General features: G+C 41.6%; 1 protein-coding gene and 2 long non-coding RNA genes across 3 annotated transcripts; 2 read left to right on the top strand and 1 right to left on the bottom strand.

The window, feature by feature from the left end:
- The first annotated feature begins 40,569 nt into the window (after positions 1 to 40,569).
- LOC135968452 (uncharacterized) lies at positions 40,570 to 53,321 on the top strand. Its single transcript, XR_010583256.1, has 2 exons — positions 40,570 to 41,118; positions 52,997 to 53,321. It is a non-coding gene; the product is annotated as an uncharacterized lncRNA (long non-coding RNA).
- Positions 53,322 to 76,218: 22,897 nt separating this feature from the next.
- Positions 76,219 to 115,783, top strand: LOC102142182 (uncharacterized). The gene is given in 6 exon segments (XM_005588598.5): positions 76,219 to 76,382; positions 97,733 to 97,859; positions 102,649 to 102,744; positions 112,605 to 115,064; positions 115,067 to 115,218; positions 115,220 to 115,783. Coding segments are annotated over 6 exon segments (3,027 nt in total). The 5' UTR covers positions 76,219 to 76,379; the 3' UTR covers positions 115,409 to 115,783.
- Positions 87,397 to 88,850, bottom strand: LOC135968432 (uncharacterized). The gene is made up of 2 exons (XR_010583228.1): positions 87,815 to 88,850; positions 87,397 to 87,479 (listed from the first exon to the last, which is right to left on the bottom strand). It is a non-coding gene; the product is annotated as an uncharacterized lncRNA (long non-coding RNA).
- Positions 115,784 to 144,179: the final 28,396 nt, after the last annotated feature.

The raw sequence follows: 144,179 nt of genomic DNA, 5'->3' as shown, positions 1-144,179 counted from the left end.
GTTGGGTAAGTAGAAGGACAAGAATACTTTACTCCAGTATCACATTTTACAGGTAGGTATAGTTGTGGTCGTGGCTCTGGATACTTTGTGGCCTTAAGATGCTTGTTTACACTTACAGATTCTGCCATCAGATTCTATTTACCCCTGGAGCCTCTCACGTAACTATGGCAAGTTAATGAAAAAGATGTGAAAAGGTCAAAAAGCCACACTCTCAAAAGAGGAATTCAAAATGTCTATGTTGATATCTCACAATGCAGAAAATGCCTCCTGTTGGTTTTCTATAAATTCTAAATCCAAAGTCCGGCCCTGCCTTGTAAATCCCAGGCAGAGGTCAGCCAGACCTTATTTGCAAATTCTAGGTGAAATCAACCTCACTCTGCATTTTTGGGTGTTACAGCAAGTAAAGTGAAATCAAAGGAGAGATTCCCTCATAGAGGCTGCTCTAGAACATTCTAAATAATAGTTAACCTTTAAAAAGCTGACACGACATGAACAAAAGCAGACAGTTTATTTGGGTCAAGCTTAAGGATTTTAACTTGAGACAAAATATTCAAGTTGCCTGGAACCTACACTTTGATTAGCAGCACTTACAAGTGGATTTGTAAAGGCAAAAAAAAAAAAAAAAAAAAAAGGAACAGTGAGTGCTCACTGATGCAAAATTGGTTGTGAGAAATTCTTATTTCTGTAAAGAAATAACTTTAATAATTGATTGGATATACATCAAGGTTAAGGATATGGAATGTAGTGTCCAGTGTGGAATTAGTTTAATTTATAGCTACTTGTGGCAACAGTGAACAGTTTCAAGAGATATATAGCTGAAAACAAAGGGAGAGAAACATGACTGTGCTCTCATTTTAATGTCTCTCTGAGTTTGATACCTAAAAGGACTTGCATTCCTCAGATAAAAACTTGTTTTTTCCATCTCAATTCTCAAGACCTAGATTTAGAATTTGGAGCTGCAAATTCAGGCCCTCCATGGGTAAAGTAGCAGCAATATTCAAGGTAAATGTTACCTGAACATTTGTGGGCATTTTAGCATGAGGAAGGAGGGAGAAATGGAGATTCTCATGTCTACAGGTCTACTCAATGCACATATTTTACTGATTGGGTTTCGGTGACAGATGGTCACTGAATCAGTTTCAAGTCTGAAGACACAAGTCATCAGAAGAGGTAAAATGGTTAATATCTGACCTACGAAGTTTGTAGACATCTGGTCTAGCCTCTCTAAAAGTGACTGTAGAGGATGATAGATACCAAGTAGGCAGAGACACAATTCCACCTGCATATTTAGGGGACAGCATGCACTTCACTGCACAATTGTGAATTGACTGGAAGCCAAAAAGTCCCATCTAGAGTAAAGCTTAGTTGGTACCTTATGTGTTTACATTATGTCTGGTAATTCTAGACTGGGTTTGGAAAATATAATTAAAAGCAAAATTTTCTTTAGCCCCAAAGGAACTCCACAATAACAGAACAGAAAGAAAACTGTTTTATGATACAATTACATGTGAATGTGACATGCATTACAGTCAATTTGCTCAAGAGATTGCAAAGACAGAAAGACAATCACCATAATTCATCTACAAGTAGAATTTACAGCACCATGTCACACATAGTTCATCCTAAATTCACCTGGTAGTTGGGAAGGCCATCCATGTATGCTAAATGGTTATAATCAATGAAAAAATAAACTTTTCACATCTTCATGACTGGAGGTAGTTGTGCAACTTGAACCCCAGTGTCTGGTGAAGGTAGGCTTTGACTCTTCTACAAAAATTGTTGATTCGGGTGCTATCTTTTTGGCTATTTAAATTTTAAAGTAATAGCTCTCTACTTCCCGAGCATTGGGCTTGAGCACTCCTGTTTCCCTCTCCTGGTGGCTAGTGTATTCTCTTGACCCCTACCATCTGCCACTGAGGCACGGCCCACAGCACAGGGCTCACAGTTGGAAACTCACATCTTAGTTGAATCCCAATTGCCACAGCAGCACTCCGGTGCCACATCAGAGAGTGAAGCCTGAGCAGCAGGAGGAGAGTCTGCAGACCTCCTGGGTAGAATTGCACCTTCACAATAATAGAAAAAGGAGCAGTGTTTCAGCCTGAGTTTTTATTTATAATGGTGACATGAAAAAATACTGCTGGGTTTTACCATGACTCCAGATAGAGATAGCTCTCAGAGTTCTCACTGTGACAGCCCACATCTTTCACAGATACCATTGGATACTAATAGGGTTTCTGAAACAGACACGCAATGCGTTCGAGAGAAAAACAGCTCTTGTTCTGAGAAAAATTATATTGAGAGAAAAAAGTTAAAATGTCTTAAGAAAAAACTGAGATTGGATATAAAATTGATCAAGTCAGCCAGAAAATACCTCCCTAAGAAGAATTTCTCTCCAAACACCCGAAGTGCATAGCTACTCTCAGCAAGAGAAACATGAGCATTATTGAATAAAGGGGGCATATTCTCAGCAGAATTTTTTTTTTTTTTTTTTTTTTTTTTTTTGAGATGGAGTTTCATTCTTGTTGCCCAGGTTGGAGTGTAATGGTGTGATCTTGGCTCACCTCAAACTTTGCCTCCTGGGTTCAAGTGATTCTCCTGTCTGAGCCTCACAAATAGCTGGGACTACAGGCATGTGCCACCACACCCAGCTAATTTTGTATTTTTGGTAGAGACAAGTTTTCACTATGTTGTCCAGGCTGGTCTCAAACTCCTGACCTCAGGTGATTCACCCACCTTGGCCTCCCAAAGTCCTGGGATTAGAGGCATGAGCCACCATGCCCAGTTCTCAGCAGAATTTTAAAAGATTTATCTTCCATCTCTGCTGCTCTCTTATTTCCTAACCATTGAATGTGAGATCTATATTGGAATATATCTGACAGCTTCCACCAGCACTATTTTAGAAAACATTGAAATCTGTGTTAATATAGTAGAATATATTAGAGCTTGCAACATAGCTAACTGGAGAGCTATTATGGTTTTTGGGTAGCCATATCACCTGTGTTTATTTGTTCCGTAATAGCAGCATACTAATTCGGTAAAATATGACACTAAAATTATGCTTACCTATAATTATTACTATTGGATAAATTAATAAGCATGTCAGACTAATATCTACTGTAACAATTTAATGGTAAATTTCTTTGGATATCAGATATACATATATGACTAATTTTATGTACTTGTCATAAGGTATGTAAGATTTTAAAAAATTATCTGAACTATAATTCAGTTAAAACACTGTATTTCAAAAGTATGAATAACAATATTAAAATAACTAAGGAATTCAAAGTAAACATTGTGGCCTTATATTCATACTATCGTAGAAAATACTGTTTAATTTACATGAATGCAAGTTGTCTACAAACACTACACATAACTGCACTAACTGTACTGAAGTAACCCAAGTACAACAGACTCCACTGTTCAGTTTATACACTGAACTCTTCTGGCTTTTGCAGTGTAAGTATGTCAGCCTGCAAATAATCATCTTGGATAATCAGGTTTCTGCCAAAGAACTTACTCAGTATCTTTTAGTCTATATTATTCTGTATTGCTAAATTTATTCTGATCTTCATGCTCAACTTTTTAATGCTCTTGAAATGAAGTTTACTCTGAACAAATCTGTGTCTAGTTTAAAGACTAAAGATAAAAAAAAAATAATCTTTTGCCAAGACAAAAAGAAAGCAATGAATCTCAGGTCCCAAATAAAGACAATTCTGAGTCAAAAAGAATGACAAAAGGTTTGTTTCATTGTTAATATGATTTACATATATTTCAAAAAGCAGAAGAAATATATACACATAATCTAAACCTTTTTTTAAAAATCAGCAAGTTATCCTCCCTTATTTTCACATATGAGAATAAAGCCTCTTGTTGCAAATTTATATTTTCTCTTAAAACAGCCAGGTCTCTGGACAAGTTCTTGAACTCTTGGACATCTGAATTTTGCACACTGTGTGCACTTGAAAGGACGTTTATGGGGGGGAAAGCAGAAGAGAGAAAGGTGTTATAAAAAAATCCATGGGTCCACATGAATAAAGCAAGTTCTTAGAGACCTATGAAGAGACTTAGAATCTGACACAGTAATAATCAGAGACTACATCTCACAGGCACTAACGGACAGATCACTGTAGAAAAAAATTAACAACAATATTAGGACCTGAACTCAACACTTGACCAAATAGTCCTAATAGACATCTACAGAACTCTTCATCTAAAAATACCATAATACACATTCTTCTCATTACCACGTGCCACATACTCTAAAATTGACCACACAATCAGAAATAAAACCATTCTCAGCAAATTCAAAAATCCCAAAATGATGCAAACCACACACACAGACTATAGCTTAAGAAAAATATAATTCAATACCAATAAAACAACTGGAAACCATACAATTAAATAAAAATTAAATGGCCTACACTTGAATAACCTTTTGGTAAATAATGAAATTAAAGCAGAAACCAAGAAGTCTTTTGAAACAAATAAGAACAAAAATACAACATACCAGAATCCCTGCAATACAGCTAAGGCAGTATTACAAGAAAAATTTATAGCATTAAATCCTCACACCAAAAAGTTAGATCTCAGTTTAACAACCTGACAACATAAACAAAAGACTGAGAGCAGCAAAAGCAAATCAGCCGCTAAGCTAGCAAAAGACAAGAAATAACCAAAATCAGATCTGAACTGAAGGAGATTTAGACATGAAAAACTACAAAATATCAAGAAATCCAGGCATTCAATCTATTTTTTTTTTAAAAGGTAAATAAACTACTAGCTATATTAATGAAGATACAAATAAACACAATTAGAAATGAGAAAAAGATACATTACCACTGACCCCACAAAAATATACTGAAGTCTATGAATATACTATGCACATAAGCAAATATAAAATAAAAAATATATATATATATACTGAAGTCTGTATGAACATACTATGCACATAAAAAAACAAAACAAAACTCTAGAAGAAATGAAAAAATTCTGGAACAAATACATCCTCCCAAGACTGAATACACACAAAAACATCAAAGCCCTAAATAGATAGATAAGCTCAAAAAACTGAAAGAGTAATAAATAACCTACCGATGAAATGAAGCTCAGGACCAGACATATTCACAGCTGAATTCTACCAGATGTACAAATAGAAGCTGATATTATTTCTACTAAAACAATTTCAAAAGATTAAATTATTTCTACTAAAACAAAATCAAAAAATTAAAAAGAAGAAACTCCTCTCCAACTCATTGTGTAAGAACAGCATCATTCTGATACCAAAACCTAACAGAAAAAAACAAAAACAAAAAAAAAGGCAACTTCAGGCCAATATCCTTGATGAACATTGATGCCAAAATCTTCAACAAACGGCTGGGCCTGGTGGCTCACACCTGTAATCCCAGCACTTTGGGAGGCCAAGATGGGCTGATTATCTGAGGTCAATAGTTCAAGACCAGCCTGGCCAACACGATTAAACCCCATCACTTCTAAAAACACAAAAAAATTAGCCGGGTATGGTACCACACGACTGTAAGCCCAGCTACTCAAGAGGCTGAGACAGGGGAATCACTTGAACCTGGGAGGCAGAAGTTGCAATGAGCCAAGATCACACCACTGCACTCCAGCCTGGGTGACACAGCAAGACTCCATCTCAAAAAAAGAAAAAAAAAAAGAAATCGTCAACAAACTACTGGCAAACCAAATCCAGCAGCTTATCAAAAAGCTAACCCGCTGTGATAAACTACGGTTTATTTTGGGGATTCAAGGTTTGTTCAACATACACAAATCAATAAATGTGATTCATCACATAAACAGAATTAAAGAGAGAAACCACAAGACTATCTCAATAGATGCACAAAAGGCTTTCAATAAAATTTAACATTTTTCACGTTAAAAACCCTCAACAAACTAGGCATTGAAGGTACATACGTCAAAATAGTAAGTTATCTATGACAAACTCACAGCCAACATACTGAATGGACAAAACCTGGAAGCATTCCTTCTTGATAACTGGCACAAGACAAGGACGTCTTCTCTCAACACTCCTATTCAACATAAAATTGGAAGTCTTAGCCACAGCAATCAGGCAAAAGATAAAAATAAAAGGCATCCAAACAAAAAGAGAGAAAGTCAAACTATCCCTATTTGCAAACAACATGATTCTACATCTGGAAACCCATATACTCTAAGCAGAAAAGCTCTTTAAACTGACAACTTGAATAAAGTCTCAGGATACAAAAGAAATGTACAAAAATTAGTAGCAACCCTATATATCAAAAACATCTAGGCCAAATCTGAATGGAAAACACAACCCCATTCACAACTGCCACAGAAAAGAATAACATATCTAGAAATACAGATAACCAGAAAGGGAAAAGATCTCTATGACAAGAATTACAAAACAATGCTTAAAGAAGCCAGAGATGATACAAACAAATGGAAAACCACTTTATGCTCATGAATAAAAAAGATCACTATCATAAAACGGTCATACTGCTGAAATACATTTACAGATGTAATGCTAATTTAATCAAACCACCAAAATATTTTTTAACAGAACTAAAAAAACAATTTTAAAATTCACACGGAACCAAAAAAGAGCCTGAATAGCCAAGGCAATCGTAAGCAAAAACAACAAAGTTGGAGGCATTACATTACCTGACTTCAAACTATACAACAGGGCTACAGTAAACCAAGCAACATGGTACTGGTACAAAAACAAACTCATAGACCAATGCAACAGAATAGGGAGCCCAGAAATAATGCCACACACCTAAAACCATCTGATCTTCAACAAAGGTGACAACAGGAATGGGGGAAGAACTTCCTATTTAATAAATGGTACTGGAACAACCAGCTACCACTATGTAGCAGATTGAAATTGGATCCTTTTATAACACCACATAAAAAAATCAACTCAAGGTAAATGAAAGACTTAAATGTTAATCTGAAAAATTATGTATATAAAAAAAGAAACCCTGGAAGGTAAGAAGTGCCATTCTAGACATAGAAACTGGCAAAGATAATGAAGATATCAAAAGTAATTGCAACAAAAGCAAAAATTGACAAATGGGACCTAATTAAACTAATGATCTTTTTCACAGCGAAGGAAAGGATCAACACAGTAAAGTGACAACCTACAGAATAATAGAAAATACTTGCAAACTATGCTTCTGACAAAGGTCTGCTATCCAGAATTCATTAGGAACTAAAACAAGTTTACAAGAAAAAAAAAAACCTCACTTAAAAGATAAAAACATTAAGAAGATGCTTGTCTTCAAAAGAAGACAAACATGTGGCTAACAAGCATATAAAAAAATGCTCATCACTAATCATTACAGAAATGCAAAAGAAAACCACAACAAGAAATCATCTCAAACCAGTGAGAATGGCCATTATCATAATTCAACCATTGTGAAAAGCAGTGTGGTGATTCCTCACTAAACTAAAAACAAAATTACCATTTGACCCAGTAACCTCACAATTGGGTATATACCTAAAAATATACAGATTATTCTATCACAAAGATACATGCACAATCACGTTCATTGCAGCACTATTCACAATAGCAAAGACATGGAATCAGCCTAAATGCCTATCACTGGTAGACTGGATAAACAAAATATGGTATGGTTATATGATGGCACATGCCTGTAATCCAGCACTTTGGGGGCCGAGCCAGGTGGATTGCCTGAGCTCAGGAGTTTGAGACCGGCATGGACAACATGGCAAAATCCCATCTATAAAAAAAAAAAAAAAAAAAAAAATACAAAAAGAAAAATTAGCTAGGCATGGTGGCACAAGCCTTTATTCTTAGCTACTTGGGAAGCTTAGGTAGAAGCGGATAGCTTGAGCCTGAGAAGTTGAGGTTTTAGTGAGCCAAGACCACACCACTGCACTCCAGCCTGAGAAAAAGAGTGAGACCCTGTCTCCAAATATAACAAAACACAAAAAACTTAATAAAAACAAAATATGGGCCAGGTGCAATGGCTCACACTTGTAATCCCAACACTTTGGGAGGCCAAGGCGACGGATCATCGGAAGTCAGGAGTTTGAGATCAGCCTGGCCTACATGGTAAAACCCCATCTATACTAAAAATACAAAAATTAGCTGGGTGTTGTGGCACACACCTGTAATCCTTGTTACTCGGGAGGCAGTTGCAGAAGAACTGCTTGAACCTGGGAGGTGGAGGTTGCAGTGAACTGAGATCATGCCACTGTACTCCAGCATGAGTGACATAGCGAGACTCCATCTCAAAACAAACAAACAAATAATGGTACATAAACATCATGAAATCATGAAATCCTGTGTGGCCATAAAACAAAACAAAAAATCAAAACAAAACAAAAAGATTATGTCCTTTGCAGCAACATGGAATGAAGCTGGAGATCACTATTCTTAGAAAACTGATGCAGAAACAGAAAACCAAATGCATGCTATTATTTATAAGTAAGAGCTAAATAACAAGAACAAATGAACACAGAGGAGAAAAAAAGACACTGAGGCCTAGTTGAGGATGGAGGGTGGCAGAACTAAAAGGGTCAGAAAAAGTACCTTTTTAGTGCTATGATTAGTACTGCAGTGACAAAATAATCTGCACACCAAACTTCCATGACACAATTTTAGCTGTAAAACAAACCTGCATGTGTACCCCTGAACCAACCAAAAATAAAAGTTAAAAGAAAAAAAAGTCCCTGGGTTAGAGAGAGTGCAATGCAGGTGGACAGACTGGTCTGCGCAATAGATAGTGGCTCAGGTGGGGCTGTGCAGGGAGATAAGATTATGAACACGTGGTCGACAACCCTAGGCTGGTGGAGAAACAGGTCGCTACTGCAGATTCAGTGTCTGAAAACAGAGATATGCCAGGAGACTTGTAGATACTTTTGTAGGTTTTTGGCCAAAAAAACCACTAGGGTCAAAAATGCTGTGGTAAAATTCCTGAGGGTGGTGCCTTGTCCTGAGAGGGGTGTGGACACATCAATGTCTAGTGTTTGTGAGTGGGTGGAAATCCTCTGCTGGCAGCTTTCGCAAAAAGGGGTTTGTCATCAGATCTCTAAGTTTTCAGTCCTCTGTCACCCTGGGAGGAGATCTGAAATCAAAGAACAAGGGGCAGTGTCACAGCCTGTGTAGAGGAGAGCAGAGCCTCCCATTCCCAGACACCTAGAGTTTCATTCCAGGCCAGAAGTCTGTGCTATTTTTCTTCTGGCACCAAATCTGCAGAGTTTGATGAACACCAACAACTCTCCAACATCAACTCATTGTCTAACACTTGAATTCTGACACCACCCAGAGTCAGCATAGACCCTGATTCAGGGCTCAGTCCCACAACATTGTCCTCACTGCAGATGCCAGTCACAAACTCCATGGGCTCATCTATGCTTCTGACCTACTGTTTAAAAGTTGGGGACTCCCATAACCTTTTTGAAATTCAGTAACCCGATAGAGTTACTCACAGAACTCAGCAGAACACTGTAGTTATATTTACTGGTTTCAAATATAATATACAACTCCCAAAAAGCCAAATGGAAGTATAGAACCAAGAAAAGAGGTGGGAAAAGATGAAGCACATAGACAATAAACAGCTGTGATTAATAAAATTCTCTATCCTCTGTGTTCTCCAGGAACACTTTATGAAAAGACACACCCTTCCCATTATGACTTAGATGGTTCTCTCTTTACTTACCCAATACACAGCCAGGAAAACACTCGCATATTTTCTTCTTTTTCTCATTAAAAAAGCAGCTGAATTTGTCTTCAGTGGTCAACATAAAATACTTCTTAATCAAAATTCACTTAAGTTTATTTTCTTCCCACAGGCTCCCGAACTCTGAGCTATGCTCAGTCTAAGCCACCATACAACCTCATTTTATATCCCTCCTAAGAACACACTGACTTCAGGGTAAAACATTCTCTGATCTAAAACCTGATTATTTCAACCTTCATTTAAACATTCCCCTCACCTTTTTTCTAAACTTATTTTTTTATCCTTAGGAAAAAAAGCCCTTTTCTGCCTAATCTTTGCAATCCTTAAAGATCTTATAGTTGGTACTTCCTCCTGTTGCCATACTCCTTTGGAATTCAATTTTTTTTTTTTTAACATACATGTAACTGGTTTAAAACCTCTCAAAACTGCCTCAAAACAGTAACAATTTTATCTTCAGTAAGACATTCCCCAACCCTTTCTATCTTAACCTTAACTGTATCTGCCTGTGGGGCCCCAGCTTTGCAGGGCTCTGTAGCTTCTCTCACTATGGAGGCTTTTTCCACCGCTGGGGTGAGCAGGCTGGGACATCTGCAGGAAAGGCTTTCCAGAAGGAACTAACTGGGTCTTTAATAACCTCCTTTTGCTGGCTCAAAATTAACCTCAGTTTGCAGTCATTGGGCTCAAGCTTTAATTACCATGTCAGAGTCATTCACTTAGTTTTTGAAACTAAGTGTTTGAAAGAATCCAGCAAAATGATCCAAAAACATATAAGAAAATTTTAAGGTGCTAGTATTTTGTACCTCAGTAAGAGAAAGAAAGGTATTTATTTCTTTTGGACAATAAAGTATTATTTTACTTTTTGTATTAAAAATCATGTGGTAAACAATTAGTTATATGGGAACACTTCTACGAGGTACCAAGTTTCATCACATAAAATTTAGCATTAAACTCAGAAATCGAAATAACAGGATATAGAACAAAGATATTTACTTTAGCAAATTCACCCTGCAAAAAAAGAAACTGATGTTTTCACAAATCTATGTAACTCCCCAATTATCTACCACATTTGCTTGTGGAAATATATTAATTCTCTACAGCCGAAATGGAAGAACAATTTTTCTTATTTTTTTTTTCTCAGTAGCTAACATTCTAAAAGCTAGATGGAATTCTGTTTGAAATCATTCAGCCATAAAAAACACACCAGAAGGCTGGGCACAGTGGCTTACACCTGTAATCCCAGCACTTTGGGGGGCCAAGGCAGGCGGATCATGAGGTCAGGAGATCGAGAGCACCCTGGCTAACAAGGTGAAACCCCGTGTCTGCTAAAAATACAAAAAAATTAGCTGGGCATGGTGGTGGGCACCTGTAGTCCCAGCAACTCGGGAGAGTGAAGCAGGAGAACGGCATGAACCTGGGAGGCAGAGTTTGCAGTGAGCTGAGATCCCACCACTGCACTCCAGCCTGGGTGACAGAGTGAGACTCTGTCTCAACAAAAAACAAAACAAAACAAAACAAAACAAACCTGAGAAAACTTCTAAATTCACTCTGAGAAAAAGGTGAATGAGAATTTTCAACAAATATATAATTAGGTATTATTTTCTGAAACTCACCTTTTTTATGCCCTTTGTAAATATTTTCTTACCTTTCAAACCCTACTAATAAAATGCAATTTACAGTTAAAAAACTGAGGTCAGCCGGACACAGTGGCTCACACCTGCAATCCCAGCACTTTGGGAGGCCAAGGTGGGCAGATTACTTGAGGTCAGAATTTTGAGCTCAAACAGCCTGGCCAATATGGCAAACCCCCATCTCTACTAAAAATACAAAAAGTAGCACTGCAGAGATTGCACCACTGCACTACAGCCTGGGCGACAGAGGAAAACACTGTCAAAAAAAAAAAAAAAAAAAAACACACACACACACACACACACACACACACACACAAACCTGGTCAAAATAAGTGAAGAAATCACTTAATCATTTCAAGGTACAGATATGTCTGACTCGTGTGTCAAGTCAGGCCATCCAATGACTTTAGAGATTCTCCCACCCCATCCTGTTCACTTAAGTGCTCAATAATCATTCTCTCAGGAGACTCTGAACAAACTCTGCCCCAGTGAGTGCCCCAGGTATATTTCACTTTGCAAGTTCTTGCACCATCTCACTGGGATCAGTTTTTTTTCTTTGTCTTTGGAGTGCTATTTTATTTCACAAACTTTTTACCATTTTTCTATCACTATTTTTCTGTCCCCTAAGAGAATCCAGGGGCAAAAATTATTTTGGTTTCCCCTTCACTACCAGCATCTGATTGTCTGAACAGCAACGCGTCTCCAAGAAATGGAAGCTGGGTTGGGTAAAGACAATATTAGTATCTCAAGGGGGTAGCTTTCCAAAAAAACAGCGCACCAGAAGATGCCTCTCAGTCAAAGGGCATTCACCTGCTCTCTTGAGAGGCTCCACTCCATACCTCAGGTTGTCTTAGGGGAGAAAATGACCCAGGAACTGATATTCACTAGACACTCTCGCAGACATAGCCATGGCGGGTATCCTGGTTTTTCCCCAGACAGTACTGAATCTCAGGTCCAAGAAAAAAATTGAAGGGTAGCTGAGGACACATCTCCCTATAAAGTTTCCAAAGGGAAACCTTGACCCCCAAAACATTCTGATATCTGTGTCTAGGGAAAACAGAAGAAAAAATATTTACAAACAGAAAACAATTTTTTTTAAATGTGCCATCAAATGCTTTGTCAAAAAAATGATTAAAACAGGTATCAAAAAGTACACTAAAGGACAAATAGTTGATAATATGAATAAGGGAGGGGAAACTGGCATTTGGGAATGTCAGAAGGAAGAGGAAATTAAGTATTTTACTGCAAGCCAGAGTCAGGCTGGAGAAATAGGGGATGGGGGATAGACTTGAGGCCCTGCTTGGGACACATGTGAAAAATGCAAGGAAACAGCAGTTCCTTGTGGGGTGTGCAAATAGGCAGTTAGACTGAAGAGGTTCTAGTTCCTAAATTCTACTTTTAAAAAACCTAATCCGGCCAGGCGCGGTGGCTTACACCTGTAATCCCAGCACTTTGGGAGGCCGAGGCGGGTGAAACACGAGGTCAGGAGATCGAGACCATCCTGGCTAACACAGTGAAACCCTGTCTCTATTAAAAATTGAAAAATTAGCCGGGCGTGATGCCGGGTGCCTGTAGTCCCAGCTACTCAGGAGGCTGAGTCTGGAGACTGGCGTGAACCCGGGAGGCGTAGCTTGCAGTGAGCCGAGATGGCGCCACTGCACTCCAGCCTGGGCCACAGAGCCAGATTCCTTCTCAAAAAAAAAAAAAAAAAAAAAAAAAAGTTAAGGGGGCGTGGTGGCGCATGCCTGTAATCCCAGCTACTTGGGAGGCTAAATCAGGAGAACCACGTGAACCTGGTAGGCGGAGATTGCAGTGAGCCCAGACGGTGCCACTGCGCTCCAGCCTGGGCGACAGAGTGAGACTTTGTCTCAAAAAAACAAACTAATTCAAATGCACTTTTTGTAAATTACTATATTGGGGAAAAAAATTCAGGCTTAAGAAACTATAAACTGCCAATTAATCTCTGACAACATAATCAAGAAATTTCCATCTTGATAGTACAAACTAAGAAACTACCTAACTATACCTAACCAATTATTGAATTTGGTTTTCTTCATTATGCGCCTTATAAAACTCTTCCGTCAAATCCCTTCAATAGACCATAAACTACAACCCACAGCTGGGTGCTCTACAATTTTGGAACCACTCTTTGGATAAATTATTTTATATTTGTGCGCTGACTTCCGTAAATTTTTAATAAGAGGAAACAGGAGCTGGGAACCTCACGGACCAAACCTCTTCCCATTCATGAACCCACACGCGGGGTCAGGATTCTCCTCTGACGACCCTCCCATGGTCCCTGCACGTATGTGAGACACTCCGCGCTGCGGGTGCAGAGCTGCCCCAAGAGGTCTCCAGGCCAGGGCACAGTTATAGCGCAGGTTAGAGACAGGACGCCCGGGGGCCGGGTGTCAGCGCAGCCGCCATCTTATGGCTGAAGCGGACTGAGGTGGAGCTAGGCAAGGAGAACTTCGGGCACAGATTGTGGAGCTGACTGCGGGGAGGCCTGAGTCCCGCCACAGCCGGTTCCAACCAGCCCCGGCCACTCTCTCCGGATGTCGGACCCGGCACACTCACCATGTCTAGGCTTCCAGGGGGTCCTGGCGACTTAGCTGTGGATCTCCCAATACCTGCAGGTCACAGGACCACAGAAGCTGGGCCTCTAGGAGGAGAAGACACACAGCAGCAAGCACCCCACCTTGACCTCCGGCTGCGGCGAGAGCCAAAGGTCCGACCACATCCCGGAAGTCGCCCTGTCTGCTCCAGCTGCATGCCTGATTGGACGGTCCCAGCCCAGCGTCCCTGATTGGATGATGTTTAAGGCCCCGCCCCTTCAGGCCCTGAGTGACAGAAGATGTTATCAGATGCTTCTGATAACAAAAGGCTGCAGCCTTTCCAGGCAGGGCTTCCTCCCTGAGCTGAGCCGGGCCCACCCCAGAGCATGGGAAAATTCTTTCTCTTCTTTACTCTCTTTTTAAATGTATTCAAAATGTGAACAAATATAGTTTACTGCCATGTTAATAATACATAAAATTTTTGTTCAACAGTAAATCAATTTTTACTTTAGTAATAGTGTATTATCAATACTGAAGACCGGGCGTGATGGCTTACTCCTTTAATAGCATCAGTTTGGGTGGCCGAGGCGGGTAGATCACCTGAGGTCAGAAGTTCAAGACCAGCCTGGTCGGCGTAGTGAAACCCCTTCTCCACTAAAAATACAAAAATTAGTCAGGTGTGGTGATGGGCGCCTGTAATCCCAGCTACTCAGGAGTCTGAGGCAGGAGAATCATTTGAACCCAGGAGGTGGAGGTTGTAGTGAGCTGAGATCGGGCCATTGCACTCCAGCCTGGGCAACAAGAGTGAAACGCCATCTCAAAAAATAAAACAAAAAAAAAACCTAAACCTAATTTTAGTAAAATCTTATAAATAAATCCATCAAATTTGTCATTTTTGAACACTCTAACTTTCACATAAATTTTATAATCTCTTTTTTGTTTGTTTGTTTGTTTGTTTGTTTGTTTGTGACAGTCTCCCTCTGCCGCCCAGGCTGGAGTGCAGTGGCGCGATCTCAGCTCACCGAAAGCTCCACCTCCCGGGTGCAAGTAATTCTCCTGCCCCAGCCTCCCCAGAAGCTGGGATTACAGGCGCTTGACACCACGCCTGGCTAATTTTTGTTTTTTTAGTAGAGACAGGGTTTCACCATGTTGAGGCCAGGCTGGTCTCAAACTCCTGACCTCAGGCAATCCGCCCACCTCAGCCTCCCAAAGTGCTGGGATTACAAGCATGAGCCATGGCGCCCGGCCTTATAATCTCTTATAGTTATTTAACTTTTTCTATTTTATTTTATTAGATTTTTTTTTTTAACTTGAAACAATCTTTATTTTTATCTTTTTTTGTTTTTAGACAAATGTTGCTCTGCCAGCCAGGCCAGAATGCAATGACTTGATCTCAGCTCACTGCAACCTCCGCCTTCCTGGGTTCGAGCGATTCTTCCGCCTCAGCCTCCCGAGTAGCTGGGATTACAAGCGCCCACCACCATGCCCAGCTAATTTAGCATGGTGGCCTGAACCTGTAGTACAAGTTATTCAGGGACTGAAGTAGGAGGACTGCCTGAGCCCAGGAGGTTGTGGCTGCAGTGAGCCCTGATCAAGCCACTGCTCTCCATTCTGGGTGACAGAGTGAGACCATTTCTGGAAAAAAAAGCCAAAGCATATAAACTTCAACTTATGGGGTTTGGGGGGTTTTATTTTTGTCTTAAATTGTTATATTTCAGTAGTTTTGGGGTACAGGTAGTGTTTGGTTACATGGATAAGTTCTTTTGTGGTGATTTCTGAGATTTAGGTGCACCAATCGCCCAAGCAGTGTGCACTGTATCCAATATGTAGTCTCTCATCCCTCACTCCCTCTCCCACCCTTCCCGCTGTATGTCCAGAGTCCATTATATAATTCTTTTTAATTTTTAATTTTTTAATTTTTTTTTTTTTTGAGACGAAGTTTCGCTCTTGTTGCCCAGGCTAGAGTACAATGGCGCGATCTCGGCTCACCGCCACCTCCGCCTCCCAGGTTCTAGCGATTCTCCTGCCTCAGTCTTCCCGAGTAGCTGGGATTACAGGCATGCGCCACCATGCCCGGCTAATTTTGTATTTTTAGTAGAGACAGGGTTTTTCCATGTTGGTCAGGCTGGTCTTGAACTCCCGACCTCAGGTGATTGCCTGCCTCGGCCTCCCAGAGTGCTGGGATTACAAGCGTGAGCCACCGCGCCTGGCCCCATTATATAATTTTTATGCCTTTGCATCTTCATAGCTTAGCTCCCACTCATAAGTGAGGGCACACAACATTTGGGGTTTTATCCCTTCTTTTCTTTTCTTTTCTTCTTTTTTTTTTTTTTTTTTTCCGAGAGGGAGTTTGCTGTGATTACAGGCATGAGCCACCCGTGCCTGGTCCATTTTTTGATGTTTTAATTATGGTCTTTTCTGTTTGTATGTTTGTTTGTTTGTTTTTGAGATGGAGTCTCGCTCTCTGGCCCAGACTGGAGTGCAGTGGTGCGATCTCGGCTCACTGCAACCTCCGCCTCCCGGGTTCAAGCGATTCTCCAGCCTCAGCCTCCGGAGCAGCAGGGATTACAGACATAAGCCATCGCACCCTGCTAATTTTTGTGTTTTTAGTAGAGGCGGGGTTTTACCATGTTGGCCAGGCTCCTCTGGAACTCCTGACCTCAGGTGATCCACCAGTCTTGGTCTCCCAAAGTGCTGGGATTACAGGCATCAGCCACCATGACCAGCCAATTATGATCATTCTTGCAAGAGTAAGGTGGTATCACATTGTGGTTTTGATTTGCATTTCCCTGATCATTAATCATCAGTGATGTTCAGTATTTTTTGTTGTTGTTGGCCATTTGTATATTTTCTTTTGAGAATTGTTTAAGTCACATCTGTCTTTGTTTTTGTTGCATTTGCTTTGGGGTTCTTGGTCATGCACTCTTTGCCCAAGTCAATGTCTAGAAGAGTTTTTCCAAGGCTTTAGAATTCGGGTAGTTTCAGGTCTTAGATTAAAGTATTTGATCCATCTTGAGTTAATTTTTTTATAAGGTGAGAGATGCAGATCCATTTTTTTTTTTTTTTTTTTTTGAGACGGAGTCTCGCTGTGTCGCCCAGGCTGGAGTGCAGTGGCGTGATCTCAGCTCTGCCCCCCAGGTTCAAGCAATTCTCTGCCTCAGCCTCCCGAGTAGCTGGGATTACAGGCACCCGCCACCATACCCAGCTAAATTTTTTTTGTATTTTTAGTAGAGATGGGGTTTCACCATCTTGGCCAGGCTGGTCTTGAACTCCTGACCTCGTGATCCACCCACCTCAACCTCCCTAAAGGCTGGGATAACAGGTATGACCCTCTGTGCCCAGCCGAAGACCCAGTTTTATTCTTCAATATGTGGCTTCCCAATTATGCCAGCACCATTTATTGAATAGGGTGTTATTTCCCCACTTTATATCTTTGTTTACTTTGTCAAAGATCAGTTGGCTGTAAGTATTTGGGTTTATTTCTGGTTTCGCTATTCTGTTTCATTGGTCTAAATGTCTATTTTTATACCCATACAATGCTGTTTTGGTAACTATACCCTTGTAGTATAGTTTGAAGTCAGATAATGTGATGCCTTCAGATTTTTGTGTGTGTGTTTTTGGTTTTTTTGGGTTTTTTTTTTTTTCTTGCTTTAACTATGGAGGCTCTCTTTTTATTTTATATAAATTTTAGGATTTTTTTTAGTTCTGTGAAGAATAATAATGCTATTTTGATGGAAATTACATTGAATTTTCAGATTGCTTTTGGTTGGTTTATCATTGTTGCAATAGGATTGCTACCCATCCATAAGCATGAAATATGTTTCCATTTGTTTCCATTGTCTGTGATTTCTTTTAGCAACATTTTGTAATTTTTCTTGTAGAGATCTTTCACCACCTTGGTTAGACATATTCCTAATTATTATTTTTTTTGCAGCTATTTTTAAATGAGTTGAGTTCTTAATTTAATTCCTAGTTTGGTCACTGTTAGTGTACACCAGTGCCACTAATCTGTGCACATTGATTTTGTATCCTGAAATTTTACTGAATTTACGTATCAGATCAAAAAGCTTTTTTTTCTTTTCTTTTTTTTTTTTTTTTTCTTTTTGAGACAAGGTCTTACTCTGTCGCCCAGGCTGGAGTGCAGTAGCATGATCTCAGCTCACTGCAACCTCTACCTCCTGGGTTCAAGTGATTCTCCTGTCTCAGCCTCCCTAGTAGCTGGGATTACACCCACTTGCCACCGCGCGTGGCTAATTTTTGTATTATTGGTAGAGACGGGGTTTTACCACGTTGGCCAGGCTGGTCTTGGACTCCTGACCTCAGGTGATCCTCCTGCCTCCACCTCCCCAATTGCTGGGATTACAGGCTTGAGTCGCTGCACCCAGCCCTAAAAGCTTTTTAGATGAGTGTTTAGGGTTTCCCAGCTATACAATTATACCATTGATAAGCAGTGACAGTTTGACTTCCTCTTTACCAATTTAGATGCTGTTTATTTTTTGCTTTACTCTGATTGCTCTGGCTAAGACTTCCATTACTATGTTGAATAGAAGTGGTAAGAGTGGGCATTATTGTCCTGTGTTCTCAGAAAAAATCCTTCCAACTTTTTCCCGTTCAGTGTAATGTTGGCTGTTTATCATAGATAGTTTTTTTGTTTTTTTTTTTTTTTTCCATACGGAGTCTTGCTCTGTCGCCCAGGCTGGAGTGCAACGGCACAATCTCCGCTCACTGCAATTTCCACCTCTGGGACTCAGCCTCCCCAGTAGCTGGGACCACAGGCACCCGCCATCATTCCTGGCTAATTTTTGTATTTTTGTACAGATGAGGTTTCACCATGTTGGCCAGGCTGATCTCAAACTCCTGACCTCAGTTGATCCGCCCACCTCTGCCTCTCAAAGTATTGGAATTACAGGTGTGAGCCACCACACCTGGCCTGTCATAGATGGCTTTTATGACCTTACAATATGTTCCCTCTATCCCAATTTTGCTGAGGATTTTAATCATAAAGGGATGCTGGATTTTGCCAAATGATTTTTCTGTGTATTTTGAGATAATCATATAATTTTTGGTTTTAATTCTGTTTATTTGGTGGATAACATGTATTGACTTACCTATGTTAAATCATCTCTGCATCCCTAGCAGACTGACTTCAAGTGATCCACCCGCCTCATCCTACCAAAGTGCTAGGATTACAGGCATGAGCCACTGCACCCAGCGGCAATTTTTTATTACTAGTTTAATCTTGCTACTTGTTATTGGTCTGTTCAGAGTTTTTATTTCTTCCTGGTTTAATTTAGGAGGGTTGTATATTTCCAGGAATTTATGGAATTCCTCTAGATTTTCTAGTTTGAGCATGTAAAGGTATTCATAGTAGCTTTGAATGATCTTTTCTTTCTTTCTTTTTATTTTTTTTTTTGAGATGGAGTCTCGCTCTGTCGCCCAGGCTGGAGTGCAGTGACCGGATCTTGGCTCACTGCAAGCTCCGCCTCCCGGGTTTACAAAATTCTCCTGCCTCAGCCTCCCGAGTAGCTGGGACTAGAGGCGCTGGCCACCACACCTGGCTAGTTTTTTGTATATTTTAGTAGAGATGGGATTTCACCGTGTTAGCCAGGATGGTCTCAAACTTCTGACCTCATTATCTGCCCGTCTCGGCCTCCCAAAGTGCTGGGATTACAGGCTTGAGCCATCGCGCCTGGCCAAAAACTCAGAATGATCTTTTATTTCTTATTGAGCATATTTGGATCTTCCTTCTGCTTTTCTGGGTTAATCTCACCAATAGTCTATCAATTTGGTTTATCTTTTCAAATAACTAGTTTATTGTTTTATTTATCTTTTATATTTTTTAAGTTTCAATTTTATTTAGTTCTGCTCTGATTTTTTTTTTTTTTTTTTTTTTCTGCTGGGTTTGGTTTGTTCTTGTTTCTCTTGTTCCTTGAGGTGTAATCTTAGGTTGTTTATTGTGGTGTTTTGAACTTTTTGATGTGTGTATTTAATGCTATGTACTTTCCTCTTAGCACCGCTTTTGCTGTATCCCAGAGGTTTTAATATGTTGTGTCACTATTATTCTGTTTAAAGAGTTATTTAATTTCCATCTTGATTTCATTGTGGATGCAACAGTCATTCAGGAGCAGGTTATTTAATTTTCATGTATTTGTATGGTTTTGAGTGTTCCTATTGGAATTCATTTCTAATTTTATTCCACTGCGGTCTAAGACAGTACTTGATAAAATTTTGATATTGTTAAATTTATTCAGGGGCTGGGCATGGTGGTTCACGCTTTAATCCCAGTACTTTGGGAGGCCAAGGCAGGCAGATAACCTGAGGTCAGAAGTTCAAAACCAGCCTGGCCAATATGGTGAAACCCCATCTCTACTAAAAATACAAAGCAGGCACGCATGGCGGCATGTGCCTGTAATCCCAGCTACTTGGAAGGCTGAGGCAGCAGAATCCCTTGAACCTGGGAGGCAGAGGTTGCTGTGAGCTAAAATTGCACCATTGCACTCCAGCCTTAGTGACGGAGTGAGACGCTGTTACAAAAAAAAAAAAAAAAAAAATTCAGACTTGTCTTGTGACCTATCGTATGGTCTATCTTGAAGAATGTTTTATGTGCTGATGAAAAAAATATATATTCTGTAGTTGCTGGGTAGAATATTCTGTAAAGATCTGTTAAGTCCATTTGTTCTAAGTTATAGTTTAAGCCCATTGATTTTTGTTTGTTTGTTTCACTTTCTCTCATGATGACCTGTGTAATGCTGTAAGTAACGTATAAAAGTCCCCCACTATTTTTATGTTGTTGTCTATCTCATTGCATTTCTTAAGGTACAACTTAGGTGAAACAAGAAAATTTATCTTTCTGAAGCATGGAGTTAATATTTTAGGCTAAAATATATTCTTTTTCTTTGAGATGGAGTCTTACTCTGTTGCCCAAGCTGGAGTGCAGTGGCATGATCTTGGCTCACTGCAACCTCTGCCTCCCTGCAACCTCTGCCTCCCAGGTTCAAGTGATTCTCCTGCCTCAGACTCTTGAGTAGCTGGAACTGTAGGCGCCCGCCACCATGCATGGCTAATTTTTCTGTTTTCAGTAGAAACAAAGTTTTACCATATTGGCCAGGCTGGTTCCGAATTCCTAACCTCTAGTGATCTGCCTGCCTTGGCCTCCCCAAGTGTTGGGATTACGGACATGAGCCACCATGCCTGGCCTTAAATTTACCGTTTATGGTTTTTTAAAAATATATAATATTATATGATCTGCAAACAGCAACTCTTTACTTACTTGTCTTCAATTTCAATGGCTTTAAACAATGTATTTTTGCCTAACTCTTCTGCTACATACTTCCAGGGTTATGTTAAAATGGAAACATTGACAATGGGCACAATATAGTTTTGCTTTGCATTGGTTTTTGAAAATTTCATTGAACGAAAACCTCTTCAAGTTTATATAAACTGGTTACAAGAGGCAAAGATCCCATATTTATAGGGTGACCTCCTCTTCATTTGTAATAGGCAGAGGTGGTAGATTGGTCACAAGGCTGCTGCGTCTATAGAGGATTTACCTTTAGTTGGCTTGTTACAAAAGGCTTGGGTAATTGTAATTCCCATTTTATTATTGGACAGACTGAATATCCTTCAGGACATTCATCTGCAGAGCAGACACTAGGGGAAGTTGTTGCAGTCAGGTCTGCATATGGTGGGCCTTACGTCACGATGTGGATGAGGATGCCCTTCACTGAGTACCAGAGAGCATCTTCCCAGGTCACTGTGTGGGATTCTACTTCAGCAAAATTGGCCATGAACTGTGGCTTGGAGCTAGAAGTAAAATGTTAAACTGTATGGCTACAAATGGGTGTTTTCCTCCAGGCCTCTGGAAGAGCAGAAGCTCTCCCAGGTTTTGACTGGGAGGAGTTTGGAATGGTTATAGGGTAAGTTCAGAATTCTCAGTGGGAGCAAGTTGGGTTGGTTATTTTTTGGTCTATAGCCAAGAACAGAGGTTCCGTAGTTTGCCACCTTAATAGAAGCCTGTCTCCTAAAAAGAACGTTCCTCAATCTTGGGCTTTAGGAGGGTTTCACAACTCCATCCCTGGATCTCAAAGCTCTTTTGAAGGTACTTGTTTGAGAGATGAAGTCTTTTTACATAATACAGGCTGGTCTTGAAATTCTGGCCTGAAGAAATTCTTCAACCTCAATGTATTATGTAGCTATCATTACAGGTATGAGCCAGGTTGCCTGGATCTTTCATAAAGACATTTTTGTCAGGGATGGCTCACAAGTTTTTTGCTATCAGGGGATAAAAAAATAGGTCACCTTGCCGGGCGCGGTGGCTCAAGCCTGTAATCCCAGCACTTTGGGAGGCCGAGACGGGTGGATCACGAGGTCAGGAGATCGAGACCATCCTGGCTAACACGGTGAAACCCCGTCTCTACTAAAATACAAAAAAAAATTAGCCGGGCGAGGTGGCGGTCGCCTGTACTCCCAGCTACTTGGGAGGCTGAGGCAGGAGAATGGCGTGAACCCGGGAGGCGGGGCTTGCAGTGAGCTGAGATCCAGCCACTGCACTCCAGCCTGGGCAACAGAGCCAGACTCCGTCTCAAAAAAAAAAAAAAAAAAAAAAAAATAGGTCACCTGGCCGGGCATGGTGGCTCACGCCTATAATCCCAGCACTTTGGGAGGCCAAGGTGGGTGGATCACAAGGCCAGGAGATCGAGACCATCCTGGCCAACATGGTGAAACCCCGTCTCTGCTAAAAATACAAAAATTAGCTGGACATGGTGGTGGACACCTGTAATCCCAGCTACTCGGGAGGCTGAGGCAGAAGAATTCCTTGAACCCAGGAGGCGGAGGTTATAGTGAGCCAAGATTGCGCCACTGCACTCCAGCCTGGGCGACAGAGAGAGACTCCATCTCAGAAATAAAAAAAGAAAATAGGTCACCTTTTCTATTATTATTATTATTATTTTACTGATGTTGCTCTCCCTATACATTTTTACTTTCTATTTTCTATTTCAAATTTCTCTGTTATTTTAGATTCAGACATTTAGGACATGTTAGAATTTACGTGTTATGCCTGAAGTAAATTAGATAATTAGTAGGCATTCCATATTTACTAAAATATTTAGTTATACATTTAAGTTTGCTGCAGACAGAAAGGAATTATATGATTTCCATTCACTTTCTTCAGCTTATATTTAAATAATAAAGTAAGTTCTTCCCAGATATTTGTTTTATATATCAGAGGCTTTAATTACATTCTGCAAGATTTTTTTTTAATTTATTTAGCAAGGTAAGACTATTCTTTTTTTTTTTTTTTTTTTTTTTTTGACACGGAGTCTGGCTCTGTTGCCAGGCTGGAGTGCACTGGCGGGATCTCAGCTCACTGCAAGCTCCACCTCCCGGGTTTACGCCATTCTCCTGGCTCAGCCTTCCAAGTAGCTGGGACTACAGGCGCCCGCCACTTCGCCGGGCTAGTTTTTCGTACTTTTTAGTAGAGACCGGGTTTCACTGTGTTAGCCAGGATGGTCTCAATCTCCTGACCTCGTGGTCCACCCGTCTTGGACTCCCAAAGTGCTGGGATTATAGGCTTGAGCCACCGCGCCCAGCCCCGGTAAGACTATTCTTTGCTTCTAAAGTTAAATTACAGCAGTTTCATTTTGTGTAAGAATAGCATAGATTCTTTAAGAATATATGTAGCATATATTGTGTAAGAATAGCATATATAAACATGACATTTATGAAATTTACCTCTAGTTTTCTTTAATGCTTATTTATTAAAAGCTTATCATTAGAATCTTCTATTTATGATTATATTGCAATTTCTCTTAAATTTTACTGCCATGCAGTGCATGTCGATGATTCAAAATACCTGCCTTCCATGAGTACACAGATACAGTCAAATATTGTAGTTATCTAGACAGTTTTTTTAATGGTACATCAATGTTGTATACCAGATCTTATGAGTAAACATTACTTTTATTATTATTTTGCAGTTCTATAGGTGTGCTTTTTAGTGTCAGTTTCTTAATATCAGTATATTGTGTTTTTTTGTTTTACTTACATATTGTAATTCTAGACAATTTGCAATTCTGTTTGTGCACTTTAAGTCAATGTAGGGTTTAGTTAAGAAATAAATTAGGCCGGGCGCGGTGGTTCAAGCCTGTAATCCCAGTACTTTGGGAGGCCGAGACGGGCAGATCATGAGGTCAGGAGATCGAGACCATTCTGGCTAACACGGTGAAACCCCGTCTCTACTAAAAAACACAAAAAACTAGCCGGGCGAAGTGGCGGGTGCCTGTAGTCCCAGCTACTCGGGAGGCTGAGGCAGGAGAATGGTGTGAACCCGAGAGGAGGAGCTTGCAGTGAGCTGAGATCCGGCCACTGCACTCCAGCCTGGGGGACAGAGCAAGACTGCGTCTCAAAAAAATAAATAAATAAATAAATAAATAAATAAGCCATATGTCTATCACCATCAGATTATATGTTTCTGAGGCCGGGCGCGGTGGCTCAAGCCTGTAATCCCAGCACTTTGGGAGGCCGAGACGGGCGGATCACAAGGTCAGGAGATCGAGACCATCCTGGCTAACATGGTGAAACCCCATCTCTACTAAAAATACAAAAAACAAGGCGGGCGAGGTGGCGGGTGCCTGTAGTCCTAGCTACTCGGGAGGCTGAGGCAGGAGAATGGGGTAAACCTGGGAGGCGGAGCTTGCGGTGAGCTGAGATCCGGCCACTACACTCCAGCCTGGGCGACAGAGCAAGACTCCGTCTCAAAAAAAAAAAAAAAAAAAAAAAAAAGATTATATGTTTCTGTTTTTATCTATAAATATGACCCCAATTATGATTATGGCTTATCTCGTATATATTCTTTCTTAGTTGATTTTCAGTGGTGGTTTTACCTTGTCTGAGCAGTTGTGAAAATAATCTTATTTTCACCCTGTGTTTAATAATGAATATATATTTCCTTTGTGTGAAACACTTTTGTGATTTGAAGGTAATTTTAGAAAATATTTATAATTCTACATTTAGTTTTCCTTCTAAAATAATTTTTTTAAAAACAGATAACATAAAATTGATTATTTAAAAATCTATTTAAGTGTACATTTTATGGCCAGGCATGGTAGTGGCTCACCTCTGTAATCCCAGAAACTTAAGAGGTCAAAACAGCTGGATCACTTGAGCCCAAACATTTGAGACAAGCTGAGGAAACATGTAAAGACCTGCTCTACACAAAAATCTTTAAAATAACAAGCCATGATGGTGTGCACCTGTGGTTCCAGCAACCTGCGAGATCAAGGGACAAGGAGCACTTTATCCTGGGAGTTTGAGGCTGAAGTGAGCCATAATTTTGCCACTGCACACCAGCTTGGGTGACAGAGTGAGACCCTCTGTCAAAAAAAAGCTGTGGATTTCAGGCATGTTAAAGTATATTCACCTGGTTATGCGAAAGGCTTCTAGAGGTTCTACATCTTTTAAAACTAAAACTCAATACCCACTAAGTAACAACTGCCCATTTTACCGTCTCTCCAGCCCTTGGCAAACACCTTTCCACTTTCTGTTTTTATGAGTCTGACTATTTAACTTGTCTCATGTAAATGGAATCATGTAGTATCTATCAATTTGTTACTGGTTTATTTCACGTTACATAATATTTTCAAAATTTACCTTAAAATGTGACAAGATTTTCTTTTTTAAGCCTGAATAGGCCGGGCGCGATGGCTCAAGCCTGTAATCCCAGCACTTTGGGAGGCCGAGACGGGTGGATCACGAGGTCAGGAGATCGAGACCATCCTGGCTAACACCGTGAAACCCCGTCTCTACTAAAAAATAGAAAAAACTAGCCGGGTGAGGTGGCAGGCGCCTGTAGTCCCAGCTACTGGGGAGGCTGAAGCAGGAGAATGGCGTAAACCCGGGAGGCAGAGCTTACAGTGAGCTGAGATCCGGCCACTGCACTCCAGCCTGGGAGACAGAGCAAGACTCCGTCTCAAAAAAAAAAAAAAAAAAAAAAAAAAAAAAAAAAAAAAAAGCCTGAATAATATTCCATGTCTGTATATGTTAAATTTTTTTTTGATGTATTTATAAATCAAGGGACATCTAAGTTGTTTCAGCCTTTTGACTTTTGTGAATTCTGGTACAATAAGCATAAACATTTAAATATCTCTTCCAGGTTCTGTGTTGCATACTTTGGAAATAAATTTATAAATAAGATTGCTATAATTGGTTATAATTTTATGTTTAATTATCTGAGGAACATTTGTAACATTTTAAAATAATGCCTGCATCTTTCTTTTCTGCCAACAATTAACATAGGTTTCATTTTCATAGCATCATCAACAGATTTGGTTTTCTTAAAAAATCGTTAGTGGCTATTCTAATGGGTGTGAAGTTATTTTGTCTTTCATTGTAATTTTTATGCATTCCTCTACAAAATAGTAATTTTGTGTGTCTGTTCAAATACTCTTCCTGTTTATACTTTTTTTTTTTTTTTTTGAGACGGAGTCTCGCTCTGTCGCCCAGGCTGGAGTGCAGTGGCCGGATCTCAGCTCACTGCAAGCTCTGCCTCCCGGGTTCCCGCCATTCTCCTGCCTCAGCCTCCCAAGTAGCTGGGACTACAGGCGCCCACCACCTCGCCCAGTTAGTTTTTTTTGTAGTTTTAGTAGAGACGGGGTTTCACTGTGTTCGCCAGGATGGTCTCGATCTCCTGACCTCATGATCCACCCGTCTCGGCCTCCCAAAGTGCTGGGATTACAGGCTTGAGCCACCGCGCCTGGCCCTGTTTATACTTTTGATAAAAATTTAGTTTAATTAGTTTTCCATTTCTAAATCCCATTATTCAACTTTATTGTTCAGTTTTAAGAGTTGCTTATATATTCTGAATATTAACTTCTATCACATGTGATTTGCAAATATTTTCACTGATTTCCTAGGAGGCATTGTCACTCTCTTGAATTTGTTTTTGATGTTCAAAAATTTCTAAGTATATTTCAGTTAAATTTTTCTGTTCTTTGTTGCTTATGCATTTAATGTCATTTAAGAAAATGATTCCAAGGCCAATGTTACGTCTTTTCTCCACGTTTTTTTTTTAAGAGATTTGTTAGCTATTTTTTATATCTAAGTATTTTATTTAAATTTTTTTTGCATATGGTTCAAGGAAAAAATCCAGCTTCATCAGTGCAGATATTCAGTTTTCAGCATTAATTTTTGAAGATATTATCTTTTCTTTATTGTGTGCTCATGGTAGCTTTGTGGAAGTTCGCTTATTTACAGAAGGGTTCATTTCTGGGCTCCCTATTCTGATTTATCATCTGTTTATCCATCTTTGTGTCAGTACTACATTGTTTTGTTATAGCTTTTAACATGTTTTGAAATGAGAAAGTATATTGGCTCCTCTTTTTCATGGGCGTTTGGCTAGTTATAGTTCATAATCAAATTTAAAAACTTTAAAGAATATTTCTGTTTAAACAACCTGTGCTATTAGTATTTTTATAGAAATTACGTCGAATTTGTTTACCACTATAGGTTGTATTGACATCTTAACAAAATTAAATATTTGAGCAAGAATATGTTAGTGATTGATTGATTGATTGATTGATTGATTTTGAGATGGAGTCTCACTCTTGACACCCAGGCTGGAGTGCACTGGCAAGTTCTTGGCTCACTGCAACCTCCGCCTCCCGGGTTCAAGCAATTCTCCTGCCTCAGCCTCCCGAGTAGCTGGGATTACAGGCGCCTGCCACCACTCCCAGCTAATTTTTTGTAGTTTTAGTAGAGACAGGGTTTTGCCATGTTGGGAAGGCTGGTCTTGAACTCCTGACTTCAAGTGATCCACCCACCTCGGCCTCCCAAAGGATCTTGCTATATTTTTTGGGTTTTTTTTGAGATAGAGCCTCACTGTGTCATCCAGGCAGGAGTGCAGTGGCATGATCTCGGCTCAACACAACCTCTACCTTCTGGGTTCAAGTGATTCTCCTGATTCAGTCTCCTGAATAGTTGGGATTACAGGCACCCTCCATCATGTCTGGCTAATTTTTTTTGTATTTTTAGTAGACACGGGGTTTCATCATGTTGGTCAGTCTGGTCTCAAACTCTTGACATTAGGTATTCCAGCCACCTCGGCCTCCAGCAAAGTGCTGGAATTACAGGCGTGAGCCACGGTGCCCAGTTCTTGTGTTTAATTTTTATATACTTTTGGGTTTTCCTGTTTTACATTTACTTTTAAGTTAGAATAATACCATCAGCAAATCTGTCCTGCCAAATAAAAAGAGAAAAACCTTTCAAAATAACCACATTTTGAAAAAGCACACTGGCACTGCATAAGCCCTACATACAAAGAATGCTGAAAAGCATCCCACTTATTCCAAAATTGACCACATAATTGGAAGTAAAACACTCCTCAGCAAATGCAAAAGAACAGAAATCATAACAAACAGTCTCTCAGACCACAGTGCAATCAAATTAAAACTCTGGATTAAGAAACTCACTCAAAACCACACAATTACATAGAAACTGAACAACCTGCTCCAGAATGACTACTGAGTAAATAACAAAGTGAAGGCAGAAATAAATAAGTTCTTTGAAACCAATGAGAACAAAGACACAACATACCAGAATCTCTGGAACACAGACAAAGCAGTGTCTAGAGGAAAATTTATAGCACTAAATGCTCACAAGAGAAAGCAGAAAAGATCTAAAATCAATGCCCTAAAATCACAATTAAAAGAACTAGAGAAGCAAGAAAAAACAAATTCAAAACCTAGCAGAAGACAAGAAATAACTAAGATCAGAGTGTTATGCCCAGACCGTTTATTCCCCGAAGAAGACCACCAGAGTCCAGAGTCAAAGCTAAGCAGCAAGGATCTTTATTACAGGTTCGAACCTGGAACTCTCCCTCGCTCGTGAAACGAGACAGGCAGGAGAGCTCCCCCACTCAGCTCCGAACAATGTTATATAGTCTAAGAAAAGTGGGCATAGAGTTATTATACAAATCAGATATATGATTGGCTAGTGTTTGAACAAGGCGATTTGGCTAACTATGATTGGTTCCTGCCATTTCTGATATTTTGGTTCAAACTTTGAGGCGGGAGAGCAGGTTTATGGCAGCAAGAGTTTATCTTACTTAAACACGTCTTGTGACCTTACCTCAGAACTTACAAAATCTCTGGTATGTGCAAAACAAAATCTCTGGTACGTGCAGAAAACCAGGTACTGACAGAACTTACGAAATCTCTGGTATGTGCAAAGATTAGAGAGCAGAACAAGGGTGTAGCGGGTGGGGGCGGGTACACATCTATCTTTGTGTCCTTTCATTTCTCCCTTCTCATAAGTAACTGGATGTCCAATCTTGGATTTCCAGAGTCTTATAATATAGCCTCACTTTCTGGGTGCAGGAGAGGCTGGTGATGGCTACGGAGGACCATTAGTTGGATGGTATCAAACCTTTCTCTGACAAATTGTAAAATTTTATTTACCACACAGGGGCCTATAGTGAATAGAAGTAGTAAAGACATTAGGGGGCCTAAAAGGGGTGCCAGAAGGGAAAACATTGAAGAGCTCCACCAATTGTTAGCGGCTGTAGTGAATTTTTGCTTTTTCATTTCTAAGCTTAGTTCGTGTAGGCGTTGGACTCTCTCCTCAACTAACCCTGACTCATTTATATCGAAACAGCATTCTTCTTTGAGGAACATACAGGTACCTCCTTTCTCAGCCGTGAGTAAGTCTAAGGCTCTGCGGTTTTGAAGGGTGACCTGTGCTAGGGAGGTGAGCTGCCGCTGAAGGGAGGCTAGGGAATAGGCGGAGTCTTCCATAGCAACAGAGAATTGTTGTAACAGCTTGTCATTTTCTATCATGGAGTGTTGTAGGGCCCCTCCTGCTAACCCCGCTGCGACGACAGAGGTGGTTAAGGATATTCCGGCAATTAGTGGTAGAAAAACTGCTCGTCTATGTCGCGCAGTTTTAGTTGGGGCGGTCCCTGCCCAGCCTATGAACTCTGCCGGGGTTAGCAGTGTCAGTCGGGGAACTAGGGTAACAGGGATACACAACTGTCCATCAGAGATGCTTTTGGACAGAGTTTTTAACAGAGTCATATTACACCAGAAGAACACACCAGGGGGAGCATATATGGGACTATTAGGGTATGTAGCCGATTGGTTACAGAGGCTGTTGCTAAATGCCGAATAACAATAGGGGTATTTCTCTTGGTATGGGTCACGGTACAGGGCTACATCGGGTATCGTGACTATCGATGAGTTAAAACCTGTATAGTTTGTGGGAGGGGAGGATAGAGGAACAGCCGTTAATGGTGGTCTTCCTAGGGTTGCACACATAAAACAAGAGGACAGGTCGCCTAAACCAGTGAGGTTGGCGAATGCTAGCCCTTCCCGTAATAGAGTTAGCCAGGAGAAGGGCTGCAAGTCTTGTGATAGCTTGGTTTCTTGCCTGTGGATTTGTGTGTGGATTAAGGGTTGAATCTGGACTAGACTTCTCCACAGATATAAATGGCTACTGGGCCAGGTACTAGTTGATGAGTAATATACTCCCCCATGTTGTGGGGTTGTCCACCGAGAGTCCCATGGGTCTCTAATTATCCAAGTGTGAGTGACGGGAGACTCAGTTTTGTAAAAATATCACCCTTGTCGTTCTCTCCAGTATCGGACAGAGTGCGTCTTACAGTAGCTATATGGGCAACCTGCACTCTGGTGCCACCAATAATTTTTACAATTATATTCAGTTTGATCATATTCAAAACAGATCATGGGTATTGCTGGTTGGGCAATCTGGAACCTAGTGAAATTGAGGTAAACTATAGTATTACACCCTGAGGGGGGGCAGTCTGCGCTAGCTAGCAGTTTACCCGCTTGGGGGGTTTCCCCGGGGTGAGTTTTGTTCTCATAGAGCCAGAACCTCCAGACATAGGGATTAGACGGCGCAGCAGTGAGGAGAGTCAGATGCATAAGGCATAAAAGCATAGGTAAGCTAGACATGGTTACGGCTATGGGGATGACGGCGCAGGGTCAGCTTTAAGGGATTGTTCTTAGCTTTGTCTACAGTCCATGTAACCGGTGCTCCATATGGCTCGAGAAGGTCGGATGTTGGGTCCACTGGTTTGACGTGTGTGTAGTGGATCCACGAAGCGATGCCTTCTACTTTGAGAGCGGTGGGAGTAGTCAGGAGTACTTGCAGTGGTCCTTTCCACCTGGGTTGAAGAGTTTCTTGCCGGTGGCGCTTGACTAGGACCCAGTCTCCCGGCTGGAACAGATGAGGCGTCGGCGGAGGTCCTGCCTCGTACAGTTCTCGTAGTCTGGGCCAAATTTCCTGGTGAATTTTCTGTGAGGCTTGTAAGGAGAACAGGAGCTCAGAGACATTTTCAGTTTCAGGTTTGAGTAAGTCATCTTTTAGACTGGGGACCAGGGGTGGGGGTCTGCCATACATGATTTCATATGGTGTGAGGCCTAGTCTGTAAGGGGTATTTAAGGCCCGGAACAGAGCGTAGGGGAGAAGTACTACCCAATTAGCGCCAGTCTCCATGGTCAATTTAGTTAAGGTCTCCTTCAGAGTCCGATTCATCCTTTCTACCTGTCCTGAGCTTTGGGGCCTATAAGCACAATGTAATTTCCAATTTGCCCCCAGAATGGAAGCCAAATCCTGACTTACCTTAGCAACGAAGGCTGGTCCATTGTGTGACCCTATTTGGACAGGAAAGCCATACCTGGGGAGGATTTCTTCCAAAATTTTCTTTGCTACAACCTGAGCAGTTTCTCTCTTAGTTGGGAACGCTTCTGTCCATCCTGAAAAAGTATCTACAAAGACAAGTAAGTACTGATACCCATATTTTCCAGGCTTTATCTCAGTAAAGTCTATTTCCCAATAGATACCAGGCCTAGTTCCTCTACACCTAATTCCTGTGGTGGTCTGGGTTTGGGGGCAAGCGTTGTTTAGTTGGCAGGCTTTGCAATTTGTTGTGACATCGCTGGCCAGTTCAGCTATGCGCCTGATTCTAAACTTGGCGTGCCTGATTAAGTCCATCATTCGCCGGGCACCCAGGTGGGTTGTCCGGTGGATGTGTTCCAACACCTGCCGTCCTAATTTTTCTGGTAGGATGGTTTGGTCATTTATATCAGTCCACCACCCATTTTTAACCTGTTTTAGGAGAAGCGTGTTCATCCATTCGCGATCCTGTTCGGTATAGTCGGGAAAACATGGCAAATTTCGCGGGCCAGGATCGGGGAGCAGGAGCGCGAGGAGCTGACTGGGAGCTTTTGCTATGCTCCTTGGGGTTTGGTCGGCTAAGAAGTTGCCTCGAGCAATTGGCGTAGTTGGTTTCTCATGCCCAGGGCAATGTACGATAGCCAATTTCTTTGGTTTCCACAAAGCAGTTAATAGAGCTAGGATCTCTTGCTTGCTTTTTATTTCTTTGCCTTCGGCTGTTAATAGCCCCCTTTCTCTGTAGATGGCCCCATGTATGTGCGCAGTAGCAAAAGCATAGCGGCTATCCGTGTATACTGTTAGTTTTTTCTCTGCCCCTAGGGTGAGGGCCTGTGTAAGGGCTATCAGTTCGGCTCTTTGGGCCGATGTCCCTGGAGGCAAGGGTTCCGCCCAGATTACCTCAGTCTCTGACGTTACAGCCGCTCCTGCATACCGCTGGCCTTGGTGGACATAGCTGCTGCCATCAGTGAACCAGGTGAGTTCTGTGTCGGGGAGCAGAAGATCTTGCAGGTCCTCCCGCACCCCATGCACCTGAGCCAGTATCTCAGTGCACTCATGGGACGGGGCGTCCAAGTCTGGATTTGGCAGCAGTGAAGCAGGGTTTAAAGAGGTTGGGGGCAGAAAAGTTATTCTGAGGGGGTTTAACAGTAGTCCTTAATAGTGGGTGAGCCGGGCGTTACTCATCCATCGGTCCAGCGGCTGCTGGAGGACGCCTTCAATGGCATGCGGGGTTATAACGCGCAACTCTTGCCCCATGATGAGTTTATCAGCGTCTCGGACCATTAGGGCGGTCGCCGCGATTATCCGGAGGCAGGGTGGCCAGCCAGCAGCCACTGAATCTAATTTTTTTGACAAATAGGCAACTGGCCTCTGCCAGGGGCCTAGGTACTGTGTTAACACGGCTTTTGCAACACCCTTACTTTCATCCACGTATAAGTGGAAGGGCTTGGAGACATCAGGGAGCCCCAGCACGGGGGCTGATAACAACGCAGTTTTGATTTGCTGAAAGGGCAGCTCAGCCTCTTCCGTCCAATTGAAGGGCTGCCGTTCCTTTGTTGCCTGGTATAGGGGCTTGGCTAACTCGGCAAATCCGGGTATCCATAACCTACAGAACCCTGCCGACCCCAGGAATTCTCTCACTTGCCGTGTTGACTGGGGTCTAGGGATGCGTAGGACTGTTTCCTTTCGGGCTTTGGTTAGCCAGCGTTGCCCCCCTTTTAATAGGTACCCCAGATAAGTTACCTCCGACTTGCAGATCTGAGCCTTTGTTGCTGAGGCTCGGTAGCCTAGCTCCCCCAGAGTCTTCAGGAGGTCCTCAGTCCCTCGAACACAAGTTTCCGGGGACCTGGCCACTATTAAGAGATCATCAACATATTGCAAAAGAGTTATTTCAGGGTGTTGCCGCCGGTACTCACCCAGATCTTCATGAAGGGCTTCATCGAACAGGGTTGGCGAGTTCTTGAACCCTTGTGGCAGTCTGGTCCATGTTAGCTGACCGTTGATGCCCCTCTCAGGATCCGTCCATTGAAATGCAAGAGTTCTTGACTTTTGGGAGCCAGAGGAAGGCTGAAGAAAGCGTCTTTTAGATCAAGAACGGTATACCACTGTTTTTTGGGATGTAAGGCACTCAGAAGGGTGTATGGATTGGGCACAGTGGGATGTATGTCCATGACCCTTTTATTAACTTCTCTTAAATCCTGTACTGGCCTGTAGTCCGTACTGTTGGGTTTACGAACAGGTAACAGTGGAGTATTCCAGGATGAGTGGCAAGCCCGTAGGACTCCCTGGTCTAGGAGTCGGCGGATATGGGGCGTAATTCCTTCTCTTGCCTCCAGGGGCATAGGATATTGCCGAACCCGAACCGGGTCCGTCCCTGGCTTAACTTCCACAAATATGGCAGGTCGATGTTTAGCTAGCCCCAAGCCCCCAGTTTCTGCCCACGCTTCAGGGAAACGCTGGAGCCAAGAGTCAATTCCCTGATCGGGGGGCTTTTGCTCTTGATGGAGTCGGTACTCATCTTCTAAGGTGACAGTCAGGATAGATACTGGCCTGTTTTGGGAATCAGTTATCTTGGGCCCTTCTGGCTCAAAGTAGATTTGGGCCCCCATCTTTGTCAGCAAGTCCCTCCCTAGTAGAGGGCAGGGGCTCTCTGGGATGACTAGGAAGGAATGGGAGACTTTTCCCGTTCCTAAGTCTACAGTCCTCTGGGTTGTCCAGGGGTATTTTTTGATGCCTGTGGCCCCGTGCACCCAGGATGTTTTCTTAGACATTTTTCCAATTGGTTTGGTTAGGACTGAGCGTTCTGCCCCAGTATCGACCAAGAAGCGAACTGGGGACCCCTCCACTTGCAAAGTTACCCTGGGTTCGGGGAGGGGGTCCGAACCCCGTCCTCCCTAGTCAGAGTCCTGGGTAACGAGTACGGAAGTAGGGTTAGCTGGTCTCCGTTTCTTTGGGCAGTCTTTAATCCAGTGGCCACGTTCCTTGCAATAAGCACACTGATCTTTTTCTAATCCTTGCCTAGGGCCTTGCTTTTTCTGCTTTCTGTTTTGGCCATTTCCTGCCTGGGGGAAAGCTGCTACTAAGACTTTGGTCATTTCTTTGGTTGCCTTGAACTGTTTTTCTTCTGGAGTATCCCTATTATTATAAACTCGCTGGGCCATCTGAAGGAGGTCCTGAATCTGCTTTCCCTCTAAACCTTCTAATTTCTGGAGTTTTCTTTTAATATCTGGTGTTGCCTGGTTTACAAAGGACATTACTACCGCTGCCTGATTTTCCGGTGCTTCCGGGTCCATAGGGGTAAACTGTCTGAAGGCTTCCATTAATCTCTCTAAATACACAGCGGGGCTTTCTGTCTTACCTTGTAACACAGAATATACTTTAGCCAAATTGGTGGGCTTGCGAGCTGCAGCCCGGAGACCCGCCATTAGAGTCTGGCGATAAATGAGCAGTCGTCCCCTACCTTCTGCCGTGTTGTAGTCCCATCTGGGCCGGGTCAAAGGGAAAGCCGCATTAATGAGGTCAGGATTTGCAGTTGGCTGGCCGTCATCTCCTGGAACCAGTTTTCTGGCCTCAACTTGGATTCTTTCCCGCTCCTCCGTTGTGAACAGGATTCGGAGGAGCTGTTGACAGTCATCCCAGGTCGGCTGGTGAGTAAACATGACACTGTCTAACAACGAGGTTAGATCTTTGGGATTATCTGAGAACCGAGCATTTTGGGACTTCCAATTGTATAAATCACTAGTGGAAAAAGGCCAATACATGAGACGGGAGAGCCCGGTATCATCGAGCGATCCTATTTCTCTGAGAGGCAGGGCTACAGTGGAGTCAGGGAGTCGGGAAGCTTGGTCCCGCTGTACGCGGCCTCGTGTTCAGCCGGCCGGCCCCCCCAGGTTACTTTCGCTCTCGGCTGCTTCCGCTTCTCGGTTTCCCTCTACAGAAGCACCACCCTGGGGGACTGGGTCCTGCGGGATAAGGTGCGGATATGGTGGGGGAAATGTGGGTTCTAACGTTAGGGGGTCCTGGCTGTCCGGCAGCACAGGGGCCGAGGGAGCAGAGGGAGTCTTTTGTCTTGTAGGTCGCATTACTAGGACTTTGCAGGGCTCAGGGATGAATGGAGTTATCCAGGGTGGTGGGTTTTCCCCAAGATCCTGCCACACTAGAATATAAGGAATTTGATCAGGATGTCCTGACTGCCCTGGCAGGAAAATCTTAGTTTTTACCTTAGTAATAATAGAGAGACAGAAAGTTCCTTCGGAGGGCCACCCTACGCCGACAGAGGGCCACTCCGAACGGCAGAAAGTAACTAGCTTTCCATTCTTTAGTTCTACGCTTAAGTTACGCCCCCGAGCCTTCACATCCTTAAAATTGGTAACAAGGAGTGAGAGCGGCGTGCTCTGGTTGTTGCCCATCTTTGGACTGCTCCTACAAAGAGAAGGGGGGACGAAAATGAGTGTGAAGCAGAGGGGAGTATCCGACAGGTCCGGTCCTGGAAGGGGAAGAAAAGGTTTTATGTTTCGTTTTGGGCTTACACTTAACACTTAACAATAACGGACAGACAGTAATAACGATGAGCATTCGCGAGCGCGTGTCGGACTTCCGACCTGAGTCAGATGGGGCAACCAAGGATGGAGGCCCCCAGATGGGCACTGGGGGATGTCTCCCACCAGTCCCGAGTGGCTGTCTTCTAGCGCGTCCGCCAAGACCGTGCCACTTACAGAACAGACCAATACAGATTACAGATTACGGATTTCGCGAAATTTCAGGGAGACAGACAGAGACAAATACAGAGACAGTGACAAAGCCGGCTTACCTACAGATTAAGATCCGTTGACTTGGGGGTCTGGTGGGCTTGGGGGAAATCCCGGACGAGCCCCCATTTGTTATGCCCAGACCGTTTATTCCCCGAAGAAGACCACCAGAGTCCGGAGTCAAAGCTAAGCAGCAAGGATCTTTATTACAGGTTCGAACCTGGAACTCTCCCTCGCTCGTGAAACGAGACGGGCAGGAGAGCTCCCCCACTCAGCTCCGAACAATGTTATATAGTCTAAGAAAAGTGGGCATAGAGTTATTATACAAATCAGATATATGATTGGCTAGTGTTTGAACAAGGCGATTTGGCTAACTATGATTGGTTCCTGCCATTTCTGATATTTTGGTTCAAACTTTGAGGCGGGAGAGCAGGTTTATGGCAGCAAGAGTTTATCTTACTTAAACACGTCTTGTGACCTTGCCTCAGAACTTACAAAATCTCTGGCCGGGCGCGGTGGCTCAAGCCTGTAATCCCAGCACTTTGGGAGGCCGAGGTGGGCGGATCACAAGGTCAGGAGATCGAGACCAAAGTGAAACCCCGTCTCTACTAAAAATACAAAAAATTAGCCGGGCGCGGTGGCGGGCGCCTGTAGTCCCAGCTACTCAGGAGGCTGAGGCAGGAGAATGGCGTGAACCCAGGAGGCGGAGCTTGCAGTGAGCCGAGATCGCGCCACTGCACTCCAGCCTGGGCAACAGCGTGAGACTCCGTCTCAAAAAAAAAAAAAAAAAAAAAAAAAAGAACTTACAAAATCTCTGGTATGTGCAAAACAAAATCTCTGGTACGTGCAGAAAACCAGGTACTCACAGAACTTACGAAATCTCTGGTATGTGCAAAGATTAGAGAGCAGAACAAGGGTGTAGCGGGTGGGGGGCGGGTACACATCTATCTTCGTGTCCTTTCACTACTAGGGAGGCTGAGGCAGGAGAATTGCTTGAACCTGGGAGGCGGAGTTTGCAGTGAGCCGAGATCGTGCCATTGCACTCCAGCCTGGGCAACAAGAGTGAAACTCCGCCTCAAAAAAAAAAAAAAAAAATACAAAAATTAGCCGAGCGTGGTGGCAAATTCCTGTAGTCCCAGCTACTTGGGAGGCTAAGTCAGGATAATCGCTTGAACCCAGTAGGCGGAGGTTGTGGTGAGCCAAGATTGCCCCATTGCACTCCAGCCTGGGCAATAACAGGGAAACTCCGTCTCAAAACAAACAAAAAAGCAAAGGACAGTTGCCCTGAATAACCGAAAAGATAAGAAAGAAAGAGGATAGAAGGAAAGAAAAGCATTGCCTGAGGCAGGTTGGGGAAAGGGAGGCGCTCAGGGATGCCAGTGAAAGATCCACCCATTGCAGCGACACTGAGAAATTCAGGCGGCGACTTCTCAGTCTCAAATTTCTCAGGAAATTTCCAGCAATTTCATTAGCTCTCAAGTTTCCCCTTTTGAGAATAGAAGCTCCCCATGTCTCATGATCCTGTACATGCCTAAGCGTGTCACGCACAACTGTCAGCAAAGAGCACAGGGAAAATTAATCTACAGAGTGTAGTGGCATGAGCTTGGCTCACTGCAACCTCTGCCTCCCGGGTTCAAGACATTCTCCTGCCTCAGCCTCCTGAGTAACTGGGATTACAGGCAAGAGCCACAGCGCCTGGCCTGCTTCATCTATTTTTAACCAAGAGTGACATTACTGAGAGGGGCCTCTAACCGCCTAAATTTTTTTTTTTTTTTTTTTTTTTGAGCCAGAGTTTCCCTCTTGTTGCCCAGACTGGAGTGCAATGGCACGATCTTGGTTAACTGCATTTAAGTGATCTCCGCTTCCCATGTTCTAGTGATTTTCCCACCTCAGCCTCCCGAGTAGCTAGGATTACAGGTATGTGTCACCACGCCTAGCTAGTTTTTGTATTTTTAGTCGAGACGGGTTTCTCCATGTTGGTCAGGCGGGTCTCGAACTCCTGACCTCAGGTGATCCGCCTGCCAGGCTTCCCAAAGTGCTGAGATTACAGATGTGAACCACCATGCCCAGCCAACACCCTAAATTTTAGAAAGGACTCGAAGCTTCCTAACTTAGGCCTCAAGCTTTTTATTAAGAGAGTTCTTTAACCCAGTATGTCTTAGGAGAGACTCTAACTCTTCTATGTTGGGCCTGTAACCCAATCCCATTTTTTACCCTGGTAAAGTTTACCCCACTACTTACCCCAAGTTGGCTAATTAGTGCTGCAGTTTATTTCCTTCAGTTAAGTTTTCTCCTCAGTATGGTCCCTTTATAGTTTGCCAGAAAGCTGTTACTGAAAAGGGCTTTTGACCCAGACCCCAAGAAGTCAGGGTGAGTCCATGAAGTAAAACAAAAGCAAGTTTATTAGAGAAGTAAAGAAACAAACAAACAAAAAAATGGCTGCTCCATAGGCAGAGCAGCTAATATAATTCTTGTCTCTTAAATAGGCTTTGACCATAGGAGGGCTTGAGACAATTCTGTAAGCCCAGCGGCTAGGTGATGTGACTTTCATCTTCTGCTTAAACCCTGTGCACAAAAGGAAGAGTGGCTTATCACTGGACTTCACACACAGGGGATGTAACACTTCAGTCTAGGGTAATTGTGATATGTTCCTGTGCCGATCAACCAGATAATGTGATTCTTCTATTTTCCTGAGACCTTCCTACAGTGGGGATTGTAACATATTGCTTGGCCCAGCACCTACGTGATGTGACTCTTCCTCATACCAGAGACTTGCACCTAGGGTAGTTGTGACATATAGCTGAGCCCAGCCCCTAGGTTGTGTGACTCTTTTGATTATCCTCAGCTCTACCCACAAGGAGCTCTGGGAAATATATCTTTGAGCCCCTCAATTAGGTGATGTGACTCCCCTTCCTGGACTCTTTCCTCGGGAGGTATTGTGACAAATTCCTGGTCCAAGTACCCAGGTAATGTAACTCTTTTCTACTGCTTGGACTCTACCCAAGGAGAGATTATAATGTATCACTGAACCCAGCACCTACGTTATGTGACTTTCCTCTTTTGTGTGAGTCTTGCATAAATTGTGTATTGTGACAAATAACTGGGTCTAAAACCTAGGTGATGAGACTCTTCTGCATGGGCCCTGCCTACAGGGGGTATTATGACATATCTTTTTGTTTGTTTTTTTAATCACCTAGGTGATGTGCCTTTGCTTGTGTGTGTGTGTGTCCTGTCCCTGCCAAGAGTGGGGATTGTAACATATCACTAAACTCCTTGTTTGCCTGGGCCCTGCTTATATTTGGTAGTGTGACATATGTCTGAGACAAACACCTAGGGCGTGAGAGCCTTCTGCCTGGGTCCTGCCCACAAGGAGCCTTTTGCCTTATCTCTGCATCCATCAACTAGGAGATGTGACTCTTCTTTTCTGTCTGGGCTCTGGAAAAACAAGTGATTGTGACATATCATCAAATGCAGCAACTAGATGATGTGATTTTTCTTCCCTTCTTGAGCCCTGGGTATACTGTGTATTGTGATATATGGCTGGGTCCGACATCAAGGTAATGTGACTCTGCTAAATGGACTCTGCCCACAGGAGTATTATGACATATCTTTACACTTATCACCTTGGTTATGTGACTCTTTTTATTTCCCTGAGCCCTCTTGAAATAGGGATTGTGACATATCACTGAACCTAGCACCTAGGTGATGCGACTCTGTTTTATTTCCTGGGTTCTGCATTTTTTAAGTATTGTGACATGTCCCTGACCACAACACCTAAAGAATTGGGAGGTACCTGCTTGTACTCTGCCTATGGGAGGCATTGTGACATATCTCTGGGTCCATCAACTGCTTCATTTGACCCTCCTCTCCTACCCATGCTTTGTCAATTGGAGAGATTATGACATATCTCTGGAACCAGAATCTTGGTGATGTGGCTCTTCTCTCCTGCTGAAGCCATGCCCACACAAGGGAAAGTGACTTATCACTGGGCCCAGCACACAGGTGATATAATTCTTCTGCCTGGTTTTTGTACCCAGGAGCCATTGTAATCTACCTCTGGGCCTGTCATTTAAATGATGTGACTATCCTTTTCTCCCTGAGCCCTATATTCACAGGGAAAATAGTGACACATCTGTGGGGTTCTTACCTAAATGATGTGACTCTCTTGCCTGGGCTCACCTCTCAAGGGAAATGTGACGTATTACTGGATCAGCCACCTAGGTGATGTGGCTCTGACAAAGGAGAAATTGTGATGTACCACTGTTTCCAGCACCTCAGAGATTTGACTCTCGTATTTTCATGAGCCCTGCATTTACTGTGTATTGTGACATATGGCTTGGTCCAACACCTAGGTGATTTGACTCTCTACTTCTTCCTGAGCCATGCCAAAGAAGAGAATTGTGACATATCACTGGATCCAGCACCTAGATGATGTAAATCTTTTGTTTTGCTGAGCCATGCATATCTTTGGTGTTGTGACATGTCACTGGACCCAACACCTATAGGATTGGATCAGAGGTTACTGAATAAGCCCTGCCCATAGGCGGCCTTGTGACATATGTTTGCATGTATCACCAAAGTGATGTGACTCTTTTTCTGCCTGCAGCCTGCACATAGAGAAGATTGTGACATATCGCTGCACCCAGTAACCAGGTGATGTGTCTTTTCTGGCAGGTCTTTTCCCACAGTGAGCATTGTGAAATATCACTGGGCTCAGCCACCAGGTTATGTGACTCTTCTGCCTGTGCCCTGCTTCCAGGAAATACTATGACATCCCTCATACAGCACCCAGGTGATGTGACTCTTCTGCTCGTTTTCTATTTATAGATGGGATTGTGACAAATATCCTGGCCCAACTCATAGGTGCTATGATGATTCCCATACCTGGAATCAGCCAATAGGGGAGATAGTGTCTTTTGTATTGTAGCCTAGGGAAACAAGTAAGATCCTGGGCCCCCTCTTTGTATGAATGTCGTAAAGAATTACCGCCGGGCGCGGTGGCTCAAGCCTGTAATCCCAGCACTTTGGGAGGCCGAGACGGGTGGATCACGAGGTCAGGAGATCGAGACCAACCTGGTGAACATGGTGAAACCCCATCTCTACTAAAAAATACAAAAAACTAGCAGGGCGAGGTGGCGGTGCCTGTAGTCCCAGCTACTCGGGAGGCTGAGGCAGGAGAATGGCGTGAACCCGGGAGGTGGAGCTTGCAGTGAGCTGAGATCCGGCCACTGCAACTCCAGCCCAGGAGACAGAGCGAGACTCCGTCTCAAAAAAAAAAAAAAAAAAAAAGAATTACCAATCTCACCGGGCGCGATGGCTCATGCCTGTATTCCCAGCACTTGGGAGGCCAAGGTGGTTGGATCAAGAGGTTAGGAGTTGGAGACCAGTCTGGCCAACATAGTGAAACTCAGTCTCCATCGAAAATACAAAAATTAGCTGGGTGTGGTGGCATGTACCTGTAGTCCCAGCTACTCAAGTGGCTGAGGTGGGAGGATCACTTGAACCCAGGAGGCAGAGGTTGCAGTGAGCCAAGGCCATGCCATTGCCCTCCAGCCTGGGTGACAGCGTGAGATGAGGCTCCTTCTCAAAAAAAAAAAAAAAGTCTTACCAATCTTTGGTGTGTTTCGTAAACCTTTTGGGTGGCACAAAGAGTGTCTTCACAGGGTTTAGCACACAGGTGAGATTGTTTCTAAGATGCAGAAACTGCCAACTCTTAGGATTGTCACCCCCACACATGGCAAAAGACAACTAGTGAGCTCCTGAATCTCACAGGTGGACACAGTTCAAAGTTGGAATTGTTACTGTCATATATTAACATTTGGCCACAATTAAGGTGGTGACTCATTAATAAATGCAGTGCATAGGCAGGTGAAGACTCTCCAATCTAGACCCTGCCGACTAGAGAGTGAGGACTCTCTAATCTGACCCTGCCAACTATGCTCACACCTGAACTTAGGGTCACAGATACAATCACAGGTGTACATACAAGCAGAAAGGCCTCAGAGCAGACTGTGACTTTTATGCACACTCTATAAAGCCCTTAGGCGGTGCAGAAAGTGTTCCAACAGAGCCTAGCACACGGGTGACATTGTGAGACTCCTATGCACACCCAGTCAACAGTAAAGACTGTCATTCTGTCTCATGAAAACAGCCAATGATTGAGCTTCTGAATCTCAGACTTGGAGGTAGTCAAAATTAGAAAATTGACTATCATACCTGGATCCCATTCGCAGGTGGGTTGGTGACTCTCAGATTCAACACAACTCTGAGGCTATGACTTCACTAAGGAGATACAGTCCACACGAGGAATTAAGGGTCTAATGGACAGATTATTCGACCATCTAGATTGTGACTCCTTTACTTAGTCCCAACGTACATGAGCTATTGAATCTTACACTTAGAACCTAGACATATATGGGATTGTTAATCTCATACCTGGACATTCCTGCAGGTGTGATTGTGACATAGATTCTGCCCATCACCTCAGTGATTTAACTCTACTCCCTGGGCCCAGCCCACAGCTGAAATTATAAAATTTCACTGAAACCAGCAATTAGGTGATGTAGCTTCATGCTCCTGCCTTAGCATTGCAAAAATGTAGCATGTGACCTATTGCTTGGCCTTGCACCCAGGTAACGTGAGTCTCTTCTGTCTTCATGTTGCCCACAGGGGGCATTGTCACATATCACTTGGCACCACATTCAGGTTATGTGACTCCCCTGCCTGTGCCCTGCCCATATGGGCCATTTTGCCATGTTGCTGAGTCCAATACCCAGGTGATGTAACTCTCTTGCCTGGCCCTGCCTACAAGGTTTTTATGACATATCTATGCACCAATCAACTTTGTGTTTTGATAATCATCTTCTACCAATTTCTGCTCAAAAGAAGAATTTTGACAAATAATTGGGACCAGCACCCAGCTGACGTTACTCTACTCTTCTTTCAAGGTTTGGTTTGAAACCAAGGGGATTTTGTGGCATGTCCCTGAGCTAACAGACAGGTGATATTCTTCTGTCTTGACTCTTCCAAAATAAAGCATTTTTACATAGTGCTGTGCCCAGGACCACAGTGACTGAGTCTCCTGCCCAGACCCTACCCACAGACAGATTGTAACGTATCTCTAGACCCATCAACTGTTTGATGTGAGTCTCTTCTTTTACCTGGTCTTTTCCCACAAAAGATATTATGCTATATCTCTGGGCCCAGCACCTAGGTGATGTGACTTCTTCTGCCTCGGTCATGCCCATAGAAGGGAGAGTAACTTACTACCGGGCCTACCACAGACATGCTGAGATTCATCTGCCTGTTACTTGCCTATAGGATGCATATGGCATATTTCTGGGCCTATCACCTACATGATGGGACTCTCCTCTTCTTTCTGGGACCAGTACACAGTGGGAATTGTGATGCATTGTTTAGTTCATCAGCTACATGATGTGACTATCTTCTCATGAGAGTCCTGCCCACTCAGGTAATTGTAACATATAATCTAGCCTAGTTTCTAGGATACTTGACTCTTCTCTTATTCCTGAACGTTACACAGAATCGGCAACATCTCTGGGCTTCTCACGTAGGTGAGGTTACACTCCTCCCTGATCTCTCCCTTCAGGGAATATTTTGACATACAGCTACACCCAACACCTGGGTAATAAGATTGTTCTATCTTTTGGGTTCTGTCCAAGAAGAAACTGGGATGTATTGCTAGGCTCAGTACCTAAGTTGTGTGACTCTTCTCTCCTGCCTGGGCCCTGCATACATTGTGTATTTTGATATATTGTGGGCTCCAACACCTAGGAAATTGGTGATTTCTACCTGTGGCCTGCCCACAGGAGGCCTTGTGATGTATCTCTGTATTCATGACCTAAGATATATGACCCTCGTTTTTACCCTCCACTTTGCCCACAGGGAAAATTGTGACGTATCACTGGGCCCAGCAAGAAGGTGATGAGTTTCTTTTGCCTGCACCTTGCCCACAGAAAACAGTGGAATATATCCCTTGGCCTAGCACTAAGGTGATGTTTCTTTTATCACTGGTTCCTGGCCTCAAAAATGATTGTGACATAACCCTTTCCCAGCACTCAGGTGATGTGACCATCCTGCTCACTGTCTACTGACAAATGGGATTGCATCACACATCTTGGCCTGGCTTACAGGTGCAATAGTGACTCTCATACCAGTCACCAGGAGAGATACTGTCTCTTATAACTAAGCTTAGAGAAATGGGTAAGATCCTGGGTCTCCTCTTTGTAGGAAGGTCATAGAGAATTTCCACTCCCTCACATGCTGTATAAAGCCCTCATGTGATACAGAGAGTGTCATCACAGGGCCCAGCACACAGGTGAGATTGTTTATCTTGTGTGCACACCCCACCAATTATAAGGATTATTGCATTCACACAATGACACAGTGTACTGATGAGGTCTTGAACTTCATACATGGATGCAGTTTACAGTTGGAATTGTGACTGTCATATGTACACATCCGACCACAGTTGAGATGGTGACTCATTTCTAAAACCATTTCATAGGCAGTTGAGGAATCTCCTCTCTGGACAAAGTCAATTTTTTTTTTTTTTTTTTTTTTTTTTGAGGCGGAGTCTCACGCTGTTGCCCAGGCTGGAGTGCAGTGGCGCGATCTCGGCTCATTGCAAGCTCTGCCTCCTGGGTTCACGCCATTCTCCTGCCTCAGCCTCCTGAGTAGCTGGGACTACAGGCGCCCGCCACCGCGCCCGGCTAATTTTTTGTATTTTTAGTAGAGACGGGGTTTCACTGTGGTCTCGATCTCCTGACCTTGTGATCCGCCTGCCTCGGCCTCCCAAAGTGCTGGGATTACAGGCTTGAGCCACCGCGCCCGGCAACAAAGTCAATTGAAGAGATGTTGACTCTCATACGTGGGCTTTAGGGCCGTGGGTACAATCACGGGTTCATACCAGCATGGAGGTCTCAGAGCAAATTCTGACTCTCATGCATAGCATATAAAGCCCTTGAATGGCAGAGAGACTGTCCTCACAGGGCCCAGCACACAGGTAATATTGTGACATTCTTATGCACAGGTGGCCAATAGTAAAGATTGTCATCCTTCCACATGAACACAGCTCAATGTTGAGGCTCTGAATCTCCCACCCAGAGGCAATGGGAGGTTGAAGAATTAACTCTTATATGTGGATCTGATCCATAGGTGGGTTGGTTACTCTCAGACCAAGATTCCCCAGAGCTGTGAGGCTGTGGCTTCAATAATGGGACACAGTCTTCAGGAGGGATTGCGTCTTTTGTGCACAAATCCAGTCCATTGTTGAAATTGTGACTCAGGTACTTAAACCAAATGTAAAAAAGGTGTTGACTCTCATACCTGAAACTGGGACATGTGTGGGATTGTTAATTTCATTTCAGGACCTTCCTGCTGGTGTGATTCTGATGTATGCTTCTGCCCAGAATCTAAGTGATTTGACTTCCCAGCCTTGGTCCAGCCCCCAGTAGGGATTATGACATATCACTTGGCCAAGCACTTAGTGGATGTGACCTATTCTCCTGCCTTGGCTCTGTCCATAGAGGGCATTGTGATGCACTGTCAGGCCCTGCACCCAGGTTATGTGATTTCTGCCTGTGCCCTGACCACATTGGCTATTTTGACATATTGCACTGTCCAACACTCAAGAGATGTTATACTTCTGCCTGTGCCTTTCTTACAGGGGACATTATGAAATATCTCTGTGCCCATCACCCATGTATGTTGACTCTCTTCTGCACGGATTCTGCTCACAGGGGGATTGGGACATATTTGGGCCCAGCACTCAGCACTCAGCACTCAGCTGATGTGATGCTTCGCTCTCTCTCTCTTTTTTTTTTTTCTGAGATTGAGTCTCACTCCATCACCCAGGCTGGAGTGCAGTGGCACAATCTTGGCTCACTGCAATCTCTGCTCCTGGGTTCAAGTAATTCTTCTGCCTCAGCCTCCTGAGGGGCTGGGACTACAGGTGCCTGCCACCACACTTGATATATTTTGTATTTTTAGTAGAGACGGGGCTTCACCTTGTTGGTCAGGCTGATCTTGAACTCATGATCTCAGGCAATCCACCCTCCTCAGCCTCCCAAAGTGCTGCAATTACAGGTGTGAGCCACCGTGCCCAGCCAGCGGTTCTCTTTTTCCTATGTTCTGCTCACACAAAAGATAGTGGCCCAGGACAAAGGTGATGTGAGTCTCCTGCCTGCACCCTGTTCACAGGGAGCATTGTGAAATATCTCTGTGCCCATCAACTATTTGATGTGAGTCTCCTCTGTTACCTGGGCTTTACCTATGGAACACATTGTGACATATCACTGGGTCCAGCACCCAGGTGGTTGGATTTGCCTCTTCTGATGGAGCCATGCCAACAGATAAATAGTAACTTATCACAGGGTCCAGCACACAGGTGCTGTGGCTCTTCTGCCTGGTCCCTGCCCACAGGTGTCATTGATACATATCTTTGGTCCCAACATGTAGATGATATGACTCTTTACTTTATTCTGGGACCTGTACACAGTGGGGATTGTGACATATCGCTAGGCCCAGCATTTATGTGATGTGACTCTCCCCTTATGCATAGGCCCTGCCCACTGGAATGATTGTTACATATACCTGGGTATAGCCCCTAGGTTATGTGACTCTCCTCTTTTCCATGATCCCTACTCATAGCATGCATTGTGACATATGTCAGTTTTCTCACCTAGCTTATGTGACTTTCTTGTCTTTGCCCTTCCATCAGGGGACATTGTGACATATTGCTAGTTCCATTATCTGGGTGATTCGACTCTCCTCACTTGCCTGTGCACCACCCAAAGGGGACATTGTGACAAACCCCTGAACCAATTTTCTACATAATGTGCCTCTTGTCTGTTGCAGGAGACGTGCCTAAAAAAGGGATTGTGGCATATCTCTGAGCCCAGCACTCAAATGTTGTCACTCTCCTGCCTGGACTGTGCCTAGAGAAAATGTAATATGTCACTCGGCCCTGCATGCAAGTGATCTGATTCTCCAGCCTGGGCCTTGCCCATTGGGGAGATTGAGACATATTCCAGGTGAAGAATTCAGGTGATGTTACTCTCATTTCTCATTTCTCAGCCTTTCCCACAGGTAAGATTGTGAAATATAATGTGGTCCAGCACAAAGATGAGATTTTTATTCTTGTATGCAATCCCAGACAGCAGTTACTATTGTCACTATAACACATGGACAAAGACCACTGTTGAGGTCCTGAGTCTCATGAGTGAATGCAGTCAACAGCTGCCGGGCGTGATGGCGGGTTCCTCTAATCGCAGCTACTCAGAAGGGTGAGGCGGAGAATTGCTTAAACCCAGCAGGTGGAGGTTTGACCATATGTGGAGTATCAAGGAACATAATGAAGCTGGTTGTCCAAAGTTCAGTGGACAAAGTGATGATAGAAAATGATGAACTCAGGGATTCTTTTTTTTTTTTTTTTTGAGACGGAGTCTCGCTCTGTCACCCAGGCTGGAGTGCAGTGGCCGGATCTCAGCTCACTGCAAGCTCCGCCTCCCGGATTCACGCCATTCTCCTGCCTCCGCCTCCCGAGTAGCTGGGACTACAGGCGTCCACCACCTCAGCCGGCTAGTTTTTTGTATTTTTTAGTAGAGACGGGGTTTCACCATGTTAACCAGGATGGTCTCGATCTCCTGACCTCATGATCCGCCCGTCTCGGCCTCCCAAAGTGCTGGGATTACAGGCTTGAGCCACCGCGCCCGGCCTGTTTTTTTTTTTTTTGAGACGGAGTCTCGCTCTGTCGCCCAGGCTGGAGTGCAGTGGCCGGATCTCAGCTCACTGCAAGCTCTGCCTCCTGGGTTCACGCCATTCTCCTGCCTCAGCCTCCCGAGTAGCTGGGACTACAGGCGCCCGCCACCTCGCCCGGCTAGTTTTTTGTATTTTTTTTAGTAGAGACGGGGTTTCACCGTGTTAGCCAGGATGGTCTCGATCTCCTGACCTCGTGATCCACCCGTCTCGGCCTCCCAAAGTGCTGGGATTACAGGCTTGAGCCACCGCACCCGGCCATCTTTACCATCTTAAAGATAAGGGAGTGGCAGGACAATAGGATCATTGTAGGGAGGAAATCGGCAGTAAGACATATGAACAAAAACCTCTGTGACATGAATAAGTTTAAAGGAAAATGCTGTGCCTTGAGATGCATATGCAAACATCTCCATAAACCTTTTAGCAGCATTGTTTCAGTCTATCACATGCGGAGAAACCTTGGACAATACCTAGCTTTCCTAGGCAGAGGTCCCTGCGACCTTTGGCAGTGTACGTGTCCCTGGGTAGTTGAAATTAAGAGAATGGTGATGACTTTTAACCAGCAAGCTGCCTTCAGGCACTTGTTTAACAAAGACACATCCTGCACAGCCCAAAATCCATTAAAGCTTGAGTCACCGCAGCACATGTCTCTTGCAAGGACAAGGTTGGGGGTTAGGGTCACAGATTAACAGCATCTCAAATACAGAACAAAATGGAGTCTTTTATGTCTACTTCTTTCTATATAGACACAGTAACAGGCTGATCTTTCTTTCTTTTCCCCACAAATTAACACATCTCGTGGTACCTGGTATGCAGACATTGACTTAGCAAATGTTTTTTCTCCATTCCTGTCCATATAGCCCACCAAAAGCAATTTGCCTGCAGCTGGCAAGGCCAGCAATACACCTTTACTGTCCTACCTGAGTGATATATTAACCCTTTGGCTTTGTGTCATAATCTTATTCAAAGACACCTCTATGGCTTTTTGCTTTTGCAAATATCACAGTGGTCCATTACATCAATGACATTATGTTGATTGAATACAATGAGCAAGAAATAGCAAACACACCAGACTAATTCATGAGACATTTGCATGCTAGAGGATGGAAAATAAGTCTGACTAAAATTTAGAGACCTTCTAGCTCAGTAAAATTTCTAAGGGTCCAGTAGTCCAGGGCCTGTCAAGACATTCCTTCTAAGGTAAAAGGTAAGTTGTTGCATTTGGCTTGTCCTACAACCAAGAAAGAGGCACAATGTCTAGTGGGTCTATTTGGGTTTTGGAGGCAATGTATTCCTCATTTGGGTGTGCTATTCTGGCCCATTTATTGAGTGACCAAAAAAGCTGCCAGTTCTGAGTGGGGTCCAGAAAAGGAGAAGGCTCTGCAACAGGTCCAGGCTACTGTGCAAGCTGCTCTGCAACTTGGGCCATATTACCCAGCAGATCCAATGGATCTTGAGGTGTCAGTGAAAAATAAGGATGCTATTTGCAGCCTTTGGCAGGTCACCCTAGGTGAATCACAGCAGAGGTCTCTAGAATTTTCTTTCTTTCTTTCTTTCTTTCTTTCTTTCTTTCTTTCTTTCTTTCTTTCTTTCTTTCTTTCTTTCTTTATATTTCTTTCTTTCTTTTGAGATGGAGTCTTGCTCTTGTCATCCAGGCTGTGGTGCAATGGCATTATCTTGTCTCACTGAAATCTCCACCTCCCAGGTTCAAGCAATTCTACTGCCTCAGCCTCCTAAGTAGCTGGGATTATAGGCACCCACCACCATGCCTGGCTAATTTTTGTATTTTTAGTAGAGATGTGGTTTCACCATGTTGGTCAGGCTGGTCTCAAACTCCTGACCTCAGATGATCTGCCTGCCTCGACCTCCCAGAGTGCTGGGGTTACAGGCATAAGTCACTGCACCTGGTCAGCCTCTAGAATTTTGGAGCCCTGCCATTTTCTGCAGATAACTACTCTCCTTCTGAGAAACAGCTCTTGGCCTCTTACTGGGATTTGGTAAAAAATGAACATTTGACTATGGGTTAACAAGTCACCATGAGACCTGAACTGCCTATCATGAACTGGGTGCATTTTGACCCATCTACCCATAAAGTGGGTCATGCACAACAGCATTCCATCATCAAATGGAAGTGGTATATACGTGATCGGGCTCAAACAGGTTCTGAAGGCACAAGTAAGTTACATGAGGAAGTGGCTCGAATGTCCATGGTCTCCAGTTCTGCCACCCGGCCTTCTTTCCTCCAGTCTGCACTGATGACCTAATGGGGAGCTCACTATGATCATTTGACAGAGGAAGAAAAGACTACGGCCTCATTTACAGATGATTCTGCATAATATGCAGGCACGACCTGAAAGTGCACACAGCTGCGGCACTACAGTTCCTTTCTAGGACATCCCTGAAAGACGGTGGTGAAGGGAAGTCTTCCCAGTGGGCAGAAATTTGAGCAGTGCACCTGATTGTACACTTTGCATGGAAGGAGAAATGGCCAGATGTGTGATTACATACTGATTCATGGGCTTTAACCATGGTTTGGCTGGATTGCCAGGGACTTGGAGAAAGCATGATTGAAAAATTGGTGAAAAAGAAATTTGGAATGGATAGGATGACTGTTTTGTTGACATCACTCAGCGTCTTTCCCCAGCCACCCCTGTCATTGCCCAATAGGCCCATGAACATTGTGGTCATGGTGGTAGAGATGGAGGTCACAAAGTGACAAAGGGCTGAATGAAATGGTGGTATGGGTCTGACAGTTTGTGTCTGTTGAGACCAGAGGTAAATGTTACAGCAGCAGGGAGACTGCAGTGCCACAGACAGGGAACAGGTGTAGCAAGTGAAGACTGCTAAGAAGAAAGATGAATAAACTTCTTTAACTAAAAAATAAACATCAAATTTCAGACAAGACACATCATAAGAACATGTTTGAAAGACACCCAGAATCTCTAGCAAAGACAATTGCTTTCAGACTATGCCAGGACAAAGCTATGTGATAAAGACTGTGACAGGTAGCTTTTTAAAAAATGTCCAAATATCAATTAAAACAGGGCAGTACGTTCCCATCAAAAATATTATTAAATTTTCAGGAAAAAAAAAAACTTTAAAAAAAGAAAATAAATAGGGCCGGGTGAGGTGGCTCACAACTATAATCCCAGCAGTTTGGAAGGCAGTGATGGGTGGATTGCTTGAGCCTAAGGGATCAGCGTGGGCAACATGGCAAAACTCACCCTCTACTAAAAATTTGTAACAATGCTGCAATTATTATGAGAATGCAAATAACTCTTCATATGACTATATATGTTAAAGTTTATATATGTGCTGCATTGTTTTTTATTAGTCTACATTTTTACTTTTATAGTCACACCAAATTGTTTTAATTTTGTAGATTTGATATGAGTTTTAAAATCAGGAACTGTAGGCCGGGTGCGGTGGCTCATGCCTGTAATCCCAGCACTTTGGGAAGCCGAGGCAGGCAGATCACGAAGTCAGGAGATTGAGACCATCCTGGCTAACACAGTGAAACCCCATCTCTACTAAACAAAATACAAAAAATTAGCTGGGCGTGGTGGCGGGTGCCTGTAGTCCCAGCTACTCAGGAGGCTAAGGCCGGAGAATGGTGTGAACCCAGGAAGAGGAACTTGCAGTGAGCCGAGAACACACCACTGCACTCCAGCCTGGGCGACAGAGCGAGACTTTGCCTAAAAATAATAATAATAATAATAATAATAATAATAATAATCAGGAACTGTAATGCCTTTAACATTATTTCTTTTTTTGAAGATTGTTGGGTATTTTATTTTCTCATTAGATTCCATATACTTTTGGAGTTGCTGTTTCTATTTCTTCAAAATGTAGTGTGAACTTTTAAAGAACATTCCATTAAATCTGTAGGTTACATTGAACAGTATGGAGATCTTCAAAACATTTATCTCAACCTTTGAACAGGAGCATGCTCATAAGTGTGTTAATTTCTATATATTTATAATTTTCCTCAATTTTTTTCTATTATTGTTTCATACTCTCATTTCATTTTGGTCATAGAAAGTAATCCATATAAATTTAATTTTAAAAATTATGTTAAGAGTTGTATTTTGGCCTAACATGTGGTCTATCAAGGGGAATGTTTTATGAGCTGTTAGGAAGGCTGTGTATCCTGATGTTGAGGAGTGTTCTCTATACCTCTGTTAGGAATGATTGTTTTAACTTGTCTTCAAGTTCTCTGTTCTGTTACTATTATTCTGCCTTGTTTAATTTTTATTATACAAATTGGGGTATTGAAATATGCTACTGTAGGTTGGGTGTGGTGGCTCATGCCTGTAATCCCAGCACTTTGGGAGGACAAGGCAGGCAGATCACAGGGTCAAGAGTTTGAAACCATACTGGCCAATATGGTGAAACCCTGTCTCTACTAAAAATACGAAAATTAGCTGGGGGTGGTGGTGCACGCCTGTAGTCCCAGCTACTCCGGAGGCTGAGGCAGGAGAATCGCTTGAACCTGGGAGGTGGAAGTTGCAGTGAGCTGAGATTGCACCACTGCACTCCAGCCTGGTGACAAAGCAAGACTCCATCTAAAAAAAAGAAAAAAAGAAAAAAAAAAGAAAAGAAATATGCTACTGTAATTATATTGTTCTCTATATGTTTCTTCAATTCAGTATTGAGTAGATGACTCTATCATAGAAAGGCAAGTTGGATCTTAGTTTTTAAAATTATCTAATTCCTTTATTAAAAGTATGTCTCTTAATTGAAAACCTCCTTTTATATACATGTTTAAATAATTTTCTTATACAGAATAATGTTATTTTATTGTTTTATTTGATTGTTGTATCTTTGTCTCTAACTTTCTCTCTTTGTGTCTTCCTTTGTGTCATTTTGACTTTTGTACTGATATGTGTCAGGCCTCTGAGCCCAAGCCAAGCCATCGCATCCCCTGTGACTTGCACGTATACACCCAGATGGCCTGAAGTAACTGAAGAATCACAAAAGTGAAAATGCCCTGCCTGGCCTTAACTGATGACATTCCACCACAAAAGAAGTGAAAATGGCCGGTCCTTGCCTTAAGCGATGGTATCTTCTGAAATTCCTTTTCCTGGCTCATCCTGGCTCAAAAAGCTCCCCCACTGAGCACCTTATGACTCCCACTCCTGCCTGCCAGAGAACAACCCCCCTTTGACTGGAATTTTCCTTTACCTACCCAAATCCTATAAAATGGCCCCACACTTACCTCCCTTCGCTGACTCTCTTTTCGGACTCAGCCCGCCTGCACCCAGGTGATTGAAAAGCTTTATTGCTCACACAAAGCCTGTTTAGTGGTCTCTTCACACGGACACGCATGACTATATGCTTTTAATTTTTTCTTACTTTGTTTATTTTTTTTTTTGTGGTACCTTGTGGTACTTTGGAAATTACATAAAACCTCTAAAAGATATAACAATATATTTTAATCTGATAGAAGATGAACTTAAGTTGCATACAAAGATTTTACTCTCAAAATTTTAATAATTTTCTACATTTTTAAAAATTATAGACAATACTTAAAAATGTTTTCTGCACTGTTGCGGGAAGTCAGGGACCCAGAACGGAGGGACCAGCTGAAGCGGCGGCAGAAGAACATAAATTGTGAAGATTTCATGGACATTTATTAGTTCCCCAAATTAATACTTTTATAATTTCTTATACCTGTCTTTACTGTAATCTCTCAACATAAACTGTGAAAATTTCATGGACACTTATCACTTCCCCAGTGAATACCCCTGTGTTTTCCTATGCCTGTCTTTAATCTCTTAATCCCGTCATCTTCTTTGCAAACTGAGGAGGATGAATGTCGCCTCAGGACCCTGTGATTGTGTCAACTGCACAAATTGTTTGTACAGCATGTGTGTTTGAACAATGTGAAATCTGGGCATCTTAAAAAAGAACGGGATAACAGCAATGTTCAGGGAACAAGAGAGGTAACTTTGAAATGGCCGCAGGTGAGCCTGATGGAACAGAGCTATATTCCTCCTCTTTAATAAGCAAATAGGAGAAATATCTCTGAATTCTTTTTCTCAGTAAGGAACATCCCTGAGAAAGAGAATGCGCCCTGAAAGTAGGCCTATAGATGGCCCCTTTTAAGGCGTCCCTGGTTGAAGCCAATGGGATGAAATAAGCCCTGGTCTCCTATAGTGCTCCCAGGCTTACTAGGATGGGAAAATTCCCACCTAATAAATTGTGGTCAGGCAGGTTACCTGCTCTCAAACACTATTTCCTGATAAGATGTTATCAATGACAATGCGTGCCCGAAACTTCATTAGCAATTTTAATTTCCCCTCATCCGGTGGTCCTGTGATCTCGCCCTGCCTCCATTTGTTTTGTGATATTGTATTACCTTGTGAAGTATGACCCACACCCTAATCTTGCACTCCCTCCCCTATTGAAAATCGCTAATAAAAACTTGCTGGTTTTACTGCTCGGGGAACATCACGGATCCTGCCGACATGTGATGTCTCCCCCGGATACCCAGCTTTAAATTTCTCTCTTGTGCTCTTTCCCTTTATTTCTCAACCCAGCGGAGACACTTGGGAAATAGAAAAGAACTCATGTCAAACATTGGGAGCAGGTTCTCCAGATACTGCACCATTATGATTATGCTAAGAAATTTCATTTTTTTGGTATGTGCATATCTATAGAAGAAAATAATCTTTTTCTTTTTTTTTTTTTCTTTTGGCCGGCCGCAGTGGCTCATGGCTGTAATCCCAGCACTCTCAGAGGCTGAGGTGGGCAGATCAGGAGGTTAGGAGTTCAAGACCAGCCTGGCCAACATGTTGAAATGCCATCTCTACTAAAAATACAAAAAATTAGCCCGTAGTGGCGGGCACCTGTAATTTCAGCTACTTGGGAGGCTGAGGCAGGAGAATCACTTGAAACCAGAAGGCAGAGGTTGCAGTGAGTTGAGATCAGGTCACTGCACTCCGGCCTGGGCAACAAGAGTAAAACTCCATCTCAAAAAATATATACATGTATATATATATATTTTTTATATGATTATGTGTCATTTTCTTGAGTCATTTTATTTTCAGTAAAAGAAGCTACCTTCAGTATTCTTTTTTTTCTTTTTTATTATTATTTTTTTAATTTTTTTATTTTTTGAGATGGAGTCTCGCTCTGTCGCCCAGGCTGGAGTGCAGTGGCCAGATCTCAGCTCACTGCAAGCTCCGCCTCCCGGGTTTAAGTCATTCTCCTGCCTCAGCCTCCGGAGTAGCTGGGACTACAGGCGCCCGCCACCTGGCCCAGCTAGTTTTTTGTACTTTTTAGTAGAGACGGGGTTTCACCATGTTAGCCAGGATGGTCTCGATCTCCTGACCTCATGATCTGCCCGTCTCGGCCTCCCAAAGTGCTGAGATTACAGGCTTGAGCCACCGCGCCCGGCCTTTCTTTTTTATTATTACACTTTAAGTTCTGAGATACATGTGCAGAATGTGCAGGTTTGTTACAGAGGTATACATGTGGCATGATGGTTTGCTGAACCCATCAACCCATCATCTACATTAAGTATTTCTCCTAATATTATTCATCTCCTAGCACCCCACAACCTGACATGTCCCAGTGTGTGTTATTCCCCTCCTTGTGTCCACTCATTCTCCATGTTCAACTCCCACTTATGAGTGAGAACATACAGTGTTTGGTTTTCTGTTCTTGTGTTAGTTTGCTGAGAATGTTGGTTTCCAGCTTCATCCATGTCCCTGCAAAAGACATGAACTCATCCTTGTTTATGGCTGCATAGTATTCCATAGTGTATATGTGCCACATTTTCTTTTTCCTTTTTTTTTTTGAGACGGAGCCTTGCTCTGTCGCCCAGGCTGGAGTGCAGTGGCACGATCTTGGCTCACTGCAAGCTCCGCCTCCCGGGTTTACGCCATTCTCCTGCCTCAGCCTCCCGAGTAGCTGGGACTACAGGTGCCCACTACCGCACCTGGCTAATTTTTTTGTATTTTTTTAGTAGAGATGGGGTTTCACAGTGTTAGCCAGGATGGTCTCGATCTCCTGACCTCGTGATTCACCCACCTCGGCCTCCCAAAGTGCTGGGATTACAGGCTTGAGCCACTGCACCCGGCCCCACATTTTCTTTATCCAGTTTATTGTTGATGGGCACTTGGGTTGGTTCCAAGTCTTTGCTATTGTGAATAGTGCTGCAATAAACATACATGTGCATGTGTCTTTATAGTAGAATGATTTATAATATTTTGGGTATATACCCAGTAATGGGATTGCTGGGGCAAGTGGTATTTCTGATTCTAGATCCTTGAGGAATTGTCACACTGTTTTCGACAATGGCTGAACTAATTTACACTCCCACTAACAGTGTGAAAGTGTTCCTATTTCTCCACATCCTCTCCAGCATCTGCTGTTTTCTGACTTTTTAATGATTGCATTCTAACTGTTGTGAGATGGTATCTCATTGTGGTTTTGATTTGCATTTCTCTAATGACCAGTGATAGTGAACTTTTTTTCATATGTTTGTTGGCTGCATAAATGTCTTCTTTTGAGAAGTGTCTGTTTATATCCTTTGCCCACTTTTTGATGGCGTTGCTTGTTTTTCTCTTGTAAATTTGTTTAAGTTCTTTGTAGATCCTGGATATTAGCCCTCTCTCAGGTGGATAGATTGCAAATATTTTCTCCCATTCCATAGGTTGTCTGTTCATTCCGATAATAGTTTCTTTTGCTTTGAAGAAGCCCTTTAGATTAATTAGGTCCCATTTGTCAATTTTGGCTTTTGCTGCCATTGCTTTTGGTGTTTTAGTAATGAAGTCTTTGCCCATGTCTATGTCCCGAACGCCTTTGCCTAGGTTTTCTTCTACAGTTTTTATGGCTTGGGGTGTTACATTTAAGTCTTTAATCCATCTTGAGTAAATTTTTGTATAAGGTGTAAGGAAGGGATCCAGTTTCAGTTTTCAGCATATGGCTAGCCAGTTTTCCCAACATTAAATAGGGAATCCTTTCCCCATTGCTTGTTTTCATCAGGTTTGTCAAAGATCAGATGGTTTGCCGGGTGCAGTGGCTCACACCTGTAATTCCAGCACTTTGGGAGGCCGAGGCAGGCGGATCACGAGGTCAGGAGATCGAGACCATCCTGGCTAACATGGTGAAACCCCGTCTCTACTAAAAATACAAAAAACTAGCCGGGCGAGGTGGCGGGCGCCTGTAGTCCCAGCTACTCTGGAGGCTGAGGCAGGAGAATGGCGTGAACCCAGGAGGCAGAGCTTGCAGTGAGCTGAGATCCGGCCACTGCACTCCAGCCTGGGCGACAGAGCCAGACTCCATCTCAAAAAAAAAAAAAAAAAAAAAGATCAGATGGTTGTAGATGTGTGGTGTTATTTCTGAGGCCTCCGTTCTGTTCCATTGGTCTATATATCTGTTTAGATACCAATACCATGCTGTTTTGGTTACTGTAGCCTTGTACAATAGTTTGAAGTCAAGTAGCGTAATGTCTCCAGCTTTATTCTTTTTGCTTAGGAATGTCTTGGCAATGCAGGTTCTTTTTTGGCTCCATATGAAATTTAAAGTCATTTTTTTTCTAATTCTGTGAAGAAACTCAGTGGTAGCTTGATGGGGATAGCATTGAATCTATACAATCCTTTGGGCAGTATGATCATTTTCATGATATTGATTCTTCCTATCCAAGTGCATGGAATGTTTTTCCATTTGTTTGTGTCCTCTCCTATTTCCTTGAGCAGTGATTTGCCGTTCTCCTTGAAGAGGTCCTTCGCATTCCTTGTACATTGTATTCCTAGGTATTTTATTCTCTTTCTAGCAATTGTGAATGGGAGCTCACTCATGATTTGGCTCTCTGTTTGTCTGTTATTGGTGTATAGGAATGCTTGTGATTTTTGCACATTGAATTTGTATCATGAGACTTTGCTGAAATTGCTTATCAGCTTAAGGAGATTTGGAGCTGAGATGATGGGGTTTTCTCAACATAGAATCATGTCATCTGCAAATGGAGACAATTTGACTTCCTCTTTTCCTATTTGAATACCCATTAGTTCTTTATCTTGTCTGATTGCCCTGGCCAGAACTTCCAATACTATGTTGAATAGGAGTGGTGAGAGAGGGCATCCTTGTCTTGTGCCAGTTTTCAAAGTGAATGCTTCCAGGTTTTGCCCATTCAGTATGATATTAACTGTGGTTTGTCATAAGTAGCTTTTATTATTTTGAGATACGTTCCATCAATACTTAGTTTATTGAGAGTTTTTAGCATGAATGGGGTGTTGAATTTTGTCAAACGCCTTTTCTGTATCTATTGAGATAATCACGTGGTTTTTGCCATTGGTTCTGTTTATGTGATGGATTACATTTATTGATTTGTGTATGTTGAACCAGCCTTGCATCCCAGGGGATTAAGCTGACTTGATCGTAGTGGATAAGCTTTTTGATGTGCTGCTGGATTTGGTTCGCCAGTATTTTATTGAGGATTTTTGCATCCATGTTCATCAGGGATATTGGCCTGAAGTTTTCTTTTTTGTTGTGTCTCTGCCAGGTTTCAGTATCAGGATGATGTTGGCCTCATAAAATGAGTTAAGGAGGAGTCCCTCTTTTTCTATTCTTAGGAATAGTTTCAGAAGAATTGGCACCAGCTCCTCTTTGTAACTGTGTTAGAATTTGGCTGTGAATCTGTGTGGTGCTGGCTGTTTTTTGGTTGGTAGGCTATTAATTACTGCCTCAATTTCAAAACTTGTTATTGGTCTATTCAGGGATTTGACTTTTTCCTGGTTTAGTCTTGGGAGGGTGTATGTGTCCAGGAATTTATCCATTTCTTCTAGATTTAGTTTATTTACATAGAGGTGTTTATAGTATTATCTGATGGTGGTTTGTATGTCTGTGGGATCAGTGCTGATATCATTTTTTATTTTATTTTATTTCATTTATTTATTTATTTTTTTGAGACGGATTCTCGCGCTGTTGCCCAGGCTGGAGTGCAGTGGCCGGATCTCAGCTCACTGCAAGCTCTGCCTCCCGGGTTTACGCCTTTCTCCTGCCTCAGCCTCCCAAGTAACTGGGATTACAGGTGCCCGCCAACTCACCCGGCTAGTTTTTTGTATTTTTTTAGTAGAGACGGGGTTTCACCGTGTTCGCCAGGATGGTCTCGATCTCCTGACCTCGTGATCCACCCGCCTCGGCCTCCCAAAGTGCTGGGATTACAGGCTTGAGCCACCGCGCCCGGCCTAATATCATTTTTTATTGCATCTATTTGATTCTTCTCTCTTTTCTTCTTTATTTTTTTTTTTTTATTTTTTATTTTTTTTGAGACGGAGTCTCGCTCTGTCGCCCAGGCTGGAGTGCAGTGGCCGGATCTCAGCTCACTGCAAGCTCCGCCTCCCGGGTTTACGCCATTCTCCTGCCTCAGCCTCCCGAGTAGCTGGGACTACAGGCGCCCGCCACCTCGCCCGGCTAAGTTTTTGTATTTTATTAGTAGAGACGGGGTTTCACTGGGTTAGCCAGGATGGTCTCGATCTCCTGACCCCGTGATCCGCCCGTCTCGGCCTCCCAAAGTGCTGGGATTACAGGCTTGAGCCACCGCGCCCGGCTCTTTTCTTCTTTATTAGTTTGGCTAGTGGTCCATCTATTTTGTTGATCTTTCAAAAAAAGTAGCTCCTGGATTCACTGATTTTTTTTTTTTTTTTTTTTTTTTTTTTGAGGCAGAGTCTCTCTCTGTCCCCAGGCTGGAGTACAGTGGTGTGATCTCGGCTCACTGCAAGCTCCACCTCCCGGGTTCACATCATTCTCCTGCCTCAGCCTCCTGAGTAGCTGGGACTACAGGCACCCACCACCACGCCCAGCTATTTTTATTTATTTATTTATTTTTTATTTTTAGTAGAGATGGGGTTTCACTGTGTTAGCCAGGATGGTCTCGATCTCCTGACCTCATGATCCGCCCACCTCAGCCTCCCAAAGTGCTGGGATTACAGGAGTGAGCCACCGCACCCAGCCTCCTTGATTTTTTGAAGGGTCTTTTGTGTCTTTATCTACTTCAGTTCTGCTCTGATCTTAGTTATTTCTCATCTACTGCTAGTATTTGAATTTGTTTGCTCTTGCTTCTCTAGTTCTTTTCATTATTATTTTAGGATGTCAATTTTAGACCTTCTCTGCTTTCCCTTGTGAGCATTTAGTGCTATAAATTTCCCTCTAAACACTGCTTTGTGTGTGTCCCAGAGATTCTGGTACATTGTGTCATTGTTCTCATTGGTTTCAAAGAACTTATTTGTTTCTGCCTTCATTTCATGATTTACCCAGTAGGCATTCTGGAGCAGGTTGTTCAATTTCCATGTAGTTGTGTGGTTTTGAGTGAGTTTCTTAATTCAGAGTTTTAATTTGATTTTACTGTGGTCTGAGAGACTGTGTGTTGTGATTTCCATTGTTTTGCACTTGCTGAGGAGTGTTTTACTTCCAATTATGTGGTCAATTTCATTTATTTTATTTTATTTTATTTATTTTATTTTTTTTATTTTTTTTTTTGAGACGGAGTCTCGGTCTGTCGCCCAGGCTGGAGTGCAATGGCCGGATCTCAGCTCACTGCAAGCTCCGCCTCCCGGGTTGACGCCATTCTCCTGCCTCAGCCTCCCGAGTAGCTGGGACTACAGGCGCCCGCCGCCTCGCCCGGCTACTTTTTTGTATTTTTTAGTAGAGACGGGGTTTCACTGGGTTAGCCAGGATGGTCTCGATCTCCTGACCTCGTGATCCGCCGGTCTCGGCCTCCCAAAGTGCTGGGATTACAGGCTTGAGCCACCGCGCCCGGCCTGTGGTCAATTTCAGAATAAGTGGGATACTTTTCAGCATTCTTTATAAGGTATATACAGTGTCAGTATGCTTTTTCAAAATTTGGCTATTTTGAAAGATTTCCCTCTTTTGATTTGGCAGGACACATTTGCTGATGCTATTATTCTGACTTAAAGTAAAAGTAAAACAGGAAAATCCAAAAACATATAAAAATTAAACACACGAGCTGGACGCAGTGGCTCACCTCTGCAATCCAAGCACTTTGGGAGGCTGAGGCAGGTGGATTACCTGACATCAAGAGTTTGAGACCAGCCTGACCAACATGGTGAAACCTCGTCTCTACTAAAAATACAAAAAAATTAGCTGGGCATGGTGGTGGATGCCTGTTATCCCAACTATTCAGGAGGCTGAGGAAGGAGAATCACTTTAACCCAGAAGGTGGAGGTTGTGTTGAATCGAGATCATGCCACTGCACTCCTGCCTGGATGACAGAGAGAGACTCCATCTCACAGAAAAAGAAAAAGAAAAAAAAAAGCAAGATCCTTTATCTCTCTAAAAAACAAAAATAAAATGAAACAAAAATAAAACACTCTTTAACATATTCTTAAGAGTCAAAAATTTTAATTTTGTTAAGATGTCAGTATAACCTATAGTGGAAAAACAAATTCGACATAATTTCTATAAAAATCCTAATAGCACAGGATTTTTAAACAGAAATCTTCTTTTTTTTGTTTTTTTTGTTTTTTTTTTGTTTTTTTTTTTTTGAGACGGACTCTCGCTCTGTTGCCCAGTGGCGCGATCTCGGCTCACTGCAAGATCTACTGCCCGGGTTCACGCCATTCTCCTGCCTCAGCCTCCCGAGTAGCTGGGACTACAGGCGCCCGCCACCTCGCCTGGCTAGTTTTTTGTATTTTTTTTTTAGTAGAGACGGGGTTTCAGCGTGTTAGCCAGGATTGTCTCGATCTCTTGACCTCGTGATCCGCCCGTCTCGGCCTCCCAAAGTGCTGGGATTACAGGCTTGAGCCACCGCGCCCGGCCCAGAAAATCTTCTTTAACATTTTAAAATTTGATTATGAACTATAATTAGCCAAACACCCATGAAAAAGAGGAGGCAATATACTTTCTCATTTCAAAACATATTAAAAACTATAATAAAAACAATGTAGTACTGACATAAAGACAGATAAACAGATGATAAATCAGAATACAGAACCCAGAAATGAACCCTTCTGTAAATAAGTGATCTTCCACAAAGCTACCATGAACACACAATAGAGAAAGGATAATATCTTCAAAAATTAATGCTGAAAACTGAATATCTATACTGATAAAGTCGAATTTTCCTTGAACCCTATGCAAAAAATTTTTAAATAAAGTACTTAGATATAAAAAATAGCTCACAAATCTCTTTAAAAAAATGGAGAAACACATGACATTAGCCTTGGAATCATTGTCTTAGATAACATTAAATGCATGCGCAACAATGGAAAGAACAGAAAAATTTAACTGAAATATACGCCAAAATTTTTGCACATCAAAAAAAAAAAAAAAAATTCAAGAGAGTGACAATTCCTCCTAGGAAATCAATGAAAATATTTGCAAATCACGTGTGATAGAAGTTAATATTCAGAACATATAAGCAACTCTTAAAACTGAACAATAACGTTGAATAACAGGATTTAGAAATGGAAAACTAGTTAAACTAAACTTTTATCAAAAGTATAAATGGTAAGATCATTTGAAAGGACACACAAAATTAGTAATTTGTAGAGGAATTCATAAATGTCACAATGAAATACAAAATAACTTCACACCCATTAGAACGGCCACTATCAATTTTTTTCAGAAAACCAAATCTGTTGATGATGCTATGAAAATGAAGCCTATGTTGATTTTTGGTAGAAAACAAAGATGCAGCCATTATTTTAAAATGTTATAAATGTTCCTCAGATAATTAAAAATAAAATTATAATCAACTACAGCAATCTTATTTACAAATTGATTTCCAAAGTATGCAACGCAGAACCTGGAAGAGATATGTAAACGTTTATGCTTATTGTACCAGATTTCACAAAAGTGAAATGTCTGAGGCAACCTAGATGTCCCTTGATTTATAAATACAACAAAAAATTTAACATATACATACATGGAATATTATTCATTTCATTCTTAAAAGAGAAAATTTTGTCACATTTTATGATAAACTTTGAAAATATTATGTGACATGAAATAAACCAGTAACAAGGCCGGGCGCGGTGGCTCAAGCCTGTAATCCCAGCACTTTGGGAGGCCGAGACGGGCGGATCACGAGGTCAGGAGATCGAGACCATCCTGGCGAACACGGTGAAACCCCGTCTCTACTAAAAAATACAAAAAACTAGCTGGGCGAAGTGGTGGGCGCCTGTAGTCCCAGCTACTTGGGAGGCTGAGGCAGGAGAATGGCGTGTACCCGGGAGGCGGAGCTTGCAGTGAGCGGAGATCCGGCCACTGCACTCCAGCCTGGGTGACAGAGCGAGACTCCGTCTCAAAAAAAAAAAAAAAAGAAAGAAATAAACCAGTAACAAAATAATGAATACTACAGGATTCCATTTATGAGAGAAGTTAAATAGTCAAACTCATAAAAACAAAAAGTTGAAAGGTGTTTGCCAAGGGCTGGAGAGAGGGTAAAATGGGCAGTTGTTATTTAGTGGGTATTGAGTTTTAGTTTTACAAGATGTAGAACCTCTAGAAGCCTTTTGCATAACCAGGTGAATATACTTTAACATGCCTGAAATCCACAGTTTTTTTTTTTTGACAGAGTATCTCACTTTGTCACCCAAGCTGGTGTGCAGTGGCAAAATTATGGCTCACTTCAGCCTCAAACTCCCAGGATAAAGTACTCCTTGTCCCTTAATCTCCCAGGTTGTTGGAACCACAGGTGCACACCACCATGGCTTGTTATTAAAAAAATTTTTTTTGGATACAACAGGTGTTTGTTTCCCAGATGGTCTCAAACGTTTCAGCTCAGGTAATCCTTCTATTTTTGACCTCTCACATTTCTGGGATTACAGAGGTGAGCCACTACCATGCCTGGTCATAAGATGTATACTTAAATAGATTTTAGATAATTAATTTTATGTTATCTGTTTCTACAAAAATTATTTTAGAAGAAAAACTAAATGCAGAATTATAAATTTTTTCTAGAATTACCTTCAAATCACAAAAGTGTTTCCCTCACACAAAGGAAGTATATATTCGTTATTAAACACAGGGCGAAAATAAGGTTATTTCCACAACTGCTCACTTAGACAAGATAAAACCACTGAAAATCTGCTAAGAAAGAATATACACAAGATAAGCCATAACCATAATGGGGATGATATTTATAGATAAAAACACACAAATATATAATCTGATTGTGATAGACATATGGCTAATTTATTTCTTAATTAAACCCCACATTGAGTTAAAGTGTACAAACAGAATTGCAAATTGTCTAGAATTATAATACACAAGTAAAACAAAAAACCCCAATACATTGATATTAAGAAACTGACACTAAAAAGCACACATACAGAACTGCAAATAATAATAAGAGAAATGTTTACTCATAAGATCTGGTATGCAACATTGATGTACCATTAAAAAAATTTGCCTAGATAACTGCAATATTTGACTGTATCTGTGTACTCATGGAAGGCAGGTATTTTGAGTCATCAGCATGCACTGCATGGCAGTAAAATTTAAGAGAAATTGCAGTATAATCAGAAACAGAAGATTCTAATGATAAGCTTTTAATAAATAAGGATTAAATAAAACTAGAGGTAAATTTCATCATTATATATGCTGTTCTTATGCAATATATGCTACATATATTCTTTTTTTTTTTTTTTTTTTTTTTTTTTTTTTTTTTTGAGACGGAGTCTCTCTCTGTCACCCAGGCTGGAGTGCAGTGGCCGGATCTCAGCTCACTGCAAGCTCCGCCTCCCGGGTTCACGCCATTCTCCGGCCTCAGCCTCCCGAGTAGCTGGGACTACAGGCGCCCGCCACCTCGCCCGGCTAGTTTTTTTTGTATTTCTTAATAGAGACGGGGTTTCACCGTGTTAGCCAGGATGGTCTCGATCTCCTGACCTAGTGATCCGCCCGTCTCGGCCTCCCAAAGTGCTGGGATTACAGGCTTGAGCCACCGCGCCCGGCCGCTACATATATTCTTAAAGAATATGTGCTATTCTTACACAAAATGAAACTGCTGGAATTTAACTTTAGAAGCAAAGAATAGTCTCACCTTGCTAAATTAAAAAAAAAAAATGTCTTGCAGAATATAATTAAAGCCTCTGATATATGAAACCAGTATCTGGGAAGAACTTGTTTTATTATTTAAATATGGGCAGAAGAAAGTGAATGGAAATCATATAATTCCTTTCTGCCTGCAGCAAACTTAAATTTATAACTAAATATTTTAGTAAATATAGAATGCCTACTAATCATCTAATTTACTTCAGGCATAACATGTAAATTCTAACATATTATCCTAAATGTCTGAATCCAAAATAACAGAGAAATTTGAAATAGAAAATAGAAAGTAAAAATGTATAGGGAGAGCGACAGCAGTAAAATTTTTTTAAAAAGATGACCTATTTTCTTATCCCCCGACAGCAAGAAAACTGTGAGCCATCCTGGACAAAAATGTCCTTATGAGAGATCCAGGCATCCTGACTCATATCTGTAATGATAGCTACATAATATATTCAGGTTGAAGAATTTCCTCAGGCCAGGATTTCAAGAGCAGACTGTGTTACGTAGAAAGACTTCATCTCTAAAACAAGTACCTTCAAAAGAGCTTTGAGATCCAGGGATGGAGTTGTGAAACTTTGCTAAAGCTCAAGATTGAGGAACGTTCTTTTCAGGAGACAGGCTTCCATTAAGATGGCAACTACAGGACTTCTGTTCTTGGCTACAGACCAAAAAACAGCCAATCCAACTTGCTCCCACTGAGAATTCTGAACTTACCCTGTAACCATTCCAAACTCCTCCCAGCCACAGCCTGGGAGAGCTCCTGCCCTTCCAGAGGCCTGGAGGAAGACACCCATTTGTAGCCATAGTTTAATGTTTTAGTTCTAACTCCAAGCCACAGTTCATGGCCAATTCTGCTGAGGTAGAATCCCACACAGTGACCTGGGAAGACCTCCTCTGGTACTCAGTGAAAGGCATCCTCATCCACATCCTGATGTAAGGCCCACCATATGCAGCTATGACGGCAACAACTTCCCCTAGTGCCTGCTCTGCAGATGAAAGTCCTGAAAGAAACTCAGTCTTCCAATAATAAAATGGGAATTACCACTACCCAAGCCTTCTGTAAGAAGCGAACTAAAGGTAAATCCTATACAGAGGCAGCAGCCTTGTGACCAACCTACCACTTCTCTCTATTACAAATAAAGAGGGCATTCTATAAATATGGAGGCCCAACAAAAGAAGATCTTGACCTCTTGTAACCAGTTTATATAAACTTGAAGAGGTTTTTACTCCATGAAATTTACAAAAACCAATGTAATGCAAAACTATATTATCTCCATTGTCAATGCTTCTATTTTAACATAACCCTGGAAGTATGTGGCAGAAGAATTAGGCAAAAAAATTGTTTAAAGCCATTGAAATTGAAGATAAATAAGTAAAAAGTTTCTGTTTGCAAATCATATAATCTTATATATTAAAAAAAAAATAAACAGTACATTTAAGGCCAGGCATGGTGGCTCACACCTGTAATCCCAGCACTTTGGCAGGCCAAGGCAGGCAGATCACCCGAGGTCAGGTGTTTGAAACCAGCCTGGCCAATATGGTGAAACCTTGTTTCTACTAAAAGCAGAAAAATTAGCCATGCGTGGTGGTGGGTGCCTGCGGTTCCTGCTACTCAAGAGTTTGAGGCAGGAGAATCACTTGAACTGGGAGGCGGAGGTTGCAGTGAGCCAAGATCATGCCACTGCACTCCAGCTTGGGTAACACAGCGAGACTCCATCTCAAAGAAAAAAAAATTTTTTAGCCTGAACTGTTAGTTCTGTGCTTCAGAAATATAAATTTTCTTGTTTCACCTAAGTTGTCCCTTAGATTCTACCCAACAACTGCAGAATACACATTCTTTCTATCAGCACATGAAACAGTCTTCAAGATAGACCACATGATAGGCCACAAGACAAGTCTGAATTTTTTTTTTTTTTTTTTTTTTTTGAGACAGAGCCTCGCTCTGTCGCCCAGGCTAGAGTGCAGTGGCGGGATCTCAGCTCACTGCAAGCTCCGCCTCCCGGGTTTATGCCATTCTCCTGCCTTAGCCTCCGGAGTAGGTGGAACTACAGGCGCCTGCCACCTCGCCCGGCTAGTTTTTTTTGTATTTTTTAGTAGAGACGGGGTTTCACCGTGTTAGCCAGGATGGTCTCGATCTCTTGACCTCGTGATCCACCTGTCTCGGCCTCCCAAAGTGCTGGGATTACAGGCTTGAGCCACCGCGCCCGGCCATGTCTGAATTTTTTTGTGTGAGTCTTGCTCTGTCACCAAGGCTGGAGTGCAATGGCACAATCTCGGCTTACAGCAACCTCTGCCTCCCAGGTTCAAGGGATTCTCCTACCTCAGCCTTCTGAGTAGCTGGGATTACAGGCATGCCTGCCTAATTTTTGTATTTTTAGTAGAGATGGGGTTTCCCCATGTTGGCCAGGCTGGTTTTGAACTTCTGACCTCAGGTGATCCACCTGCCTTGGTGTCCCAAAGTGCTGGGATTAAGCATGAGTCACCATGCTCAGCCCCTGAATAAATGTAAGAATATCAAAATTATATCAAGTACTGTCTTAGGCCACAGTGGAATAAAATTAGAAATCAATTCCAATAGGAACACTCAAAACCGTACAAATACATGAAAATTAAATAAACTGCTCCTGAATGATTGTTGGTTCCACAATGAAATCAAGATGGAAATTAACTAATTCTTTAAACTGAATAATAGTGACACAACATATTAAAACCTCTGGGATACAGCAAAAGCGGTGCTAAGAGGAAAATTCATAGCATTAAATACATGCATCAAAAAGTTCAAAAAAGCACAAAAAACAACCTAAGATTACACCTCAAGGAACAAGAGAAACAAGAAGACACCAAACCCAAACCCAGCAGAAATAAATAAATAAATAACAAAGATCAGAGCAGAACTAAATAAAATTGAAATTAAAAAAATACAAAAGATAAATAAAACAATTAGGTAGTTATTTGAAAAGATAAATCAAATTGATAGACTATTAGTGAGATTAACCCAGAAAAGCAGAAGGAAGATCCAAATACGATCAATTAGAAATAAAAGATCATTCAAAGCTACTATGAACATCTTTACGTGTTCAAACTAGAAAACCTAGGGGAGTTTGATAAATTCCTGGAAATATACAAACCTCCTAGATTAAACCAAGAAGAAATAAAAGCTCTGAACAGACCAGTAACAAGTAGCAAGATTAAACTAGTAACAAAAAATTGCCAGTTGGGTGCAGTGGCTCATGCCTGCAATCTTAGCACTTTGGTAGGATGAGGCGGGTGGATCACTTGAAGTCAGGGGTTTGAGACCAGCCTGATCAATATGGCAAAACCCCATCTCTACTAAAAATACAAAAATTGGCCAGGCATGGTGGTTTGTGCCTGTAATCCCAGCTACTTGGGAGGCTGAAGCAGGAGAATCACTTAAATCCAAGAGGCAGAGGTTGCAGTGAGTCAAGATTGCACCATTGCACTCCAGCCTGGGTAACAGAGCAAGACTCAAGAAAAAAAAAACAAAAAAAAACTGCCAACAAAAAACGTCCAGGACAAGATGGATTCATAGCTCAATTCTATGCAACATTCAAAGAATTGGTACCAGTCCTACTGAAACTATTCCAAAAGATAGAGAGAAAGGGAATCCTTCCTAAATCATTCTAAGAAGCCAATATCACTATAATACCGAGATCAGGAAAAGACATAATAAAAAAAAACTATGCACCAATATTCTTGATGAGCATAAATGCAAAAATATTCAATAAAATACTAGCTAACCAAACACAGCAGCATATTAATAAGATAGTACACCATAATTGAGAACATTTTATGCTAGGGATGCAGAGATGATTTAACATAGGCAAGTCAATACATGTTATACACCAAATAAACAGAATTAAAACAAAAATTATATAAATATCTCAATATACATAGAAAAATCATTTGGCAAAATCCAGCATCCCTTTATGATTAAAATCCTCAGCAAAATTGGGATAGAGGGAACATATTGTGAGGTCATAAAAGCCATCTATGACAGGCCAGGCACGGTTGCTCACACATGTAATCCCGGCACTTTGGGAGGCCGAGGTTGGCAGATTACCTGAGGTCAGGAGTTTGAGATCAGCCTGGTCAACTGGTGAAACCTTGTCTGTTCAAAATACAAAAATTAGCCAGGCATGATGGTTGGTGCCTAGTGGTCCCAGTTACTGGGGAGGCTGAGGTAGGAGAATCGGTTGAGTCTGGAAGGCAGAGATTGCAGTGAGCAGAGATCCTGACATTGCACTCCAGCCTGGGTGACAGAGTGAGACTCCGTCTGAAAAAAAAAAAAAAAAAAAAAGCCGTCTATGATAAACAGCCTACAGTATACTGAACGGGAAAAAGTTGAAAGGATTTTTTCTGAGAACTGGAACAAGATAATTATGTGCAGTCTCACCACTTCTATTCAACACAGTAATGGATGTCTTAGCCAGAGCAATCAGAGTAAAGCAAAAAATAAACAGCATCGGCCAGAGGCAGTGGCTCACACCTGTAATCCCAGAACTCTGGGAGGCCGAGGTAGGTGGATCACGAGGTCAGGATATCCAGACCATCCTGGCTAACACGGTGAAACCCTGTCTCTACTAAAAATACAAAAAATTAGCCGGGCGTGGTGGGGGACGCTTGTAGTCCCAGATACTTGGGAGGCTGAGGCAGGAGAATGGCATGAACCTGGGAGGCAGAACTTGGAGTGAGCCGAGATTGTGCCACTGCACTCCAGCCTGGGTGACAGAGCGAGGCTCCGTCTCAAATAAATAAATAAATAAAAATAAAATAAAATAAATTAAACAGCATCTAAATTGGTAAAGAGGAAGTCAAATTGTCACTGTTTACCAGTGATATAGTTGTATACCTAGTGTAGCAGGATGAGAGGTAGACAAAACTCCTCAGACACCGAGTTACAGAAGGAAGGGGTTATTCGGCCGGGGGCATCGGCAAGACTTCAGTCTCAAGAACTGAGCTCCCTGAGTGAGCAATTCCTGTCCATTTTAAGGGCTCACAACTCTAAGAGGGTGCATGCGAGAGGGTCGTGACTGATTGAGCAAGCAAGGGGTACCTGACTGGGGGCTGCATGCACCGGTAAAACAAGATAGGGATTTTCACAGTGCATTTCTATACAATGTCTGTAATCTATAGATAACAGAACCAATTAGGTCAGGGCTCCATCTTTAACTACCAGGCCCAGGGTGTGGCGGCGGGCTGTCTGCCTGTGGATTTCATTTCTGCCTTTTAGTTTTTACTTCTTCTTTCTTTGGAGGCAGAAATTGGGCATAAAACAATATGAGGGGTGGTCTCCTCCCTTACTAGGAAACCCTAAACACTCATCTAAAAAGCTTTTAGGGCTGGGTGCAGTGGCTCAAGCCTGTAATCCCAGCACTTTGGGAGGTGGAGGCAGGTGGATTACCCAAGGTCAGGAGTTCAAGACCAGCCTGGCCAACATGGTAAAACCCCGTCTCCAATAAGAATACAAAAATTAGCCGGTCGTGGTGGGGAGTGGTGTAATCCCAGCTACTAGGGAGGCTGAGACAGGAGAATCACTTGAATCCGGGAGGCAGAGGTGGCAGTGAGCTGAGATCACGCCACTACACTCCAGCCTGGGTGACAGAATAAGACCTTGTCTCAAAAAGAAAAAGAAAAACAAACAAACAAAAAAACCTTTTCGATCTGATACATAAATACAGTAAAATTTCAGGACACAAAATCAATGTGCACAAATTAGTGGCACTGGTGTACACCAACAGTGACCAAACTAAGGATTAAATTAAGAACTCGTTATTTTAAAATAGCTGCAAAAAAAAGTAATTAGGAATATGTCTAATCAGGGTGGTGAAAGATCTTTACAAGGGAAACTACAAAACGTTGATGAAAGAAGTCATAGACTGTCATGCGTGTCTGTGTGAAGAGACCACCAAACAGGCTTTGTGTGAGCAATAAAGGTTTTTAATCACCTGGGTGCAGGTGGGCTGAGTCCGAAAAGAGAGTCAGTGAAGGGAGATAGGGGCGGGGCCGTTTTCTAGGATTTGGGTATGTAAAGGAAAATTACAGTCAAAGGCGGTTGTTCTCTGGCGGGGAGGGGTCGGGGGGTGGTCACAAGGTGCTCAGTGGGGGATCTTTTGAGCCAGGAAAAGGAATTTCAATAGGTAATGTCTTCAGTTAAGGCAGGAACAGGCCATTTTCACTTCTTTTGTGGTAGAATGTTATCAGTTAAGGCAGGAACCGGCCATCTGGATGTGTACTTGCAGGTCACAGGGGATATGATGGCTTAGTTTTGGCTCAGAGTCCTGACATAGACAACAAAAACAAATGGAAACATATTTCATGCTTATGGATGGGTAGCAATCCTATTGTGACAATGATCAACCTACCAAAATCAGTCTACAAATTCAATGTAATTTCTGTCAAAATAACACTATCATTCTTCACAGAACTAGAAAAAAATCCTAAAATTTATATAATTTAAAAAGAGAGCCTCCATAGTCAAAGCAAGACTAAGAAAAACAAAACAAAACCAAACCAAAAACACAGACCAAAAAATCTGAAAGCATCACGTTATCTGACTTCAAACTATACCATAAGGCTATAGTTACCAAAACAGCATTGTATGGGTATAAAAATAGACATGTAGACCAATGAAACAGAATAGGAAAACCAGAAATAAACCCAAATACTTATAGCCAACTGATGTTTGACAAAGTAAACAAAGATATAAGGTGGGGAAAGAACACCCTATTCAATAAATGGTGCTGGGATAATTGGGAAGCCACATATTGAAGAATAAAACTGGATCTTCGGCTGGGGGCATTGGCTCATACCTGTAATCCTAGCACTTTGGGAGGTTGAGGTGGGTGGATCACGAGGTCAGGAAATTAAGGCCAAACTGGCCAAGATGGTGAATCCCTGTCTCAACTAAAAATACAAAAAAAAAAAAAAAAAAAAAAAAATTAGCCAAGTATGGTGGCGGGTGCCTGTAATCCCAGTTACTCAGAGGTTAAGGAGAGAATTGCTTCAATCCAGGAGCCAGAGGTTGCAGTGAGCCAAGATTGCGCCCCTGCACTCCAGCCTGGGAACAGAGAGACTCTGCCTCAAAAAAATAAAAATAAAAAAAATAAAATAAGGGGATCATCATCTTTCACCTTATACAAAAATCAACTCAAGATGGATCAAATACTGTCAGGCCTGTGAACCCAAATAAGCCATCATACCCCTGTGACCTGCACGTATACATCCAGATGGCCTAAAGTAACTGAAGAATCACAAAAGAAGTGCAATTTAAATGGCCTGTTCCTGCCTTAACTAATGACATTCCACCACAAAAGAAGTGAAAATGGCTGGTCCTTGCCTTAACTGAGGACATTACCTTGTGAAATTCCTTCTCCGGGCTCATCCTGGCTCAGAAATCTCCCCCACTGAGCACCTTGTGACCCCCACTCCTGCCCGCCAGAGAACAACCCCCCTTTGACTGTAATTTTCCTTTACCTACCCAGATCTTGTAAAACGGCTCCACTCTATCTCCCTTCGCTGACTCTTTTCGGACTCAGTCTGCCTGCACCCAGGTGAAATAAACAGCCCTGTTGCTCACACAAAGCCTGTTTGCTGGTCTCTTCACAGGGATGCGAGTGAAAAATACTTTAAACTAAGACCTGAAACTACCCAAATTCTAAAGCATTGAAAAACTCTTCCAGGCATTGACTTAGGCAAAGAGTGCACGGCCAAGAACCCCAAAGCAAATGCAACAAAAACAAAGACAGATGGGACTTAAACAGTTCTCAAAAGAAGATATACAAATGGCCAACAAACATAGAAAAAAAAAATACTGAACATCACTAATGATTAACAATCAGGGAAATGCAAATCAAAACCACAATGTGATACCACCTTACTCTTGCAAGAATGACCATGAGTGGCCGCACATGGTGGATCTTGCCTGTAATCCCAGCACTCTGGGAGACTGAGAAGGGTGAATCACCTGAGGTCAGGAGTTCCAGAGCAGCCTGGCCAGTGGTAAAACCCTGCCTCTACTAAAAATATAAAAATTAGCAGGGCGCGACGGCATGTGTCTGTAATCCCTGGTACTGCGGAGTCTGAGGCTGGAGAATCGCTTGAACCACAGAGGCGGAGGTTGCAATGAGCTGAGATCACACCACTGCACTCCAGTGTGGGCAACAGAGCGAGACTCCATCTCAGAAACAAACAAGCAAGCAAGCAAACAAACAAACAAACAGAAAAGACCATAATTAAAACATCAAAAAATAGGCCAGGCACAGTGACTCATGCCTGTAATCACCGCAAACTCCGTTTCAAAAAAATAAAAAAAAAAAAAGAAAAAAGAAAAGAAAAAAAAGAAAAGAAAAAAAAGAAATAGGGGATAAAACCCCAAATATTTTATGTCCTCACTTATAAGTGAGAGCTAAGCTGTGAAGATGCAAAGGCATGAAAATAATATAATGGGGCCGGGTGCGGTGGCTCACGACTGGAATCCCAGCACTTTGGGAGGCAAAGACGGGAGATCACCTGAGGTCAGGAGTTCAAGACCAGCCTGACCAACATGGAGAAACCTTGTCTCTACTAACAATACAAAATTAGCTAGGTATGTTGGGGCACGCCTGTAATCCCAGCTACTTGGGAAGGCTGAGGTAGGAGAATCGCTTGAACCTGGGAGGCGGAGGTTGCGGTGAGCCGAGATCATGCCACTATACTCCAGCCTGGGCAACAAGAGCGAAACTCTGTCTCAAAATAAATAAACAAATGAATAAATAAATAAATAATATAATGGACTCTGGGCACTCAGCGGGAAGGGTGGGAGAGGGGGTGAAGGATGAAAGACTACACTGTTGCCGGGCACGGTGGCTCAAGCCTGTAATCCCAGCACTTTGGGAGGCCGAGACGGGCGGATCACGAGGTCAGGAGATCGAGACCATCCTGACTAACACGGTGAAACTCCGTCTCTACTAAAAAATACAAAAAACTAGCCAGGCGAGGTGGCGGGTGCCTGTAGTCCCAGCTACTCGGGAGGCTGAGGCAGGAGAATGGCGTAAACCCGAGAGGCAGAGCTTGCAGTGAGCCGAGATCTGGTCACTGCACTCCAGCCTGGGCGACAGAGGGAGACTCTGTCTCAAAAAAAAAAAAAAAAAAAAGAAAGACTACACTGTTGTACCTGAGCGAGTTAGAGAAACACCATAGTTTGAGACAAAGTTAAGAGTCCTTTATTAGCCGGCGACCGAGAGAGGGCTAACGCTCGAAATTCTCTCAGCCCGAGGAAGGGGCTTGATTTTCTTTTATACTTAGGGTTAGGAAGGGGAGCGGGGAGCTCAGTTGCAACAATTCTACAGACGTAAAAACATGTAAAAAAGTTAAAAAGACAGATGGTTACAGAGAAACAGTTTCCAGGTGCAGGGGCTCTAAATCTTTCATAAGATGTTATATATGTGGGCTCTGCCGGACACAAACTCAAGGCTTTATGTTGTTATCTCTTCAGCAAAATCCTGAGAACTTCCTACATTTCTTGCTTCAGTACGTTATCAGTTAATTGGACTTTTTGATATGTTGAGTCTGCTCATACAAGTTAACTCCTTGAGGAAGGGGGTGGGTAAGGAGTCCTTGAAGCCTTGCAAATGATGGAGCCAAATGGAGTTCATCCGGCTTTTTCAGCTAAGGGAGAGCTTATTCATGTGGAAACAAGGCTAGGTGATTAAGGAAGAAAGGGAGAGTTTAAAAACAAAGTTAGTAAAAAACAAGGTTAGGTATTACAACACTTTGGGTACAGCGAACATTGCTTGGGAGATTGGTGCACCTAAATCTCAGAAATCACCACAAAAGAGCTTATCCATGTAACCAAATACTACCTATACCCCAAAACTATTGAAATATAATAATTTAAGACAAAAATAAAAAATCCCCAAACTCCCATAAGTTTAAGTTTATATGCTTTGGCTTTTTTTTTTTTTTTTTTAGAAAGGGCTCACTCTGTCACCCAGAATGGAGTGCAGTGGCTTGATCAGGGCTCACTGCAGCCACAACCTCCTGGGCTCAGGCAATCCTCCTACTTCAGCCCCTACAGGTTCGGGTCACCATGCTAAATTAGCTGGGTGTGGTGGCGGGCACCTGTAATCCCACCTACTCTGGAGGCTGAGGCAGGAGAATCACTTGAACCCAGGAGGCGGAGGTTACAGTGAGCTGAGATTATGCCATTGCACTCTAGCCTGGCCGACAGAGCAAGACTCTGTCTCAAAAAAAAAAAAAAAAAAAAAAAATTAAGGTTGTTTCACGTTAAAAAAAAAAAAAAGTCTATTAAATTAAAATATAAAAAGTCAAAAAGGGAAATTATAAAATATATATGAAAATCTATGGTGTTCAAAAATGACAAGTTTGATGGATTTATAAGGTTTTACTAAAATTAGGTTTAGTTTTTTTGTTGTTTTGGGTTTTGACATGGCGTTTCCCTCTTGTTGCCTAGGCTGGAGTGCAATGGCCAGATCTTGGTTCACTGTAATCTCCACCTCCTGGGTTCAAATGATTCTCCTGCCTCAGCCTCCTGAGTAGCTGGGATAACAGGCGCCCACCACCATGCCCAACTAATTTTTGTATTTTTAGTAGAGAAGGGGGTTTCACCATGTTGACCAGGCTGGTCTTGAACTTCTGACCTCCAGTGATCCGCCCGCCTAGGCCTCCCAAACTGTTCTGATTAAAGGCGTAAGCCATCGCGCCCGGCCTTCAGTATTGATAATACACTATTACTAAAGTAAAAATTGGTTTACTCTTGAACAAAAGTTTTATGTATTAACATGACAGTACAATACATTTGTTCACATTTCGAATACATTTAAAAAGAGAGAGAGTAAAGAAGAGATAGAATTTTCCCATGCTCTGGGGTGGGCCTGGCTCAGCTCAGGGAGGAAGCCCTGCCTGAAAAGGCTGCAGCCTAGGCTGGCACTCTTTCTTCATTCAGCCCTGCCTCTGATCACATCTTCTGTCACTCAGGGCCTGAAGGGACGGGGCCTTAAACGTTATCCAATCAAGGACTCTGGGCTGCGAACGTCCAATCAGGCACGCAGCTGGAGCGGAAAGGGCGGTTTCCGGGGACGTAGGAACCCTAGGCTTTCCCTGCAGCCCGAGGTCAAGGTCTCTTCCTTACTGCTGTGTATCCTCTGCTCCTAGAGGTCCAGATCTGCGGCCCTGTGACCTGCAGGTGTTGGGAGATCCACAACTAAGTCGCCAGGACCCCCTAGAAGCCTAGAAATGGTGAGTGTGCCGGGTCCGACGTCCCGAGGGAGTGGCAGGGGTGGTTGGAACTGGCGGGAAGTGGCTGTGGCGGGACTCTGGCCTCCCCGCAGTCAGCTCCACATCTGCGCCCCGAGTTCTCCTTGCCTAGGTGGACCTCAGTCCCCTTCAGCCGTAAGATGGCGGCTGCGCCGACAGCCGGCCCCGGGCGTCGTGTCTCTTCCCTGCGCTGTAATTGTGCCCTGGCCTGGAGCCCTCTTGGGGCAGCTCAGCACCCGCAGCGCGGAGTCTCTCCCAGATGTGCAGGGACCGTGGGAGGGTAGTCAGAGGAGAATCCTGACTCGGGGTGTGGGTTCATGAATGGGAAGAGCTTTGGTCCGCGAGGGTCCCAGTTCCTGTTTCCTCTTATTAAAAATTTATGGAAGTCACTGCAAAAATTTTAAAGAATTTAATCAAAGAGTGATTCCAAAATTGTAGAGCACCCAGCTATGGGTTGTAGTTTATGGCCTATTGAAGGGGTTTGACGGAAAGAGTTTTATGAGGTGCATAATGAAGAAGACCACATTCAATAATTGGTTAGGTACAGTTACCTAGTTTATTGTTTTGTTTTATTATTATTTTTTGAGGCCGAGTCTTCCTTCTGTCGCCCAGGCTGGAGTGCAGTGGCACGATCTTGGTTCACTGCAAGCTCCGCCTCCCGGGTTCACCCCATTCCCCTGCCTTAGCCTTCAGATAGCTGGGACAACAGTTCCCTGCCACCGCGCCCCGCTAATTTTTTTTTGTATATTTTTAGTAGAGGCAGGGTTCCGCCCGCCTTTTTTTGTATATTTTTAGTAGAGGCGGGGTTCCGCCCGCCTCGGCCTCGAAAGGTGCTGAGATTATAGGCGTGAGCCTTGTAGTTTCTTAATTTGTAACATCAAGATGGAAATTTCTTGGTTATGTAATCAGAAGTTAATTGGCAGTTTATAGTCTGTTAAGCCTGAATTTTTTCCCCCCAAAGTAGTAATTTACAAAAAATGTATTTGTATTAGATTTTTTTTTTTTTTTTTTTTGAGACGGAGTCTCGCTCAGTCGCCCAGGCTGGAGTGCAGTGGCGCGATCTCGGCTCACTGCAAACTCCGCCTCCCGGGTTCACGCCATTCTCCTGCCTCAGCCTCCCAAGTAGCTGGGACTACAGGCGTCCGCCGCCACCCCCGGCTAATTTTTTGCATTTTTAATAGAGACGGGGTTTCACCGTGTTAACCAGGATGGTCTCGATCTCCTGACCTCGTGATCCGCCCGCCTCGGTCTCCCAAAGTGCTAGGATTACAGGCGTGAGCCACTGCACCCGGCCTAGATATTGTTTTTTGATATCAAGTCTCACTCTGTCGCCCAGGCTGGAGTGCAATGGCGCCATCTGGGCGCACTGCAATCTCCGCCTCCCAGGTTCAAGCGATTCTCTTGCCTCAGTCTCCCAAGTAGCTGGGATTACAGGCATGCGCCACCATGCCTGGCTAACTTTGTATTTTTAACAGGGACGGGGTTTTACCATGTTGGTCAGGCTGGTCTCGAACTCCTGATTTCAAGTGATCCACCTGCTTCGGCCTGCCAAAGTGTTGGAGTTACAGGTGCAAGCCGCCGCACCTGGCCGAAGTAGATGTTTTAAAAGTAGAAATTAGGAACTAGAGCCTCCTCAGTCTAACTGCCAGCCACTTAATTATTTTCACACCCCACAAGGAACTGCTGTTTATTGCATTTTTCACATGAGTCCCAAGCAGAGCCTCAAGTCATTCCGACACCCCCTAGTTCTCCAGCCTGACTGGCTTGCAGTAAAATACTTAATTTCCACTTCCTTCTGACATTCCCAAAAGCCAATTTCCCCTCCCTTGTTCACATTATAAACTATTTGTCCTTTAGTGTATGTTTTGATACCTATTTTAATCATATTTTGACACAGCATTTGATGGCACATTTAAAAAGATTTGTTTTCTGTTTGTTAATATTTTTTCTTCTGTTTTCCCTAGACACATATGAGAATGTTTTTGGGTCAAGGTTTCCCTTTGGCAACTTTATAGGGAGCTATGTCCTCAGCCACCCTTCAGTTTTTTCTTGGACCTGAGATTCAGTACTGTCTGGGGAAAAACCAAAGTACCCGCCATAGCTTTGTCTGCCAGAGCGTCTAGTGAGTATCAGTTCCTGGATCATTTTCTCCCATAAGACACCCTGAAGTACAGAGTGTAGCCTCTCTTCTCCCATAACACAAACTGAGATATGGAGTGTAGCCTCTCAAGAGAACAGGTGAATGCCCTGGGGCTGAGAAGCATCTTCCGGTGCGCTGTTTTTTGGAAAGCTACCCCCTTGAGATATTAATATTGTCTTTACCCAACCCAGCTTCCATTTCTTGGAGACGCGTTGCTGTTCAGACAATCAGATGCTGGTATTGAAGGGGAAACCAAAATAATTTTTGCCCCTAGATTCTCTTAGGGGACAGAAAAATAGTGAAATAAAAATGGCAAAAAGTTTGTGAAAAGAAATAGCTCTCCAAAGACAAAGAAAAAAAAAATGACCCCAGTGAGATGGTGCAAGAACTTGCAAAGTAAAATGTACCTGGGGCACTCACTGGGGCATAGTTCAGAGAATGATTATTGAGCACTTAAGTGAACAGGATGGGGTGAGAGAATCTCTAAAGTAATTGGATGACCTGACTTGACACATGAGTCAGACATATCTGTACCTTGAAATGATTAAATGATTTGTTCACTTATTTTGACCTCAGTTTTCTTTTTAATTTTTGATTTTTATTTTATTTATTTATTTTTTGAGACGGGAGTCTCGCTCTGTCGCCCAGGCTGGAGTGCAGGTGTCGGGATCTCAGCTCACTGCAAGCCCCGCCTCCCGGGTTTATGCCCTTCTCCTGCCTCAGCCTCCCGAGTAGCTGGGACTACAGGCGCCCGCCACCTCGCATGGCTAGTTTTTTGTATTTTTTAGTAGAGACGGGTTTCACCGTGTTAGCCAGGATGGTCTCGATCTCGTGACTTCGTGATCCGCCCGTCTCGCGTCCCAAAGTGCTGGGGGATTACAGGCTGGAGCCACCGGGCCCGGCATTTTTTTTTAATTTTTTGAGACAGAGTTTCATTCTGTCACCCAGGCTGCAGTGCAGTGGCAGGATCTCTGCTGACTGCAACCGCCGTCCGCCTCCCGAATTCAAGCAATTCTTCTGCCTCAGCCTCCCGGGTAGCTGGGACTACAGGCGTGCACCAGAAATCCCGGCTAATTTTTGTATTTGTGGTAGAGATGGAATTTCACCATATTGGTCAGGCTGTTCTCAAACTCTTGACCTCGTGATCCGCCCGTCCCAGCCTCCCGAAATGCTGGGATTACAGGCGTCAGCCACCGCGCCCGGCCTTTTTTTTTTTTTTTTTTTTTTTTTTTTAAGATAGTGTTTTCCTCTGTCCCCCAGGCTGGAGTGCAGTGGTGCAATCTCACTGAAACCTCCTCATTCCGAGTTCAAGTGTTTCTCATGCCTCAGCCTCCCGAGTAGCTGGGACTACAAGTGTCCGCCACCACACCTGGCTACTTTTTGTATTTTTAGTAGAGATGCGAGTTTGCCATGTTGACCAGGCTGTGTGAGCTTAAAATTCTGACCTGAAGTAATCTGCCCGCCTTGGCCTCCCAAAGTGCTGGGATTGCAGGTGTGAGCCACTGTGCCCGACCTCAGTTTTTTAACTGTACATTGCATTTTATTAGTAGGTCTTGAAAGGTAAGAAAATATTTACAAAGGCCATAAAAAAGGTGAGTTTCAAAAAAATATCTAATATGTTTTATTTGTTGAAGTTCTCATTCACCTTTTTTTTTTCTCAGTGAATTTAGGAGTTTTTTCAGGGTTTTTTTTGTTTTTTTTTGTTTTGTGTGTGTGTGTTTTTTTTTTTTTTTTTTTTTTTAGAGACAGAGTCTTGCTTTGTCACCCAGGCTGGAGTGCAGTGGTGGGATCTCAGTCACTGCAGGCTCTGCCTCCTGAGTTCATGGCATTCTCCGGCCTTAGCCTCCCAAGTAGCTGGGACTGCAGGTGCCTGCCACCACGCCCAGCTAATTTTTTTGTATTTTTAGTAGAGACAGGGTTTTACCGTGTTTACCATGATGGTCTCAATCCCCTGACCTCATGATCTGCCTGCCTTAGCCTCCTAAAGTGCTGGGATTACAGGCACGAGCCACCGCGCCTGGCCCTCAGGTGTGTTTTTTTATTTCTGAGTGATTTCAAACAGAATTCCATCTAGCTTTTAGAATGTTAGCTACCGAGGAAAAACAAAATTTTTCTTCCATTTCGGCTATAGAGAATTAATATATTTCCACAAGAAAATGTGGTAGATAATTGGTGAGTTACATAGATTCGTGGAAACATCAGTTTCTTTTTTTTGCAGTGAATTTGCAAAAATAAATATCTTTGTTCTATATCCTGTTATTTCAATTTCTGAATTTAATGGTAAATTTTATGTGATGAAACTTGGTACCTCCTAGAAGTGTTCCCGTATAACTGTTTACCACATGATTTTTAATAGAATAAGTAAAATAATGCTTTATTGTCAGAAAAATACATTTGCTTCTTTTACTGAGGTACAAAAGGTAAGCACCTTAAATTTTTCTTATATGGACACTTTTTGAATCATTTTGCTGGATTTTTCAAACACTTAGTTTCAAAAACTAAGTGAATGACTGACATGGTAATTAAAGCTTGAGCCCCATGACTGCAAGCTGAGGTTAATTTTGAGCCCCCAAAAGGAGGTTATTAAAGGCCCCGTTAGTTCCTTCTGGAAAGCCTTTCCTGCAGATGTCCCAGCCTGCTCACCCCAGCGGTGGAAGAAGCCTCCATAGTGAGAGAAGCTACAGAGCCCTGGAAAGCTGGGGCCCCATAGGCAGAAGCAGTTAAGATTAGGATAGAAGGGGTTTGGGGGTCTTACTGAAGATAAAATTGTTACTGTTTTGTGGCAGTTTCAAGATGTTTTAAAATAAACCAGTTAGATGTACATAAAAAAAAAATTTAATTCCAAAGGAGTATTGCAACAGGAGGAAGATCCAACTATAAGATCTTTAAGGATTGCAAAGATTAGGTAGAAAAGGACTTTTTTTCCTAGGGAAAAGCAAATAAGATTAGAAAGAAGGTGAGGGGAATGTTTAAATGAAGGGTGAAATACTCAGATTTTAGACCAGAGAATGTTTAGGAGTGTTCTTCAGACACTTAATTTGCAGTAGCATAAAATGAGGTTGTATAGTGACTCACACTGAGCATAGCTTAGATTTCAGGATCCTGTGGGAAGAAAATAAACTTAAGTTTGATTAAAAAGTATTTTATGTTGACCACTGAAGGCAAATTTAGCTGATTTTTTTAATGAGAAGAGGAAAATATGCAGAGTGTCTTCCTGGCTGTGTATTGGGTAAGTAAAGAGAGCAGCATCTAAGTCATAATGGGAAGGGTGTGTCTTTTCGTAAAATGTTCCTGGAGAACACAGAGGATAGAGAATTTTATTAATCACAGCTGTTTATTATCTGTATGCTTCATCTTTTCCCACCTCTTTCCTTGGTTCTATACTTTTCTTCCATTTGACTTTTTGGGGTTTGTATATTTTATTTGAAGCCAGTGAATATAACTATAGTGTTCTGTTGAGTTCTGTGAGTAGCTCTCTCAGATTATTGGATTTCAAAAAGGAGAGTCCCCAATTTTTAAACAGTAGGTCAGAAGCATAGATGAGCCCATGGAGTTTGTGACTGACATCTGCAGTGAGGACAATGTTGTGGGACTGAGCCCTGAATCAGGTCTGTGCTGACTCTGGGTGGTGTCAGAATTCAAGTGTTAGACAATGAGTTGGTGTTGGAGAGTTGTTGGTGTTCATCAAACTCTGCAGATTTGGTGCCAGAAGAAAGATAGCACAGACTTTTGGCCTGGAATGAAACTCTAGGTGTCTGGGAATGGGAGGCTCTGCTCTCCTCTACACAGGCTGTCACACTGTCCTTTGTTCTTTAATTTCAGAATTCCTCCCAGGGTGACAGAGGACTGAAAACTTAAAGGAGATCTGATGACAAATCCCCTTTTCCACAGCTGCCAGCAGAGGATTTCCACCCACTCACAAACTCCCACTAGACATTGATGTGTCCACACCCCTCTCAGGACAAGGCACCACCCTCAGGAATTTTACCACAGCATTTTTGATCCTAGTGGTTTTTTTTTTTTTTTTTTTTTTTTTTGAGATGGAGTCTTGCTCTGTCGCCCGGGCTGGAGTGCAGTGGCCAGATCTCAGCTCACTGCAAGCTCCGCCTCCTGGGTTCACGCCATTCTCCTGCCTCAGCCTCCCATGTAGCTGGGACTACAGGCGCCCGCCACCACGCCCAGCTAGTTTTTTGTATTTTTTAGTAGAGACGGGGTTTCACCGTGTTAGCCAGGATGGTCTCGATCTCCTGACCTCGTGATCCGCCCATCTCGGCCTCCCAAAGTGCTGGGATTACAGGCTTGAGCCACCGCGCCCGGCCTGGTTTTTTTGGCCAGAAACCTACAAAAGTATCTACGAGTCTCCTGGCATATGTCTATTTTCAGACACTGAATCTGCAGTAGCAACCTTTTTGTTTTCTCCACCAGCCTAGGGTTCATAATCTTATCTGCCTGCATGGACCCAGAAATAAATCAGAGTACAGCCCCACTTGGGCCACTACCTGTAGCACAAACCAGTCCTTCTACCTGCCTTGTACTCTCTCCAATGCAGGGACTTTTTTTTCTTTTAACTTTTATTTTTGTTTGGTTCAAGGGTACACGTGCAGCTTTGTCATACAGCTAAAATTGTGTCATGGGAGTTTGGTGTGCAGATTATTTTGTCCCTGCAGTACTAATCATAGCACCAAAAAGGTATTTTTTTCTGACCCTTTTAGTCCTCCCACCCTTCACCCTCAACTAGGCCTCAGTGTCTTTTTCTCCTCTGTGTTCTTGTGTTATTATTTATCTCTTACTTATAAATAATAACATGCATTTGGTTTTCTGTTTCTGCATCAACTTTCTAAGAATAGTGATCTCCAGCTTCATCCATGTTGCTGCAAAGGACATAATCTTGTTTTTGTTTTTTTTTTATGACCACACAGTATTTCATGATTTCATGATGTTTATGTACCATATTTAGTTGGTTGGTTGGTTTGAGATGGAGCCCCGCTCTGTCACTCAGGCTGGAGTGCAGTGGCATGATCTCGGCTCACTGCACCCTCCACCTCCTGGGTTCAAGCAATTCTGCCACAGCCTCCAGAGTAGCTGGGATTACAGGTGTGTGCCACCACACTCAGCTAATTTTTGTATTTTTAGAATAGACAAGAGTTTTGCCATGTTGGCCAGGTTGGTCTCGAACTCCTGACTTCAGGTGATCCACCCCCCTGGCCTCCCAAAGTGCTAGGATTACAGGTGTGAGCCACCACACCCAGCCCATATTTTGTTTTTATTAAGTTTATTAAGTTTTTAATTTTTTGTTATTTTTGGAGACAGGGTCTCACTCTTTTTCCCAGGCTGGAGTGCAGTGGTGTGATCTTGGCTCACTGAAACCTCAACCTCTGAGGCTCAAGAAATCCTCTTCTACCTAAGCTTCACAAGTAGCTAAGACTAAAGGCTTGTGCCACCATACTTAGCTAATTTTTATTTTTGTACTTTTTTTTTAATAGATGGGATTTTGCCATGTGGTCCATGCGGGTCTCAAACTCCTGAACTCAGGCAATCCACCTGGCTCAGCCCCCAAAGTGCTGGATTACAGGCATGTGCCATCCTGCCCAACCATACCATATTTTCTTTATCCAGTCTACCAGTGTGATAGGTTGATTCCATGTCTTTGCTATTGAGAATAGCGCTGCAATGAATGTGATTGTGCATGTGTCTTTATGATAGAATACTTTATATATTTTTAGGTATATACTCAGTTGTGAGGTTACTGGATCAAATGGTAATTTTGTTTTTGGTTTAGTGAGGAATCACCACACTGCTTTTCACAATGGTTGAATTATAATAATGGCCATTCTCACTGGTTTGAGGTAATTTCTCATTGTGGTTTTCTTTTGCATTTCTCTAATGATTAGTGATGGGCCTTTTTATATGCTTGTTAGCCACATGTTTGTCTCCTTTTGAAGACAAACATCTTTTTCTTTTTTTTTTTTTTTTTGTCTTTTAAGTTAGTTTTTTTTTTTTTCTTGTAAACTTGTTTTAGTTTTTTATGGATTCTGGATAGTAGACCTTTGTCAGAAGCATAGTTTGCAAATATTTCTGTTATTTTGTAGGATGTCTCTTTTCTGTGTTGATAATTTCCTTCGTTGTGAAAAAGTTTAATTAGGTCCCATTTGTCAATTTTTGCTTTTGTTGCAATTGCTTTTCATATCTTCGTCATGAAATCTTTGCCAGTTTCTATGTCTAGAATGGCACTTCTTACCTTCCAGGGTTTCTTCTTTATATATAATTTTTAGGATTAACATTTAAGTCTTTCATTTACCTTGAGTTGGTTTTTTTACATGGTATTATAAAAGGGTCCAGTTTCAATTTGCTACATAGTGCTAGCTAGTTATTCTAGCACCATTTATTAAATACGAAATTCTTCCCACATTCCTGTTGTCACCTTTGTTGAATATCAGATGGCTTTAGGTGTGTGGCATTATTTCTGGGCTTCCTAGTCTGTCGCATTGGCCTATGAGTTTGTTTTTGTGCCTGTACCATGTTGCTTTGTTTACTGTAGCACTGTTGTGTAGTTTGAAGTCAGGTAACGTAATGCCTTCAACTTTGTTGTTTTTGCTTATGATTGCCTTGGCTATTCAGGCTCTTTTTTGGTTCCATGTGAATTTTAAAATAGTTTGTTATTTTAGTTCTGTTAAAAAATATTTTGGTGGTTTGATTAAGTTAGCATTACATCTGTAAATTTATTTAAGCAGTATGGTTGTTTTTATGATAGTGATTTTTTTTATTCATGAGCATAAAGTGGTTTTCCATTTGTTTCTGTCATCTCTGGCTTCTTTAAGCATTGTTTTATAATTCTTGTCATAGAGATCTTTTGCCTCTCTGGCTATCTGTATTTCTAGATATGTTATTCTTTTCTTTGGCAGATGTGAGTGGAATTGTGTTTTTAATTTAGATTTGGCCTGGATGTTCTTGATATATAGGGTTGCTACTAGTTTTTGTACATGTCTTTTGTATCTTGAGACTTCACTGAGGTTTGTCAGTTTAAAGAGTTTTTCTGCTTAGAGTATATGGGTTTCCAGATGTAGAATCATGTTGTTTGCAAACAGGGATGGTTTGACTTTCTCTCTTTTTGTTTGAATGTCTTTTATTGTTATCTTTTGCCTGATTGCTCTGGCTAAGACTTCCAATTTTATGTTGAATAGGAGTGTTGAGAGAAGGCATCCTTGTCTTGTGCCAGTTATCAAGAAGGAATGCTTCCAGGTTTTGTCCATTCAGTATGTACCTTCCCTGCCTCGTTTGTTGAGGGTTTTTAACATGAAAAATGTTAAATTTTATTGAAAGCTTTTTGTGCATCTATTGAGATAATCTTGTGGTTGCTCTCTTTAATTCTGTTTATGCAATGAATCACATTTATTGATTTGTGTATGTTGAACAAACCTTGAATCCCCCAAAATAAACTGTAGTTTATCACAGTGGGTTAGCTTTTTGATAAGCTGCTGCATTTGGTTTGCCAGTAGTTTGTTGAAGATTTCTGGGTTTTTTTCTTTTCTTTTCTTTTCTTTTTTTTTTTTTTTTTTTTTTTTGAGATGGAGTCTCACTGTGTCATCCAGGCTGGAGTGTAAGTGGTGTGATCTTGGCTCACTGTAACCTCTGCCTCCCAGGTTCAAGTGATTCTCCTGCCTCAGCCTCTTGGGTAGCTGGGATTACAGGTGTGTGCTACCATGCCCAGCTAATTTTTTTGTGTTTTTAGAAGAGATGGGATTTCATCATGTTGGCCAGGCTGGTCTTGAACTCCTGACCTCAGGAAATCAGCCTACCTTGGCCTCCCAAAGTTCTGGGATTACAGGCATGAGCCACCGGACCCAGCGGTTTTGTTGAAGATTTCAAGGATATTGGCCTGAAGTTGCCTTTTTTTTTTTGTTTTATCTCTGTTAGGTTTTGATATCAGAATGGTACTTTTCTTACATAATGAGTTGGAGAGGAGTTTCTTTTTAATCTTTTGAAATTGTTCTAGTAGAAATAATATCAGCTTCTATTTGTACATCTGGTAGAATTCAGCTGTGAGTATGTCTGGTCCTGAGCTTCATTTGGTTGGTAGGCTATTTATTACTCATTCAATTTTTTGAGTCTATGTATTATCTATGTATTAAGGGCTTTGATTTTTTTGTGTATGTGTTCAGTCTTGGGAAGATGTATTTGTTCAAGAATTTTTTCATTTCTTCTAGATTTTTGTTTGTTTATGTGCATAGCAGACTTCAGTATATTTTTGTGGGGTCAGTGGTAATGTCTCCTTTTGCCATTTCTAATTGTATTTATTTGTATCTTCATTAATCTAGCTAGTAGTTTATTTACCTTTTTTAAAAATAGATTTAATATCTGGATTTCTTGATATTTTGTAGTTTTTCATGTCTAAATCTCCTTCAGTTCAGATCTGATTTTGGTTATTTCTTGTCTTTTGCTAGCTTAGGGGCTGATTTGCTTTTATTGCTCTCAGTCTTTTATTTATGATGTCAGGTTGTTAAACTGAGATCTTTCTATAACTTTTTGATGTGAGGATTTAATGATATAAATGTTTCTTTTAACACTGCCGAGCCGGGCGCGGTGGCTCACGCCTGTAATCCCAGCACTTTGGGAGGCCGAGGCGGGCGGATCACAAGGTCAGGAGATCGAGACCACGGTGAAACCCCGTCTCTACTAAAAATACAAAAAATTAGCCGGGCGCGGTTGTGGGCGCCTGTAGTCCCAGCTACTCGGGAGGCTGAGGCAGGAGAATGGCGTGAACCCGGGAGGCGGAGCTTGCAGTGAGCCGAGATCGCGCCACTGCACTCCAGCCTGGGCGACAGAGCGAGACTCCGTCTCAAAAAAAAAAAAAAAAAAAACACTGCCTTAGCTGTATTTCAGGGGTTCTGGTGTGTTGTATTTTCATTCTTATTTGTTTCAAAACACTTCTTGGTTTCTGCCTTAATTTCTTTTTTTTTTTTTTTTTTTTGAGACGGAGTCTCGCTCTGTCGCCCAGCCCAGGCTGGAGTGCAGTGGCGCAATCTCGGCTCACTGCAAGCTCCGCCTCCCGGGTTCACGCCATTCTCCTGCCTCAGCCTCCCGAGTAGCTGGGACTACTCAGCCTCCCGAGTAGCTGGGACTACAGGCGCCCACAACCGCGCCCGGCTAATTTTTTGTATTTTTAGTAGAGACGGGGTTTCACCGTGGTCTCGATCTCCTGACCTTGTGATCCGCCCGCCTCGGCCTCCCAAAGTGCTGGGATTACAGGCGTGAGCCACCGCGCCCGGCCTTCTGCCTTAATTTCATTATTTACCAAGAAGTTATTCAAGTGTAGGCCATTTAATTTTATTTAATTGTATAGTTTCCAATTGTTTTATTGGTATTGAAACATATTTTTCTTAAGCTGTAATCTGTGTGTCGTTTGTATCATTTTGGGATTTTTGAATTTGCTGAGAATTGTTTTGTTTCGATCATGTGGTCAGTTTTTGAGTATGTGCCATGTGGTGATGAGAAGAATGTGTTTTATGGTATATTTAGATGAAGAGTTCTGTAGATGTCTATTAGGACTATTTATCTGGTTAAGTGTTGAGTTCAGGTCCTAATATTGTTGTTAATATTCTTCTTCAATGATCTGTCCGTCAGTGCCTGTGAGATGTAGTCTCTGATTATTACTGTGTGAGATTCTAAGTCTCTTCATAGGTCTCTAAGAACTTGCTTTATTCATGTGAACCTATGGATTTTTTAATAACACCTTTCTCTCTTCTGCTTTTCCCCCCATAAGCATTCTTTCAAGTGCACACAGTGTGCAAAATTCAGTCCAAGAGTTCAAGAACCTGTCCAGAGACCTGGCTGTTTTAAGAGAAAATATAAATTATAAATAAGAGGCTTTATTCTCATATATGAAAATAAGGGAGGATAACTACCTGATTTTTATAAAAGGTTTAGATTATATGTATATATTTTCTTTGCTTTTTGAAATATATGTAAATCATATTAGCAATGAAATAAACCTTTTGTCATTCTTTTTGACTCAGAATTGTCTTTATCTGGGACTTGAGATTCATTGCTTTCCTTTTGTCTTGGCAAAAGATTATTTTTTTTTTTATCTTTAGTCTTTAAAGTAGACACAACTTTGTTCAGAGTAAAGTTCATTTCAAGAGCATAATAAAGTTGAGCACAAAGATAGGAATAAATTTAGCAATACAGAATAAGAAAGACTAAAAGATAGTGAGTAAGTTCTTTGGCAGAAACCTGGTTATCCAAGGTGATTATTTGCAGGCTGACATACTTGCACTGCAAAAGCCAGAAGAGTTCAGTGTATAAACTGAACAGTGGAGTCTGTTGTACTTGGGTTACTTCAGTACAGTTAGTGTAGTTATGTGTAGTGTTTGTAGGCAACCTGCATTCATATAAATTAAACAGTATTTTCTACAATAGTATGAATTTAAGACCACAATATTTACTTTGATTGAATTCCTTAGTTATTTTAACATTATTATTCATACTTTTGAAATATAGTTTCGCCGGGCGCGGTGGCTCAAGCCTGTAATCCCAGCACTTTGGGAGGCCGAGACGGGTGGATCACGAGGTCAGGAGATCGAGACCATCCTGGCGAACACTGTGAAACCCCGTCTCTACTAAAAAAAATACAAAAAACTAGCCGGGCGAGATGGCGGGCGCCTGTAGTCCCAGTTACTTGGGAGGCTGAGGCAGGAGAATGGCGTAAACCCGGGAGGCGGAGCTTGCAGTGAGCTGAGATCCGGCCACTGCACTCCAGCCCGGGCGACAGAGCGAGACTCCGCCTCAAAAAAAAAAAAAAAAAAGAAATATAGTTTCAACCGAATTATAGTTCAGATAATTTTTTAAAATCTTACATACATTATGACTAGTACATAAAATTACTGATACTTATATATTTATATCTGATATCCAAAAAGTTTACCATTAAATTGTTACAGTAGATATTAGTCTGACATGCTTATTAATGTATCCAGTGGGAATAATTATAGGTAAGCATAATTTTAGTGTCATATATTTTACCAGATTAGTGTGCTGCTATTACAGGACAAATAAAGACAGGTGATATGGCTACCCAGAAACCGTAATAGCTCTCCAGTCAGCTATGTTGCAAGCTCTAATATATTCTACTATATTAACACAGTGAGATTTCAATTTTTTATAAAAATGCGCCGGTGGAAGTTGTCAGATGTATTCCAATATAGATCTCACATTCAATGGTTAGGAAATAAGAGAACAGCAGAGATGGAATCTTTTAAAATTCTGCTGAGAGCTGGGTGTTGTGGCTCATGCCTGTAATCCCAGCACTTTGGGAGGCCAAGGTGTGTGGATCACCTGAGGTCAGGAGTTTGAGACCAGCCTGGACAATGGTGAAACCTCCTCTCTACCAAAAATAACAGAATTAGCCATTTGTGGTGGTGTGTGCGTGTAGTCCCAGGTATTTAGGAGGCTGAGACAGGAGAATCGCTTGAACCCGGAGGCGGAGGTTGCAGTGAGCCAAGATCACACCATTGCACTCCAGCCTGGGCAACAAGAATGAAACTCCATCTTAAAAAAGAAAAAAAAAAATTTAGTGAGAATGTGCCCCCTTTATTCAATAATGCTCATGTTTCTTTTGCTGGGAGTAGCTATACACTTTGGGTATTTGGAAAGATACTCTTCTTTGGGAGATATTTTCTGGCCAACTTGATCAATCTTACATCTAATCTCAGTTTTTTCTTAAGACGCTGTAACATTTTTCTCTCAATATAATCTTTCTCAGAATGAGAGCTGTTTTTCTCTCGAATGCATTGCGTGTCTGTTTCAGAAACCCTATTAGTATTCCATGGTGTCTGTGAAAGACGTGGGCTGTCACAGTGAGAACTCTCAGAGCTGTCTCTATCTGGACTCATGCTAAAACCCGGCAGTATTTTTTCATGTCACCGTTCTAAATAAAAACTAAGGCTGAAATACTTCTCCCTTTTCTATTATTGTGAAGGTGCAATTCTACCCAGGAGGTCTGCAGGCTCTCCTCCTGCTGCTCAGGCTTCACTCTCTGATGTGGCGCTGGAGTGCTGCTGTGGCAATTGGGGTTCACCTAAGATGCCAGTTTCCAGCTGTGAGCCCTGTGCTGTGGGCTGTTCCTCAGTGGCAGATGATGGGGTCAAGAGAGTACACTAGCCACCAGGAGAGGGAAAGCAGGAATACTCTAGCCCAGTGCTCAGGGAGTAGAGAGCTATTGCTTTAAAATGTAAATAGCCAAAAGGATAGCACCCAAATCAACAATTTTTGTCGAACAGTTAAAGCCTACTTTCAGCAGGCACCGGGGTTCAAGTTGAAAACTACCTCCAGTCATGAAGATGTGAAAAGTTTATTTTGTCATTGATTATAACGGATTAGCATACAGAGATGGCCTTCCTAACTACCAGGTGAATTTATGATGAACTATGTATGACATGGTGTTGTAAATTCTACTTTTAGATGAATTATGGTGACTGTCTTTCTGTCTTTGCAATCTCTTGAGCAAATTGACTGTTAATACATGTTACATTCACATATAATTGTGTAATAAAACAGTTTTCTTTCTGTTCTGTTATTGTGGAGTTCCTCTGGGACTGAAGAAAAGTTTGCTTCTAATTATATTTTCCAAACCTTGTCTAGAATTACCAGACGTAATGTAAACACATAAGGTGCCAACTAAGCTTTAGTCTAGATAGGCCTTTTCTGCTCAGGCTTCCAGTCAATTCACAATTGTGCTGCGAAGTGCATGCTGTCCCCTAAATATGCAGGTGGAATTGTGTCTGTACCTACTTGGTATCTATCATCCTCTACAGTCACTTTTAGAGAGGCTAGAACAGATTTCTACAAATTTCATAGGTCAGATATTAACTATTTTACCTCTTTCCATGACTTGTGTCTTCAGACCTGAAACTGATTCAGTGACCATGGGGCACCGAAACCCAATCAGAGTAAAATATGTGCATTGAGTAGACCTGTAGACATGAGAATCTCCACTTCTCCCTCCCTCCTCATGCTAAAGTGCTCACAAATGTTCAGGTAACATTTACCTGAACATTGCTGCTACTTTACCCATGCAGGACCTGAATTTGCAACTCCATATTCTAAATCTAGGTCTTCAGAATTGAAAAGAAAAAAAAATTTTATATATGAGGAATGCAAGTCCTTTTAGGTATCAAACTCAGACATTAAAATGAGAGCACAATTGTGTTTTTCACCCCCTTTTTTTAGCTATATATGTATCTCTTGAGACTGCTCACTATTGCCACAAGTAGCTATAAATTAAACTAATAATTCCACACTGGACACTATATTCCATATCCTTAACCTTAACGATGTATATCCAATCAATTATTAAAGTTATTTTGCATAAATAAGAATCTCTCACAACCAATTTTGTGTCAGCTCACTCACTGTTCCTCTTTTTTACCTTTACAAATCCACTTGTAAGTGCTGCTAATCAAAATGTAGGTTCCAGGCAATTTGAATATTTTGTCTCAAGTTAAAATCTTTAAGCTTGACCCAAATAAACTGTCTTCTTATGTTCATTTTGTGTCAGCTTTTTAAAGGTAAAATATTATTTAGAATATTCTAGAGCAGCCTCTATGAGGGGATTTCTCCTTTGATTTCACTCTACTTGCTGTGTCACCCAAAAATGCAGAGTGAGGTTGATTTCAGCTAGAATCAGCAAATTAGGTCTGGCCTCTGCTGGGATTTACAAGGCAGGGCCTGACTTTGGATTGAGAATTTACAGAAAACCAACAGGAGATATTTTCTGCATTGTGAGATATCAACATGGACATTTTAAAATTCCTCTTTTGATGTGTCTTTTTGACCTTTTCACATCTTCGTCATTAACCTGCCACAGTTATGTGAGAGGCTCCAGGAATAAATGGAATCTGATGGCAGCATCTGTAAGGGTAAACAAGCATCTTAAGGACACAAAGTATCCAGAGCCACGACCACAACTATACCTACCTGTAAAATGTGATACTAGAGTAAAGTATTCTTGTCCTTCTACTTACCCAACAGCTAGCAAATCAGGACAGCTAGCAAATCAGGACAGACAACCCAGATTCTGGAGTTCAGCCAAAGTAGTTCTATTTTTTATTTAGAATCATCCTGAGTCTTCTGTGCCTGGCTTATCGTTGGACCATCAGCCCAGGGTCACTGGGAACCCTCTCACAATCACCTGTGAATCTTTGAGACATTTGAGGATGTCCAGAACAGAATTGTGTCAGGCTGATAAGAGTGGTTAATTCTACTTCTGTCCTAGTGTGAGAGAAATGAGTCATCTTGTGTTTGTTTCTCCCCTTATACAAGAAGTATCTTTGATTGGTACCCAGATGAGAGTTTTTCCAGTTCCCTGGTACTTGGGTAAAAAATCAGGAGGGCTGGAGGCTCAAACAGATAAACTAATTGTTTCCATTTTATATAGTCATAAAAAAATAGATGAAAAAGGCTGGGTGCAGTGGCTCATACCTGTAATCCCAGCACTTTGGGAAGCCAAGACGGGTGGATCACCTGAGGTCAGGAAATTCTAGACCAGCCTGGCCAGCATGGTGAAATCCCATCTCTGGTAAAAATACCAAAATTATCCGGGTGTGGTGGCTCATGCCTGTTGTCCGGGCTACTTGGGAGGCTGAGACAGGAGAATCTATTGAACCTGGGAGGAGGAGGCTGCAGTGAGTCAAGATCACATCATTGTGCTCCAGCCTGGGCAAAAAAGTGAGACTCAGTCTCAGAAAAAGAAAAAAAAAATTAAAGAAAGACAGAAAAAAGAGGAAAAATAGATGAAGCAGTCATGGTTCCTACCATCCTGGCAGTTTTAGTCTAGAATAGCAACTGGAAAAGTGGTTGAATTATGCATCAGATGGTGGGTACAATAAATAGATATGTACAAAAAACTTGGGCTTTATTTGAGCCACTTTCTTTATATTGTGGTTTCTGATGTCTACACCTGAACTTATAAACAGAAGAGTCGTTATTATTATTTGTATTTCTTTTACCCTGCTAAGAATACTTATTTTTCGGGCCGGGCGCGGTGGCTCAAGCCTGTAATCCCAGCACTTTGGGAGGCCGAGACGGGCGGATCACGAGGTCAGGAGGTCCAGACCATCCTGGCTAACACGGTGAAACCCCCTTTCTACTAAAAAATACAGAAAACTAGCCGGGCGAGGTGGCGGGCGCCTGTAGTCCCAGCTACTTGGGAGGCTGAGGCAGGAGAATGGCGTAAACCCAGGAGGCGGAGCTTGCAGTGAGCTGAGATCCAGCCACTGCACTCCAGCCTGGGTGAATACTTATTTTTCTTCTAAAAAAACATTATTCTAGAAAACCTTAAGGGATTTTTTTTTTGAACTGCCTATTAGTGTATTAGTATTAGTATAAGTATATTATATTATATATAAAATTTACAGGGCAGTGGCTAAAAAAGATTAAAATTATACAAACTCAGATTTAAGTTTACTTAAGTAAGCTTTAAAAAAAAGAACTGACAATACCCCTCAATGGCATAGAGAACAGAATTGTACATCGGCTCTACACTCTGCCCCAGCCCTGTTCATATTCACCCTTTTTGGAGTCCTTATTTATGTCTGGCTCTACCCTGGAGTCTTGCCTCAAAGAACTGATTAGAAGAGATCGGAGTTTTGGGTCATGAATCCTGTTGCCTTTTTAGAGCTGGTGCTCAATATTTTCTGAAACTTAAAAACAGATAAATGGGAAATATAAAGTATGCATTATAGGATCTTACTTTTCAAATTTTTTATTAAAACCAGAGCTTGCAGAGACATTATTGAGCAGCTTGTTTTCTGTTCCTGCAGATCTAGTAGTTGATTCACAAGTCACAAGAAAGTAAATATAAACACAGTAAAAATTTATCTAAATTTTATTAAACTCTTTCCATCTGTATCCCTTTCATCTGTGTATATTTAGCTTTTATTCTATGCATTTTTTGAAAAAAATCAGTGACAGATCAACAGAAATAGAAATAAAAATGCTGGGTCCTTTAAAGCCTTGGAATTATTGAACACTTAGTATCAACTCACAGGGTGTTATTAGGATTAAACCACATAATGTGCTATCACAGTGCTCTGTAACATCCTATTGAGCCCATAGTACCTGCTTAATAAAGACTGCATTAGTACATGTGCACATGTTCTCCAAACGCAGACTTACTCAGAAATTGCTTTTTATTTCTCTGTAAACTTTAAAGAGACAGCAAAGAATATAATACTTTAGGATGAAGAATGATTGTTTTCATTTGTACCAGAAGTATTTGTGTTGTGACAAGAGTGGTGCATGTAAGGGACTCTGTTGTGCCTCATTTCTCTAACTAATGCTAATAATAAGCCCAGGGGGAGCAACATCATGATTGACAGGGCACTTGTTTAAAAGACCCGTTTATGGACCCTTTCCATACCTCAGAATTACGTTTCATAGAGTGGGACCAAAATTACCAAGTGATTTTATAAGCTCATTAGAGCTTGAGAGGAAATGCTTAATTAAGGGGTTATCAGCCCAGGCTTCTAATTAGTATCACCTGGCCATTTTGCAGAACTCTTTTTACTTGTGCCCTGCCCATGGATTCTGTTTATTGTTCAGGTGGAAGCATCCATGTTGTTGTAATTAAGTGGCTCATGTGACTCTAAGGTGAGGCCAGAATCAAGTATGAGGAATTCAAAATACATTCATGACAGTTAAGTTCCATCTTTGCATTAAAGGGTGGTCCAAGAACCTATTCTGTTTGGATTTGGTAGGAACAGTACAGCATGGCCCTTATTTCCATTAATGTCAGAGATCTGTAGCAGAAATTGCTGGTGCCTGTGTCAGGGGATGGCTCCTGAGGACAAAATAAAGAAAAGCATATTTTTATCTCTGTGGAGCTACTCTTTGTTAGTCTTTTCTGCTATAAAGGACACAAATGGATGGAGTTTTTCTGTGTTGGTCCTTCTGCCTGTGGATGTGGTGACAGCAGGTAGACCTCTGGTACTGACACTTTTAAAGGCATATTCTCAAGATGCCGGTGTAACTTGTCCAGAACATTTTATCTGAGAAAGAATCCTAGAGAAGGAGGAGAAAGAGAAAAAAAAAAAATGGCCTTTTCTTTTACAGCTAAACATGTCTCAGATCAAGATCTGTGTCCACTCTGCTTCCTCCAGGAAACATGCGTTTAGTACTTGCAAACGTGTACTTCTGTACTTGTGTTTTTACTCCCTAATGAGTTTTTCTTAACTACTTTAAAAAATTCTTACAATAATCAAAGTCTCTGAAAAATATATATTTTTCTATATACCAGAGCCTTCTCTATATTACGGCTTCTTATATGCCATGCAGAAATCTCACTGTGAATTTATAATCTGCAATATTAAAAATGTCCCTTTGTGGCTGTTGAACATGGAAGGTGTAGATACTCCAAATACCTATCGAGGAAAACCTGGTGTTTTTAGTGAAGACAGAGAACATGTAATGTTGAGGTTTCATCTGTGTTCTTTATTATGTCTATGCAGTACAGGATTAAGAAAACACTCATTGAAGCAGTATGGTATTTGTTACCGAGAAAATTCTTAAAGAATTGTTAGGAGATACCTGCTCTCTACAGTGCTAAAGAAAGACTACTTAAAATCACTATTAAACATTACAGCACATGGGAGATATCTCTATCTTGAACTTTCCATAAAACTAATGTTTCCTTATGGTCAAATTCACACTATGATTTACCTTTCAGGGTGCAGTATCTCAGCAACAATGCTGTGTCCTTCTGGGTGCATCAGGACATTATAAAAGTTTGTTCTAGTGTAGTTGATGTTAATAAATCACTTAGTCGATAAGGTCTCTGACACATTTTTTCACTATAGAATTATTTTTCTCTTAGTTATTATTTTTTTGGAGACAGAGTCTCGCTCAGTCGCCCAGGCTGGAGTGCAATGGCATGATCTCTGCTCACTGCAAGCTCCGCCTCCTGGGTTCACGCCATTCTCCTGCCTCAGCCTCCCAAGTAGCTGGGACTACAGGCGCCCGCCACCTCGCCCAGCTAGTTTTTTGTATTTTTTAGTAGAGACGGGGTTTCACCGTGTTAGCCAGGATGGTCTCGATCTCCTGACGTCGTGATCCGCCTGCCTCGGCCTCCCAAAGTGCTGGGATTACAGGTGTGAGCCACCGCACCCGGCCTCTCTTCATTATTAGGTATCTTTATGCAGCTGATGTGAACAAACCACCACATTTAATCTGGCAGCTGCCCTTCTTTCTTAGGTTTCCTTTGCATTTGTCTGTTTTTGGAAAATGAAGGCTCTCACCTTTGTCTACAAACCAGAAAAATTGAGAAAAACACAGGCTCATTCAATTACTGGATGTTTGACCAAATAATCTTTTTGTGCCAAAATCATTGGCATACTGATGAGCTTATTAGAAATTCAGCAACTCAGACTTTATCCTAGAACTTCTGAAAAAAAAAAAAAAAGCTGCGTTAACAGGATCTCTACCTTATTGTACACATTAAAATTGGACTGATACCTTCTAACTTAACATGTCTATTCCATCTGAATAATATATAAAACTATGTCTTTTTCATCTGAAAAATACCATTAATTCCTTTTTTTTTTTTTTGAAATGGAGTTTCGCTAATGTTGCCCGAGCTGGAGTGCAATGGTGTGATCTCGGCTCACCGCAACCTCCACCTCCCGGATTCAAGTGATTCTCCTACCTCAGCCTCCTGAGTAGCTAGGATTACAGGCATATGCCACCACGACTGGCTAATTTTGTGTTTTTAGTAGAGACTTTCTCCATGTTGGTCAGGCTGGTCTCGAACTTCCAACGTCAGGTGATCTGCCCGCCTCAGCTTCCCAAAGTGCTGGGATTACAGGCATGAGCCACCATGCCTGGCACACAATTAATTCTGTATGATGTAAATACAGCACTCAAAATTGTATGTGCTAGTGTTTATTTCCCCAATTTATAGTTTATTATCCAGAAAAATATTACATATACACTGATGTTATGGATCTTATACCACTTTCTTTTGTCAGAGTTAGAGAAAACATTAGAGAATATTTCTGTGTTGAAAACTATTTTATTGAATAATTTCCATCCTGCTTATGAGTCAGAACCAGCTCTCTTTACTCTCTCCATTTTACCTTGAGTGAAATTAAAAATTCTGCCCATGACCAATTGGTAAGTATGAGTGTTTGTTTGTGTTTTCCAGGGATCTCTGACATTTAGGGATGTGGCCGTAGAATTCTCTCTGGAGGAGTGGCAATTCCTGGATACTGCACAGCAGAATTTATATAGAAATGTGATGTTAGAGAACTACAGAAACCTGGTCTTCCTGGGTGAGAATAACTTTAATATGCAATTCCTAGTATACGCTACAGGTTTCATTTTGCTGCAGACCTTATTGGACTGAACAAAGGAGGATGAACGCGAGAATAAATGCAAAGACAAAAGAGTATATTTGGAAGAAGGGGTCAGGGGGCTCCTTGCTTCTAGTGAACAAGCGACCTGAGCTTCTATAGCCCTTCATATTTATGGAGTAAAGGAGACAGGGAGCAGAAGGAGGTTGTGGTCAGCCGCTTGACTTAATGCAGGCCTGCATGACTAATCTTTGAACAGTACTCTCCAGATGTTCCAGTAGATAACCACAAGGAGCATGGCACCAGGGGGTGACTGCCCTCAGTGTACCTTCTGGTGGCAGGAGCAGATGCGAGTTTGCCCACATTCTGCATTCATTATAAACAGTTTACTGTTTGATCATATTCCTTCCAGTGGAATGACCCTCAGAGTTTCAGCTCCTAACATTTCCCCCTTTCTGTTTATGCATTAATCGAATAAATGTAAGGCCAGGTTGGGCAGCTGTCATTTTCTGATTGCTGGTCCATCCAATTTTACAGACTATGAACAGAAAACAGAGACAGAACAGCATTACCCCAAGAACTACATATGAGATTTTAATGTGGTGCTTTAGATAGGTCCAATGATTGAGGCTCTCCAAGCCTTTCTGGAATTCGGTCCAGTCTTCTAAAGAAGGCTGAAACTCTTGAGTTTACCTATTTAAATCAAGAATTTTGTTTTGTAATTCACCAGTGTCAAAGGTGATGTTGGATGTGAAAGTTCCCTGCAAATGGGCTCTCACAAGTTCCCATGGATACTCACTTTGGTTATATTCTAAGTTGGTTACACAAATATGAGTGTGATTTAAATGACAACACAATTGTTGTTGCAATTGAAGCTTTGTACTTGTTCTCCTCACCGTAGAACTGTTGAATAGAACTATGCAAAGCTACAGAGGACATCACAACAGAAGTTATTAGTGTGACCAAGGAAACAATAGCAAAAACTATTATGCCTAAGGCTGTACGGACACAATGAGTAAGTTGAATTAGAAGAAGTTTCATGAAGTGCAGAGAGGGGGTGGCAGCCCAAGGCTCGGACAGATTAACAGGAATCCATAGCCCAGGGATGCAACCCAAAATGGGCCAAGATACGGGCTAATCCTTACTGGATATTACTGACACATCAGCTCCTGTTTCCATAAGCCCATAAAATTTCTTTTAATTTGCACTACACAGGTGGGTCTATTAGAGACTATGGGTTGTGATAGATGGGTTTCTCATGTAGTTGTGCTCCCAAACCCTTTATTTCTTCATTTCTCCTTTTGTGGAGAAGGGTGTAATTTACAGGACATAAGCAATAATTACACTATATGTTCCCCTGGTTCAAAAACCCAAAGATCTTGTGATATTAAAACTACTTGAATTTCTCCTTCATAATCAGAGTCAACTACTCCTTGGACTACAGTGATGCCTTGCAAGTTAAGGCAGCTTTTGCCTAAAATTAGTCCCATGTATGCTGCTGGTATAGGTCCCCAAATAACATTGGGTACTTTGGTAGGTTTGTCTCCTGCGACTAATGTAATTCTTTCTCTGACTGGGAGATCTAATCCAGTACTTCCTGGTGTTCCTGGGGAGAGGAAATCAATGTTTCTCCTGGGACCAACCCTTTATATGGGGTTGTGGTCTGAACTGGGAATGCCTTCATTGTTTGAGGGGCCTGGGTCCAGGGCCCCTTCTCGATTCCCAACAGGGGGGTGTCATTCAAGCAGCACTGATTAGCCCAATGATTGCCATTGTTACACCCGAGTGATTCCCTTTGTTACAGTGAGGACAGAGTCCTGGTGTTTTTTCTGCTCAGGGTTGGGGGCACTGCATTGTGAGGTCCTTTCTGTCCTGAGATCTGGTGACATCCCTTTTTGAAATGTCCGGTTTTTCCACAATTATAACATTTTTCCACTTGAAGGTTTGACTCTTGGCTCCTTTTAGATCTGTCAACTGCTAAACTAGCTATTACTTGCGCTAACATTGTAGAACAATGAAATCAAATTCCTACATTCTGACAAGCTTTAAGATAATTCCCCAAGCTTTTTGTGGATCTCACGGGAGCCATTACTCGCTTGCAATCTGCATTTGGGTTTTCATAGGTTAGAATTATGGTAAGCATTTCTGGAGCCGGGGCATGAGGGATCTGATGCCACACTGCCTCTAGCAGCCATGCAATAAATTGTGCATAAGGCTTTCATGATCCCTGCGTGATATGTAGAAAGACTGCACTGGAACTCCCTCTTCAGGAATTGTTCTCCAAGTGTGCTTGGCGGCTAAGGCAGGCAGCCTCTGGGAATGTTAATTGTTGTACCAGATCTGAAAATGGGCCACTGCCTGTCATCATTTCCTCTGTAATGTTTCCTTGACCAGCAGCTTGATTCTGCCTCGCCTGGTCTGCACACATTTCTTGCCAATTTAAGCTCCATGTCAGCTGTGTCCTGGTGGATAAGCAAGTGCAGCCAAATGTTTTATATGAAAGGGTGGGAGGTGCATGACACTAAACACCGATTCTAACAGCCCTATAGTGAATTAACCACACTAACTTTTAATTCTTTTAGTAATTTAAACTGTACAGGAGTGTGCTCATGTAAAAGACGTTGCGGATTGTTTGGATCAGTCCTCACAGTAATAGGAAAAGCACAAGGTCCTAAAGGCTCCCCAGCCACAGCAGCAGCATGCAAAATTATTTTGTATGGGGGTTTCTACTTCTGTTATTGCAGGGGGTGGCAGAGACCAATTCTCTCCTGTTTCCTGCTTAGCAAGTGGCCAATTCTCCCCTTTCTTTTGCTCATTATTTTCAATAGGCATTGTCGGAGGAACAAATAATCTTTTTAATTCTTGAGACTCAGAACCTGACTCCTGTTGTCTGACAGAATAAGAAGGAGACAGCGGCAGTAGGACTGTGCAAACCAAACCCCAAGCAGACAAAACAGAAGGGTCTACTTTAAGACCTTTTTGATGAGCCAATTTCAATCTGTCTCCTACTCTATTCCAGTTTTCCTCATTGATAGTGCCTGCCTGCAGAAACCATAAGTTATGCTTAATAACCTCCTGCAGAAGCTTAATGTCTGTGAATTAACTTGAGCTCCAGACTGTTTCAACAGAACTTTAAGCAACTGCACATAACGTGTTTCTTCAACAGACAAATTCTGCTCATGTTACCTTGATTCAGAAAGTTCCCATTCCCAGTATTTCTTTAGAACACTGACCTTATATCCACTGCTGGCAGTTTTGTCCCAGGGTCCCCGTTCATCCGGTCAATTTCACTTCTGCTCCAGCAGACTTTCTTCATTCACATCCTCGAAGTCCCTGTGTGTGGATGCCACTTTGCTGCGGACCTTATTGGACTGAACAAAGGAGGACGAATGTGGGAATAAAGACAAAGACAAAGAGTATATTTGGAAGAAGGGGTCAGGGGCCTCTTTGCTTCTAGTAATAAGGGCCCTGAGCCTCTATAGCCCTTCATATTTATTGAATCAAGGAGATAGGGAGAAGGGGGAGGTTGTGCTCAGCTGCTTGGCTTAGTGCAGGCCTGCATGACTCCATTCTTTGAACAGTAGTCTCCAGATGTTACAGTAGATAACCTCAAGAAGCATGGCACCAGGGAGTGACTGCCCTCAGTGTACCTTCTGGTGGCAGGAGCAGAAGCGAGTTTGCCCACATTTTGCATTCATGATAAACAGTTTACTGTTTGATCATATAGCCTCCAGTGGAATGCTGAGTGGGTCACAACCCTCCGGCTTTCAGCTCCCAATACCATTTCTCTTTTGTATAATTTCTTTTTGATAATTTATGCTTACAGATTTCTGTTTTCAAGAAAATCATGGGGATTTTTCCATATAGAAAAAAAATTTCAAGATGTTTCATCTTGACCTGAACTTACCACATTTTTGAGCTGATCTGTGTCCTTCACTTTAGATTAATGGTAATTTCAAATGTTTACTGGCAACCCCCAAGTTTTAATTCAGTAGTACCAGGTGATAAAATTAAGAACCTGCAAAATTAGAGTATTTTCTAAATATTTAGAAATTTCTGTTACTGTTGGGGACCAGCTTCAACACCACCTGTAGGGTACATGAAGTCCAGTGGCGATGAAGAAATGAGAAGAGTCAGGTTAAGAGTGCATGAAGGGTGGGGTGCCAGGAGGCCAGTTGCACTTTTGGAGGCTGCAAAAGGCATCAAGTTCTGGTCTCCACACTATTTATGGAGTACAGTCACTTAGATCTAAGAAGCAGATGTTCAGGGGTGAAACGGTGAAAGGGAGGCGGTGTGTCATACACCTAATCTATAGTAGTGGTAGTCTGGGTAAATTTTCTTTGTGCTGAAGCAGCATAAACTTAACTACTGATTTATTCTTTAACTTATCAGAGAGCAGCTGTGGGGAGTGGGCCTAACTGGGAGCCAGCATATCTGGCCACATTCCAATGCTTCAAAGGAGTATCTTTCTCCTTGAGCACGGTGTTTATAAATAAGAGAGCAGGTCACGCTGTGGTCATGGGAACGTGACGGTAGTAAGGAGGCTTTCCTCAGAGACCTCCTGTGTCTTTCCACAACTTATTGTCCCATATTTTTGTGGCCAGTTTATACAGGCACCCCATAAACCTTTTTCCCAACGTTTTATAGTTTAGTATTTTGGGATAAATGTATTAGAATATTCTATTACATCCTCTTTACTGAGCACATTACCAAGTTGGTAATTGGAGAATATGAGCAAGATACATGTTGTTCATTTTTAATAAAACAGGTATTGCTGCCTTTAAGCCAGACCTGATCATTTTTCTGGAGCAAGGAAAAGAGCCCTGGAATGTGAAGAGATATGAGATGGTGGAAGAACCCCCAGGTAGGTGAGAATGAATACAATAGATGACATGCATGAGAGGTCCAAGGTCAAGGAGAAAGCCAGTCCTTAAAGTGATACGGAAGCTGTGTTCCAAATAAATAGTTTCTGGAAAGCCTAATTTTTATTTTTATTTTTTAAATTTTCTCTCACACAGGGGCATCTTCTGTCTTATGCTTTCAAAATTTCTAAGAATTCTTTCCCTTCAGTAATCTTCAAGTTTACAGTGACAGCCAAAGTACTGTTCATGGCGTACAAGAGAGTGTACAATCTGACTTTTGTTTGTTTGTGTTTGTGGACACACAGATATCTGCATAATTTTAAGATACTTCATGTTAAACTATCTTTTACATTCTCTTTTTCCATCATCTCTGAAATGTGAGACTAGTGGTTTCTGTATGATTGGGTTTTTTTGGCTCATTTTTCTGCACATTTCTCCTGTTTTTATTACTATAGTCTTGAAATAAAGTTTGAAAGTATAAAGTATGATGTCCTGCTTTTTTCTTTTTCTTCAAGATTGCTTTGCCTATTCACTTTCTTGTAGTTTCATGTAAATTTTATGATTGTATTTTTTATTACTGTGAAAAAAAAACTGTAATATTGATAGAGAGTTCATTGAATCTGGAGATCATTTTGGATAATATGGCATTTTAACGTTTATTCTTTGAATTGATAGACATAAAATATATTTAAATTTGTTTGTGTTCTCATTATTTTTCATTGATAAATATTTCACTTGAAAACTTTTTCAGCTCCTCAGTTAAATTTGTTCTCAGATATTTATTATTTTAGTGCTATTGTAAATAAGATTGTTATCTTCCTCTTTTATCAGATAGTTTAAGTGTATTAGGGTGCTGTTTCTATTTTTTCAAAAATGCAATGAGAAATTTGAAAAACATTTCATTAAATTTGTAGAATATATTGAGCAGTTTGAACCTCTTTACAATATTAACATTACAACCTTTGCTTAAGAGCATGCTCGAGTGTTTTGTTAAATTCATATATATATGTATATATTTGTTTGTTTGTTTGTTTTGAGACAGTGTCTCGCTCTGTCACCCAGGCTGGAGTGCAGTGGCTGGATCTCAGCTCACTGCAAGCTCCGCCTCCCGGGTTTACGCCATTCTCCTGCCTCAGCCTCCCGAGTAGCTGGGACTACAGGCGCCTGCCACCTCGCCCAGCTAGGTTTTTGTATTTTTTTAGTAGAGACGGGGTTTCACCGTGTTAGCCAGGATGGTCTCGATCTCCTGACCTCGTGATCCGCCCGTCTCGGCCTCCCAAAGTGCTGGGATTACAGGCTTGAGCCACCGCGCCCGGCCCTTATTTTTGTTTTTTTTGAGATGGAGTCTTGCTCTACCACCAGGCTGCAGTGCAGTGGCATGATCTCAGCTCATTGCAACCTCCACCTCTTGGGTTCAAGCGATTTCCCTGCCTAAGCCTCCCAAGTAGCTCGGACTGCAGGTGTGTGCCACCAAGCCTCGCTTGTTTTTTGTATTTTGGTAGAGACAGGGTTTTACTGTGTTGGCCAGAATGGTCTTGATCTCCTGACCTTGTGATTTGCCTGCCTTGGCCTTCCAAGGTGCTGGGATTACAGGCATGAGCCACCGTGCCTGGCATATTTGGGTTTTTTTTGATCATTTGTTTGTTTTTCAGGTTTTGTTGTTGTTGTTGTTGTTGTTGTTGTTGTTGTATACTCACATTCGAGTTTAGTCATAGAAAATAATTCATAAAATTTCAGTTTTAAAAAATTTGTTGAGACTTCTTGTTTGGCCTAAGAGATGGTCTATCAAGAAATATATTGTATGAACTATTGAGAAAGGTGTGTACGAGTGTTCTTTATACCTCTGTCAGAAATAGTTGTTTTATACCACTTTTAATTAGTCTGTTTCCTTATTGATATTCTGTTTTGATTTTTTTTTTTTTTTTTTTTTAAGGCGGAGTCTTGCTCTGTCACCCAGGCTGGGGTGCAGTGGCCGGATCTCAGCTCACTGCAAGCTCCGCCTCCTGGGTTTATGCCATGATTTTTTATTATAATTTAAATTCTGGGGTACATGTGCAGAACGTGCAGGTTTCTTACATAGGTATACACGTGCCATGGGGGTTTGCTGCACCCATCAACTCATTATCTACATTAGGTATTTCTCCTAATGTTATCCCTCCCCTAGTCCCCCACCCCCTGACAGGACCCCGTGTGATGTTCCGCTTCCTGTGTCCCTGTGTTTTCATTGTTCCACTTCCACTTATGAGTGAGAACATGCTGTGTTTCAGTTTCTGTTCTTGTGTTAGTTTGCTGAGAATGATGGTTTCCAGCTTCATCGATGTCCCTGCAAAGGACATGAACTCATTTTTTTTTTTATGGCTGCATAGTATTCCATGGTGTATATGTGCCACATTTTCTTTATCCAGTATATTACTGATGGTCATTTGGGTTGGTTCCAAGTCTTTTCTATTGTGAATAGTGCTGCAAAAAACATACGAGTTCATGTGCCTTTATAGTAGAATGATTTATAATCTTTTGAGTATATACTCAGTAATGGGATTGCTGGGTCAAACGGTATTTCTAGTTCTAGATCCTTTTTGCCCACTTTTTGGTGGGGTGGTTTTTTTTTTTTTTCTTGTAAATTTGTTTAAGTTCTTTGTAGATCCTGGATATTAGCCCTTTGTCAGATGGATAGATTGCATAATTTTTCTCCCATTCCGTAGGTTGCCTGTTCACTCTGATGATAGTTTCCTTTGCTGTGCAGAAGCTCTTTAGTTAATTAGGTTCCATTTGTCAATTTTGGCTTTTGTTGCCATTGTTTTTGGTGTTTTAGTCATGAAGTCTTTGTCCATGCCTGTGTCCTGAATAGTACTGTCTAGGTTTTCTTCTAGGGTTTTTATGGTTTGGGGTGTTACATTTAAGTCTTTCATTCATCTTGAGTTAATTTTTGTATAAGGTGTAAGGAAGGGGACCAGTTTCAGTTTTCCGCATATGGCTAGCCATTTTTTTCAACACCTTTTATTAAATAGGGAATCCTTTCCCCATTGCTTGTTTTTGTCATCTTTGTCAAAGATCAGGTGGTTGTAGATGAGTGGTGTTATTTCTGAGGCCTCTTTGTTCCATTGGTCTATATTTCTGTTTTGATACCAGTACCATACTATTTTGGTTACTATAGCCTTGTAGTATAGTTTGAAGTCAGGTAGCATGATGCCTCCAGCTTTGTTCTTTTTACTTAGGATTGTCTTGGCTATATGAGCTTTTTTTTCGTTCCATATGAAATTTAAAGCAGTTTTTTCTAATTCTGTGAAGAAAGTCAATGGGAGATTGATGGGGATAGCACTGAATCTATAAATTACTTTGGGCAGTATGGCCATTTTCATGATATTGATTATTTCTATGCATGAGTATGGAATGTTCTTGCATTTTGTTTTCTGTTTTTTGTTTGTTTGTTTGTTTGTTTTTTGAGACGAAGTCTCACTCTGTTGCCTAGGCTGAAGTGCAGTGGCTCGATCTCAGCTCACTGCAAGTTCTGCCTGACAGGTTCACACCATTTTCCTGCCTCAGCCTCCCGAGTAGCTGGGACTACAGGCACCCACCACCATGCCCAGCTAATTTTCTGTATTTTTAGTAGACACGGGGTTTCACAGTGTTAGCCAGGATGATCTCGATCTCCTGACCTTGTGATCTGCCCGTCTCGGCCTCCCAAAGTTCTGGGATTAGAGGCATGAGCCACTGCGCCTGGCCATGGAATGTTCTTACATTTTTTGTGTCCTCTCTTATTTTCTTGAGCAGTGGTTTGCAGTTCTTGAAGAGGTCCTTCACATCCCTTGTAAGTTGTATTGCTAGGTATTTTACTCTCTTTGTAGCAATTATGAATGGGAGTTCACTCATGATTTGACTCTCTATTATTGATGTATAGGATATAGGAATGCTTATGATTTTTGCACATCGATTTTGTATTCTGAGACTTTGCTGAAGTTGCTTATCCACTTAGGGAGATTTTGGGCTGAGACAATGGTGTTTTCTAAATATACGATCATGTCATCTGCAAATAGAGACAATTTGACTTCCTCTTTTCGTATTTGAATATCCTTTATTTCTTCTTCTTGCCTGATTGCCGTCACCAGAACCTCCAGTAATGTGTTGAATAGGAGTGGTGAGAGAGGGCATCCCTGTCTTGTGCCAGTTTTCAAAGGGAATGCTTCCAGTTTTTGCCCACTCAGTATGATATTGTCTGTGGGGGTTGTCATAAATAGCTCTTATTATTTTGAGATACGTTCCATCTATATCTAGTTTATTGTGAGTTTTTAGCATGAAGACTGTTGAATTTTGTTGAAGACCTTTTCTGCATCTTTTGAGATAATCATGTGGTTTTTGTCACTGGTTCTGTTTATGTGATTGATTATGTTAATTGTTTTATGTATATTGAACTAGTCTTGCATCCCAGGGATGAAGCTGACTTGATCTTATTTCTGCCTTCATTTTGTTATTTACCCAGTAGTCATTCAGGAGCAGGTAGTTCAGTTTCCATGTAAGTTGTGCAGTTTTGAGTGAGTTTCTTAATCCTGAGTTCTAATTTGATTGCACTGTGGTCCGAGAGACAGTTTGTAGTAATTTCTGTTCTCTTCCGTTTTCTGAGGAGTGATTTTAGATGTGGTGCTGAGAAGAATGTATATTCTGTAGATTTGGGGTGGAGAGTTCTGTAGATGTCTATTGGGTCTGCTTGGTGCAGAGCTGAGTTCAAGTCCTGGATATCCTTGTTAACCTTCTGTCACATTGATCTAACAGCAGGGTATTAAAATCTCCCGTTATTATATGGAAGTCTCAGTCTCTTTGTAGGTCTCTAAGGACTTAACTCTGTGAATCTGGATGCTCCTGTATTGGGTGCATATATATTTAGGATAGTTAGCTCTTCTGGTTGAATTTATCCCTTTACCATTATGTAATGACCTTCTTTGTCTCTTTTGATCTTTGCTGGTTTAAAGTCTGGTTTTATCAGAGAGTAGATTTGCAACCCCTGCTTTTTTTGTTTGTTTGTTTTCATTTGTTTGGTAGATCTTCATCCCTTTATTCTGAGCCTTCTGTGTGTCTCTTCACGTGAGATGGATCTCCTGAATACATCACTGCGATGGATCTTGACTCTTTATTCAATTTGCCATTCTGTGTCTTTTAATTGGGGCATTTAGCATGTTTACATTTAAGGTTAATATTGTTATGTGTGAATTTGATCCTGTCATTATGATGCTAGCTGGTTATTTTGCCCATTAGTTAATGCGGTTTCTTCATAGTGTTAATTGTCTTTACAATTTGGTATGTTTTTGCAGTGGCTGGTACCAGTCTTTCCTTTTTATGTTCAGTGCTTCCTTCATGAGCTCTTGTAAGGCAGGCCCGGTGGTGACAAAATCTCTCAACATTTGCTTGTCTGTAAAGGATTTTCTCCTTTACTTATGAAGCTTAGTTTGGCTGGATATGAAATTCTGGGTTGAAAATTCCTTCCTTTAAGAATGTTGAGTATTGGCCCCACTCTGTTCTGGCTTGTAGGGTTTCTGTAGAGAGATCCATTGTTAGTCTGATGGGATTACTTTGATGGGTAACCCAGCCTTTCTTTCAGGCTGCCCTCTACCGTTTTCTTTTCACTTCAACCTTGGTGTATCTGACGATTCTGTGTCTTGGGGTTGCTCTTCTCGAGGAGTATCTTTGTGGTGGTCTCTGTATTTTCTGAATTTGAATGTTGGCCTGTCTCGCTAGGTTGGGGATATTCTCCTAGATGATATCCTAAAGAGTGTTTTCCAACTTGGTTCCATTCTCCCTGTCACTTTCAGGTACTCCAATCAAACATAGATTTGGTCTTTTTTTACATAGTCCCATATTTCTTGGAGGCTTTGTTTATTTCTTTTTATTCTTTTTTTTCTCTAATCTTGTCTTCTTGCTTTATTTCATTAAATTGATCTTCAATCTGTGATATCCTTTCTTCCACTTTATCAATTCAGCTGTTGATATTTGCACATGTTTCATGAAGTTCTCATGCTGTGTTTTTCATCTCCATCAGGCATTTATGTTCTTCTCTGAAGTGGTTATTCTCATTAGCAATCGATCTAACCTTTTTTTCAAGGTTCTTGGCTTCCTGGCATTGGGTTAGAACATGCTCCTTTAGCTTGGAGAAGTTTGTTATTACCCACCTCTGAAATTTGTCAAATTTGAGTTTGTCAATTCATCAGACTTATTTTCCATTCAGTTTTGTTTTTTTACTGGTGATGAGTTGTGATCCTTTGGAGGAGAACAGGCATTCTGGTTTTTGGAATTTTCAGCCTTTTTGCGCTGACTTCTCCCCATCTTTATGGATTTATCTACCTTTGGTCTTTGATGTTGATGACGTTCGGATGGGGTCTCTGAGTAAACATCCTTTTTGTACATGTTGCTTCTATTCCTTTCTGTTTGTTTGTTTTCCTTTTAACAGTCAGGACCCTCTGCTGCAGATCTGCTGGAGCTTGCTGGAGGCCCACTCCAGACCCTGGTTGCCTGGGTATCACCAGTGGAAGCTGCAGAACAGCAAAGATTGCTGCCTGTTCCTTCCTCTGGAAGCTTTGTCCCAGAGGCCACCAGCCAAAGGCCAGCTAGAGCTCTCCTGTACGAGGTGTCTATCAGCTTCTACTGGGAGGTGTCTCTCAATCAGGAGACACGGGTGGCAATCAGGAGTCTCAATCAGGAGACTTGAGGTGGCAGTCTGACCCTTAGCAGAGCATCAGGAGACTTGAGGTGGCAGTCTGACCCTTAGCAGAGCTCGAATGCTGTGCTGATAGATCCACTTCTCTCTTCAGAGTTGTCCAGCAGGGATGTTTAAGTCTGCTAAAGCTGCACTCACAGCTGTCCCTTACCCCAGGTGCTCTGTCCCAGGGAGATGGGTGTTTTATCTATATTCCCCTGACTGTGGCTGCTGCCTCTTTTTTCAGAGATGCCCTGCCCAAAGAGGAGGAATCTTGAGATACAGTCTGATCTTGCTGAGCTGCGGTAGGCTCCACCCAGTTCAGTCTTTGTGCTTTCAAGTTTTGTGCTCGAAACCCAGGGACCTGGTGTCATAGGCACCGGAGGGAATCTCCTGGTCTGCAGCTTATGAAGACCACAGGAAAAGCACAGTATCTGTGCTGGAGAGCACTGTGCTTCATGGTGCAGTCCCTAAACCCTTCCCTTGGCTAGGAGAGGGAGTTCCCCAACCCCTTGCACTTCCCGGTGAGGCAATGTCCCACGCTGCTTTGGCTCCTACTCAGTGAGCTGCACCCACTGTTCAACCAGTCCTAATGGGATGAACCGGCTACCTCAGTTGGAAATGCAGAAATCACCCACCTTCTGTGTCGATCACCCTGGGAGCTGCAGACCAGAGCTGTTCCTATTCGGCCATCTTGCCAGCCTCCTCTATTTTGATTTTTATTACAGAAAGTGTGGTATAATAATATCCTACTATAATTATATTGCTCTCCTTGTGTTTCTTCTATTCTGTCAGTATTTGATTTATATATTTGTAATCCTGTGTGACGCGCACACACACACACACACACACACACGTATTCAAAGTTTTCACAGGTTCCCACTTAATCTATTATTTTTAATATCTTTCTTTGTCTCTTTGGAGTTTCACTGTCAAGTGCATTTTATAAAATATGAGTCCTTGACTAAAAATTTAGCTTGTGTAATATTATTTTGACTTATTCTACTCTCATTTGATTAATATTTGCATGAAATGTCTACTTCCATCTTGCTACTTTGAGCCTTTTTAATATTAGATTTCAACTGATCCTTGTAGAAAGGCAAGTTGGTTCTTGATATTTAAAATATTTAATAGGCCATGCACAGTGACTCATGCCTGTAATCCTAGCACTTCAGGAGGCCAAGGTGGGTGGATCACCTGAGGTCAGGGGTTCCAGACCACCCTGGCCAACATTGTGAAACCCCATCTCTACTAAAAATACAAAAATTAGCTGGGCGTGTTGGTGGACTTTGGTAATCCCAGCTACTTGGGAATCTGAGGCAGGAGAATTTCTTGAACCTGAAAGGCAGAGGTTACAGTGAGCTGAGATAGTCTCATTGCACTCCAGCCCGGGCGACAAGAGTAAAACTTTGTCTCAAAAGAAAAAATGTTAATAAATCTATAAAAAATCTGTTGATTTGAAAGTTAATTTTCCATATATTTAAATACATTTTGGAAAGTGAAGGCGTTACTTTTATTTTATTACCTATTCTATTTGATTCTTGCATGTTGTCCCTCATTTTCTCTCTCTGTCTTCCTTTGTTTCTTTCTGATTTTTGTATTGATATGCTTTCACTTTCTTATTTTTCTTTTGTATATGTATATAGTTTTTATGTGTGTGGTATCTTGGGGATTACATAAAACCTCTAAAAATACAACAACATATTTTAATCAGGTGAAAAATTAACTTTGGTTGCATAAAAAATTCTTCCTGATTATGTCTGCCCTTAAATTTGTCACTGATGTTGCTAAGTTTATCTATTTATGTTGTATATTCATTAACAGATGTTTATAATAATTCCTATGCTTTTATCTCTCAAATGTTAGAGAATAATTAAAAATGTTTTCTGCACCATTAGAATAATGCTAGAAATTCAATTTTTTGTATGTGCATATCTTTTCTAGAAAATAATGTATTTTTATATGATTAGATGTTGTTTTCTTGCATTATGTTATTTTCAGTGGTAAGAACTGCTTTCGTCATGTTTCCTATGGAAGACATATGCAGTCCCAATATACTTCTTAAGAATTTAGTTATTATGAAAGTTTCTTTCTTTTGTTTGTTTTTTCCTATTAGACAGGACAGATTTGCTGATGGTATTATTCTCACTTGTTTGCTATTTTTTTTTCTTTTTTTTTTTTTTTTTTAGGACTTTGACTATATCATGCAGTTCTCTTCTGGCCTGCAAATCTTTTATTGACAATTCACTGGTTATTTTTGTTCTTATCCTCATTTTTCTGATTTTCTATACTCTTTTGTTTTCCTATTTCACTCACCAAATGTTATTCAGTTTTTAAAATTAGTGTATACATTTTAATGGTTTCTTTATGAAAATTTTATAATATTTTTGATGAGATTATATTGCCCTATTTTGTATAGATTGTAATCTTTGAGATTTGGACATTTAAAAAGGCTACCTGTCACAAAGTTTATAATGTAGCTTTGTCCTGAGTCAGAAAATAATGATCTTGGCTAGAGATTATGTGGGTCTCTCAAACGTCTTCAGATTTGTCTTGTCTGAAATTTTGTGTTTAGTTTTAGTTAAGAGAGATTATTTATGTTTCTTCTGAAAAGTAATCACTTGGTACACCTGTTCTCTCTCTGCAGCACTGCAGTGCTCTGCTGCAGTGCATTTACCTTTGGTCTCAGCAGACTCAAAAGTGTCATTTCAAAGTATATCACCATATCTGTCAGCACTTTTTGTCGTGGGAGACAGAAACCAGTGTGTGGTAAGGACCGTGGAAGACAGAAATTAAATCGTATATGCCAATATTTTACTTTCCTTAAACAAACAAACAAACAAACAAGTTGACAATTTACTTCTGAAGGAACTAGGTAATATTGAGGAGCAGAAAGAGTTGTATTGGGTAAATTTAACAAACTTTTCTTTTTTCTATGTGGCTCTTTGCATTGGGCTTAATTCAGGCACTGCACACACTTAACTCATGTATAAATTATCCTCATACGTATTTTGGTCTGTATGTTTTCATTACATTTATATGTCTGTGAAGAATTAGGGCCTGTGTCATTTGCAATGTCATCTTGCTTATGTAGTTTGAATAATTTATAGGTTAGATTTGGAAACTATATTTATCTGAGTCTAATAAGTGGACTAATTTGTTGTTTTTATTTCTTTTCAGTTATATGTTCTCATTTTGCTCAAGACCTTTGGCCAGAGCAGGGCATAGAAGATTCTCTCCAAAAAGTGATATTGAGAAAATATGAAAAATGTGGACGTGAGAATTTACAGTTAAAAATTGATTGTACCAATGTGGATGAGTGTAAGGTGCACAAAAAAGGTTATAATCGGCTTAACCAGAGTTTGACAACTACACAGAGCAAAGTATTTCAATGTGGCAAATATGCAAACGTCTTTAATAAACGTTCAAATTCAAACAGACATAAGACAAGACATACTGGAAAGAAACTTTTGAAATGTAAAGAATATGTCAGATCATTTTGCATGCTTTCACACCTATCTCACCATAAAAGAATTTGTACTAGAGAGAATTCCTACAAATGTGAACAAGATGGCAAAGCCTTTAACTGGTCCTCAACACTTACTTATTATAAGAGAATTCATACTGGAAAGAAATCCTACAAATGTAAAGAATGTGGCAAAGCCTTTAGTAAGTTCTCAGTCCTTAGTAAACACAAGGTAATTCATACCAGAGAGAAACTCTACAAATATAAAGAACATGGCAAAGTCTTCAGCTGGTCCTCAAACCTTTCTAAGCACAAGAGAATTCATGCTGGAGAGAAACCCTACAAATGTGAAAAATGTGGCAAAACCTTTAAGTGTCGCTCAACCCTTAGTTATCATAAGAAAATTCATACTGGAGAGAAACCCTACAAATGTGAAGAATGTGGCAAAAGCTTTAGTGTGTTCTCAATCCTTACTAAACATAAGGTACTTCATACTGGAGAGAAACCTTACAAATGTGAAGAATGTGGCAAAGCCTTCAGCTGGTCCTCAAACCTTACTAAACACAAGAGAATTCATGATGGAGAGAAACCCTATAAATGTGAAGAATGTGGCGAAGCCTTTAAGTGGTTCTCAACCCTTTGTTGTCACAAGAAAATTCATACTGGAGAGAAACCCTACAAATGTGAAGAATGTGGCAAAGGCTTTAGTATGTTCTCAATCCTTACTACACATAGGGTAATTCATACTGGAGAGAAACTCTACAAATGTGAAGTATGTGGGAAAGCCTATAAGTGGCGCTCAACCCTTAGTTATCATAAGAAAATTCATACTGGAGAGAAACCCTATAAATGTGAAGAATGTGGCAAAGCCTATAAGTGGCCCTCAACCCTTAGTTATCATAAGAAAATTCATACTGGAGAGAAACCTTACAAATGTGAAGAATGTGGCAAAGCCTGTAAGTGGTCCTCAACCCTTAGTTTTCATAAGAAAATTCACTCTGCAGAGAAATCTTACAAATGTGAAGAATGTGGTAAAGCCTTCGGCTGTTTCTCAGTCTTTAGTAACCATAAGGTAATTCATACTGGAGAGAAACCCTATAAATGTGAAGAATGTGGCAAAGACTTTAATACGTTCTCAATCTTTACTAAACATAAGAAAATTCATACTGGAGAGAAACCCTACAAATGTGAAGAATGTGGTAAAGTCTTCAGCTCTTTCTCAGTCTTTGGTAACCATAAGGTAATTCATACTGGAGAGAAACTCTACAAATGTGAAGAATGTGGCAAAGTCTATAAGTGGCCCTCAACCCTTAGTTATCATAAGAAAATTCATACTGGAGAGAAACTCTACAAATGCGAAGAATGTGGCAAAGCCTATAACTGGCCCTCAACCCTTAGTTATCATAAGAAAATTCATACTGGAGAGAAACCCTATAAATGTGAAGAATGTGGCAAAGGCTTTAGTATGTTCTCAATCCTTACTAAACATAAGGTAATTCATACTGGAGAGAAACCCTACAAATGTGAAGAATGTGGCAAAGGCTTTAGTACGTTCTCAATCTTTACTAAACATAAGAAAATTCATACTGGAGAGAAACCCTACAAATGTGAAGAATGTGGCAAAGCCTTCAGCTGGCCCTCAAGCCTTAGTAAACACAAGAGAATTCATGCTTGAGAGAAACCCTACAATTGTGAAGAATGTGGCAAAGCCTTTAACTGGTTCTCAACCCTTAGTTATCATAAGAAAATTCATACTGGAGAGAAACCCTACAAATGTGAAGAATGTGGCAAAGGCTTTAGTATGTTCTCAATCCTTACTAAACATAAGGTAATTCATACTGGAGAGAAACACTACAAATGTGAAGAATGTGGCAAAGGCTTTAGTATGTTCTTAATCCTTACTAAACATAAGGTAGTTCATAATGGAGAGAAACTCTACAAATGTGAAGAATGTGGCAAAACCTATAAGTGGCCCTCAAACCTTAGTTATCACAAGAAAATTTATACTGGAGAGAAACTCTACAAATTTGAAGAATGTGGCAAAGGGTTTAGTATGTTCTCAATCCTTACTAAACATAAGGTAATTCATACTGGAGAGAAACCCTACAAATGTGAAGAATGTGGCAAAGCCTTTAGTAAGTTCTCAGTCCTTACTAAACACAAGGTAATTCATACTAGAAACCCTACGAATGTGAAGAATGTGGCAAAGCCTTCCACTGATCCTCAAGCCTTACTAAACACAGGAGAATTCATACTGGAGAGAAACCTTACAAATGTGAAAAACGTGGCTAGCCTTTTCACTGTTCCTCAATCCTTACTAAACATTCATGTAATTCATACTGGAGGGAATTCCTACAATTGTGTGGAATGTGGCAAAGCCTTTAACCAGTCCTTAAGGCTTACTACATATAAGACAACTTACACTCTAGAGAAACCATACACGTGTGAAGAATGTGGGAAAGCCTCTAATAGATCCTCAATTCTTAACAGACTCTACAAACCAGACTCTACAACCTGAAAGATGTGACAATGCTTTTGGCAACACCTCAAGACTTTTCTGAATATAAAAGAAATCATACTGATGAGAAATCCTAGGAATGTGAAGAATGTGATAAAGCCTTTAAATGGCTGTCACACTTGATTGTAGGTAAAATAACTCATACTGAAGAAAACTGCTATAATAAACAGTGTGGCAAAACATTTAACCAATGCTCATGCCTTATTGCAAAGGAAAGCATTTATACTAGCCTGGGCAACTCTGGAAAAAAAAAATTTTGAATGCCACTAATATCTTCTCACATCTTATTAAACATCAGAGAGTTCATACTAAATAAAAGCATTAAGGGTACAATTACTGTCAATAGATCTTTCAGAAAATAAAAATCAGTAATTCTAATTTTTGCCCTTTGCCTTGTGATCTTTGCTTTTGTCCTTGCCCTGTTTCATCAGAAGCATATGATCTTTGTTTTGCAGCTCAGGTGGGCATCACGGTCCTATCAATATGTGACATCACCCCTGGAGGCCCAGCTGCAAAATTCCTCTCTTTGTACTCTTTGTAAATTCTTTGTACTCTTTTTATTTCTCAGACTGCCCGACACTTAGGGAAAACAGAAGCTACATTGAAATATTGGGGGTGGGATCCCAATAACGCTTGACTTCTGGTACACAATTCAGAACATCTACAAAAGGAGTGGTGAACAGATTTCAACTGTGATGCAAAATCTTATTCATTGGCATTGGTGGCTGAGTGCTGTCTTAAGAATTCTCGAATCACTATTAACTGGAAGTAGATCATCATAAAGGTATTCATTCTCATCTTCACACCAGGTTGGGTTGCTTTCTTTTCCACAACTGTGTTTAAAACTGTAATGAGGCTTTTGGGTGTGCATCTTTTTCTAGTTTCACACAGCTGCAGAGGCTTCAAGAAACTTACAATCATGGTGCAAGGCAAAGGGAAAGCAAAGACTTTCAGGTTATGGCTGGAGAAAGAGCTACAATATACTTACTGGTCTGTCTCCAGATGTTCTTAACATTCAGACATGGTGACCCAGCAATCAAATTGACACTATCCATTTCAGTGATACTCAAACTTCAGCATGCACCAGAGTCCCTGCAAGGCTTACTAAGATACAGACTGCTGAGCCCACCTCTAAGACTTCTTTCATTTTAAGGAATAAAGAGCATTCCATTGTGTAAATATACCACTTTTTAAAGTTCATTCAACTGTTGATGGACACTTAGGTTAATTTCATACCTTAGCTATTGTAAGTAATCTACTTTTTTTCCTTTTCTTATTTATACATCTCTTTTTTTCTTTGTATTTCTAGACACATTTTAATTTTATACTATAAATTCTGACTGTTAAATGCCTTTATTTCTATGCCTTCTTTTCGTTAATATTTTGGCTGATTGAAACAATAAATTTTTAAACAAATTTTTGGATCAAGGCCATTACTTTATTATTAACATGATCTGAGACATTATAGCAATAAAAATCAACATTGATTAGTGAAACAACAATTTTCTAGCCCCGGTAATCATTTTCTCTTCTGCCCAACATAAAAGTTGAATCTTTGTGTCATTTCTCACAGTTGTAAGAAAGAAGCTTCTGATTAAATTGGTCAGCATATAATTTTGTAAAATTTTACTTTTTTAATCTTTAAACTGCTCTATTAGCAGAAAAGGTATTTTAAATACATTATTTTACTCTATTATATTTAAATTGTTCAGAAAAACTAAGTTGACAAAGTATGCACTCACATTTTTTGGAAAATTAAAAATGCTTAAATATTTTTTACAGAATCTAAAACTAAAAATATTTTTAGTTTGTTAGAGAACATCTCTGAAATACTTCAAGTTACCTTCTTCTGACAGTAGATATATATTTTTCTATATTGCTATAATACAGCTTTGGCTGTCTTTTGTGGTCAACTCCCTCATTTTTATTCTATTTTCTTCTGCAGTGTTTATGCTATGCATTTTATATTTTAAAAGTTGTAGACTGTGCAATGTAATCTTCAAACAATTGACAAATGTTTTTCAATGTATAACTCTACTCAATCCGCAGTCACTGTCACTCCTCGAAGGCATTTTTAATGCCTGTAAAGCAAAGGGATCGTTCAGGTGAGTGTGCTGAGCTGGTCTTCTCCAGTGTCAGTGTATTCACATTCACAAAAGTGTTCTGGTGAAAGAGGGTGCACTTCAACACAATTATAACAGCAATATGGAAACGACATAATAGAATAAAATGTGAATCATGGCCTTCTTAATTTTTCTCATTCTGTGTATGTGAGTATGAGGTAGTTGTAAGGTTGGGAATTGAGACTAAAGTGAGAGAGAAGAACACTTCACATGAGTAGCAGAAGAAGGTCCTGTGCAACCTTCTTGTTTGTCAAACATACCCAGAATGATTTTGTGAAGTATTATGTTGCTGTATTCATCACTTATTAGACTCCGATGGTCATTTTTTACTTTATGAATTTAAATATGCTCTTATCATCATCCAGGGTCCTGTCCTTGAGGCTTAAGTACTCAGACATAAAACTATTAAAATATTGATGAAAGATGAGGTTTTTGTGTGTGTGTGTTTGTTGAGACTGAGTCTCGTTCTGTCACCCAGGCTGGAGCACAATGGCGTGATCTCAGTTCACTGCCACCTCCGCCTCCAAGGTTCAAGCAATTCTCATACCTCAGCCTCCTGAGTCACTGGGATTTCAGGTGTGTGCCATTTTGCCTAGGTTGGTAGGTATGTGGTTATGAGGCACTGACTCATGGGTTGGGGGCTCTCTGAGGACCCTTCCCTCGCTGTCTACCTTAGGCTAGCTAGCTAATCCCTCTCAGTCACCTCTCAGGAGTGGAGACCCTAACTTCTGTTAGGGAGAATAGGCATTGATATTTTTGGCTATTCCTCGCTGGAGAGGGGTGCTGTGTAGAAAACAGCAGCTAGAATTTCTTCCAGGGCTGGTTTAAGTGTCTCAAAAGAAACGTGTTTATGCATCATTCCATTTGCATTACCACTTGGAGCTTGATAGTTTTTAGGCAAAAATAAACAATCTGGTTTAGTAGAGGACATGCAATGAAATGAAATAAGGAGGGTAGGAAAAGTCTAAAAATGTTGAGGCTGCTGACACACCCCGATAACTGGTAGCTATAGTTATGTTTGCTAAGATTTGGGGGCATGAGACTTGGCTTTGGTTAGCTCCCTTGATCTTACTTTCTGATAAAAGAAACCTGTGGGCCGGGCGCGGTGGCTCAAGCCTGTAATCCCAGCACTTTGGGAGGCCGAGACGGGCGGATCACGAGGTCAGGAGATCGAGACCATCCTGGCTAAAACGGTGAAACCCCGTCTCTACTAAAAAATACAAAAAAATAGCCGGCGAGGTGGCAGGCGCCTATAGTCCCAGCTACTCGGGAGGCCGAGGCAGGAGAATGGCGTAAACCCGGGAGGTGGAGCTTGCAGTGAGCTGAGATTCGGCCACTGCACTCCAGCCTGGGCGACAGAGCGAGACTCCGTCTCAAAAAAAAAAAAAAAAAAAAAAAACTTGTGAGTTATTGGCACCTTATTTATTACCATCACCCAGCCAGATTTACAGAATAATTGCTTAGAACTAGAGTATTGATTTAGATTTTTACATTACCCATCCCTTTCTTTTTTTTCTGAGCCACAGGCAGAGATTTCTGGTTGGCTTTCAGGAATAAGCAGGGTTAGTTTAAAATGTCATCAAAAACTTTAAAACAATGAATGAGACTAGAAGTTCACGAGAAATGTATGATAAGTTTTGAAGCATAATTTTTTTTTAAGATTTTGTTAAAAACAACTCACAAGAGTCTGAATTGTTTGCAAAATAGACTTTAGTATTATGCTCAGCCTATTTGGCCATAGTGCAGCAAGAATAACTATCTCTCCATAGGCCTTTTTGATAGGCTTTGATGGAACTCTGTTCCGAAAGAAATCTTAGATAGGACTTTTTAAAGCTGGGCCAAGCCATGGATTTGTACGCTTAAATACCTGTGAGTTGGTTAAACTCCTGTGTTTCTGAGGCTCCAAGAGCAGACTGTTTCTGATTCTGTTACAAAGTGACATTTTTTTTACTCACCATAGGCCAGGAATTCTGTATGAGGACTGTGTAGACAAGGTATGAGACCAGCTTTCCCAAGAGGCTGTTACTGGCTTTGCAACTTAAACTTGATTTCTTAAAGGAAAACACATCCTTCCAGTTAAAGCTGTGGTAAAAGAACTAGCATTTTTCTATTGTGTTTCACTGCAGAAGAAAATGGATTTTTCAGTTGGGCACAGTGGCTCATACCTGTAATTGCAGCACTTTGGTATGCTGAGGTGGGCAGATCACAAGGTCAAGAGATCAAGATCATCCTAACCAACATGGTGAAACCCCATCTCTACTAAAAATATAAAAATTAGCTGCCCATGGTGGTGCATGCCTGTAGTCTCAGCTACTCAGGAAGTTGAGGCAGGAGAATCACTTGAATCTGAGAGACAGAGGTTGCAGTGAGCTGAGATTATGCCACTGCGTGCCAACCACAGACAGAGTGAGACTATGTCCCAGAAAAAAAAAAAAAAAATAGAAAATGGATTTTTGTTTCACTGATGCAAACAACTATATTGTTGTAAGTTAAGAATACTTATAACTAGTTGATAAAGGTTCCAAGATGGCCAAGTAGGATCAACTCCAGTCTACGGTTCCCAGCATGAGTGACTCAGACAATGGGTGATTTCTGCATTCTTAACTGAGGTACTGGGTTCATCTCACTGGGGCTTGTCGGACACTGGGTGTAGCCTACAGAGCGTGAGCTGAAGCAGGGCAGGGCATCGCCTCACCCAGGAAGCTCAAGGCATTGGGGTAATACCTTTCCTAGCCAAGGGAAGCCCTGACAGACCGTACCTGGAAAATGGGGATACTCCCACCCTAATACTGTGCTTTTCCAATGGTCTTAGCAAATGGCACACCAGGAGATTATATCCCATGCCTGGCTCAGAGAGTCCCATGCCCGTGGAGCCTCACTCACTGCTGGCACAGCATTCTGACATCGAACTGCAAAGCAGCAGTGAGGCTGGCGGAGGGGCGTCTGCCATTGCTGAGGCTTGAGTAGGTAAACAAAGCCATTGGGAACCTCAAACTGGGTGGAGTTCACCGCAGCTCAAAGAGGCCTGCCTACTTCTTTAGACTCCACCTCTGGGGGCAGGGCATAGCTGAACAAAAGGCAGCTTCTGCAGACTTAATCTGCATAAACAGAACCAATGACAAAAACCACATCATTATCTCAATAGATGCAGAAAAGGCATACAACAAAACCCAACAGCCCTTGAAGCTAAAAACTCTCAGTCAACTAGGTATTAATGTGATGTATCTCAAAATAATAAGAGTTATTTATGACAAACCCACAGCCAATAACATACTGAATGGGCAAAAACTGGAAGCATTCCCTTTAAAAACTGGCACAAGACAGGGATGCCCTCTCTCACCACTCCTATTCAACATAGTGTTGGAAGTTCTGGCCAGGGCAATCAGGCAAGAGAAAGAAATAAAGGGTATTCAATTAGGAAAAGACAAAGTCAAATGGTCCCTGTCTGCAGATGACATGATTGTACATTTAGAAAACCCCATCGTTTCAACCCAAAATCTCCTTAAGCTGCTAAGCAACTTCAGCAAAGTCTCAGAATACAAAATTTTTCTTTTTTTTTTTTTTTTTTTTTTTTTGAGACAGAGTCTCGCTCTGCTGCCCAGGCTGGAGTGCAGTGGTGTGATCTTGGCTCACTGCAAGCTCCGCCTCCCAGGTTCACGCCATTCTCCTGCCTCAGCCTCCCCAGTAGCTGGGACTACAGGCGCCCGCCACCTCGCCTGGCTAGTTTTTTTTTTTTTTTGAGACAGAGTCTCACTCTGTCGCCCAGGCTGGAGTGCAGTGGCCGGATCTCAGCTCACTGCAAGCTCCGCCTCCCGGGTTTATGCCATTCTCCTGCCTCAGCCTCCCGAGTAGCTGGGACTACAGGCGCCCGCCACCGCGCCCGGCTAAGTTTTTTTTGTATTTTTTAGTAGAGACGGGGTTTCACCGTGTCAGCCAGGATGGTCTCGATCTCCTGACCTTGTGATCCGCCCGTCTCGGCCTCCCAAAGTGCTGGAATTACAGGCTTGAGCCACCGCGCCCGGCCTGTTTTTTTGTATTTTTTAGTAGAGACGGGGTTTCACTGTGTCAGCCAGGAGGGTCTCGATCTCCTGACCTCGTGATCTGCCCGTCTCGGCCTCCCAAAGTGCTGGATTACAGGCTTGAGCCACCGCACCCGGCCCAAAATTTTTCAATGTGCAAAAATCACAATCATTCCTATACACCAATAACAGACAAACAGAGAGCCAATCATGAGTGAACTCCCATTCACAATTGCTTCAAAGAGAATAAAATGCCTAGGAATCCAACTTACAAGAGATGTGAAGGACCTCTTCAAGCAGAGTTACTCAGTGAAATAAAAGAGGACACCACAAATGGAAGTACATTTCATGCTCGTGGATGGGAAGACAATATCGTGAAAATGGCCATACTGCCCAAGGTAATTTATAGATTCAATGCCATCCCCATCAAGCTACCATTGACCTTCTTCACAGAATTGGAAAAAACTAAAGTTCATATGGAACCACAAAAGAGCCCTCATTGCCAAGACAATCCTAAGCAGAAAGAACAAAGCTGAAGACATCACATTACCTGACTTCAACCTATACTACAAGGCTACAGTAACGAAAACAGCATGGTACTGGTACCAAAACAGAGATATAGACCAATGGATCAGAACAGAGGCCTCAGAAATAACACCACACATCTACAATCATTGATCTTTGACAAACCTGACAAAAACAAGAAATGGGGAAAGAATTCCATATTTAATAAATGATGCTGGGAAAACTGGCTAGCCATATGTAGAAAGCTGAAACTGGATCCCTTCCTTACACCTTATACAAAAATTAATTCAAGATGGATTAAAGACTTAAATGTTAGACCTAAAACCAGAAAACCATAAAAACCCTAGAAGAAAATCCTAGAAGAAAACCTAGGCAATACCATTCAGGACATAGGAATGGGCAAGGACTTCCATGAGCATGGAAATTTCTTCCATTTGTTTGTGTCCTCTCTTATTTCATTAGCAGTGGTTTGTAGTTCTCCTTGAAGAGGTCCTTCACATCCCTTGTAAATTGTATTCCTAGGTATTTTATTTTATTTGTAGTAATTGTAAATGGGAGTTCACTCATGATTTGGCTTTCTGTCTGTTATTGGTGTATAGGAATGATTGTGATTTTTACACATTGAAAACTTTCATATTCTGAGAATTTGCTGAAGTTGCTTATCAGCTTAAGGAGACATGGGGTTGAGATGATGGGGTTTTCTAAATATATAATCAAGTCATCGGCAAACAAGGGCAATTTGACTTCATCTTTTCCTGACTGAATACCCTTTATTTCTTTCTCTTGCCTGATTGCCCTGGCCAGAACTTCCAGCACTATGTTGAATAGGAGTAGTGAGAGAGGGCATCCCTGTCTTGTGACAGTTTTCAAAGGAAATGCTTCCAGTTTTTGCCCATTCAGTATGATATTGGCTGTGGGTTTGTCATAAATAACTCTTATTATTTTGAGAAACATTCCATCAATATCTAGTTTATTGAGAGTTTTTAGCATGAAGGGCTGTTGAATTTTGTCAAAGGCCTTTTCTGCATCTATGGAGATAATCATGTGGTTTTTGTCGATGGTTCTGTTTATGTAATGGATTGCGTTTATTGATTTGGATTGATTTGCACATGTTGAACCAGTCTTCACCCAGGGGTGAAGCTGACTTGCTTGTGGTGGATAAGCTTTTTGATGTGGTGCTGGATTTGGGTTGCCAGTATTTTATTGAGAGTTTTTGCGTCAATGTTCATCAGGGATATTGGTGTAAAATTCTATTTTGTTGTTTCTCTGCCAAGCTTTTTTGTCAGGATGATGCTGGCCTCATAAATTGAGTTAGGGGGGATTCTGTCTTTTTCTATTGATTGGAATAGTTTCAGAAGGAATGGTACCATCTCCTTTTTGTACCTCTGGTAGAATTCCGCTGTGAATCCATCTGGTCCTGGTCCTTTTTTGTTGGTAGGCTATTCATTATTTCCTCAATTTCAGAACCTGTTATTGGTGTATTCACAGATTCAACTTCTTCATGGTTTAGTTTTGGGAAGGTGTATGTTTCCAGGAATTTATCCATTTCTTCTACAGTTTCTAGTTTATTTGCATAGATGTGTTTATAGTACTCTCTGATGGTAGTTTGTATTTCTGTGGGATCAGTAGTGATATCTCCTTTATCATTTTTTATTGCATCCATTTTATTCTTCACTTTTCTTCTTTATTAGTCTTGCTAGTGTTCTGTCAATTTTGTTGATCTTTTCAAAAAAACAAATTCTGGATTCATTGATTTTTTGAAGGGTTTTTTGTGTCTCCATCTCTTCTGTTCTAATCTTAGTTGTTTCTTGCCTTCTGCTAGTTTTTGAATTTGTTTGCTCTTGCTTCTCCAGTTCTTTTAATTGCAATTGTAGGATGTCAATTTTAGATCTCTCCTGCTTTCTCTTGTGGGCATTTTGTGCTATAAATTTCCCTTTACACACTGCTTTAAATGTGCACCACAGATTCTGGTATGTTGTGTCTTTTCTCATTGGTTTCAAAGAACATCTTTATTTCTGCCTTCATTTCATTATTTACCCAGTAGTCATTCAGGAGCAGCTTGTTCAGTTTCCATGTAGTTTTGCAGTTTTTAGTGAGTTTCTTAATCCTGAATTCTAATTTGACTGCACTGTCGTCTGAGAGACAGTTTGTTGTGATTTCTGTTATTTTATATTTGCTGAAGAATGCTTTACTTCCAATTATGTTGTCAATTTTAGAATAAGTGTGATGTGGTGCTGAAAAGAATGTATATTTTGTTGATGTGGGATGGAGAGTTTTGTAGATGTCAGTTAGGTCTGCTTGGTGCAGAGCTGAGTTCAAGTCCTGGATATCCTTGTTAGCCTTCTGTCTTGTTGATCTGTCTGATGTTGACAGTGGGGTGTTAAAGTCTCCCGTTTTTATTGTTTGGGAGTCTAAGTCTCTTTGTAGGTCTCTGGTGACTTGCTTTATGAATCTAGGTGCTCCTGTATTGGGTGCATATCTATTTAGGATAGTTAGCTCTTCTTGTTGTATTGATCCCTTCACCATTATGTAATATCCTTCTTTGTCTGTTTTGATCTTTGCTGGTTTAAATTTTGTTTTATCAGCGACTAGGATTGCAACCCCTGCTTTTTTTTTGTTTTCCATTTGCTTGGTAGATCTTCCTCCATCCCTTTATTTTGAGCCTATGTGTGTATATGAATGTGAGATGGGTCTCCTAAATACAGCACACAGATGGGTATTGACTCTTTATCCAATTTGCCAGTCTGTGTCTTTTAATTGGGCATTTAGCCCATTTACATTTAAGGTTAATATTGTTTTGTGTGAATTTGATCCTGTCTTTTTTATATTAGCTGTTTGTTTTGCTGGTTAATTGATGGTTTCTTCATAACATTGATGGTCTTTACAGTTTGACATGTTTTTGCAGTGGCTGGTACCCGTTGTTTCTTTCCATTTTTATTGCTTCCTTCAGGAGCTCTTGTAAGGCAGGCCTGGTGCTGATGAAATCTCTCAGCATTTGCATGTCTGTAAAGGATCTTATTTCTTCTTCACTTATGAAGCTTAGTTTGGCTGGACATGAAATTATGGGTTGAAAATCCTCTTCCTTGAGAATGTTGAATATTGGCCCCCACTCTCTTCTAGTTTGTAGGATTTTTGCGGCGAGATCCGCTGTTAGTCTGATGGGCTTCCCTTTGTGGGTAACCTGACATTTGTCTCTGGCTACGCTTAACATTTTTTCTTTCATTTCAACCTTGGTGAATCTGACAATTATGTGTCTTGGAGTTGCTCTTCTAGAGGAGTATCTTTGTGGTGTTCTCTGTATTTCCTGAATTTGAATGTTGGCCTGCCTCACTAGGTTGGGGAAGTTCTCCTGGATAATATCCTGAAGAGCATTTTCCAACTTGGTTCCTTTCTCCCCATCACTTTCAGGTGCACCAATCAGACGTAGATTTGGTCTTTTCACATAGTCCCATATTTCTTGGAGGCTTTGTTCATTTCTTTTTACTATTTTTCCCCTAACCTTGTCTTCTCACTTTATTTCATTAATTTTATCTTCAATCACTGGTAGCCTTTCTTCCACTTGATTGAATCAGCTATTGAAGCTTGTGCATGTGTCACGAAGTTCTCATGCCATGGTTTTCAGCTCCACTAGGTCATTTAAGGTGTTCTCTTCACTGTTTATTCTAGTTATCCATTTGTCTAACCCTTTTTCAAGGTTTTTAGGTTCCTGGTGGTGGGTTTGAACGTGCTCCTTTAGCTCTGAGAAGTTTGTTAATACCGACCTTCTGAAGCCTACTTCTGTCAACTCATCAAAGTTATTCACCATCCAGCTTTGTTCCATTGCTGGTGAGGAACTGCAATCCTTTGGAGAAGAGGTGTCCTGGTTTTTAGAATTTTCAGCTTTTCTGCTCTGGTTTCTCCCCATCTTTGTGGTTTTATCTACATTTGGTCTTTGATGTTGGTGACCTACAGATGGGGTTTTGGTGTATATGTCCTTTTGTTGATGTTGCTTCTATTCCTTTCTGTTTGCTGGTTTTCTTTCTAACAGTCAGGTCTCTCAGCTGCAGGTCTATTGGAATTTGCTGGAGGTCCACTGCAGACCCTGTTTGCCTGAGTATCACCAGTGGATGCTGCAGAATGGCAATTATTACAGAACAGCAAATATTGCTGACTTATCCTTCCTCTGGAAGATTTGTCCCAGAGGGACACCCGCCTATATGAAGTGTCTGTCGACCCCTACTGGGAAGTGTCTCCCAGTTAGGCTACATGAGGTCAGAGATTGACTTGAGGAGGCAGTCTGTCCATTCTCAGAGCTCAAATGCCATGCTGGGAGAACCACTGCTCTCTTCAGGGCTGTCAGACAGGAACGTTTTAATCTGCAGAAGCTGTCTGCTGCCTTTTGTTCAGCTATGCCCTGCCCACAAAGGTGGAGTCTATAGAGGCAGTAGGCCTTGCTGAGCTGCAGTGGGCTCTGCCCAGTTCGAGCTTCCCAGCCACTTTGTTTGGCTACTCAAGCCTCAGCAATGTTGAATGCATCTCCCCCAGCCAGGTTGCTGTGTTGCCATTTGATCTTAGACTGGTGCATTAGCAGTGAGCAAGGCTCCATGGGTGCAGGACCAGCTGAGCCAGGTATAGGAGAGAATCTTCTTGTTTGCTGGTTGCTAAGACCTTGGGAAAGGTGCAGCATTTGGATGAGAATGTCCTGTTTTTCCAAGTGCAGTCTGTTCCGGCTTTGCCTAGCTAGGAAAGGGAAATCCCCAAACTCCTTGTGCTTCCTGGGTGAGGTGATGCCCTGCCCTGCTTCAGCTCACCCTCCATGGGCTGCATCCACTGTGCATCCAGTCCCAATGAGATGAACCAGGTACCTCAGTTGGAAATGCAGAAATCACCCATCTTCTGCTTCAATCATGTTGGGAGCTGCAGACCACAGCTCTTCCTATTTGGCTATCTTGGAATGGATCTCCAATTTTTACAAATCTTTTACAATCTTTTAGAAATTTTTATATAGAGCAGATTAGCATCTTAAGAAAGCCTTGCTGTGCTTTCATTTAAATGCTTAATTTAAAGGAACACCATATGATATTCCTTTGAAGTTTGTTTGTGTATACCAATCTAAGATTTTCTGAAACATAATAAAGTTTTTTTGCGTTGTATTTAACATACAAAAGTCCAAAATATATCCAGACAGGCAGGAACTATGGCTCCCACTTTAAAAAACAAATGTTTTAGCATGATACACTATTCTGTGTATGTATGGATAAATAATCAAACTTTGAACTTTTCAAATCATAAACAGATACATTATTTGTTACTTTGAGCCTTTAATATGTAAAACACATACAGTTTACTCTTCTTAGTTTACAATATACTTAGAACAATTCAACTAATGCAAGACTATCGAAAACTTCATAAGCCATACAAATGTCAATTTCATTTTCAAAATTATAAGAACTAAAAAAAAAAGTTAAAGCATGACACTTCAGTTTAAAAAAAAAGATAAATAACTTTTTATTTGCACTTGTGATGAGAATCACCTTTATTCATTTAGGAATAAATAGGAAATGATGCAGGTGTAACTCACTGTGTGGTGACTGTGATGGTATTTACTGTCCTAGTGGACCAGAATCGTCAGCACCTTACCACGTTCACTGCTGTCCTTTCGCTCTGTCACTAAGATTAGTTTCTGAGACTCATCAACTCTTTCTATCATGGTGTGAACTGTTTTGCACTGCGTTAGCATCTGCCTTTGGTTCCTGCTAATTTTCTTTGACTTTCATTTTTCTTCTCCTCTGGTGTTCGCTTCGCTGCTCCGCTTTGAGGAGTTTGGGCAGCTTCACCCTCAGCCGCTCCAACAGTTCGTCCATTTGGCTGAAACTCTCCGTTCTTCTGTTCTTGGCGTCTGAGATTTGTCAGCAAGGCCTGGTTTACAGGGACCACGGCTACCGCCTCCTCCCGCCTGCGGGGCACCTCCTTCCCTTCTGGCGGGCACCAGTTCCAGTCGTGACCCAGCTGAGCACAGCAGGAACCACCGCAGCAGCCGGAGCACCCACGCCTAAGGTCGCCCAGCGCGGGGACCCCTGGGCTCAAAGCCGGGGTCGGGGCTCAGCTCGGTGCACGGAAATCCGCCGTCAACCAGGGCATTTCCCACAGCTGGGCGAGCCCTCCTCGACCTGCGGGGCCAGTTCCTCCCACTGGTTTTCTGCTGCCACCTCCCCTTCCACCAGAGGGACTCTCACGATTGTGCGGGGGCGGGTAGACATCGTGAAGAGTCCAGGAAAGTGAGGAGGGGCTGGACCGGGCAGGCTCAAGCCCAGCGCAGGGCCGCACCCCTCGCGCCTAAGCAGATATCAGTCATTGCCACCGCGACAAGGACAGAGGGGCCCAGGGTGCCCCAGCCAGCCTCCCTCTGCGTCAGGAGGGAACTATTTCCAAAAAAAGAAAGTATAGAGTAGAACTGGCATATCTGACCCAACCGAGTTTTCAGTTTTTCTTTTCTCTTTTCACCTTTTCCTCTCAAATTATGCTCGCTTAAAGTAAGATTTCATTTTTCATTCTCACGTGGCAATTTAATTTTATAATGGTCACAAACTTAGAAACTAAAAATTTTACTCTATTTTACCTAAGAATGCCGAAGTAACATCAAACTTTCAACAGTGCTTTCTGAATTTTACAGTTTATTACCTTCTATTTGATTGTATCAACTAAACAATAATAAATAAAGTCTTGGTTTGCACAGCTCGACCGTTTACAAGGGGAATTTATTCATTTAACTGATAAATGTGTGTGGAGCACACACGTTGTGCCATACTTTCTGCTAGCCTTAGGAGATAAAATGGAGAAAAAATAAATTTTGCTCTTTATTATTATAAAACTTTCAGTCTTGCTGCATAAAATCCTCACACACTCCTGTCAATACCTCTAAAGTCTTCTATTAACCTCCTACCCAATAGTGACCTCTATCTGAATTTTGTGTTATTATGTACTTTGTGCAATTTTGTCTATTAACAGTATATGTTTCAGCGTTACATACTATTTGCCTGTCTATACATGCTAGCATGAGTTTTCATCTGACTTGCTTTTTTATTTATAATTGTTTTATTTTCATGTTGCTTTGCCTAGCTATAGCTCTCCATTTTCACTATTGCATAGTGTAAATATACATCAATTTATAAATCAAGTCTATTGCCAGTGGATATTTGTGCATTCCAGATATTGCATAGCTTTTACCAACTCTTGGAATTGCTAGACATAATTTTTTGACAAAATGGTTAATTAGAAAGACATACTATTTATAGTTTTATTGAGCATTTCCATAGTTACTAATGAAGTTAACATTTTTCATAAGTTTGTGCTTTAAGACTTGTCATCTGTCCTATTTATGTTTTCCATTTCCTTGTTTATTCATACATATTCTGTAATATATATTTTCTAAATACTAATTTTTTGTACTATGTGTTTTTAAACGATTTTCCCCCAGTTATGATTTGCCTTTTCACCATCTTTATTAAAACAGGCTTTTATGTTTTTGATAATCAAAAATTCTTAAAATTGATATAGTCTAATTTATAAATATTTTAATGCTTTTTTTTTTTAGATAAAGTCTCACTCTATCACCCAGGGAGTGCAATGGCGCAATCTCAGCTCACTGCAATCTTTGTGCAATCTTCGCCTCCTGGGTTCAAGCGCTCTTCATGCCTCAGCCTCCCGAATAGCTGGGACAACAGACATGCGCAGCACACCCTGCTGATTTTTGTGTTTCTAATTGAGACAGGGTTTTACCATGTTGGTGAAGCTGGTCTGGAACCCCTGACTTGAAGTGATCTGCCTGCCTGGGCCTCAAAGAATGCTAGGATTACAGGTACAAGCCACCGCTCCCAGCCTATGTATAATTTTTATATTGTGCGATGTCTAAGAAGTTTTTATTTTCCCACAATTATAATAACAATATTGTTCTTCATGTTTTCATGGAAATTTTGGTTTTTGTTATATTTTGTTTTTTGTTTTTGAGACAGAGTCTCACTTTGTCACCCAGGCTGGAATGCAGTGGCGCAATCTTGGCTCACTTCAACCTCCGCCTCCCAGGTTCAAGCGATTCTTCTGCTTCAGCCTCCCAAGGCACCATGCCCGGCTAATTTTTGTATTATTAGTGGAGACAGGGTTTCACCATATTGGCCAGGCTGTTCTCGAACTCCCCACCGCATGATCTGCCGCCTCAGCTTCCCAAAGTGCGAGGATTACAGGCATGAGCCACCCCACCGGGCCTCTCCTAGAAGTTTTAAATCCTCGATATATATGCACAATTATTGTGTTAGTTGCTTTACCAGGATCCAATCTACCTAGGTAGAACCAATAGTTTATTAGTTTATCGACTAGTTCTGCTTTGCCAGTATAATCGTGTAACTGATTTCTCATTTTAACCTGTTTGTTGGCTAAAACCATGGATGCAATGTTTAATAAAAATCTTGAACACCAACGTAGTTATTACATTTATGACATTAAAATACAAGCTTTCAGTAGTTTATTATGTACGTTTGCTGTACTTTATTTGAAATACCTTGTATATTTAGAAAGTAAAATAAAATATTCTTTTATTTCTAGTTACCAAGCCTATTTTATGTAGACATGTAACTGTGTCTACATGTAGACTGTGCCTATTTTATGTAGACATGTAGATTATACAGTGTTCAACTTATCCTGTACTCTTGAGATAAACTTATTGATGGTTTTATTCATTTTATACAGAGAAAGAGTCACTTTGTTTGTAATTGGTTTAAAAAATTTTTGTCTTGACCAGGTGCAGTGGTTCACGCCTGTAATCCCAGCCCTTTTGGAGACCAAGGCGGGTGGATCATGAGGTCAGGAGTTCGTGACCAGCCTGACCAACATGGTAAAACCCCGTCTGTACTAAAAATACAAAAATTAGCCTGGCATACTGGCATGTGCCTATAATCCCAGCTACTCAGGAGGCCGAGGCAGGAGAATCGCTTGAACCCGGGAGGCGGAGGTTGCAGTGAGCTGAGATTGGGCCATTGCACCCCAGCCTGGGCAACAGAGCAATAGACAGTCTCAAAAAAAAAAAAAATTTGTCTTTATGAATGAGATTGTCTATAATTGTCCTTGTTTTGTCTCAGTCAAGCTTTAATATTAACTCAGGAATTGAGTTGTGCAGTGCTTTTACTTTTGAGAAAGGTTAAGTACTATCAACCTTATGTTTTTCAGTTTTAAATTTTGAATGCTTGCAATACTTACCAGGCATTTTTCTGAGACTGATATTTGTTGCATATGTGCTAATTTCTACTGATCTAGCATCTAATTTACTGATTCTGTCTTGTACATATAAGTCCAAATGTGGTTAGTTTTTAATTATTGTATTATTCATTTTACAATTTATTTTTAGAATCTTTATATCATTTCTTCTTTCCTGCAGAAACTTTCATTTGTCTTTTTTAGCTATGGTAAGCGTAGTTGTTTTTGAGTTTTTGTGTTTAATAACTCTAATATTGGATGTCTTTGCAGATTTGTTTCTGTTATATTTTTTTCTGATGTCTTTCACATTATCTTATTTATTGTCAACTTTGTTATATTTGATTGCTTGCTAGTCATTGCACATAATGGAAAATTTGCAAGGTTCATCAAGGTCTGGAATAGATGTGACTTTCTTTGGGAGAGTTTGCTTTTGCTTCTTTCTGTTTCCTGGGGATTCTACAATTTGAAACAATTATTTGTACCACTTCAGGTAATGTGGTTCATTCAGAATTAATAAAATTGATGGAGAAATGTATGTAAGACCAATGTGTAGAAACAAGTTTGCAGACAGTTTTTTCTCTTTTTAAAAATTTGTCTTTATGACCTGTCCTCAACTTGATGACAGCCTTGTATGCCATTCCTTGGTGTTGGGAAGAAAACAACTGTTTGGGCCATACATATTCTTTGGAGTCGCAGGTTAATTTTGAGAAGGTTTTTATAATATATCACCAGCGCTAAACATCTAAAAGTACTTATTACATGTTAGAAAACATCATTATACTAGTAATTCTTAACACAAATTGTAAGGAATTAAGGTGCATTACTAGGTTCTATAAAGAGACTGTTTTTGTTTAGAATATTTCTTGATAGATTATGTTTTACGAACTGTGAATACATTTTTAATATGTATAAGGCAAAGAATGAGATGCTTGGATTCAAAGATGCATAAGATCAAACACTGAAGAAATTCTCTGTGTAGCTGGGGAGAAAAAGAAATGTTGAAAAAGCCAACGCAGCCCACGGATTGCAAGATTCTGCCTCCTGCCCTCACCTTACCTGGCTGTGCCCGGCTGCCAGACACCAAGATTTGTTTTTAATCATAGACGAAAAAGTCTCCCAAAGTGATGAGATTACAGGTGTGCGCCGCCATGCCCAGCTATTTTTTTTTTCTATTTTTAGTAGAGATGAGATCTCACTACATTGCCCAGGCTTGACTTAAACTCCTGTACTCAAACAATCTATTCCCCTTGGCCTGCCAAAATGTTGTGATTACAGGCATGAGCCAGCACACTTGACCCAATAAGTACTTTTTAAAATATGACAGAGAGCACTTTGGGAGTCTGAAGCAGAAGGATTGCTTGAGCCAAAGAGATTGAGATCAGCCTAGACAATATAGCAAGACCTTATCTTTATACAAACAACAAAACAACAAAAACAGAGAAGGCTTTTTCTATGTGACCTTCTAGACCCTCAACCAGTGCCTTTCTGCAGGAATACTCTGTATAAGTTCATTTTGTTTTTACACAAATTTGCATGTGTATAGATGTGATTTTATGGACCTTTAGAGATAGTATTGCATGTGTTTTCCTGGATGACACCATGTGTACAATGGTTAGAACAGGCTCAGAGTACCTGTGTAACCTTGGGCAAGTTTCTCAACTTCTCTGATTCATTTGTTACTCAGCGATAATAACATGTGAGTAAAAGTAGTGCTGTTCTTTGAATGTAATAATAAAGTAGATAAACTTTCAAGGGGAATAAAAATTTTACAAAGGACAAAAGAGGATATTTAGAGATACATTCAAGATTCAAACATAATTTTTTTTTTAAATGTCATGACATTAAACTTGAAAATTTAGATGAAATTATCTATTTTCCAGAAAAGTATGTGACAAAAATTGATTGTGGAAGAAATATGAGATACATAGAAAAATCAAAAATTATGTTTTTAATTTTACACACATAAAAAGCACATATATTATAAAATAACAGCTTTATAAATTTTTACAAAATGCATATACCATGAACCCAGCACCCAGTAATGGATGAGTGTGAACAGCACAATTTCAACCGGGGACCGCATCCATGTGCCATATTCAGGACCTCGCCAGTGGTCTCTGTTCATGTGTGAGAGGGACAATCCTCATTGTTGGCTGGGTATGCCTGTAAGAATCACAATTTTAACTTTGTGCTGGGGTCTGTTATGACACTCTGTGTACCACTCAAGGAGTCATACAATATGCGTGAGTTTTGTAATCTTCTGTGACCTTCATACAAGTAGAAAGCTCAGGACCTTGCCCATTGCTTTAAGGATACCTACGAGAGACAACAGATCTCCTATGGCTAGATCCGGGGATGCAAGTCATCACCATGCCTCTGAGCTGAATCTGGAAATCAGTCACTGTTCAACCTGTTCTCAGATCTACATGTGACAATCAAAATTTTAACTGTGGACTGCACCTGCATGTGAGGTTCAGGACCTCACCAATGTGCTGCTTTCTTGTTTGGAAGTGATGATCCTAATTGTTGGCTTGGTATGCCTATGAGAGTCACAGTCTCACTCTGTGCTGGGCCCTTATTATACTGTCTGTATTACTCAAAGTATTTATAGAATATGCTTACATTTTATCAACTTCTATTACCCTTCTAAATGTAGGAGACTGAAGACTTTACACACTACTCAAAGTCTAGCTAACAGAGTCAAAATCACTCCTAGTGGCTGGTTTTCTATATGAGCATGGACATAATGCCCGTGAGCTGGGGAAAAAGCATAGGTTGAAATTTAACCTGTGAGAGGGGGACAGGCAAGATAATCAGATCAAGATAATCAGTTATCTTGGGACCTCAAAAAGAAAGGAAGTAACCCAATTCCTGCACTCCCAGATGATTAGGCATTCTATGTCACAGGACCTAAGACAAGAGGTCAGCATAAGGTACCTTTCACAAAGATCTTTCTGATGGAAGAGGATGTGGTACAAAAGACAGCAGAAACCCACCAAAAGAAAAATGGCAATGAAAATGATCTCTGGTAGTCCTCACTGCTCATTATATGCTAAATGTAATGCATTAGTATGCTGAAAGACACTCCCAACAGCACCATGACACTTTACAAATGTCATGACAATGTTAAGAGGGTATCTTATATAGTGTAAAAAGGAGAGGCACCCTGATTTCTGGAAGCTGCCCATCCATTTCCTGGAAAACTCACAGATAGTTCATCCCTTGTTTAGTATGTAATCAAGAAATAACCATAAAAAAAGCCAATGAGCAGCCCTCAGGGCATCGCTGTCTATGGAGTAGATATTCTTTTATTTACTTCTCTAATAAACTTGCTTTCACTTTAAAAGAAATAAGTCACATCAAATAGTTGATAGGTCTAAAGATACGTTACAATGCCGTTTGTGGGCAAAGTGCAAGCAGGAGACTCACATAACCTTGGTGCTGTACCCAGGAATATGTCATAATGCCTTCTGAATACAGTTCAAAAATGAAAGTGTAACATCACCTTAGTTTGAGGCCCAGTGTTACGTCACAATCTCCCCTGTGGGCAAAAACTAGAAAGGAGAATCACATCAGTTAGGTGCTGAGCTCAGCAATATGTCATAATGCCTGCTGTGAGCAGGGAATAGGCAAAAAAAGAGAGTCACATAACCTGGGTTATTGGCACAGAGATTTGTCACAATGCCCCCTGTTGGCAGGGCCTACGCATGAGAGTTACATCACCTGGGTGATGGACCCAGCAATATTTCATGATCATTTGTGGACAAGACACAGGCAGGAGAGTCATGTAACCTGGGTATATAGCCCAGAGATATGTCAAAATACCTTATATGGATAGTGCCAAGGCAGAAAAATTGAGTCACATCACCTAGGTGCTGGGTACAGCACCACATCACAATTCCATCTGTGGGCTAGGCCATGGCAAGAGTCATGTCACTCAGATGCCAAACAGAAGAATATGTAAGAATCACTTCTGCAGGAAAGTCTGAGGAAAAGATGAATAGTCTTACACATGTCCCAATTCTAGGTATAAGAGTCAACACTTCCTATATGTTGGGTCTAAGTAAATGAGTCACAATCTCAGTAGTGGGCTGAATTTGTACATGAAAGTCTCAATTTGTTCTGTGAATTCTGCTTTCTTACTGGAATGATGGCCTCATTAGTGTGCTGAATTTTGATCTGAGAGTAACCAACCCACCAGTGGATTGGGTCTACCAACGAGAGACAATGTTTTAATTTTCAACTGCCTTTGATTATGAGATTCAACACCTCAACAGTGGGCTGTATTCATGAGGAAAGATGGCAATTTTTACTGTCAGTTGGGTGTGGCTATCACTGTCACCATCTCACTTGTGTGTGAACCCCATTAGGACATTCTGTATACTACCCAAGATGATTTTAGCGTAGCAATGAAAGCCACAATTTGCCCGAGACCTTTATGCTGCTCCCTAAGACCAGGTAGAAAAATTAATATTTCTCAAATTAACTGGGCCCAGACAGGAGAGTCCTCACTTGTCTATAAGCTGGGTCTAGAAATGAGTCACCATTCCACCTTTGACAGATGTTTACATATGACAGTCAGGAATCAAACTGTGGATTGCATCTGCATGTGAGACACAAGACCTCTCCAGTGGGCTGTATCCTGGTGTTAGGGTGACAATCCTAACAGCTGGCTGGGTGTGCATACAAGAAACAATATCCCCTTTGGGACATGTGATGACACTCTCTGTACCACTTAAGGGCTTTATTCCGTATACAAGTGTGTGGTAGTTCTCTGTCACCTTCATACAAAGAGACACAGGTATTTTACCAGTTTTCCTAAGCCGAGCAATGAGAAACAGTATCTCTTCTATTGGCTTGTTTGAGGGGTGAGAATCGTCATCACACCTGTGAGCTGGGCCAGGATATATGTAATAATTTCTCCTCTGAATAGCGAGCAAGCAGGAAAGTCACATTACCTGGGTTTAGGGCTGAAGATATGTCACAATCTTCTCTGAGGGCAAGGACAAGGCAGGAGAGCCAAATCACCTGAGTTCTTGGCCAGGGATATGTTACAGTCCTCTCTTGAATGTTGGGAACAGGCAGCAGAGTCACATCACCTGGGTCCTGGGCCCAGTGATATGTCACAATTGTCTCTGTCGGCAATCCCCAGTCAGAAGAGACACATCACTAGGTTGCTTAGTTCTGTAATATGCCACAATCTTCCCTGAGGGCAGGGTATAGGCAGAAAATGACAGTCACATTTTTAAAGTCACATGTCTTTTTAAAAAGTCCCGGGGCCCCCTTGGGCTGAGTCCAGGCAGAAGTTTTCCTACCCATAGGTGTTGGTCACAGAGGCTTGTCACAATACCAATAATATGTGAAACCCGAGCAAGACAGGATAGTCACATCATCAAGGTGCTCAGTCCGGTGACATGTCACCATCTCTTCTTTTTGCAGGGCTCAGGAAAAAGAGTAGAGTCACATCACCTAGGTGATGAACAAAATGATATGTCATAATATCCCTGTGGACAGAGCTTATGCAGGAAAGTCACATCACTCAGGTGATTAACCACGCTGTATATTACAATACACACGTAAGCAGTGCCCAGGCAAAAGAGGAGAGTCATATCACTAGGTGCTGGGTCCAGCAATATTTCATAATATCCCTTGGTGGGTGGGTCCCAGGCAGTAGATTCACATCACCAAGGTGAATGACCCAGAGATATGTCCTAATGCCTCTTATGAGTAGGGTTCAGGAAAAAGAGGAGAGTCACATAATCTAGTATTGGGCCCGGCTTCATGTCACAACCAACGCAGTAGATAAGGCCTAGGCATGAGAAGAGAGTCACACCATGTAGTTGCTAAGCCAAGTGATATTTCACAATCCACACTGTGCACAAGTTGCAGAAAAAAACAGGAGCGTCATATTATCTATGTGATGGGCCTAACGATATATCATAGTAACACTTGAGGAAGGAGACCACGAAGAAGTATTACATCACCTGTGTTCTGGGCCTAAGAATAAGTCACTCTCCCTATCTCCCACTCTCCTGAAGGCATGGCCCACGCAGGAGAGGAGAGTCACATCAACTAAGTGATGAGCACAGAAACATATAACAATGCCCTCTGTAGATAGAACCCAGTCATAAGAGTTACATCCTTTGGGTGTTGGACCCTACAATATGTCACAATGGCCAATGTTGTCTGGACACAGGCAAAAGAGTCACATAACCTGTCTACAGAGCACTTTGATATGTCACAGTGCTCTCTGTGGGTGGTGCGACAGCAAAAGAATAAAGTCACATCACCTAGGTGCTGGGTCCAAGGATGTGTCATATTTTTATATGTCGTCTGACCCCAAGAAAGAGAGTCAAATTACTAAGGTCCTGGGCAGAGGCTTATGTCACAATCACACCTAGGAAGGTCCAGGGATGCGACTGACAGTCTTGAACATATCTAGGTTTTATTTATGAGAGTCATAAATATGTCCGGTATGTTGGCTCTCAAAACAGGAGTCACAATCTCAATGAGAGAATGGATCCATACATGACAGCCTCAATCCCTCCTGCAAACTGTGTCCTCTTTGCAGAGTCACAGCCTCACATGTATGCAGAATGTTTGAGATTAACCAACCTACCTGTGGATTGGATCCATGGATGATAGTCAATTTTCCAACTTTCCTCTGCCACAGGGTGTGAAATTAAGAACCTCAAAAAGGTCTGTGTTCATGTGGAAGGATGACACTTTTTACTATCAGTTGGGTGCGCATACAGGTGTTACAATCTCATCTGATTCCTGGGCCCTGTAAGGACACTCTCTGTATCGCACAAGGGTTTTATGTTGTATGCATGAGAGTCACAATCTGTTCTGATATCTCTGTTCTGAAATCAATACTAGAATGGATTCATGATTTCACCTGTGGCTTTAAGCCCAGATACGAGGGTCAATATCTCTTCAATTGGTGGGTTCCAGACAGAAAAGTCTTTCCCTACCTATGATTTGGGTTTAGAAATGAATCACTACCTTAACAGTGGCTGAATGTTCTGTCACAATTGCATCTGTAGATTGCGTCTGCATTTGGGATTCAGGACCTCTCCAGTGGGCTCCGTCTATGTGTGAGGGTGATGATCTTCATGACTGCCACGTGTAAATGTATAAAACACAATCTCAATTGTGTGCTGTGCCCTGTGCTGACACTCTCAGTACCAACTGAGTGCTTTATACCACATGCATTAGAGTGATAAATCTCCATGATCTTTGTACAAAGAGGAGACCAAGGACCTTACCCATTTTTCTAAGCCAACCTACAAAAGACAGTATTTCTCCTATTGGCAGGTTTGAGGAATGAGGGTGATCATCACATCTGTTACCTGAGTAAAGACATATGTCACAATCCCACCTGTGGATAGGGAGTGAGCAGGAGAGCCACATCATCTGGGTTTGGACCTAGAGATATTTCTCAATATTTCCTAAGGACAGAGATCAGGCAGGAAGGAGAGTCACATCACCTGCATGTTGCTCCTAGCAATATGTCACAATTTCTCCTATGGGTAGGGTGCAAACAGAAGAGAGTGGCATCTCCTATGTAATGTATGCAGAGATATATCACAAGGCTTTCTGTGTGTAAGGTTTAGGCAAGAGCCTTCCATACACTAGGTGTCGGGCCTAGCAATATGTCACAATACTCAAAATATGAGAGACTTGCATAAAAGAGAGGACACACATCACCTAGGTGGTGGGTCTGGTGATACGTCCCAATCTTCTTTGTTGGCAGAGCCCAGACAATAAAAAAGAGTCACATCACTTAGAAGATGAATGAAAAGATATGTTAGAATACTACTGTTGGAAGAACCTATGCTGAAAAGTAGCATTACCTAGGTGTTGGCCCAGCCATGTGTCACAATACACAATATATACATCGCTCAGGCATGGAACAAGAGTCACATTGCCTAGGTGCTGAGTCCAGGGATATGTCACAGTCTCTCTAATGGGCATATCTCAAATAAGAGAGTAGAGTCTCATCAAATAATTGGTGCATCGAGAGACATGTCACAATGCCTCCTGTGGGCAGAGTCCGGGCAGGAGACTCACATTATTTTGATGCTAAGTCAAGCAATATGTCACAATGTCTTCTGAGGTCAGGGCCAAGGCAAAACAGCCATGTCACCGTGCTGTTGGGACCAGCCATATGTCACAATCTCCTCTTTGGGCAGAACTCTGGCAGAAGGGAAGAGACATCTGCTAGGTGCTAGGCCCAGTGAGATGTCACAATTTCCCTTGTAAGCAGGGACCAGGCAGAAACATAGAGTCCCGTCACCTGAAAGATGGGTGAAGAGATATGTCCCAATGCTCTCTATAGGCAGGGCACAGGCAGGAAAGTTAAATCACCTGGATATTGGACTGGCAATATGTTACAATGTCTTACGTGGGCAGAGCACAAACAGATAAGTCACATAACCTGGGTGCAGGTCCCAGTCATATGTCATAATGTTCCCTGTGGGCAGTGCCAAAGCAGGAGAGGGGCCTCACATCACCTGGGTAATAGGATCAGCAGTATTTTACAATGGCCCCTGTGAGCTGTGTCCAACAAGAGAGTCACGTCACTCAGCTGTTGGGCACAGGTGTATGTCCCAATGACACCTGCAGAAAATTTCAGGGATGAGATTAATAATATAACAGATATCCTAGTTCCAGTCATTAGAGTCAACACCTTCCGTATGTTGGGTCTAAGTACGTGAGTTAGAATCTCAGCATGGACTGGATTTGTTCATGACAGCATCAATTGCTCCTGTGAACTGTGTCTTTTTAGAAAAGTCATAGTCTCATGGGTGTGCTTAATTTTGGTCTTAGTGTCACCAACCTACCTGTAGATCAGATCCATGTATGAGAGTCAATTTTCCATCTTTCAGCTTCTTTCAGGTGTGAGATTCAGAATCTCAACATCGGGCTGTGATTATGTGGGAAAATGACATATTTTACTGTGGACTGGGTGTGCATAGGAGCGTCAACATCTTTTCTACGTTCTGGATCCTGTTAGGACACTCTCTGTCCCACCTGAGACCTTTGTACGTTATGCTGGAGAGTCACCACATGCTCTGAGATATTCTGCTGGTGAAGACCCATGCTTGTACCTGTGGTCCTGAGCCCAGGTATGAGGTTCAACATCTCTTTAATCAGCTGTGTATAGGTAGAAGTGCTCTCACCTGCCTGCAACCTGGGTTGGGAAATGTATCAGCATCTTGGCTCAGTGCGGTGGCTCATGCCTGTAATCCCAGCACTTTGGGAGGCTGAGGCAAGTGGATCACAAGGTCAGGTGTTCAAGGTCAGCCTGACCAGCATGGTGAAACCCCGTATCTACTAAAAATACAAAAATTAACTGGGTGTGGTGGTGCATACCTGTAATCCCAGCTACTCAGGAAGCTGAGGCAGGAGAATCGCTTGAAGCTGGGAGGCAGAGGTTACCATAGACCGAGATTGTGCCACTGCACCCTAGCTTGGGTGACAGAGCGAGGCTCCATTTCAAAAAAAAAGAAAAAAGAAAAAAAAGAAAAAGAAATATATCACCATCTTAATTGTGACGAGATGTTCACATATGACAGTCACAATTACAACTGTGGGCTGTCTGCATGTAAAATTTATATCCTCACCAATCGGCTCTATTCATGTATAAGGGTAAAAATCCTAATGGTTCACAGGGTGTGCATATGAGAAACACCATATTACCTGTGTGCTCGGCCATACGAAGGCACTCTCTGAACCACCCAACTGCTTTATACCATATACAAGACAGTGCTAATTTTCTTTTTTCTTTTCCTTTTTTCTTTTCTTTTTTTTTTTTTTTTTTTTTTTGAGATGGAGTCTCGCTCTTTCACCCAGGCTGGGGTGCAGTGGTGTGATCTCAGTTCACTGCAAACTCCGCCTCCTGGGTTCAAGCGATTCTCGTGCCTCAGCCTCCTGAGTAGCTGGGATTATAGGCACATGCCAGTATGCCAGGCTAATTTTTGTATTTTTAGTAGAGACGGGGTTTCACTATGTTGGCTAGGATGGTCCCGAACTCTTGACCTCAAGTGATTCACCCAGTTACATTAAATTGTTGATGGGCCCAGAGGCAAGTCAGAGTGTTTCTCGTGGGCGGGATTCAAGCAAGAGATGGACATCACCTTGGTGCTGAGTTCAGAAATATGTCACAACGCCTTTAGAGGGAAGGGCCAAGGCAAAAAAAAAAAAAAAAGGTCACGTTGGTATTGAGCCTGGTGATATGTCACAATGTCCCCTGCAGGCAGAACCTAAAAAGAAGAGGCATATCAGCTAGGTGCTGGATCCATAAATAAGTCAAAATCTTCTTGGTGAGCAGGGACCCTGAAGGAGAAGAGTCCCATCACCTGAGGAGTGGGTGCAGATATATGTCACAATGACCTCTGTAGGCAGAGCCCAAGCAGGAGAGTTAAATCACCTTAATTTTGGACCCAGCAATTTAGCACAATGTTGTATCTGGGCAGGGCGCAGCAGAAGAGTCTTATAACCTTGGTGCTGGGCTCAGTAATACGTCACAATGTTCCACTGTAGGCAACACCAATGCAAGAGAAGAGACTCACATCATCTAAGTGCAAGGCCCAGCAAAATGTCACAGTGCCCACTGAAGGCAACACCAAGGCAGGAGAATGTAATTGCATCACCTAGGTCCTGGGTCCAGTGACATGTCACAGTCACATCTCTGAACTTGGCCCATCCTAGAGGGTAAAATTACTCAGGTGTTAGGCAGAAACATATGCCACAATTACACCTGCAAGAAAGTCTATAGATATGATTAACAGTCTCCCAAATGTCATGAATCTAGGTACGAGACTCAACACCTCCTGTATGTTGGGTGTAAGTACACGAGTCAAAATCTCAATGGTAGATTGGACTCATGAGTGGGAAACTCAATCTCTCTTTAAGACTGCATCCCTAGGCCAGGCACGGTGGCTCACGCCCGTAATCCCAGCACTTTGGGAGGATGAGGCGGATGAATCACAAGGTCAGCAGTTGAAGACCAACCTGGCCAACATGATGAAACCCCATCTCTACTAAAAATACAAAAAATTAGCTGGGTGTAGTGGTGGGCGCCTGTAATCCCAGCTACTTGGGAGGCTGAAGCAGGAGGCTTGAACCTGGGAGGCAGAGGTTGCAGTGAGCTGAGATCATGCCACTGCAATCTAACCCAGGCGATAGAGCGACTCTGTCTCAAAAAAAAAAAAAAGAAAAAAAAGACTGCATCCATTTGTTGGAGTCCCAGCCTATCTGGTGTGTTAAATCTTTATCTTAGTGTCACAAACACAACTGTGGATCGGATACATGTATGAGAGTCAATTTTTCTTTTTTTTTTTTTTGAGACGGAGTCTCGCTCTGTCGCCCAGGCTGGGGTGCAGTGGCCGGATCTCAGCTCACTGCAAGCTCCGCCTCCCAGGTTTACCCCATTCTCCTGCCTCAGCCTCCCGAGTAGCCGGGACTACAGGCGCCCGCCACCTCGCCCAGCTAGTTTTTTGTATTTTTTAGTAGAGACGGGGTTTCGCCATGTTAGCCAGGATGGTCTCAATCTTCTGACCTCGTGATCCGCCCGTCTCAGCCTCCCAAAGTGCTGGGATTACAGGCTTGAGCCACCGCGCCCGGCCGAGAGTCAATTTTTCAACTTTTGAATTGCTCTGAATGTGAGGTTTATAACCTCAAATGAGGGCTGCATTGATGTGGAAAAATGACAATCTTTACTGTCATCTGTGTGTGCATATGTGTGTCACAATCTCACCTGTGTGCTGGGTCTTGTTAGGACAATCTCTGTGCCACCTGATTGAGGTATACAATATACATGTCGGTGACATTTCACTCTGAGACTTTTATGCTGGTGTAGATCAATGATTTTACCTGTGAATTGAAGTCCAGGTATGAGAGTCAGTATCTCTCTGATTGACTGGGTCCAGATAGGAGAGTCCTCTCCTGTCTATGAGCTGGGTTTAGAAATGAGTCACCATCTCAACTGTGGCCAGATGTTCACATATGACCGTTACCATTCCAACTTTACACTGTATCTGTGTGTGAGATTCAGGAGCTCAGAAGTGTTCTCTGTCCATGTGCAAGAATATCAATCTTAATGGTTGGCAGAGTGTGCATATGAAAAACACAATCTCGCCTGTGTGCTGGGCCCTGTGATGACACTCTGTATAGCATCCGAAGGCTTTACATGATATGCAAGACAGTGGTCATCATCTATGATCTTTGTACAAAGAAGAGATTAAAAGTTTTACTCATTTCTATTAAGCCTTGCTATGAGAGACGGTATTTCTTCTATTGGCTAATTCAAGGTATCAGTCATAGTCATACCTATGGGCTGGGAAAAGATACATGTCACAATTTCACCTGTGGGTAAACAGTAAGCAAGGTGAGGAGAGTTGCCTCACCTTGGTTTTGGGTTAGAGATATGTCACAAATCTCTCTGAAGGCAGGGAACAGAAAGAAGAGTCACATCAACTGAGTGCTGGACCCAGTGATATGTCACAATATTGCCAGTGGGCAAGTCCCCGGCAGAAGAGACACATCACCTGGTTGTTGGCCCAGCAATAAGTCACAATCTTTCCTATGGGAAGGCTGCAGGCAGAAAAGGAGAGCCACATCTCATACATTAGGAATTTAGAGATATGTCATAAGGTCTAGCTGTAGGCATGGCCAAGACAGAAGCTTCTCATTTCTTTGGTGCTTGACCCAGTGAAATGTCACAATCCTCCAAATATGCAGGGCCCAGTCCGTAGAGGAGAATCACATAACCTAGGTGCCAGGTCCTGTTATATGTTACAATTTCTGAATATGGCAGGTCGCAGGCAGAGAGGAGAGTCACATCACCTAGGTAATGAATGAAAGAATATGTTA

Source organism: Macaca fascicularis, chromosome 19 (genome assembly GCF_037993035.2).
Source record: "Macaca fascicularis isolate 582-1 chromosome 19, T2T-MFA8v1.1".
Classification (NCBI taxonomy): domain Eukaryota; kingdom Metazoa; phylum Chordata; class Mammalia; order Primates; family Cercopithecidae; genus Macaca; species Macaca fascicularis.
This window is presented reverse-complemented; position numbering and strand designations above follow the sequence as displayed.